The sequence below is a fragment of the Pleurodeles waltl genome, chromosome 5 (assembly GCF_031143425.1).
Source record: "Pleurodeles waltl isolate 20211129_DDA chromosome 5, aPleWal1.hap1.20221129, whole genome shotgun sequence".
Taxonomy (NCBI): Eukaryota; Metazoa; Chordata; class Amphibia; order Caudata; family Salamandridae; genus Pleurodeles; species Pleurodeles waltl.
The window spans coordinates 6,364,151-6,508,329 of NC_090444.1; positions in this window are offsets into that span (position 1 = coordinate 6,364,151).

A 144,179-nucleotide genomic window follows, 5' to 3' on the forward strand; every position below is an offset into this window, starting at 1 on the left:
CTTCACGGTCAGCACCAACCCATATTAAAGAGTCACCTTCTGTAAAGAGTTCAGCACCGGGCTGCATTAATAAAACAATTTGTGTAAAGAGTTCACAATGGACTGCATTAATAAAACACACCTTGGACCGAATCACAGTGGTAAACTTAGAGCAAAAGTCTAACTTTAGAACAAAAGTCTAAGTTTATTTGTAGTAAAGTTAGAAGTTTAGTATAAATTTAGACGTTTGGTCTAAATTTACACAAAAAGTCTAAACTTACACCAAAATTTTTACTTTACTCGTAGTAACGTTAGACTTTAGGTCAAAACGTAGACTTTTTGCCTAAATTTGACTTTTAGTCTAAGTTTACCTTGGTGAATTGGGCCCCTTGTGTAAAGAGTTCAGCAACGGACCACATTAATAGGACACCTCATATAAAGAGTTTAGCACCAAACTAAAATGAAATGTCACCTTGTGTAAAGAGTTCAGCACCGGGCTATTTATTAAAACACCTTGTGTAAATAGTTCAGCACTGGGTTATTTATTAAAACACCTTGTGTAAATAGTTTAGCACCTACCTACATTAATAAAATACTTCTAAGCAAAGACGTTGGCACATAATTATATAAGTAAAACACAGCTGAGTAAAGAGTTCAGCACCAGACTACATTAATAAAACTTCTTCGTGTAAAGAGTTCAGCACCTAACTACGTTAATAAAACACTCACAAATAAATAATTTGGCACATACCTACAATAATAAGACACACAGTGTAAGAAGTTAATCACAGGACTACATTAATAAAACCTCTCTGTGTAAAGAGTTCAGCAGCAAACTACATTAACGAGAGACCTTGTGTGAGAAGTTCAGCATCTAATGACATTAATGAGACACCTTGTGTAAAGAGTTCAGCACCTAATAGCATTAATGAGACAACTTGTGTAGAGTTCAGCACCTAACAGCATTAATGAGACACTTTGTGTTGAGGTCAGCACCTAACAGCATTAATGAGACACCTTGTGTAAAGAGTTCAGCACCTAACAGCATTAATGAGACACTTTGTGTAAAGAGTTCAGCACCTAACAGCATTAATGAGAACATTAATGAGACACTATGTGTAAAGACTTCAGCACCTGACAGCATTAATTAAACACCTTGTGTAAAGAGATCAGACCCTAACAACATTAATGAGACAACTTGTGTAAAGAGTTCAGCACCTAACAGCATTAATGAGACACCTTGTGTAAAGGGTTCAGCCTTTACTAACATTAATGAGCCACCTCGTGTAAAGAGTTCAGCACCTAACAGCATTAATGAGACAACCTGTGTAGAGTTCAGCACCTAACAGCATTAATGAGACAACTTGTGTAGAGTTCAGCACCTAATGGCATTAATGAGACAACTTGTGTAGAGTTCAGCACCTAAGAGCATTAATGAGACACTTTGTGTAGAGAGTTCAGCACCGAACAGCATTAATGAGACACTTTGTGTAGAGAGTTCAGCACCGAACAGCATTAACAAGACACCTTGTGTAAAGAGTTCAGCATCTAACAGCATTAATGAGACAACCTGTGTAGAGTTCAGCACCTAACAGCATTAATGAGACAACCTGTGTAGAGTTCAGCACCTAACAGCATTAATGAGACAACCTGTGTAGAGTTCAGCACCTAACAGCATTAATGAGACAACCTGTGTAGAGTTCAGCACCTAATGGCATTAATGAGACAACTTGTGTAGAGTTCAGCACCTACCAGCATTAATGAGACACTTTGTGTAAAGAGTTCAGCACCTAATGGCATTAATGAGACAACTTGTGTAGAGTTCAGCACCTAACAGCATTAATGAGACACTTTGTGTAAAGAGTTCAGCACCTAACAGCATTAATGAGACACTTTGTGTAAAGAGTTCAGCACCTAATGGCATTAATGAGACAACTTGTGTAGAGTTCAGCACCTAATGGCATTAATGAGACAACTTGTGTAGAGTTCAGCACCGAACAGCATTAATGAGACACTTTGTGTAAAGAGTTCAGCACCTAACAGCATTAATGAGACACTTTGTGTAAAGAGTTCAGCACCTAACAGCATTAATGAGACACTTTGTGTAAAGAGTTCAGCACCTAACAGCATTAATGAGACACTTTGTGTAGAGAGTTCAGCACCGAACAGCATTAATGAGACACTTTGTGTAAAGAGTTCAGCACCTAACAGCATTAATGAGACACTTTTTGTAAAGAGTTCAGCACCGAACAGCATTAATGAGACACTTTGTGTAAAGAGTTCAGCACCTAACAGCATTAATGAGACACTTTGTGTAAAGAGTTCAGCACCTAAGAGCATTAATGAGACACTTTGTGTAGAGAGTTCAGCACCTAACAGCATTAATGAGACACTTTGTGTAAAGAGTTCAGCACCTAAGAGCATTAATGAGACACTTTGTGTAGAGAGTTCAGCACCTAACAGCATTAATGAGACACTTTGTGTAAAGAGTTCAGCACCAGACTACACTAATAAAGCCTCTCAGTGTAAAGAGTCAGGCACAGGACTACATTAAAACACCTCAAATAAAGGGTTCAGCAATCGAGAGACACTTTTAACAAGCTTTTGGCTAGGTGAGATCTCACTGTCTTTCTTCAATGCGACTCTTTAGAGACTCTAATAGGGAAAGCCACCGTTTTCAGCAGGCTCACACAGACTATGTCTTAGGTTGTATGGATGACAGTTTTCAGCTTCTAGTGGTGCAGTATTAGAGCCTAAATCCAATGTATGGCTACCAGTCATTTCTTGAAGGCGGCCATTTTGTTGCCCTTTTCTGAGGCATGGATTACAGGGAAGGCAGGCTCCATCTTCTAGGTTTAGCATGTTATAATTTTTCACTCACCATACATGTTACTTTCCTAAATTATACAATTATTGGTTTCAACTTGCATAAAATTGAATCAGCTTCACAGACTTTCTAGATGATGATCCTGACCTATAATGTGCCAGTACCTGAAGCCGTGTTCTGTTACCACGGGTAAGCGAGCTACAAATGCAATGATGCTGAGTATCTTCAGTAGAGTCAATGATGCTTTTGTTACAAAACCACACTCACACCCTGCAATTCTCTATCCCCGTGAAAACAAGAATTTAAGCAGGGATCAGCATTCTGAGCTTTTCAACAATTGTCACTGTCATTTCAACATCAGAAACCTTGGAATGATGGTAATTTCTCACTCATTTTGTGAACCTGAACCTCAAAAGATGTATTACCGTACCCGCAACTTGGGCAGCAAAAAAACTGTTGTTGAGGACCACTAATATTGGTTAGACTAAAACTTTATTTACAAAGTTCTCTTCACTTAAATTTCTTGTGTGTCCGATTGCGAAGGAAAGGTTGTACATTTGCACTGGTGTGCAGACTCCTCAAGGGTGTACATTCATAACTTTTGGGAATTCACAAACATTCCTAGCCGTAAGACTGGAAATCTGCACCAGTCACAGCTTTCTAAATGTATGATTTAGAAAGTCATGTGACATCTGTCGGTTCCAAATATTGAGTTATATGCAGGCAACATCTCCACATTGAGAACATGGAGGTTCTTCTCCAACAGCAAATCATATTCCCCATGGATAACACCCTTCCCCTGCACCCCCACATAGACTAGAGCTGTCTCATTCCTCTTCCTACGCTGGGAGGGGTGTTAGTCAAACATTTACTGGAGTTACCCCCTGGCCATTTCCAGGTGGGTAATATTTGGAGATGAGTTTGTGAATCATAATAAATGCATACATGTTGACACACTTTTAAGTAGTAAAACTGCTAATGCCTGAGTGTTAGGTTGGCCATTCATCCTGTGTTTTGCAAGTTTGTGCTCTAATCATGACTCTTGCCCCCGCCTGCAGAGAGGCACTGAAGAATGCCCATTGCCTTGCATTGTGGTTCCTGACCCTTTAAATTCCCTCAATAGACAAGCAGCTCTGACTCTTTTAGCCCTATGTGAGCTGTGGAAGGGATGCCTACTGCAGCTAGGAAGGGGGACCTGCGGGACAGCAGGGGTCCTGCACAATGCAGCTTTGGGACCACATACAGCTGTTGATGTGCAAATCCAACTCATAGGCCAAAGACAGCCCTGGATGTTTGAATGAAAACCGTGCTGGGGACATGTCCTAGGAGTATGCGATTAATGTTTAGTTCTTACAGTAAACCTGTTTCATAGTGATTCCATGCTGTGACATAAGTGGACAGGGGCCCAGGGAAAGTGTGGTTTGTCCAGGATCAATCAGTTTGTTAAAGTAGTAAACCCAAGACTGCAGCAAGCTCCTAGTTGCTGCAGAGACTACACATTTACCTCCATATTGCATTTTGTGAATAAGTCTCACGGTTGGACACTTCTCCCCTCCTCCTGGTAATATCCAGGTTTTTTTCTGACTTTACGCTTACTCACAGTTCTATATTGTTTCTATGTACTCCCAATCTTGCCAGCAAGGGAGTAAAGGTATAAATTCAAAAAGTGATTGTCCAAGAGCACACAGTTTTGCCAAATGGGTAGTCAGAATTAAAAACCGTGTCTCTTGGTGTCCAATGGACTACAACTGGGGTGGCAGTGATCGGATGTAAGGCCAAGGAGCTACCCTTCTAAGGGAACGATCACAGCCTAGCTTTAGAGTACTGTGTTTATTTCCAGCACATTTAGGTGAAGTGGTAAGGCTGAGATTAGATGTTAAGTAGCCTAATTCATTGACTAAAACATACCCACTGGGAGTGGATATTTACTGGGCAGTATGTGCGGAGGATGCTGATATTTACATTGGTGTTTCAAAACTTAACTCTAGTTCATTTCATTTAGTTATTATCCAGTTATTCATTTTCTGGTCGAGTCTCTCAAACATTGCTATAGAAAGCAGTCAACGCAGTCCAAGAAGTGGTAGCTCAAATACAATATGAATAGTAATCAGACATGATTAGGGTCGGACTGGGACATAATATAGGCCTGGGAACAAAAACAAAAATGGCTCTGTTATGTAGGAAAGTACCCTCTTTCTTGGCATGTTTACCCCCTTTTCCTGCATGACGTAAGTGTGTTTGACTGTGATCACTGGGATCCTGCTAACCAGGACCCCAGGGAATTATGCTCTCTCTCCCAAAACTCTGTATTTTATCCCACAATTGGCATACTGGGGTCCCCATGTAAGCCCCTAGTATATGGTACTGGGGTACCCAGGGCATTGGGATTCCAGGGGATCCCTATGGGCTGCAGTAGTTATTCTGCCGCCCATAGGGAGCCCATGCAAAGGGTTCTGCAGGCCTGCCATTGCAGTCTGTGTTAACCGCGTGCATGCAGGTCACTACACAAGGTCACTATAAGTCACCCCTATAGTCGGCCCTCTCCGCCCAGAGGGCAGGGTGCATGTACCTGTGTGTGAAGGCACCCTGCACTAGCAGAGGTACCCCCACAAACTCCAGACCCATTTTCCTGGACTCTGTAAGTGCGGGTACGCCATTTTAAACATGTACTGGACATAGGTCACTACCTATGTCCAGCTACATAATGGTAACTCGAAACCTAGGCATGTTTGCTATCAAACATGTCAGAATCATACCCCAATACTTTTGCAAGTATTGACTGTATGATTCCATGCACTCTGGGGAATCCTTAGAGGATCCCCAGTATTGCTTCCACAGCCTTCTGAGGTTTTCCAGGCAGCCCCAGCTGCTACCGCCTCACAGACAGGTTTCTGCCCTCCTGTTACTTGAGCAGCTCAAGCCCAGGAAGGCAGAACAAAGGATTTCCTGTAGGAGAGGGGTGTTACACCCTCTCCCTTTGGAAACAGGTGTTACATGGCTTGGGAGGGGTAGCCTCCCCAAGCCACTGGTATGCTTTGGAGGACACATTTGGGCCCTCCGTGCATAAACCAGTCTACACCAGATCAGGGACCTCCAGTCCCTGCTCTGGCATGAAACTGGACAATGGAAAGGGGAGTGACCACTCCCCTGTCCATCACCACGACAGGGGTGGTGCCCAGAGCTCCTCCAGAGGGTCCCAGGGTTTTGCCATCTTGAATCCAAGGTTGGCAGGGAATTCTGGTAGCATCTGAGTGGCCAGGCTAGGCAGGTGACGTCAGAGCCCCCACCTGATAGGAGGTCACCCAGTTAGGTGACCAATCCCCCTCTCAGGGCTATTTAGGGTTTCTCTTTTGGGTGGTTTCTCAAATTTCGCTTGCAAGATTCCAGTAGGATTCCTCTGTATCCCTGACTTTGACTTCTGACCAAAGAAACTGCATCTGGACTCTCCAGGACCCGACAATCTGCAACAAAGACAAAGACGTTGCCTGCAACATTGTTTCCACGGCTTCTTTCAGCTTCTGCAACATTTCCCCAGCCGTGCATCCTCCGAGGACAGCCCGTCTTCAGTCTGCACAGGAAAGAAGAACGAATCTCCCTCGGAGTGATGGAGTCACTCCCCGGCATCTGCAGGCACCAAGAGCAACAGCGACCTGCTGCGTGGATCCCTTCTCCTGCTGAGCTGCATGGATCCTCCATCACAGGTGGTAGTCAGAAGAGGTCTCATCGGTCCTCTGTACCAGCTGTCCAACTTGGGTGGAGGTAAGCCCTTGTCTTCCCATGCATGACAGTACCCCTGTGCACCACGTCTTTTGTAGCTGCCAAGGCTTGTTGGCACTTCTTCCAAGGGGTCTTCAGTCCTTCCTGTGACACACAGCTCCCTGAGTGGTTCTCCTGCGGTGTGGGACTCCTTTTTGTAGTGCTGCAGGGGCTACATTTGCACAGTCTGTGTCCTCGTCCTGTGGGACTCCTGTGCATGCTGCCTGTGCTTCTGTGGGCTTTCTGCGATGCTGAGGGCCCCCTCTGACTCCTCCTCCTGGGTTGAGTCCTACTGGGCCTTGCTGGTCCTCGACAACACCACTTTCCGCCAACCGTGAGTTTTGCCTGTGCCAAGGATTGTTGGTGGAATCCGGACACGCAAACCCAACTGCAATCTTTCTTCCAGCGTGGGATATCACCTGCATCCTCCAAGAACTCGACTCCCACTCCAGGGCTGCAGTGCTGACTTTACTTCTTCACTGTCGACCAATTCCTGCAATCCTTAGCTTGGTGGGTAGGGGCTCCTGCCCCCACTGGACTCCACTGTGTCTTCTGGACTTGGTCCCCTCTTTCCACAGGTCTTCCTCTCCAGGAATCCACTGTTAGTTTCTTGCAGTCATCTCTGGGTTTTGCAGTTCTCTTCTTTTCTTCTAAGTGGGTGTTTTGGGAAATTCTAGTAATTTACTCCTGCTTTCCTGGTTGCTGGGGGTGTTGTGGTACTTACCTTTGTGCTTTCCTCGTACCCCTAGCACCCATCTACACACTCCATTTACCTGGGTGGGGGTGACACTCTGGCATTACATTTTATTAGTATATGGTTTGTGCTCCTCCTAGGGACACAATTCTCTAGTGTGTTGCATACTATTTGCGCTGTTTTCTAACTATTCTTATGCCTATTTCTGACAACTAGTGTATATAATGTGTGTATTACTTACCTCCTAAAGGACTATTGCCTCTATAGTTATTTTGGTGCTGTGTTACCATAATAAAGTACCTTTATTTTTGTAACACTGAGTGTATTCATTCATGTGTATAAGTGGTGTGTGACAACAGTGATATTGCATGAGCTTTGCATGTCTCCTAGATAAGCCTTAGCTGCTCGTCCACAGCTATCTCTAGAGAGCCGGGCCTCTAGACACTGCCTACACTTCACCAAGAGGGGATACCTGGACCTGGTATACCAGGGCAGCTTCCTACATGTTAGAAAACCTGATAGCTAATAAAGTGGGTCACATTTGCAAACCAGGGCAGTTTTGAACTTGTAAAGGCACACTGTATGTTGCAAGGTATGGGAGACTGAATGTCAGGCCTCCACAGCGTCTGCAGAGCAGGGGTGGGCCCAAGCTCCAGGGGTCCCCCTCTGGCACTCTGAATGGGTGGTGGGTGTCCGGCCTGAGAGCTTCTGACTGGATCTGGAGAGTGGGAGACCCCCTCCATGTATTTTGCAGGAGGGCTCCGTCCAGTTTTGTCATGCCACTGTTGAATGCATTTGAGTTTGCTGCATGCAAAGCTTAGCTGCCAAGTTTCCAATTCCAATGTGCTGCTTCATGCCAAGTTTTTTTATTTGCATTCTGGGAGTTGTAGTCTGTTTTATAATGAAAAAAGAAGACTATAACAATAGAAGTCAAAGACAAAACCTGGAAATGAACAGCACATCATACATGGATCTGGGAATCTTGACAGGGCTGCAATGTTTGTGGTAATATCAGGGGAATTGTAGAGAAATGCCTCCCTTGGCAAGGTTACCCCCTAACATTTTGCCTTTTGTTGATGCTAGTTATGATTGACAGTGTGCTGGGACCCTGCTAACCAGGCCCCAGCACCAGTGTTCTTTCCCTAAACTGTACTTTGTTCCCACAATTGGCACAGCCCTGGCACACAGATAAGTCCCTTGTAACTGGTACCCCTGGTACCAAGGGCCCTGTGAAGGCTTCTAAGGGCTGCAGCATGTATTATGCCACCCAGGGGACCCCTCACTCAGCACATGCACACTGCCTCACAGCTTGTGTGTCCTGGTGGGGAGGAAATGACTAAGTCGACATAGCACTCCCCTCAGAGTGCCATGCCCACATCCCACTGCCTGTGGCATAGGTAAGTCACCCCTCTAGCAGGCCTTACAGCTTTAAGGCAGGGTGCACTATACCACAGGTGAGGGCATAGTTGCATGAGCATTATGCCCCTACAGTGTCTAAGCAAAACCTTAGACATTGTAACTGCAGGGTAGCCATAAGAGTATATGGTCTGGGAATTTGTCAAACACAAACTCCACAGTTCCATAATGGCTACACTGAAATCTGGTAAGTTTGGTATCAAACTTTGCAGCACAATAAATCCACACTGATGCCAGTGTGGGATTTATTCAAAAATGCACACAGAGGGCATCTCTAACCAGTCCAAACACCAGTGTTAGGCTGACCAGTTCCTGCCAACCTGCCACAACCAGACGGGTTACTGGCCACATGGGGTGAGTGCCTTTGTCACTCTGTGGCCAGGAACAAAGCCTGCACTGGGTGGAGGTGCTTCTCGCCTCCCCCTGCAGGAAGTTTAACACCTGGCGGTGAGCCTCAAAGGCTCATGCCTGTTGTTACAGCGCCCCAGGACATTCCAGCTAGTGGAGATGCCCACCTCTCCGGACACAGCCCCCACTTTTGGCTGCAAGTCCGGAGGAGATAATGTGAAAAACAAGGAGAAGTCACCCACCAGTCAGGATAGCACCTAAGGTGTCCTGAGCTGAGGTAATCCCTGCCTTAAGAAATCCTCCATCTTGGTTTTAGAGGATTCCCCCAATTGAAATAGGGATGTGGCCCCCTCCCCTCAGTAGTTTTAAATGCCAAGTCGAAGTGGCAGTGAAACTGCACACACAGGCCTTGCAATGGCAGACCTGAGACATGGTTAAGGGGCTACTTACGTGGACGGCACAATCAGTGCTGCAGGCCCACTAGTAGCATTTAAGTTACAGGCCCTGGGCACATGTAGTGCACTTTACTAGGGAGGTACAGGTAAATAAAATATGCCAGTTGGGTAGGAGCCAATGTTACCATGTTTAGGAGAGAGAGCATATGCACCTTAGCACTGGTCAGCAGTAAACATTTGATCAGAAAAGTGGAGGGAGGCAGGCAAAATGTTGGGTGAATCCCACCCTAAGGCAGTCAGGTCTAAGACTCAACCATAGGCTGAGTTAAATGTTTTAAGATGTCCTGATTGAAAGGTGGGGAATTTAAAATGAAACCCTAAAAATGCACTACGTAACTCAAAGCCACCAACACCCCCTCCTTCCGCTACTCTCTAAAAAATGTCATCTAGTGCCTCCCCGTGTGCAATGTGCCTACTGGGTGTTATTACTGTCGACAGCAGTCAGGCATGAGTGGAGCCATTGCAGCAGAAAATGTAGGTGATCACATCACCCAGGAGTGACAGGCCAGGCAGCCTGAGGCGTGCCCGTCCCCTACACTGGTGTGACCGACACCACCAGCAGCCAATCAAGTGATGCAAGCGCCTGGAGGCAAACCAGTGATCCAGCCGCTGTTCTGGGAGATCGGCTCTGACGAGGAGCTGCGTCAGCACGGAGTTACCTGCTGGATTTGCATAAATGGTGTGACGGACTCACCTGTGGCATTAGGGCAGCTGCTGACGTTGACATCAGCGCGTGGTGCTGCCGCAGTCATTAAATGCCCGGCCTTGGCACGAGGACAGGCTCCTGAGCGCCCCGACCCGTCTGGGCAGTGTTTGGGGCCAGCTGGCACCTGCCCACAGACCCCGAGCCCGCACCCCACGGGAACTCCTCATCCTGCTGTTCATCTCTGCACGCACTGAGTGCAAAGTCTGAATTATCAACTTAACGGGGGCTCAGTTTGCTTTATTTCCCCAAGCCTTCCAACTTGTCCTTGTTTTTTAAATGTGTTTCTTTGTTCACAACTGGAATTGTTTATTTGCGGTGAATACGTTTCGCAGACCTACCCCAGTGTGAACCATCCTCTGGTTCCTAAGAGTCCCATCAGGCAGACAATGAGAAGCATTTTAGGACGAGAAAGCTAAATCCCTCAGTTTCAGGGGTCGAGTTTGAATGGGACAGAGGCCTGATGGTAGCCACCGATGAGGGGAAGGGATCCATACATCCCACCAGCAGGCGGCGCTAGCGCTGCGCTTCATGGACGTCTACCAGGGACCTCCGCCATGAAACTCTGATGGGGCCAGTGAATTACAGCCAATGCCTCCTTCTTCCATGTCCAGCTCCTGGGACTTACTGAATGGATGATGTGTGTGTTTGTGGTGGGTGTGTGGGGTGTGTGTGCCTGGGTGGGTGTGCAGCCAGTTTTATTTATATAGCGCTTCATGCCTGTGGCACTCGTCATAGCGCATGGGTGAAAGGGTGCAGTGTTGTTAGATTAGCCCCCGCAGTGCGGGGTCCCTGAGCTCCAGGGGCCCCCCCGCACAGTACCCTGACCTGAGAGCTGCTGAATGAGTCTGGAAAGGAGGGGAGGAGGGGCTTCACGTACATTGCAAAGGGGCCCCAGCAAATTTTGCTATGCCACAGAAAGTCGACATGAAACTGTAGGAGGCTGGCCTGGCTTATAGTGGGTACCTGATGGTACTTACACCTTGTGCCAGGTCCAGTTATCCCTTATTAGTAGATTAGTAGTGTTCTAGCAGCTTAGGCTGATAGAGGTAGCTATAGCAGAGCAGCTTAGGATGAGCTAGGAGACATGCAAAGCTCCTACTATACCACTTACATCATATAGCACTATCTCATAAGAATCACAATACTCAGAGTTACTAAAAATAAAGGTACTTTATTTTAGTGACAAAGGGGGTCATTACAACCCTGGCGGACGGTGTTAAAGCTGCAGCAATACCGCAAACAGGCCGGCGGACAAATAAAGGGAATTATGACCGTGGCAGAAACAGCCAACATAGACAGCCACTTTAACCCTCCGACCGCCACGGCGGTACAGACAAGCAGCGCGGCGGTCACCACCAACAGACAGGCGGGAGACAATGTACCGCCCACAGTATCACAACCCGCCAATCCGCCACCTTTTCCGGGGCGGATTCACCGTGGATAAAAACACGGCGGAAACAGCTTTTGCAATGGGAAAACGCTCACCTTAACACACTCCACGAGGAAGGAGCCCACCATGGAGCCCGAACTACAAATACTCCCTGCGCTTGTCTTCCTGCTCCTCTACGAACACCAGCAACGTAGGCGCCAAAGACAACAGTGAGTACTGCACCTACGACATAAGGGAGGGGAGAGGCAAAAGTCAGGGGGACACACATGCAACACCCCCACCCCCACCCCGACCCTCACCCACTACAACACACACACCAATGCATTTCCACACATCACAGTAACAACCCCCAACCCCCCCGGAAGAATGCTAAGACAAAAGGAAATTAGTTCAAACATTGTAATGTATCAAAAATCAGTAAGCACATATATACATCAATATATACACATTCCAAATATATACATCACGATTAGTAGTACAGGTATGCACATTTCAATGTCCGTGGACCACTGGGCCCAAAATGCATGGGCGAGGCCCACACACGATACCTGTCCTGGAACGGAGAGAACACTGCAGGGGCATCAGATAGAAATACAACAGGCAACTCAGGGGGAAGGGAAGGGGGGGCACCTCAGCCGGATGACAGCACCACGCCAGATCCACGACGGGGCTCCATGCAAATTGATGTATCATGGGGAGTGCAAAGCCACAGTCTCTCAAGTCTCTACAGTGGGTGGGTTGACCACTGTATCATCCTGGGGAGTGCAAAGCCACAGTCTCACAAGTCTCTACAGTGGGTGGGTTGCCCACTGTACCATCCTGGGGAGTGCAAAGCCACAATCTCTCAAGTCTCTACAGTGGGTGGCTTGCCCACTGTACCATCCTGGGGAGTGCAAAGCCACAGTCTCTCAAGTCTCTACAGTGGGTGGCTTGCCCACTGCGCCATCCTGGGGAGTGCAAAGCCACAGTCTCACAAGTCTCACAAGTGGGTGGGTTGCCCACTGTGCCATCCTGGGGAGTGCAAAGCCACAGTCTCACAAGTCTCACAAGTGGGTGGGTTGCCCACTGTTACATCCTGGGGAGTGCAAAGCCACAGTCTCTCAAGTGGATGCAGGTCTCCACTGGTTCTGGAGGGGGAATGGTGCCCAGAGTGCCTCACGCTCCCCGTGACGGTCCCTGTTCAGTGGTCTTCACCATGGCGGTGCTTTGCCCTGTTCAGCGGTCTTCACCATGGCGGTCTTTGCCCTGTTCAGTGGTGCTTGCCTTTGCTGTCTCTGACCTGTTCAGCGGTGCTTTGCCATGGCGGTCTTTGCCCTGTTCAGCGGTGCTTTGCCCTGTTCAGCGGTCTTCACCATGGCAGTCTTTGCCCTGTTCAGCGGTCTTCACCATGGCGGTCTTTGCCCTGTTCAGCGGTGCTTGCCTTTCTGTCTCTGACCTGTTCAGCTGTGCTTTGCCCTGTTTAGCGGTCTTCACCATGGCGGTCTTTGCCCTGTTCAGCGGTCTTCACCATGGCTGTCTTTGCCCTGTTCAGCAGTGCTTGCCTTTGCTGTCTCTGACCTGTTCAGCGGTGCTTTGCCCTGTTTAGCGGTCTTCACCATGGTGGTCTTTGCCCTGTTCAGCGGTCTTCACCATGGCGGTGCTTTGCCCTGTTCAGCGGTCTTCATCATGGCGGTGCTTTGCCCTGTTCAGCGGTGCTTGCCTTTGCTGTCTCTGACCTGTTCAGCTGTGCTTTGCCCTGTTCAGCGGTGTGTGGCATTACGGTCCCTCAGTGCCCAGCGGGGCTGTGGCTGCCGGGGCCCTCCAGGTCACTGACGCTGGCAGTGGTCTCCTGACCAGTGACGATACTGCTGCCCTCCAGGGCACTGACTCTGGCGGTGGTCTCCTGTGACGATACTGCTGCCCTACAGGGCACTGACTCAGGCGGTGGTCTCCGGACCAGTGGCGATACTGCTGCCCTCCAGGGCACTGAATCTGGCGGTGGTCTCCGGACCAGTGACGACAGTGCTGGCGGTGGCGTCCCGGCCGGCGGGGAGGATGGTGGCCTTCTCCACCGTGCTGCTCTTCCCAGACTTTGGAGACTTCTTCTGCCCCTTCACCACCTTGGGAGGAGTCACAGCTGACTCGGCACTCCCCCCGGGACCCTTGTGAGGTGTTTTGCCGGCAGGAGTCTTCACCCTCTCCCGTCGGCCACTTTCCAACTTAAGGTGCTTTACAGGGGGTGGACTGGCAGTGCTTTGGCTCCGTGTCACACTGGCTGCCCTGGTGGCCGGTGCACTCCACACACCTTTAACACGCACAACAGGTACCGGACTTTTTTTGGCTGAGGTGCTACTACGTGACCTATGAATTGGAGGGGTGGGGGTGGTGGGAAAGAGCTCAACGTTGCTGAGGAAGAGTTTCTGACGAACACTGGGGCGGGTAGCTGGAGGGGGTCTGGGAGTGGAGGAAGAGGAGGTGGTTGTAGGAGGTGTAACTTTAGGTGATTTAGGTGCAGGTACTGGAGGATGTCGTGAGGTGGATGGATGTTGGGTGTGTGTGTGCCCGCGTTTGTGTACTTTGGGAGGGGGCGTCACAGACACACTTGGAGTGGACACAGGGGACGTGTAAATGGTAGTGGGGGTGGTGAGTGCAGGTGAGAGGGGTGTGTTGCTGGGTGTTGTGGTGCGAGTCCTAGTGCCTGTAGATGTAGTGCATGCAGGTGAGAGTGTAGACAACACTGGGAGGGAGGAGGGAGACGACGAGGAGGGGGACACAGTAGAGGCAGTGGATGTTGCTGTGTCTGTATGTGGGTGATGCTTGTGTGAGTGCCTGTGGGTTGTATGGTGCTTATGTTTGCCTGAGCTACTTTTGTGTTTTGAGGTGTGTGCATGCTTGTCTGATGATGTGCTTGGGATATGCTGGGGTACAGGGGACTGGGTCAGGGTGGAGGAAGTTGGAGGGGGGAGGCTAGACACAGGGACAGTGGCTGCCATCAGTGCTGAGGCCAGAGATTGCAGGGTTCGATGAAGGACAGCCTGACCAGAATGAATGCCCTCCAGGAATGCATTACCGTGTTGCAACTCCCTTTCTACACCCTTGATGGCATTCACAATGGTAGACTGCCCAACAGTGAGTGACCTGAGGAGGTCAATGGCCTCCTCACTGAGGGCAGCAGGGGTGACTGGGGCAGGGGCTGAGGTGCCTGGGGCGAAGATGATGCCTGCCCTCCTGGGTGAGCGGGCACAGGGCGAAGGCTGAGGGGCTGCTGGGAGGGCGGTGCTGGTAAGGGGGGTGGCGGCTGTACCTATAGAAGTGGGGGGCACCGATGGTGCCACCACCACAAGGAAGCTCCCATCGGCGGACAAGTCTGTGTCGCTGTTTGGTGATCCGGTGACCGACGTGAAGCTCCCCTCGCCCTCCGTCCCACTGGTGTTTTCAGAGTCTGTGGTGTGGCCCTCCACGGCTATGTGGGATGCAGCTCCCTCGTGCTCCGGTGCCACTGTACCTCCGCCTGATGATGCTGATGCACAAAAGAACAGGGAGAGCACAAAAAGGGGGGGGACGACAGAAGAAAGACAGGTTGAGTGCATGGCTTACCGCTTCTGTTGGCGGACAATACAGACACACCAGCCCCCTGCACTACGCCGTGCTCTTGGCCTCTACAGATGAAATTCCTGGGATCTGGCCTACATGGCTATGGTGGACATCTGCACACATAGATGACACAGGGGCATGTATACCTGTACTTGGCACTCTACAGAGGTGGGGTGGAGTGCCACATGGCCTGCATTCCGGAGGGGCCTAGCCTACGTAACTCGCCCTGGCCTAGGGAAACCCACAGCCCTCCTCCCCCACCCAGACCCCTCCACTGCGCGCAAAGTCCGCTGAATGATGTTGTACTCACCCCCTTGTGTCTGCTGTGATGCCCTCAAGCTCCCATCCAACTCAGGGTAGGCCACCGCCAGGATCCGGAACATCAGGGGGGTCATGTTGCGACGGGCACCCCTCCCACGTTGGGAGGCCATCCCCAGCTGAGCATCCGCCGTCTTCTTGCTCCAGCGGCGAATGTCCTCCCATCTTTTCCAGCAGTGGGTGCCCCGTCTCTGGTGGACCCCCAGGGTCCGGACGTCCTTGGCGATGGCACGCCAAATGTCCTTCTTCTGGTGGGCGCTGACCTACATGACATGTACAGGGGAAGAAGAGAAGTCATTACCAACTGCACCGTCGAAGTGAGTGGCCCCCATCCCTACCCTTGCCATGTGGCACATGCATTCACACTCCTTCATGCTCGCTGAACTCTGCCCCCTTCCTTCTCACAACCAGCCCTCTCCACACAGGCATAGCCCATACAATGTGCTCCCTGTGTACTTACCTGTTAGTCTGGAGGACCGTAGAGTAGCGTGTACTGGGGGAGGACCCCGTCGACTAGCTTCTGCAACTCCTGAGCAGTGAATGCAGGGGCCCTTTCCCCAGACGCAGCAGCCATTGTCTCTTCCAGACCGAGGTCACAGCAGCACTTGATCAGGTATCGAGTGATTGAACAGATAGAAAATGGCGGTCACGTCCGGGGCGGTCACATCCGCGGCGGTGCGTATCATCCCCGCCGGCGCACTTCATCATTGGCTCCTGGGACCCATAGGGTCCAATGTTAACCAATGCAGCATTGCGCCGCGGTCTACGACCGCCTACCGCAACGGTGTACAACGCCAACGCAGTTACCTCACATCCCATTGTCCCACTTTAGAGGTCAGGCAGCCGGCATTTCAGGGGCCCACATGGCTTCATTTACTACTGCGTCACACATACCTAGGCCTACACTCAACACACATACAGGAAGAGTTTTGTATTTGGTGTTGTGTTCTGTGTAGCTGTGGGTACATACCTGGGAATTTGTTGACTCTGTGGTCGCTGTTGTCCTTCTTAGGCACCGTCAGCTGGGACATTTGAGGAGATGGCGGAATCCTCCGGTGTACCGACTGCTGGTGGACCTGTTAACAATGGAGGAGCGACATTTGATCGCCACCTACAGGTTTGACCGTGCCGCAATCCAGGAACTGTGTACCCAGTTGGAGCCAGACCTGATCTCACCAATCCGCCATCCCACAGGAATACCCCCTGAAGTACAGGTGCTATCAGTGCTCCATTTCCTTGCAAGTGGGTCATTTCAGACAACAGTGGCCATTACATCAGGGATGTCCCAGCCTATGTTTTCCAACGTGTTGTCCAGAGTGTTGTCTGCCCTGCTGATGCACGTAAGGAGCTACATCGCTTTCCCTCAGGTGGAGGATTTGGCTACAGTGAAAGGTGACGTCTATGCCCTGGGACATATCCCCAACATCATAGGTGCTATTGATGGCACCCATGTAACTCTGGTCCCCCCACGCAGGAGTGAACAGGTGTACAGGAACCGGAAGAGTTATCATTCCATGAATGTACAGATGGTATGTTTGGCAGACCAGTACATCTCGCAGGTAAATGCTATGTTCCCTGGCTCAGTGCATGACGCCTACATCTTGTGGAATAGCAGCATCCCGTATGTGATGGGTCAACTCCAGAGGCACCGGGTGTGGCTATTAGGGGACTCTGGTTACCCCAACCTGTCCTGGCTATTGACCCCAGTGAGGAATCCCAGGACCAGGGCAGAGGAACGCTACAATGAGGCCCATGGGCGGACTAGGAGGGTGATCGAATGCACCTTCGGCCTCCTGAAGGCCAGGTTCAGGTGCCTCCATATGACAGGTGGTTCCCTATTCTACTCACCAAGGAAGGTGTGCCAGATCATCATCGCCTGCTCGATGCTTCACACTTGCGACGCCAGGTGCCTTTTCTGCAGGAGGATGGTCCAGATGACGGAGTTGTGGCAGGTGTGGAGCCTGTGGACAGTGATGAGGAGGAAGCTGAGGAAGAAGACATAGACAACAGGGAGTCAGTCATACAGCAATATTTCCAGTGACACACAGGTGAGAACAATTGTTTTACTATTACATTCACTTTCACACTTCTACCTCTATCCTGTCTGTCAATTAGTAGCAGTATTTGGTAACTGAGTTGTACATTTCCCTTACGGTTTCACAGGTGTGGTTACCAACGTGTGTCATCTTCTTGCATCCTTCATGGACTTGTGATGTGGGACATAGGTATGTTGGCATTACATTTGAAAACGCATTTTCTTACTGTCATTGCTAATATACATTTTCCAAATCACAGACTGACTCCAGATTGTTTTGTGGTTCAAGGGTGTTTATTAAAGTGCTAATTATTGTAGGGGGTGGCAAAATGGTGATGGGTGATGGTGGAGGAATGTCCATGGCAGAGTCCAGTCTATAAGTCTCACTGGTGCACTGCCCATATGGGCATAGGAAGTGGAGCTGGGGCAGTTCCAATCTGGACAGGGTAACAAAGTGAGACAGTGGGAGGACAATCAGGGTGGTCTCATTTCCTGGCGGGGGTCTTGCCATCTTGCTCTGTCCTGTTCCTGGATCTCGGGGACCGCTTGCGGGGTGGTTGTCCGTCTGCAGGGGGTGGGGTGCTGGTGTGGTGGTCCTGTGGTGGGGCGTCTTGTCCACTAGCGCCGGCGGAGGTGGTGGGCAGTTCATCGTCCATGCTAGTGTCAGGGGCCCCTTGGAGTGCCACGGTGTCCCTCATGGTCTTTTGTATGTCCCTCAGCACCCCTAAGATGGTGCCCAGGGCGGAGCTGATGGTTCTGAGTTCCTCCTTGAACCCCAAATACTGTTCGTCCTGCAGGCGCTGGGTCTCCTGAAACTTGGCCAGGACCGTCGCCATCGTCTCCTGGGAGTGGTGGTATGCTCCAATGATGGAGGAGAGGGACTCGTGGAGAGTGGGTTCCCTTGGCCTGTCCGCCTCCTGCCGCACAGTAGCCCTCCCAGTTCCCCTGTGTTCCTGTACCTCCGTCCCCTGGACCGTGTGCCCACTACCACTGCCCCCAGGTCCCTGTTGTTGTTGGGGTGGTGGGTTATCCTGGGTTCCCTGTAGTGGTGGACACACAGCTGATTGACGTGTCCTGGGTACGGATGTATGGGCCCGCTGGGTGGGTGCTGTGCTGGTGTTACCAGAGGGTGGAAGGTCATTGTTGGGCTGTGCCTGTGCAAGGGGAACTGACTGTCCCGAGGCCCACGATGGTCCGGGCTGGTCATCTGGATCCAGTTGGCCAGAGCTGCTATCGTCACTGTGGGCCTCTTCTGTGGGTGGAGTGGAGATGTCTGGACCCTCCTGTGTGGTGACGTTACGTAGTGGTCCTGCAGGGGTATAAGAGCATGATTATTGCATGTGTGTGTGTCATGGTGTGCAATGGGTGGGTGTGCGTGTACCCCAGTGCAAGCATTCCTGTGTGGGGGCTTGTATGATGATGGTTGGGGGGTTGTTATGGGTATGTGCAGTGAGCATGCTTTAGTGCTGGGTGTCCATGCTTAGTTGTGTCATGCAGGGCTTGGTGTTGGGATGTGTGGTTTGTGTTATTAGTACATTAGTGAGGAGTTGGAGTGATAGGGGAGGGGGTGAGGGTGAGGGTGTGTGATAGCATGCAGGTAGGGTGGGGGATATTATAGTTAAGATTTGACTTACCAGTGTCCATTCCTCCACCGACTCCTCCGAGGCCCTCTGAATGCATGATGGTCAAGACCTGCTCCTCCCATGTTGTTAGTTGTGGGGGAGGAGGTGGGGGTCCGCCGCCAGTCCGCTGAATCGCGATGTTGTGCCTGGAGACCACTGAACGCACCTTCCCCCGTAGGTCGTTCCACCTCTTCCGGATGTCCTCCCGATTTCTTGGATGCTGTCCCACAGCGTTGACCCTGTCGACGATTCTTTGCCATAGCTCCATCTTCCTGGCTATGGAGGTGTGCTGCACCTGTGCTCCAAATAGCTGTGGCTCTACCCGTAGGATTTTCTCCACCATGACCCTGAGCTCCTCCTCGGAAAACCTGGAGTGTCTTTGGCGTGACATGGGGTGGTGTGGGTGATGTGTGGGGTGGTGTATGTGTTGATGAGTGTGGTGATGTGTGGTGGTGTGGGGTGTTTTGAGCGTGGATGTTGTATGGGTAATGGTGTTGTGTGCCTCTGTGTGGTGGGGTTGTCTATTGCTGTAGTCTCTCTCTGGCCTTCTTTCAGATTTTTTGGTCGTAGGTGTTTGTGGGTGATGTGGGTGTGTGTTTTATATTGTGTTGGGTGTGTGGGAGTGGTGTTTGTATGTGTGTCAGGTGTGTGTATTTTGAATTGTCCAATGTGGCGGTGTTTTGGAGATGTGTGTGTATTTTGAGCGCGGCGGTGTGTACCGCCAATGGAATACCGCGGTTGAAAGACCGCCGCGTGGATTCGTGGGTCGTGATAGCATGGGCGTGTTTCTGTTGGCGTGACGGTGGAGGTTTTGTTTTCGCCAGTTTATCACTGACCTTTGGTGTGGCGGACTTGTGTGGGTGTCTGAATTTCGGCGGATTCCGAGATGTGGGTCATAATAGCTGTGGCGCGGCAGTGTATTAGCGGTCTTCTGCACAGCGGTAAGTGCCTTTTACCGCCAATGTTGTAATGACCCCCAATATGCCAAAAGTATCTCAGAGGATATACTCCCTTAGGAGGTAAGTAAAATACATTAAATATACACACAAACCAAAATGAGGTAAGTAAACAATTATAAAAGTAGTGCAAACACTGTAGTACACAATAGAATGCAATAGGAGAAAATAGGCCTAGGGGCAACACAAACCATATACTCCAAAAGTGGAATGCGAACCACGAATGGACCCCAGGCCTAGTGTAGTGTGCAAAGGGTTGTTGGGAGTGTAAGAAAACACTAAGGGTGTCCAAGGTACCCCACCCCAAGACCCTGGAAAGTAGGAGTAAAGTTACCCCACTAACCCAGGAAGACAGTAAAGTCGAGATAGGGGATTCTGCAAAGACAACAGCTGACTGCAAAGTACTGAAGACAGATTCCTGGACCTGAGGACCTGCAAAGGAAGGGGACCAAGTCCAAGAATCACGCCAGTGTCCAGGGTGGGCAGGAGCCCACTAAACCCCGGATGAAGGTGCAAAAGGGCTGCCTCAGGGTGGAAGAAGCCAAAGATTCTGCAACAATGGAAGGTGCCAGGAACTTCTCCTTTGGTCAGAAGATGTCCCACGGCGTGCTGGAGGATGCAGAGCTGTTTCCACCAGAAAGACCGCAAACAAGCCTTGCTAGCTGCAAGAGTCGCTGTTGAAGGTTCTGGGTGCTGCCAAGGCCCAGGAAGGACCAGGAGGTCGCCCCTTGGAGGAGGAGACAGAGGGGGAACTCAGCAATAGAGAGAGCCCATGGAGAAGCAGGCAGCACCCGCAGATGCACCTGAACAGGCGTTTAGGAAATCTGAGCATGGGGGTCGTCTCAGCACAACAAAAGAGGGTTCCACGAAGTCGGAGGTCAGCTCAGTGAGTTGGGCAATGCAGGACGGAGTGCTGGGGACCTGGGCTGTGCTGTGCATGAAGAAAGTCTTGCAAAAGTGCACAGAAGCCCTAGCAGCTGCAGATCACGCAGTAAACAGGATTACTGTCTGGCGTGGGGAGGCAAGGACTTACCTCTACCAAATTTGGACAGAAGGACCACTGGACTGTCGGGGTCACTTAGATCCAACTCCTGTGTTCCAGAGAACACGCTCGTCAAGATGAGAGGGGACCCAGAGGACCGGCGATGCAGAAGTGTGGTGCCTGCGTTGTCAGGGAGAATATTCCGTCGACCCATGGGAGATTTCTTCTTGGCTTCCAGTGCAGGGTGAAGGCAGACAGCCCTCAGAGCATGCACCACCAGGAAACAGTCGAGAAAGCCAGCAGGATTAGGCCCTACAATGTTGCTGGTAGTCTTCTTGCTACTTTGTTGCGGTTTTGCAGCCGCCCTGGAGCAGTCAGCGGTCGATCCTTGACAGAAGTCAAAGAGGGAAGTGCAGAGGAACTCTGGAGAGCTCTTGCATTCGTTATCTGAAGAGAAACCCACAGGAGAGACCCTAAATAGCCCTCAGAGGAGGATTGGCTACCTAACCAGGTCAGAGCCTATCAGGAGGGGTCTCTGACGTCACCTGCTGGCACTGTCCACTCAGAGGTCTCCATTGTGCCCTCACACCTCTGCATTCAAGATGGCAGAGGTCTGGGAGACACTGGAGGAGCTCTGGGCACCACCCCTGGGGTGGTGATGGACAGGGGAGTGGTCACTCCCCTTTCCTTTGTCCAGTTTCGCTCCAGAGCAGGGGCTGGGGGATCCCTGAACCGGTGTAGACTGGTTTATGCAAGGACGGCACCATCTGTGCTTTTCAAAGCATTTCCAGAGGCCAGGAGAGGCTACTCCTCTCAGGCCCTTAACACCTATTTCCAAAGGGAGAGGGTGTAACACTCACTCTCAGAGGAAATCCTTTGTTCTGCCTTCCTGGGATTGGGCTGCCCAGGCCCCAGGGGGGCAGAAACCTGTCTGTGGGCTGGCAGCAGCGGTAGCTGCACAGAAAACCCCAGAGAGCTGGTTTGGCAGTACTCGGGGTACATGCTGGAGCCCGGGGATGCATGAAATTGGCACCCCAATACCAGATTTGGCATGGGGGGACAATTCCATGATCCTAGACATGTTACATGGCCATATTTGGAGTTACCATTGTGAAGCTACATATAGGTATTGACCTATATGTAGTGCACACGTGTAATGGTGTCCCGCACTCACAAAGTCTGGGGAAATTGCCCTGAACAATGTGGGGGCACCTTGGCTAGTGCCAGGGTGCCCTCAGGCATAGTAACTTTGCACCTAACCTTCACTAGGTGAGGGTTAGAGATATAGGTGACTTATAAGTTACTTAAGTGCATTGCAAAATGGCTGTGAAAAAACGTGGACATTATTTCACTCAGGCTGCAGTGGCAGGCCTGTGTAAGAATTGTCTGACCTCCCTATTGGTGGCAAAAGAAATGCTGCAGCCCATAGGGATCTCCTGGAACCCCAATACCCTGGGTACCTCAGTACCATATACTATGGAATTATAAGGGTGTTCCAGTATGCCAATCAGAATTGGTAAAATTAGACACTAGCCTGCAGTGACAATTTTAAAAGCAGAGAGAGAGATAAACACTGAGGTTCTGGTTAGCAGAGCCTCAGTGATACAGTTAGGCACCACACTGGGAACACATACAGGGCACAATTTATGAGCACTGGGGTCCTGGCTAGCAGGATCCCAGTGAAACAGGCAAAAACAAACATACATACATGTAAAAATGGGGGTAACATGTCAGACAAGATGGTACTTTCCTACAGTCACTGTGTGCGCTAGGACCCTTGCAATCCTATGTGGACTCAACAGAGGAATTTCGTAACCTGCTGGGAGGTGTTAAGGTGTGGGTATTAACAGTTATGACGTAATCAGGGTGCAGTGTGTGATCGCATGCTGAGGAATAAAGACGTCTGCTAGAGACCCTGTTTGTGGTGTGGTCTTTTGCATCCTTCCGGGCTGGGGAAGATGCTAACTGTGGAGCTGCATCACATTAAGGTCTAGGTTCCATCAGTTTTCACACAGTGCAGCACCGCAGCCTGCTTTTGTGCGCAGTGGTGCACAAGGAGGAAACGCACCGCAGAGCCACATCTATGGAGATTGTTCAGGTGCCACTATCATCCCTATGCTGTGGCTCTAACAGACTGCCATGCACGGCTCACAGCCAGCACAAGTCATTGTGCCCTGTCTAGCATAGGATATAAACCTGAAGCACACACTTCCATTACAGATTCCAATGTCTAGAAAAATTCAGAAGGATCCCTCATACTGGATGTGTGTTGTGAACATCAGCACACATGCAACGTGTGTTTTTTTGAGGAATGAAAACATTTCGGCTTGTTTGCATCTGCTTAAAAAACGTGTTGTATAGGGACTCAAATATGCTCTGGCTACTTTAGTAGATCGGGTTTTGCGTTAACACCTACTACAGTTTGTGCCAAATTGCCTAAGTAATACCCCCTTGATAAAAAGTGATGCAAAGTAGCATTAGGTTTGAAAAAGGGGCATCTTTGCAACACAAAATACCTTTTGTGCTGCAAATAAAGACCATGCACCAATTTAAGTCACTGTGGGCTGACACAGGGACTTAGTATTTCTGACACCGAGTGTTGCTGTGCGTCTGCAGGGGGTTGCAGTAAAGTGTGAGACCAGATGCATCTCTGCACAGAGGTACTTACCTTATTTTGGGGGACTAGGATCACACATAGAAACTGCTGAGGATGTGCATCAGTGGAATCACAAGGACTCTACTGAAGAGACAGATAAGCAACCTTCTGGTCACTGTTAAACCAACAAGAGTTGTTTTATGCTGTACACAGAGGAGCATCAGGTGAATGGACACGTTAGAGGCAGCGTTAATCCAACAACAGCCCTCTGGTGGCAATGTAAACCACCAAGCAATACTACACAGAATGTGCCCAGAAGCAAGTGATGGGTGAGACTGGGAGGCTGTGTTATGTGGAGTCCATCAAGGAGCAGCAGGTGCATGGGCTTATTGGAGGCAGTGTTAAACCAACAGGAGCCCTTCAAAGACGCTGTTAATCCATCAACAACTACTACATGAAGTCTACCTAGGAGCGGCAGATAGGTGGCACTGGGAGCAGTGTTAAACCAGAAAGGCGTATTAAACCACAAAGGAATACTACGTAGCACCTATCAGGGAGCAACAAATGAGCAACACACAGGAGGCAGTGTTAAACCACAACAGAATACTATGTGGAGGCTACCCTGGAGCAACAATTGAGCGACCCATTGGAAGCAGCGTTAAACCACAAAAGAGTACAAACTGGAGTCTACCCCAGACAAACAAATGAGCAACCACCAGAGGCAATGTTAAACCATAAAGGATTACTATGTGGCACCTACCACCAGCAACAAATGAGCGACCGACAGGAGGCAGTGTTAAACCACAAAGGAATACTACATGGAGTACACCACAGAGCAACAAATGAGCGACCAACAGGAGGCAGTGTTAAACCACAAAGGAATACTACATGGAGTACACCACAGAGCAACAAATGAGCGACCCACAGGAGGCAGTGATAAACCACGAAGGAATACTATGTGGAGTATACCACGGAGCAACAATTAAGCGACCAACAGCAGACAGTGTTAAACCACAAAGGAATACTACATGGAGTACACCACGGAGCAACAAATGAGCGACCCACAGGAGGCAGTGATAAACCACGAAGGAATACTATGTGGAGTATACCACGGAGCAACAAATGAGCGACCAACAGGAGGCAGAGTTAAACCACAAAGGAATACTACATGGAGTACACCACGGAGCAACAAATGAGCGACCCACAGGAGGCAGTGTTAAACCACAACAGAATATTATGTGGAGGCTGCCCTGGAGCAACAAATGAGCAACTCATTGGAAGCAGCGTTAAACCACAAAAGAGTACAAACTGGCGTCTACCCCAGACAAACAAATGAGCAACCACCAGAGGCAATGTTAAACCACAAAGGATTACTATGTGGCACCTACCACCAGCAACAAATGAGCGACCCACAGGAGGCAGTGTTAAACCACAAAGGAATACTACATGGAGTACACCACAGAGCAACAAATGAGCGACCCACAGGAGGCAGTGTTAAACCACAAAGGAATACTACATGGAGTACACCACAGAGCAACAAATGAGCGACCAACAGGAGGCAGTGTTAAACCACGGAGGAATACTACATGGAGTACACCACGGAGCAACAAATGAGCGACCCACAGGAGGCAGTGTTAAACAACAAAGGAATACTATGTGGTGTCTACACCGGAGCATCAAATGAGTGACCCAAAGGGAGCAGTGTTAAACCACAAAGGATTACTATGTGGAGTCTACCACAGAGCAACAAATGAGCGACCCACAGGAGGCAGTGTTAAACAACAAAGGAATACTACATCGAGTATACCACGGAGCAACAAATGAGCGACCCACAGGAGACAGTGTTAAACAACAAAGGAATACTATGTGGTGTCTACACCGGAGCATCAAATGAGTGACCCAAAGGGAGCAGTGTTAAACCACAAAGGATTACTATGTGGAGTCTACCACAGAGCAACAAATGAGCGACCCACAGGATGCAGTGTTAAACCACAAAGGAATACTATATGGTGTCTACATCAGAGCATCAAATGAGTGACCCACAGGAGGCAGCGTTAAACAACAAAGGAATACTATGTCGAGTCTACCAGAGAGCAACTAATGAGCGACCCACAGGAGGCAGTGTTAAATCACAAAGGAATACTACATGGAGTACACCACAGAGCAACAAATGAGTGACCCACAGGAGGCAGTGTTAAACCACAAAGGAATACTACATGGAGTACACCACGGAGCAACAAATGAGCAACCCACAGGAGGCAGTGTTAAACCACAAAGCAATAGTACGTGGATTCGACCTTGGAGCAACAAATGAACAACCACTGCAGGCAGTATTAAACCACAAAGGAATACTACATGTAGTCTACCACGGAGCAATAAATGGTACGTGGAGTCTACCCCACAGCAACAAATTAGTGACCATTAGAGGCAGTGTTAAACCACAAAGGAACACTACGTGGAGTCTACTACAGAGAAACAACTGACAACCACTAGTAGGAATACTACCAGGCAAACACATGAGAGACCCACTGGAGGCAGTTTTAAGCCACCACGGAATGCTATGTGGAGTCTACCCTAGAGAAACAAATCTGCGACCCACCTGAGTCTGGGTTGAGCCACAAAGGAATACTATGTGGAGTTTACCTGTCACAAAATCAAAGATTGGTGCAATGAGATTTCCAGGCAAATTCACATGATTATGTTAGTTGGGGTAATACCAGCATCATTTCTTTTTCTTCACAATAATTCTGTTGTGACATGAGCAATGGCCTAATAAGGGAGAATTTTAAAAAGATTCACATGCATACAGATACACAAAACAAGCATGCACATATATACCTTCACACTCATGTGTACACACCTAAGCAACTTATACACAACACGCAAACATGCACACAACACATGCCCATATATGTACGTGTGCACATGCACACACACCACACACACACACACATACAAATGCATACTTGCACACACACTTACACACACACACACAAACAAATGCATACTTGCGCACGCACACACACACACACACACATACAGTAGATGTTACCAGTACCTTGCTTCAGATCCACACATCTATGCCCACATTCCGGGCAGCACTTCTGGAGTCCTGGGCACTGCCTGTCCCTGCTGCACAGTTTCTCATCACTGGGAGAAGGGCACAAGTCCTTGGTTGTGGGGCAGACTCCCGGCTTCTCTTAAAATAAAGAAAGAGAATGAGTATTAGACATGTGGATGTGTGCAGGTGCATGTGAACTATCTCAGTGTGTCTTCAACTCTTGCATTCATTCGTTGTAACTCTTCTATGTCTACTCTTTCATCTCACTTTATTCAAGGGGGGAAGGAAAGACGGCAGGGATATAGGACAGTGCACCCCTAGGGTACATGACGAGAGTTTCAGGTGGGTCTGATGGTAGACAAGGGCAGGGGATGGTTTGAGTCCAATTCAACTGAAACACATAGACTCAATGGAGAGTGATATAATGTGTGGCTACGTTGTGCCAACAGGATGGGATGATGACGTGTTCAAGGACGGTGGCAGCTATCAATGCTGTCCCTTTGGTCACTTCCGGGGCGGAAGCCTGCCTGGAAAAGGTCCTGTGCATCATTGCCTACTTGGAAGCCCATTGACTTCTCCACTGAGCAGTGTGGCTGGTGGAGGAAGCGTGGGGTTTGGGGAGTAACTCTTCAGGTCTAAGCAGTCCACAGTGTGACACTTCAATAAAAGGATCAGTGGTCATCTTTACTTCTTCCTGAGCAGCTCCCTGGGCTGACAAAGCATTTGTGGATGACACATGACCTTAACAAAGCTGGTAATATGTACCTGTCCCTTATAAACTGCTGTTGGGGTCACATCTTTGTTGGAGTCTGATTTATAAAACCACCAGAAAGAACATTTCAGAGGGGCGTAAAGGAGCATAGTGTTGTGAAGGGATGAAGGTGTTGGGGGGCTCCAGAACTTTCCACAATTGCTGTGGCAGGCTCTGGACAAAATAACATGAGACCAGAAACTGTTAGAGTAGTAAAGACATATTTTACCCAGACAAGTGATACCTAATCCATTTTACAGCTCTGGACAGAAGACATTTTAGGGTTATGAGGTGATGAGTTAGAAAGCCATGTAATGACGAGTTATTTTGGTAGAGGGGAGCCTGCTGTTTTTCAAGAGCTGTTTTGGGTTCAGTTCTCTAAACATAACCTGTCTTTAGGTGTGCCCGCGGTCTGTGGGTTACCTCTTTGTTGTCTCTCATGGCACCGTGTTGACAGTTACCACTGACATTCTCTCTCTGTGCCCCTCACTGGCTGCATCTTTAATGGCTGATGCCCGTCACCCCCACAAAGATGCACTCTCTGCTCCCCACCGCACAAGTGTGACAACCGGTCCTGGCTCATCACATACTGACTGTCTGTCACTCGGCCTTCAGTGACCACTGCGAGGCTCACGACTGTGACAACCGGTCCTCGTTCCTCACACACTGACTGTCACTCGGCCTTCAGTGACCACTGAGAGGCCCACGACTGTGACAACCGGTCCTGGCTCCTCATACACTGACTGGCTGTCGCTCGTCCTTTAGTGACCTCTGCGAGGCTCCAAACTGTGACAACCAGTCCTGGCCCCTCACACACAGACTGTCACTCGGCCTTCAGTGACCACTGCAAGGCTCACGACTGTGACAACCAGTCCTGGCTCTGCATACAATGAGTGGCTGTCACTCGGCCTTCAGTGACCACTGCCAGGCGCACAACTGTGACAACCGGTCCTGGCTTCTCATATACTGATTGACTGTCACTCTGCCTTCAGTGACCACTGCGAGGCTCACGACTGTGACAACCGGTCCTCGCTCCTCACACACTGACTGTCACTCGGCCTTCAGTGACCACTGAGAGGCCCACGACTGTGACAACCGGTCCTGGCTCCTCATACACTGACTGGCTGTCGCTCGTCCTTTAGTGACCTCTGCGAGGCTCCAAACTGTGACAACCAGTCCTGGCCCCTCACACACAGACTGTCACTCGGCCTTCAGTGACCACTGCAAGGCTCACGACTGTGACAACCAGTCCTGGCTCTGCATACAATGAGTGGCTGTCACTCGGCCTTCAGTGACCACTGCCAGGCGCACAACTGTGACAACCGGTCCTGGCTTCTCATATACTGATTGACTGTCACTCTGCCTTCAGTGACCACTGCGAGGCTCACTACTGTGACAACCGGTCCTGGCTCCTCACACACTGACTGTCACTCGGCCTTCAGTGACCACTGCGAGGCTCACTACTGTGAAAACCGGTCATGGCTCTGCGTACACTGACTGTCTGTCACTCGGCCTTCAGTGACCACTACGAAGCCCACGACTGTGACAACCGGTCCTGGCTCCTCATACACTGACTGGCTGTCGCTCATCCTTTAGTGACCTCTGCGAGGCTCACGACTGTGACAACCAGTCCTGGCTCCTCACACACAGACTGTCACTCGGCCTTCAGTGACCACTGCAAGGCTTCCAACTGTGACAACCGGTCCTGGCTCTGCATACAATGAGTTGCTGTCACTCGGCCTTCAGTGACCACTGCCAGGCTCACAACTGTGACAACCAGTCCTGGCTCCTCACACACTGACTGTCACTCGGCCTTCAGTGACCACTGCGAGGCTCACGACTGTGACAACCGGTCCTGCCTCTGCATACACTGACTGGCTGTCACTCAACCTTTAGTGACTACTGCGAGGCTCACGACTGTGACAACTAGTCCTGGCTCCTCACACACTGACTGTCACTCGGCCTTCAGTGACCACTGCGAGGCTCACGACTGTGACAACCGGTCCTGGCTCCTCACACACTGACTGTCACTCGGCCTTCAGTGACCACTGCGAGGCCCACGACTGTGACAACCGGTCCTGCCTCTGCATACACTGACTGGCTGTCACTCAGCCTTTAGTGACTACTGCGATGCTCACGACTGTGACAACTAGTCCTGGCTCCTCACACACTGACTGTCACTCGGCCTTCAGTGACCACTGCGAGGCTCACGACTGTGACAGCTGGTCCTGCCTCTGCATACACTGACTGGCTGTCACTTGGCCTTCAGTGACCACTGCAAGGCTCACGACTGTCACAACCAGTCCTGGCTCTGCATACAATGAGTGGCTGTCACTCGGCCTTCAGTGACCACTGCCAGGCTCACAACTGTGACAACCGGTCCTGGCTTCTCATATACTGATTGACTGTCACTCTGCCTTCAGTGACCACTGCGAGGCTCACTACTGTGACAACCGGTCCTGGCTCCTCACACACTGACTGTCACTCGGCCTTCAGTGACCACTGCGAGGCTCACTACTGTGACAACCGGTCATGGCTCTGCATACACTGACTGTCTGTCACTCGGCCTTCAGTGACCACTACGAAGCTCACGACTGTGACAACCGGTCCTGGCTCCTCATATACTGACTGTCTGTCACTCAGCCTTCAGTGACCACTGCGTGGCTACCGACTGTCCTCACACTCCTCGCTTACCTGTTCTACAATGTTCTACTGGCCACTAGGCCTAGTAAGTGGCCGCAGTGATGTGTCCCTCAGAACCCTGTCTCAAGGCTTCCTCACTGCTCTCTATCACCAATGCAAATGTTCAGTCCCCCCAGCCCCTCCAGCTCTGCCCCCACATCTGTCCGTGGTCTCTTTATCCTAATCCCGTCACCCCACAGCCTGTGTGTGCTTCACCCTTAAGCTGCCACGTTTGTTTGTGTGGAACAACCGCTGTGTGCTCCCCCCTCCCCTGTAAGACACTCCCCACCCGGTCCTGTGCTCCATTCCACTGATGGGCACTAGAGGTCTGAGAAAATGCAATTCCAGTGCCACTGGGAGAAATTCATTGTTTGTAAATTTCATGAAAACGCGAAAGTTTAATTTCCAGCTTCATCCTATTGACACACCACTTTTGGGAGCACATTTCTCTAGAAAGAAACACATTTGCTGACGTTACACACTAAAATCTGCAAGAAGATCAATATGCAGCTTTGTCTTCAAAAAATGTATATTTGCTGACTTTTCTATAGCAAATATAAAAAAAGTATATAACTTTTATGAAATGGAATGCACAAAATCTGCCACCCAAGTTTATGAGATTCATGGAAGCATAGTAAATGTGTACACTTCTAGACCCATGTTTAACAGTTTTTCATGCAGCACAATGCAGAAAGCCACCTTGCTGCGTCGGGCAGTAATGTGCCTTACTTAGCATCATACGGCGCATTCTTGCCCGTTCCTGGTGCACTTTTAGCTGCCTCGCACCAATGCAGGCACCATTGGGTCATTCCGCAAGGGTGTCTGCATTGTAGGCAGGATTGTGTTTGCGTAGAAATGGACACCACAGTGCACAAAAACAACCCGGAGAGGCATTTTCCTCTCTTCGTTTCCCCCTGCGTCGGCGCTTAATTGTGCAGCCTAGCGCCAACACAGGCATCTTTGCACCATCATTCAACGATGTCTGCGTTAAGGGATTTGATTCTTTATGTGCGGGAAGGTGTCCCTTCCTGCACATAAACAATCACTAATGGCGATTTGGTACCTCTGTGACTGCTGCAATATGCAGCGCACACAGAAGTGCCAAAGCGTCTTTTTTAAGTGATTGTTTATGTGCAGGAAGGGAAACCTTCCCACTCATAAAGAATCATTCCTGGCATTTTGCTCTTTCTATGCATGCTGCAGAATGCAGCACACATAAAAAAAAAAAAACGAGGCGGAATAAAAGTATTCCTCCTCGTTGCACCTTGTTAACGCCCCCCCTGGGGTGGTGTTAGATTTTGGTGCTGCCTCAGGTTTACAATAACTCATAAATCTGGGGCTGTATCAAAATGCAATAGTGTAAGAAAGTACCATCTTGCCTGGCATGTTACCCCCATATGTCACTGTATATATGTTGTTTTAGTCCATGTGTCACTGGGACCCTGCCAGGCAGGGCCCCAGTGCTCATAAGTATGTGCCCTGTATGTGTTCCCTGTGAGAAGCCTAACTGTCTCACTGAGGCTCTGCTAACCAGAACCTCAGTGGTTATGCTCCCTCTGCTTTCCAAATTTGTCACTAACAGGCTAGTGACTAAAATTACCAATTCACATTGGCATACTGGTACACCCATATAATTCCCTTGTAAATGGTACTGAGGTACCCAGGGGATTGGGGTTCCAGGGGATCCCTATAGGCTGCAGCATTTATTTGGCCACCCATAGGGAGCTCTGACAACTCTTACACAGGCCTGCCACTGCAGCCTGAGTGAAATAATGCCCACATTATTTCACAGCCATTTTACACTGCACATAAGTAACTTATAAGTCACCTATATGTCTAACCTTCACCTGGTGAAGGTCTGGTGCAAAGTTACTTAGTGTGTGGGCACCCTGGCACAAGCCAAGGTGCCCCCACATTGTTCAGGGCAATTTCCCCGGACTTTGTGAGTGCGGGGACACCATTACATGCGTGCCCTACACATAGGGCACTACCCATGTGTAGCGTCACAATGGTAACTCCGAACATGGCCATGTAACATGTCTAAGATCATGGAATTGTCACCCCAATACCATTCTGGCATTGGGTAGACAATTCCATTATCCCCCGGGTCTCTAGCACAGAACCCGGGTACTGCCAAACTGCTGCTGCCAACCCCTCAGACAGGTTTCTGCCCCCCTGGGTCCAGGGAGCCCTGGCCCAGGAAGGCAGAACAAAGGACTTCCTCAGAGAGAGGGTGTTACACCCTCTCCCTTTGGAAAAGGTGAGAAAGGCTGGGAAGGAGTAGCCTCCCCCAGCCTCTGGCAATGCTTTGATGGGAACAGATGCTGCCCATTTCTGCATAAGCCAGTCTACACCGGTTCAGGGATCCCCCAGCCCTGCTCTGACGCGAAACTGGACAAAGGAAAGGGGAGTGACCACTCCCCTGACGTGCACCTCCCAGGGGAGGTGCCCAGAGCTCCTCCAGTGTGCCCCAGACATCTGCCATCTTGGATTCAGAGGTGTTGCTGGCACACTGGACTGCTCAGAGTGGCCAGTGCCAGCAGGTGATGTCAGAGGCTCCTTCTGATAGGCTCTTACCTCTCTTGGGAGCCAATCCTCCTAACTTGGAGGCCAAACCTCCTTTTCTGGATATTTAGGGTCTCTGCTTTGGGGAATTCTTCAGATAACGAATGCAAGAGCTCACCAGAGTTCCTCTGCATCTCCCTCTTCACCTTCTGCCAAAGGATCGACTGCTGACTGCTCAGGACGCCTGCAAAACCTCAACAAAGTAGCAAGATAGCTACTAGCAACCTTGTATCACCTCATCCTGCCGGCTTTCTCGTCTGTTTCCAGGTGGTGCATGCTTTGGGGGTAGCCTGCCTCCTCCCTGCACCAGGAGCTCTGAAGAAATCTCCTGTGGGTCGACGGAATCTTCCCACTGCAACCGCAGGCACCAAAAGACTGCATCACTGGTCCTCTGGGTCCCCTCTCAGCACAACGAGCGTGGTCCCTGGCACTCAGCAACTCTGTCCAAGTGACTCCCACAGTCCAGTGACTCTTCAGTCCAAGTTTGGTGGAGGTAAGTCCTTGCCTCCCCACACTAGACTGCATTGCTGGGTAGCGCGTGATTTGCAGCTGCTCCGGCTCCTGTGCACTCTTCCAGGATTTCCTTTGTGCACAGCCAAGCCTGGGTCCCCAACAGTCCTTCCTGCAGTGCACAACCTTCTGAGTTGTCCTCCGGCGTCGTGGGACTCCCTTTTGTGACTTCGGGTGGACTCTGGTTCACTTTTCTTCCAAGTGCCTGTTCAGGTACTTCTGCGGGTGCTGCCTGCTTCTGTGAGGGCTCCCTGAGTTGCTGGGCACCCCCTCTGTCTCCTACTCCAAGTGGTGACATCCTGGTCCCTCCTGGGCCACAGCAGCACCCAAAAACCTCTACCGCGACCCTTGCAGCTAGCAAGGCTTGTTTGCGGTCTTTCTGCGTGGGAACACGTCTGCAAGCTTCATCGCGAAGTGGGCCATCTTGGATTCAGAGGTGTTGATGGCACACTGGACTGCTCTGAGTGGCCAGTGCCAGCAGGTGACGTCAGAGGCTCCTTCTGATAGGCTCTTACCTCTCTTGGTAGCCAATCCTCCTAACTTGGTAGCCAAACCTCCTTTTCTGGCTTTTTAGGGTCTCTGCTTTGGGGAATTCTTCAGATATAGAATGCAAGAGCTCACCAGAGTTCCTCTGCATCTCCCTCTTCACCTTCTGCCAAAGGATCGACCGCTAACTGCTCAGGACGCCTGCAAAACCGCTACAAAGTAGCAAGATGGCTACTAGCAACCTTGTATCGCCTCATCCTGCCGGCTTTCTCGACTGTTTCCAGGTGGTGCATGCTCTGGGGGTAGCCTGCCTCCTCCCTGCACCAGGAGCTCTGAAGAAATCTCCCGTGGGTCGACGGGTCTTCCAAAGGAGAAGTCCCTAGCTCTCTTCTTTCTTGCAGAACTCCAAGCTTCTTCCAACAGGTGGCAGATCCCTTGCACCCTCAGCTGGCATTTCCTGGGCTCCTGCCCACTCTCGACACTGTTGCGACTATTGGACTTGGTCCCCTTGTCTTAGAAGTACTCAGGTCCAGAAATCCACTGTTATTGCATTGCTGGTGTTTGTTCTTCCTGCAGAAACCCTTATCACGACTTCTGTGCTCTCTGGCGGTAGTAGGTGTACTTTACTCCTACTTTTCAGGGTCTTGGAGTGGGCTATTTTTCTAACCCTCACTGTTTTCTTACAGTCCCAGCAACCCTCTACAAGCTCACATAGGTTTGGGGTCCATTCGTGGTTTGCATTCCACTTTTGGAGTATATGGTTTGTGTTGCCCCTATACCTATGTGCTTCTATTGCAACCTATTGTAATTCTACACTGTTTGCATTCCTTTTCTTGCTATTACTTACCTAATTTTGGTTTGTGTACATATATCTTGTGTATATAACTTATCCTCATACTGAGGGTACTCACTAAGATACTTTTGGCATATTGTCATAAAAATAAAGTACCTTTATTTTTAGTACTACTGTGTATTGTGTTTTCTTATGATATTGTGCATATGACACCAGTGGTATAGTAGGAGCTTTAATGTCTCCTAGTTCAGCCTAAGCTGCTTTGCCATAGCTACTTTCTATCAGCCTAAGCTGCTAGAAACACCTCTTCTACACTAATAAGGGATAACTGGACCTGGCACAGAGTGTAAGTACCCTTGGTACCCACTATAAGCCAGGCCAGCCTCCTACAAATAGGTGTTGCAGTGGCACGCCCACAGCAACACCCATTGCACTCCCCTTCCATGTAAAGGGCTGCATGTGAAGGGGATGTATTAACAAGGTGGCGTCAAGCCACAAAAAGTGGCTTAACGCCACCTTGTAAATACGGTGCAGTGCATAGCGCCACTGGAGCGTCACGTAAAGTGATGCTGTGGTGGCGCTCAGGGCTCATAAATATGCCCCTATGTTTCTGATCACATCACAGCAGAGATTCTTCTTCTATACTCTCTGACATCAGTGATGCAGATACCTAACCACTGGGCAGGTTCCACAGTGCAGCAATCTGTGGTCCGGTAGACACCACTACCGTGGAACGAGGCACATATGTCACTTCATGCAGGACACCAAAAGGGCTTTGGGCTGCCCTGTCTACTCCAAACCAGTGAATGTGGCTCTGACTCAAAACAGTGGTTGACACTATTACCTTCCAAGGCTTTCACACACTGAAATCCGCAGCCGAAGAAGCAGCACTTCTCGTTCCGGCGACAATCCCGGTCTCCGTGGCACTCAGGTGGAGGAGGCGCGGCACACGACGGTGGTCTTCTATGCTGAAGCGGGCAAAACCGTTTATTCTCTGAAATATTGTAACCAACAGAGTTAGGACCTAAATATGTGCCTTAAGGCTGACACCCCTGTCATGTTTCACAGTCAATGTTTTATTTTATTGCATTAATAGATGCTGTGTTTTGTGGCCATGTTATAGTTGTGCTTCATACATAATAGAAGATGAGCTTGGGAGTCTTTGAAGCCTAGTTGTGTACTCACTAATTATCTATTGTAATATCATCAAGCATTATCCGATTAGAAGCAGTGAATGTCTAGCAGGGATCTCGAGCAGTAAGACTGCTGGTTTGCAGTGACAGCTTGTAGAGGCAGCTTACACTGACCTGTGATATCTCACAGTGACAGCATTGTGTGATTACAGACAGTGAATAGCTAACAGTGATGACTAGTAGTGATGGCTTGCAGTGACAGTCTCTACTAATGACTGGTACTTAGGGCTTGCAGTTATAGTTATGCATTCCAGTAAACAGAGGTGACTATCAGTGATGGATTACTATAACAACTTGCAATAATACCCAACAGTGGACTGTAGAATTGGTAATTTGCAGGGATAGCTTGTAGTGATCTCCAGAAGTGATTGGCAGCAGGAAGTGCTTGTAGTAATCTCTAGCAGTGAACTCTCCTAGTGATCTGTAGCACTGATAGGTAACAGTGATGGCTTGCAATGATATCTAGCAGTGATTGGTTACCCGGCACTCTAGCAGTGATTGATAACAGTGATGGCTTGCAGTGATATCTAACAATGAACTCTAGCAGTGGTCACTAGCAATGATTGGTTACCAGTATGACCTACAGTGATCTCTAGCAGGGAACTCTAGCAGTGATTAGTAGCATTAATGGCTTGCAGTAATCTTTAGCAGGGAACTCTAGCAGAGATCTCTAGCAGTGATTGGCAGCAGTGATGGCTTTCAGCGATCTCTAGCAATGAACTCTAGTAGGGGTGATCTTTAGCAGTAATTGCTAGCAGTGATGGATTGCAGTGAGCTCTAGCAGTCAACTCTAGCAGTGAATTCTAGCAATGAACTCTAGGAGCGATCTTTCCCAGTGATTGGTAGCAGTAATTGCTTGCAGTGATCTCTAGCAGTGAACTATAGCAGTGATCTCTAGCAGTGATCTCTAGCAGCGAACTGTAGCAGTGATCTCTAGTAGTGATTGGTAGCACTGATGGCTTGCAGTGATCTCTAGCAGCAATTGGTAGCCTGTTACTCTAGTGGTGATTGGTAACAGTGATGGCTTGCAGTGATCTCTAACAGTGATTGGTAACAGTGATGGCTTGCAATGATCTCTAGCAGTGAATGGCAGCAGTGATGGCTTTTAAGTGATCTCTACAGCGACTGGTAGAGGTAACAGCTTGTAGTGATCTCTAACGGTGATTGTTAGCAGTGATAGCTTGCAGTGAGCTCTAACAGTGATTGGTAGCGATAGCTTGCTGTGACCTCTAGCAGTGATTGGTAGCATGATTGATAGCAGTGTTGACTTGCAGAAATATCCAGCAGTGAACTGTCATAGCTTGTAGCGATAGCTTGCCATGATCTCTAGCAGTGAACTCTAGCAGTGATTGGCAGCCATGATAGTTTGCATTGATTTCTAACACTGAACACTACCAATGATCAATAGAGGCGATTGGTAGCAATGATCGCTTGCAGTGATCTCTAGCAGTGATTGGCAGAAGTGATGGCTTGCAGCAATCTCTAGCAGTGAACTCTAGCAGTTACTGGTGACAGTGATGGCTTGCAATGATCTGTAGCAATGAACTATAGCACTGATCTCCAGCTGTGACTGGTAGCAAGGATGACTTGCAGTGATCTCTAGCAGTGGTCTCTAGCAGTGATCTCTAGCAGTGACTGGTAGCAGTGTTTGGTAGCAGTGATGGCTTGCAGGGATCCCTAGCAGTGAGCTCTGACAGTGATCTCTAGCAGTGAAATCTAACAGCGATCTCTTGCAGTGATATCTAGCAATGATTGGTAGTGATGTCTTGCAGTGATAGCTAGCAGTGATTGGTAGCCCGGCACTCTAGCAGTGATGGTGTGCAGTGATTAGCAGCAGTGATGATTTGCAGTGATCTCTAGCAGTAATTGGTTACAGTGATGGTTTGCAGTGATTTCTAGTGGTGATCTCTAGCAGTGATGGCTTGCAGTGATCCCTAGCAGTGATGGCTAGCAGTGATTGGTAGCAGGGATGGTGTGCAGTTATCTCTAGCAGTTAACTCTAGCAGTGTTCTCTAGCAGTGACCTATAGCAGTGATTGGTTGCTGTGATGACTTCCAGTGGTCTCTAGCAGTGTACTCTAGCAGGGATTTCTAGCAGTGATTGGTAGCCATGATGGCTTAAAGTGATCTCTTAAGTGATCTGCTATGGTAACCTCATGCTGGGGAGTGTCAAGAAAGTCAGTCACTTGCATGTTTTGTTTCTCCTCATCTTAAGCAGGTTTTCTTGGGCATAACAAGGTATTGTTATATTTTGATCTCTAACAGTGATCCCTAACAGTGATTGGTAGCAGTGATGGCTTGCAGTGATTGTTAGCAGTGAACTCTAGCAGTGTTCTCTAGCAGTGATCTCTAGCAGTGATTGGTTGCTGTTATGGCTTGCAGTGATCTCTAGCAGTGATTGGTAGCAGTAATGGCTTGTAGCGATTTCTAGCAGTGTTTGGTAGCAGTGATTGCTTGCAATGATCTCTAGCAGTGATTGGTAGAAGTGATGGCTTGCAGTGATCAATAGCAGTGAACTCTAGCAGTGATTGGTAGCAATGATGGTTTGCAGTGATCTCTAGCAGTGATTGGTTGCTGTGATGGCTTGCAGTGATCTCTAGCAGTGATTGGAAGCAGTGATGGCTTGCAGTGATCTCTAGCAGTGATTGGTAGAAGTGATGGCTTGCAGTGATCTCTAGCAGTGATTGGTGGCAGTGATGGCTTGCAGTGATCTCTAGCAGTGATTGGTAGCAGTGATGGATTGCAGTGATCTCTAGCAGTGAACTTTAGCAGTGATAGGTAGCAGTGATTGGTAGCAGTGATGGCTTGCAGTGATCACTAGCAGTGAACTTTAGCAGTGATTGGTAGCAGTGATGGCTTGCAGTGATCTCTAGCAGTGATTGGTAGCAGTGATGGCTTGCAATGATCTCTAGCAGTGATTGGTAGAAGTGATGGCTTGCAGTGATCAATAGCAGTGAACTCTAGCAGTGATTGGTAGCAATGATGGTTTGCACTGATCTCTAGCAGTGATCTCTAGCAGTGATTGGTTGCAGTTGTCTCTAGAAATGAACTCTAGCAGTGATGGCTTGCAGTGAACTCTAGCAGTGATTGATAACAATGATGGCTTGCAGTGGTTTCTAGCAGTGATTGGTAGTAGTAACAGTGTGCAGCGATGCTTAGCAGCAGCAGCTGCCAGTGATGACTAGAGTCCTCCAGGAGAGATATCCTTTTAGACGAGAAGATGGCTTTGTGACCTTTGATGCAAGAGTGATACTTTTCCATTTAGGCACAGTTCCCCGGGCTTCCGCACCATGGAAGTCAAATAGAATGAAAAGTTTCAAAATGTGAGATTGGAATCAATGTCATTTATTCCCACTTGTGCTTGGTAAATTATTTCCAGGTGTATTGTTAATAACGTTGTTTTTTACATTTCTACAGAATGAAGCAAGTCAAGCGATAATGGGATGCCTTCCCAACTAGTACATCAACTTTTCATTTGAGCAGGGAAAGACCTGGACCAAAAGCGACCTGAACAATATTCTAATACCAGTACCATATTGCTCTAAGCAAAGACAGGGAGCCAACCTCATCTTTTAGGGGGATTAAGGAGATTGCTTGGCATATGGAAATTATGAAAAAATAGAGGCAAAGTGTGCACTTGGAAAGACAAATATCACAAAGAGTTGCTTAAAAGTCCTAGGTTATGAAACAGTTGTCAGGCTAAATTAATGACATAATCCAGCAAATTATGTATGGACCAATAGGGCAATTATTTGCACCATGCACAGCACTGGATGCCACAGAAGAAGCCTTATTTACTTCATACCGTATACTCCACAATACCAGTCACCGAGCTACCCCTGGAGAAATATCGCCGTTTTATCATGCAATGGCAAAGCCAATTAACCTCACTTGGTCAATGTTTACCAACTTGCACAGGCATTGGCAAAGCCAGTATTGGTGGCAGGCCAGCTTGGAATGGAACTTTCTATAGTTCTAAGATGGCTGACGTGTTGCACATAAATGCAACATGCCAGTATACAAGTTAACGTTCCGCCGCCTTGGGACATTATTTTCTGTACTACCAAGATGGCTGCCACAGGCAATGTCAGCTTGGAAGTTTAGAACTAAAATCCCAAGATGGCCAGTTGTTGCTATTGGCTGTGCCATTTCCAGCCAATGAGGGCTCCATTTTACAAATGTTTTGGCACAGTCAAGAGTGGTGAAGGGCAGCAGGTGATGGAAGAGAGGCAGGGAAGAGGGGGAGAGAGAGTGAGCAAGACAGCACGCCACAGCAGTCTTCAGTGTTGGGGAAAGCGGGTGGGCCTGCGCAATGAATACCAAGCCAGTTGGGGGTTATTCCGAAGGAGAAGAAGATGTTGGGGTGGGAGAGTGATGGGGGATCAGAGGGAGAGAAGCGTGCAAGGAACACACTCATGTCTGAGAAAGGACTACTCAAGACAGAGAGAAAGCGAAAGGAGGGTGCTGAGGGAAGCACACATGCTTGAGAATAAAAAAGAGAGCCTGAGAAAGAGAATTTATGTTCACTTCCATGGAATGGAATGTCACTTATATTTAAAAGAGAGAAGGAAGAAACAGTTCCTGATATAACCCTTGGAAGTTTGCACTTAACCAAACAAAAATCGGGCAAAGTTTAAATACTCCAAGGAAAGGACAAACTCAAGAATAGGGTGAAAACCATCAATAAAGAGCAGTGATTTGAGATAGCCAAGAAACCATACAATCCAGGGACAGCCCTATGGAAAAACGGCATCAAGACATTGCCGCAGCTTTGCCAGTTAGGAGCCCATCCCAATCTTTCACAGTAGAAAAACACATTTATAACGATGGAATTTGGAATGCCACTAATGGACCCCCCCCTTACAGTCAGCCAGGAGTATAGCTCGTTAGGCTGGCAGTGAAGTCTGTGGGGGTGACTGAAGCAAGCTGCCTACAGCATTTGGTGAGAAGCATTCTGCTCATAGAACACATTTTTGAAGCTCTAACGAGAAGCTGTTGCAAGTTGTGACTTTCTGCTTTTGGCCCAAAAAGTGCCTGCGACAGCTGGTTCGCTCTGTGGACCGTTAATGCAAGTCTAATCTTTGCTGTATGGGGGGGTTGACTGAAAACTGGACAGCGGTGTTAGGGTGTTTGGGAAGAACATCAAGGTGTTTACCATAGTGGTGATGTCCAGGTAATGTCAATGGGTTGGTTTCAAAGGGTGTCTGTAAGAGCTGTGGTGCTGGAGATGTCTTCAAGAGATGGGAAAGGACCTTCTGGTAGCATGGGCGATCTTGCGTTTGTGCTTCAGTTCTAATGTCACCTCAAGCTTTGAAGCCAAGGCTTTAAAGACTTTGCGTACTGCCACTGGTGCATGGTGGTACAATGCTGGTGAAAGACAAAGACCTCCAGGTATATGCAGTCGTATAATCTGCTCATCATACACCGGCCCCCAAATGGCCTTGGCATGAGTTAGGAGTCTGTTGGTACTTTACCTGGCACGGGTTCCCAGCACTTCTGCCCACAGTTCTCACAGCACTTCTGTTTTCTTGGGCAGTCTGTGTCATTTCTACACTGGTGGGTTTCAGTAGACCCACACGCCTCCTTAGGCACTGGGCAAAAACCGGGTTTCTCTGCAACAAGGAATGGTTCCTGGTTAGAGAAAGTTTAGGTTTAGTCTGTACTTTTACCTCCACACTGAGGGGGCATCTCTCGTTCACTTGCTAAAAACATAACTTTCCACCTCAGCACCTTTCATCATCTGGGTCTGAGCATCTTCTCAGTGGACTAACTCCATCTGATCCGCACAGAAGTGGGACCGTTTATCTACAAGTTTTGTCTCTATGACTTGAGGACATGAGAACATTTTTACACCTAACAGTAGTTTCATATTTTTGAGCCTGGGTTTATATTTGTAATGTATATCAAAACACAATAAATACTGAAAGCATTGAAAACCTCACCCACAGATTAATGTTTACCCACATCCCTACATTTTATGCATTAGACAATTACAGACTCCCACAGTGTTCAAGGTGCACAGAAAAGAAGCTATGTTTAACTAAAGAAGGCCCCTTGTATCCAAATACAGAACATATTCACATCACATTGATATTACGAATTAACAAGGCTCAGGGGAGAAGAGCCATGTGCACAGCTTGCTCTAGGGAAACTGTGTGTGGTGGCAGACCCCCACATGGCTGTAGTGGGGCAACGTCATACAGTCATGGGTCTATTTCCTGAAGCAGGTTTCCACCCTGTACTTTGACCTTCCTGGAATGTTGATGTCTCTACTTTGGTATGTATATGATGTGGAAAGGTTGAAAAGGACCATTGGTCTGGGAGTTTGTGTGGAGTTGAGCATGTTGCTGTAGAACAGGTTTGAGCAGTGAGAGACTCATCTGTGAAATATGTGTGTCTGATGGGGTTAATCGGTGCATGAGGGCAGTGCTTAATTTGACCCGGTGGTTCTCGGTGCTCAATACCGCCACTAAAGTGCCAACACCGGCACCTATGACAGCTGCCACATGGTGGTGCTGTTTCTGTAATTTAGAGATGAGCAGAACAACAGTTGTTTATTAGTTGAAACAACTAATGCTTACCGCCCAAGCAGTTTTTAAAGTTTTGAGGGCCTCGAACATTCTGAAAAGTCACACTTGTAGCAGTGTGATGGTTAGTAGTTATGTAGGTGCTGTCATTAACAACACTGGCGAAGCCAATGAGAGGTGTAAGCTGTGGAGGCCTCCTGACAAGGGTCCTGACAATTATTAATATTTTTTCTTTTTACAAATTAAGCACTGCCTGAGGTGGTTAGATAAGCCTGTTTTGCATCATGGACCAGTGCTCCATTTAGGATCAAAAAATACTCTCTCCAGTGAGGGAGCACAATGGAGGCCATGCAGGAGGAGGGATAGGGTAGCGATGACTCTGCGTGGGATTCCACTTTGTGGTGACCTTGGTCAGTGGTGTCTAGGAGGATGTCACCTTCCCCAAACTCCCTCTGCGCTCAACTCACACCTGTTGGACCACCCCCATCTTGCTCTAGTTTGGGAACTCCCTCAAAGAGTGATATCAAAGGTGATGGCTGATCTTCTGAGGCAGTGGGTTTTAACCTTTTCACTTCTTTGGACCCCCACTTAATCATTACAGGACCCCCCCCCCTCACTGAATCAATATTGGGGTCCAGGCACTCCCACAGAGTCATTACTGGAAGCCAGGGTCCACGCATAAGCATTTTTGATGATTTGAACCACAAAACAAAACATACAAAATACAGAAACAAGCATTTGTCAAACAAATACGCAAATGATTAAATATTTTATTTCATTCCCAAACACATATAAAAATCTAAAGTTGAACCTTTTCTAAGCCACTTACTGCCATCCTGTGTTCTGTTTCATGTCCTTGCACTTCTCCCACTGATCAATCTGAGGATAATGACTCAAGTTTTAGCCTCTAATTTCAAATTCCTAAACACTCACATAACATTTAAAAAAATTTAATTCTCTATTTTTCTTCCTTATTTGGATACACTTTATGACTCTGATAACATTATTTAATTTTCTAAGCAGCCGTGGGCCCCCTAAGTAGGCTTCGCGGACCCCCAGGTTATCCTTGGACCACAGGCTAAGAACCACTGTTCTGAGGGGATGTAACTTATTGGTCAGTTGGATGTCAAAATATTGAGAACAAAATGCTGCCCTACAAATTTGCTGTAGCTAGAATATCGACTAACAAACATTGTGCAGATAAGTGCACACAGGTAGGTATAAATGTGCTATTTGTAACTCCACATTTTGTGACCAAACAATAATCACATTACACAGGAGAGTGATGCCATCTTAGGCACCTTTGAGCCAGCATTGTAGCCCATCATTTGATAAGTTTCCAGACCATTATTCTTTCATGACCAGACAACTGCAACAAACTGTACTCTAACTCCCCTAAATATCCTCATCACAAGTTACAACTGATACATAATTTTGCATCTAGCACAAAGCTCGGTGTACACAAACATACTTGTGTTTCTCCTGTTTTACGGAGGTTCAATGGACGGTGCTTGTAGGCAAGTGTATTCTATCCAAGGACCTCTGCATCACTCACTGTGCATTTCACCAACAAGAATCAGCCTTTATGGATACAAAAGAGAGCCCATGCGCTGTACCATACCAAGCTGTGCTCGTAGAGTGGCAACACTTTCTTTAGATTCTCAGGCCCATATTTATGAAAAATGGCTCACCAACTTTGCTAATGCAGTTGTGTGTAATTTATTTTAACGCTCAGTAATACCATTCCTCAAAGCCGTCTATGCACCATATTTATGAAATGACGCATAATGGTGCTAAGGAAGGGCTAGCGTCACCAAAAAAGACGCCTGCCGGTGGGGGGTGGCATTAGGGGAATCGGCACTAGTGAGTCAGAAATGACATTAGGCTGGTTAGCAGCAACATTTCTGCGTAATTTTTTGATGCACAAGCAGCCAAAAAATGTCTCCTGTCTAAGTATAGACGTGAGTCATTACCACTTTACCAGTGCCCACCACAGGGGACCAGTGTCCCTTGGGCAAGCCCTACATAACTAGTGCCAGACAGGGGACCCCATGGAAGGGGCCCCTAATGGCACACCACACACACACACTGACTTGCAACTTACCTGAGATGGGCTCCCTCCTCCAGTAGTGTCCCTGTGGTGTGGGTGGTAGTATTGCTGGGGGTTGGAGTGGGCATCTTTGTGCCCATTCCATGGTGTTTTCCCTTGGAAATGGGCTTACCTGCATTTTAACACCTGTTCTGGCCAGGCGTTAAATAATGGCTCTAAGAGAGCGTAGCGCCATTATTTTGGTCTGCCTCCCACCCGTACGTTGTTTCTGCACCGGGAGTTAAATATGCCACTGGGGAGCTAGCGTCATTTTTAGGATGGGAACGTGTAACTAGCGTCAAAATATAAATATGGAGTTAGGTTTGCACCGCTTTAGCGTACGATAAAAATGATGCTAAGGCATAACAAACATTTCATAAATATGGGGCTCAGTGTCTCTGTTTTGAGACAAATACTAAAAAAAACATTAAAGATGTTTAAAGGAACTCTCTCCCAGTGAGAACTGCTAGTGTCATGCTTCATCACTGAGCCCACGTCCAATTCCCTCCGTATCTGGGCGCCCTCTATGTTGACCGTCAAGGGAGCATTTCTAGAGTGAGAGGATCTAATGTTAAAAAATGCCCAAGAGACACCCCTCTTAATGTTTTATTCAGAGGTTCTCTGGCAAGATTAACAAGCATTTGCAATGCAGTGGGTCTCACATTTTCTCGAGTTAGCGCTATTAGCGTTGTAAATGCCTAAATGGACTTTTCTTGCCATGTCGGGGGGGGGAGAAGGGGCAAAAAAGAATAGGTAACAGGGTGAGAAGCTGTAAAGAAAAGGAGAACAAAGTTTGTACAGCGGGCAGCCCCACTATATAAAACTTGAAAGCGCCATGAGCGCGACTGAAAAACAAAACAAACAATGACATGTAAACACCAGTTTTATATAGTTGTTACATGATCAGCAGTCCCGCTGTATAAAACTTGAAAGAGCCACAGAGGCAGGAAACAAAAAAATAGTCTGTCGAAACACCAGACAAACAATCCAGTCGTAATTAAACTATACCTGGAAGGTGCTTCTCAGCCAAGAACAGGAATTGATGCATCGGCTGCCACACCAGTTAGGAGGCAGCAAACAAGAGGGACACTGTCTTCAGTCTATGGTAAGCAGCAGGCAGCGGCAGGTGGGAGCAAAGTCCTTTACTCATTCCAACAAGTTTTGCAGACAGCGCATGTGCACTGACCTAAAAACACATGTGATGCTATGTGGGGAGTTCATTACTCCAGCTTCTGCTGGTCTATATGTTACAGCCACATTGTATGCCCATGGATGTCGTGTGGATTTCATCAGGACAAACCTTAGATCCCGATTTTATCACAGACTTGAGGTTGTATAACCTCCCGTTCATTGGATAACTGTGAAGTTGAAGCATTCATGCTCATGCCATACATATAGACCAGTAGGAGATATTTTCTGCTTTCATTACTGGAATAAATCCTGTGCCCCATAGGGTGCTAGAGTCAAGTGGACTTTATAGGCACACATTCCTCAAAGGTTATTGTCCTCGTAACACCTACTCGTGGACTTCAGATTCTCAATCTAGCTTCAGAAGCTGGACTCCAGTTTCAAGTGCTGAAGAGCTGGCAGCAGGAATGGGTCTTAAAAACTCCACCACCTTCCAAAACATGGTTTGTCGTAAATAGGCTGCTAACAAAGCAGCCCACTAATCCCCAGAAAGTACCTGAGAACTGGAGAAAGAGTGCCTTTAGCTGTGTCACTCGTAAAAAAAAATGCAAGTTGTGTCACACAATCCATACATGCAATCATAGATGAGCTTTCATGACCATGGATCCCTCCACCTCCTAAAATGAGTACAGAACTGAGGCATACATGACAACATTTTAGCAGAGAGAAGTGAGAGGTATTTAAAGTATTATCGGGAGAATGTATTCCCCCATTCACTTTTTTTGAAGGAGAGACAATTTCATGTGGGACACAGCCAAAATAAAACAATTTTGTTTTTGCTTCGAAAATCAGGATTCTATGTCAGGACAGGAGGCTCTGATTGTGCTTCTGTTTCTATGCTTTATTAATCTCAGCAGCCAATAACCTTACAGTAAATAAAACAGTCACATAGCAAACCATAGAGATGGCCCATATAAATACCCCTGTCACATTTAACTCCACCTCTTTCTTTGCTGCTCCGCAGCAAGTTATGTGCATTTTAATTTTCTTTGTTATACGATGAGGTGCTTCTAATCACAGCATTGTGCTTTTGGTGCTCGCACAGCGTATCTGTAGCGAGCGACACAGGAATGTTGTGAGGCGGTGTGACCCCCTCAAAGCGAGGTGATATTCGCCTACGCTTGTTTATATGTGGAGAGGGAATTTGGGAGCCGGGACGACGCGATCGTTGATCGCGCCGTCATCTTTTCCTTACTTTGCTGGGGAGCGTGCGCGTCCCTACTCTTGATTCTTTCGATCGCTGCAACTTGTCTAATAAAATGTGTGGAAATGTGAGCTTGCCTCTAGACAGTTTGCAGTGAGAATTCTGGCTCCCGCTAACGCCCTGACTCAACTGAGTTCAGCAGGGTCGTAAAATTTGCAGAGGCACTGCCCAGAGCTTCTACTCTCCACTCCCCAATTGACTTTGCACTTTGCGCTGGCCTATGTTTCTTGGGGTTTTTAGGGAAAGATTATCTTTCTGCGGCCGTGCTCCTCCTGACTACTCCTCAGAGGCCTGAAATATTACTGTATCAAGGAACTATTTGGCGATTCTATATATTCCTTACACAACAGTGTAAAAAACCTCCAACAATGACTGATGAATATCAGGAGGCAGATGACAGTTATTTCTATGAGGAGGACGCCTCGGTTGTTTTGAATAAAATCTGGTCTATGCCCTGGACACAGGAGTGCAACAGATGGAGGATGACGCCCTTGTGCAAGCAATTGCCCCCTTCAAACACCTTCTATATGGCTTTGCGCAGCAGCAATGTTGGCGCCCTCACCTCCTGGTTGAGGTACCAAAGAACCAGGCAAAAAGGCAATGCAGTGGCCTTTGAAAAGTTGGCAGCATCTCTGGCATCTGATCATGCTTACAGTGTACCTTCTGCCTCCTGTGCTGATGGGGTCAGATCATTCCGACTCCGCAGCCTCACAGAGTTCTGATCAGGAGGTAATCCCAGAGTCCGGTAAACGGAAAAAGAAATCACGACAACTGGAACCACATAAGCAGCCGAGGGTTCTTACGTCCGAGTCTGGGGATATCATTCATCCCGGATCCACTTCCGGGGTCCCTCCACAAGAGGTGGCAGATTATGTTTCTTCCCAAATCTGCCAGGATTTTGACAAAGACTTGCGGACACAACTGAAGTCAGAATGCCCCAAGCCTGACCTAACCGACAAGGTGACTGACACCCCAGAGGTGGACCTCACCATTGGTACCTACCTTAAGAAGGTCACCAAAGACCCCAAGAGGGGGTTATACCGGGCATGGAAATCATGTCAGGACAAGCTATTGAACATGTTGGGTCCATTGACAAAGATTTTGGATATGGCTTTCCAATCAAAAGAATCTCAGGTACCTATTGATCCAGAAGTTTTGGTGAGGTGGGCCCAATGTGCCAAATGGCAGTTGAGTAATGTGAACTGCTCTATTTCTAGTGAACGCCGCAGATCCACATTAATGAAGTTGGACCCTAACCTATCCGATTTAGCCTCCTAGGAGGCTGGCACAAGCTCTCCTTTTTGGAGCTCCCTTTTTGAAGGAGCTATCTAAGTTTGTTGCAATGTATTCCAACCTGGACAAGGACCAGGGTTCTATTAAAAATGTCCTCTGCCCACTTTTTAACATCAATGCTTTAGGGGGCTGACCATTCGGCCGTGGACACCAGCAAGGCCCGCAGAGAGACTATTATCAAAGATACTATTATCAAACAGGTAGAAAGTGCTACCAGGATCAGTCCACCACCTTCTACCCTTCCAGGAACAACAACACCAGAGACTGCTTTAGAAAAGGGTGATTTAGGGGCAACCAAAGCTCCTTCCAGGATTCTAGTACAACAGGTAAGAATTATTCCTTTATCAGAAGTTTCTCTGGGGAGAGAACACAAATGTTTATTCACAACTGGCACAAGGTATCACAGGACCCATCGGTTCTAGAGACAGTACAAGGTTTCAAACTAGAATTTTACGAGATGCCACTGCAAACCCAACCCCCTCACACAATGTATTTTCTTGGCCAAGCAATAAATATCTTTCTTGGAAACAGTTGTCAGCCAAGTTGATCATGTTGCTCTGTCTTATCTCTTGCAAAAGAGTTTCGGATGCAAGGGCCTTAGACTTAGCAGGTAGGCAATTTGCTCCAGAAAGAGTTACTTTTCTAGTATATAGAAGGACAAAATGCAAATCCAGGGTGGTATCATATCCAGCTTTTCCAGGTAATTCTAAACTATGTGTAGTTCAATGTCTGAAGACATATGAGATCAGTACAGCAGAGTTTTGAACTGACATGGAGGGTCAATTATTGGTTGTGTTACAAAAACCTTTTCATCCAGTAACAGCAGCTACGGTAGCTAGATGGGTGAAATGGCTGCTTAATGAGGCAGGTATTGATACTTCAAAATTTGACGAGCATTTTGCAAGGGGAGTTATGGCTTCCAAATCATTCTCCTTAGGGTCCCGTTTAGAGGACATTTCAAAAGCTGCACATTGGTCCTCTGAGTCTACTTTTAATCGTTTTTACTATAAACCAATAATAGATGTAGCTTCAATTGTGATGGATTAGCTTTCAACTAGCATAATCGGAGCCTCCGGTCCTGACATAGAATAAAAAAAATTCTAGCATTTGCGGCAAAGAATTTTCAATTCTATGAAGGACTCAGAGGTGAAGATTATCCCACCCAGACAGTTACAAAAAAGAGTTTAGCTGTTTTGTTTTCGTTTACCCCCAACTATAAGAGCCACATATAACTATCTTGTCTTCAGAAAACTACTCAAAAGTTGGCTCTTTCCTTCATAACCACCATATTCAAACGTCTATGGAGTGCATATGCCTGTGCTGATAAATATTTATCTGATTATGGGTATATTCTAGTTATATATAGTTCTTTAGAAAATATGTATCGCTACTATGTCACAACAATAAACTACACACATACTCTTTAAACCTGTTTAACTAATGTATATTTACTCATGGTTTAAATATGTATGTACATATATGTGTGTATATATGTGTGTATTCATGTGTGTATATGTATATATATATATATATATATATATATTTGTGTATGTTATTCTATGCTTAAAATGTTCATAGGGCATTGCATAGCTCCTAGATAAGTTGTTATATTAGCTACTCATGAATCCCTGCTCTCATTTTATATCACACTTTGTCTGCCCATCACCATATGTCATGTCTCTATCAATCTATCCTCCATTCCCACTCTGACTCAGCCCAAATCCATTCTCCTACTTTCATCTCCTAAATCATCCCAAGCCTAAATCCTATTACCATAAACTCCCAATTAACACTTCTGGAATCTTCCCTCCTCCACCCCTCCATTACTCCAGTCAATTCAACTATCAAACTCACATGTCCACTGCTCAAATGATCTCATAATAATACTAAAACTGTATGCATATTTCCCTATACTAATCCACCACTAATTCCTTTTGGGTTCCAGAGTAGCGTGCTACTCGTCGAAAAGCACTTCGACGCCTCATCAGGGGTAGTAAGCGCTATATAAATACTACTACAATCCAATTCAATAATGTACGATGGGTATGCTTTCCTATGCTACATACTGAATGTGAAGATTACAACCTTTTTGTTTCTTGTTTTTCCTTTTAGGACCGGATGCACCTGATGTCTGGGAGCAGTTGGAGTGCTTGGCGCGCTAGACAGTTGTGAAGGCAGGATCAGTCGGAGGCCAGTTTCCCCGGGTTTTTCTGCTGACCTCAAGTCCTTGGGAAGTGTTTTTTTTCCCGGGTCGAGTTTGAGTCTTTGTTGAAAAGTTTCTTTGAATATTATTGACTTGGATTTCAAAGAAAAAGGAGAAGTTATATGTGGCAAGAGTATTTATATGGGCCATCTCTATGGTTTACCATGTGACTGTTTTGTTTACTGAAATGTTGCTGGCTGCTGAGATTAATAAAGCATGGAAATAGAAGCATAATCCTCGCCTCTGTGTCCTTAATAGAATTTAAAATTCTTTGTCACGAATGCTAGAAAATGTTTTATTCTATGACAGGACCGGAGGCGAGGATTATGTTCATCTTTCTTCACTCTTCATTATAACAGCAAGTACAAAATTGTAGTTTGTCTGTGCTTATTCTGGGCTGTCTGCTCTGCGCTTGTGTGTTTTTTTTTCCTCGAGCCGTTGCTAGGACGCGTACCATGCGCAGCAGGCTGCTTCACCACCTCACTGTGACGTGTCTACTCCTCCAGAGGGCACTCTTTCGCCCCGCTCTGTATTTCAGCTCGTTTCCAACGTTTTTGAGCGCACTCGATCGCTGGAAACTTGCACAATAGGGTTTTTTATTTAAGCTTAGGCTTATTTTAACCTCCAACCCCCACTATACGCCGTTGAGGCACGAGCTACACCGCTTTGTGGTAGGGGCTTTTTGCCCGTAACGAATCACGCGCGACCTGGTGGCGTGTCAGGAGACTTGCTGTGGGGAGAGGTCACTTGCTTACACCTGATTGGCTATTTTCCTTCCATCCAAGATGGAAAATGAAATGGAGAGGTCACCTCGCATGCAGCACTGTGGGGGTGGTGCAAGCCAGGACTGACCCCTCCTCCTGTATTTTGTCTGGTTTCCCGCTGTTGCTCCCACCAAAAGTAGGGTTTTGCAACAGGGGCAGCCATCTGCTGCTAGCAGTAGGCCTTGGGATCAAGTTTCAAGGGTGGTAAGCCCTCTGAAGCTCACAAGCAAGGCAGTGCACATTCCTGAGAGACAGGTTGTTAGCACCTCCACCCAGGAAGGGCTTTGAGCCCCAGAGAACAGGACCTCTCACCCCAGGGGCTCAGATTATTGTCTGGTAGTGGCAGGCTAGTTGCCAGAAACCATGCCAGGATAGTTAACTTTTGCAGGGGGCACCTCTAAGGTGACCTCTGGGTACATTTTGTGATAAATCCAATACTGGTACCAGTTTGGATTTATCATTCCGAATTGTTTGAAAATCAAACAACCTAGAGTTCAGAATGGCCATAATGTAGCGGTGAAACTCGTACTGACCAGTGTCCAGCACATGAATTTAAAATGTCTGCTCTGTTCACTTACTATGTCCCAGGTTTGGAAAGGACATAGTAGGAGCATATTGCTCATGCAGCTATGTCTGCACATACAGTATAGTGCACCCTGCCTTGGGGCTGGATGGCCTACCAGAGGGGTGATTTACCTATACTGCATGCAGTGTTTAGTAGACAGGGCCCACAGGCTGTGTGCCATGTTGAGTGTGCTTTTTAGGTCTGCACCAGGACACTCTGCCTGCAATGGTAGTGCAAGCTGCATCTAGATGCATGGCCCTAAAGGATGGCACAATCTGTGCTGCTGCCCTCATTGCCTTTGCCTTAGCACCCATGCCTGGGTACCTAAGTACCATTTACTATGGACTCATAGTGGCAGCTAAAGGTGTTGCCAATTATGATAATGCATTGTAACAGTTTTGGGAAAGAGATCTGACCCAGGGAACCTGGTTAGGAGGAGCCCTGGGCACTAACATCTTTGAGACTACATCATATACCAGGCAAAAAGTGTTGGGCTAACCATGACAAGAGGCCTTTCTTCACACAGGAGCATGACCCTTCCCAGTAGAAAAATCAAGAACTTTGTATCAGAATGCTACTTGCTGTGTTTCCTGCTCAGTCACCTGGAAAAGTGTGGCACAATGGTTAGAGTGGCAGACCCTGAAGCAGAGATCTGGCTCAAGACCAAGGTTCAAGTCCCGCTTCGGTAGGTCTTGGGCTCAATTCCCTTGGACCAGATAATTCTCACCTTGGTGCCTAATCTAATTAATGAGTCCCACTCTGGGCAATAGCTTGCTTAATCTCCACAATGGCCCCAACAGTGCTTGGATGCCTGGCTTCATGCTGGGGGTGCCCAGGAATGGGCACCTCACAGGGAAAAGCCTGGAGGGGTTCCATAGTGGTATGAGTACAGTGCCTTGAGACCCTAATGGGTGAGTAGTGTGCTATACAAGTGCAAAGTTTACAGTGTTTTTTTTTACCTGTGGGAGACTGAGTTTCAGTGGCCTCCGTCTCCAGCCTGGTATGGCCAATTTGCTTTTTTTTGGTATTTTTGTGTTTCTAGGGACCAGCTCTAGGTCCCAGACTAGAGCCCCTGGCCTCTAAATTGACTTTTCCCTCAGAAGCCTGGTTTTGTAGCACTCTTGCCAGACCATCCTCTGCCTGGGCTCTTAATGCTCTCTCGTGCTGGGTGGCGGGGGTGGTCCTATGCAGCCACTCCATAACCAGCAAGCCAAATGCAGGTCATGCAGCCTCCTGGCTACTTGAAGAACACCTGTCTGTCAGCAGTGTCAACAGTTAGCCCACAGAAATTCCAATGGAACCATCCGGGTTCCCTCAGCAGGTCCATTATCCCAAATGGTACTCAGGGGGCATATGGGTGTCAAAGGCACATGCCCTGGAGGGACCCATCCTAGTTCTGGATGGCAGCTGAAGTTCAGGCCCTAAAGTCCATTCTCGCAGATGTTTAGAGTTCTTCTTCTTTCCAGGTGGACATTACTCTGCCAGCACAGCCTGAGATCCAGTGTCTTCTCAAGTGTCTCTCCCTTGTGCAGGGGACTTCAGTGGGAGTGGAAAGGTTTGGAAGGTGGGCACCACTGCTAAATCCTAGTGTGCCACATCATCTCTCTTTATCTGTCCCAACCCTCCTGCATGGCATTCTGGGACATACAAATATAGTGCCTTTAAGTGGTCTATTAAAAGAGTAGACCCTACTTGGGAGCTTCAGTCCTGCCACCAACGAACTCCGCTACCGGATCCCTTCCAGGCAAAAACTTCAAAACAGAGCTAATAGAAATTGGGTTGTTGGTTGACTGGGGTGCAAGCCCTGATCAAGCAGCAACCACAATCCTAGTCAGGGTAAGGTTCATGCAAACCTAAAATTAACCTGTGCTCACCCTCTGGTATTGAGGCACAGAGCAATCAGCCTTAACTTAAAGGAAGTGTGCAAAGTATTTGCGCAACATTTCAAACACTCACATAGTGACACAACCACAAAAAGAGATTCCTCACAAAGTTAGAAGCGCAGATCTGACTTTAATAAATAAAACAGGACCTAAACGACACAAATCTAGTTAGTAGAACTGGAGATATTGAAATTCAAAGTTTTTAAGTAAAATAGCATTAAGAAGCATAAAGCGCCAACAATGCACCAGACTGGTACAAAGTCAAAAGATTAGGCCAACCACGATGGAGGGCAGGTCGGCTACATGGACCTAGTTAGGCCAGCTGGACCAAAGTACCTTAAATCCTAGGTTGCAGAGTATTGTGTGGTTCTGCGTCAAAGATGCATCGAGCAGCAAAGGCGATGCATCGATTCAGAGATGTGGCGAGGCTGCAATGTGAGGTCCTGTTGCATCAACATAGGGGATCCTATCAACAAGGCTTGTGATACGAAGGCTGGTGTCAAGGCATGAAAGCGCAGCAGGCGCGATGCGTCGATTCAGATGAGCAGTGAAGCTGCAATGCGGAGTTTCGTCGTCGAAGCTACCAACAATTAGAGATACGAGGTGCTTGCGCCAGGAAAAGCACTGCACATTGGCGATTCTGAAGCAAATGTGCTGATCCCAAGATGCAGGATGCTGCGGTGATGCGAGTCTTTGTGGCTGGTCTAGTCCATGCAGTGATGTTGATCCATTGGTTCTACTTGGGATTGCGCCGCACAGCTGAGGATGCATTGGTTCCAATGAGTCCACAGAGGCAGGGCACCTTAGGCCCACTTCCAAGGGTCCAGGACAGGGTTGGCACCATTGGGCAGGGTAGCCTCACACATGTAAACTAAATAAGTACACTGTTCCAAAATTGCTAAGAAAGTGAAAAAGATGCAGGGACAAAATCAGCTAGGGATACCCATAGTATCAGGAGAGCCCTCAAGCACTCAAAAGGGTGACCAGTTTCATCACTGGGCTGTCTCCTCGTCAGACCAGCGCTGCAATGTCTGGTGGACCATCCAGAGAACAGGGATGGTGCTAAACCGAAGGCAATTTGCCAGGTTAGGGTCTGAAACGAATACTGACTGAGAAAAGGAAAATTATTATTTAGTTTATAGTGCAGTTCGGGAGACTGTACACTGGACCAGCAATCTCCCTGTCCCTCTTTTGTATTGAATAGACTCACACATGGCAGAGTCCAGGTGCAGAAGCAGGGAGATTGAAGGTCCATTATGTTCTTGAAACTTCAGATCAAGAGGTCACTCAACTAGTCCTTGGAGTCACTCTGGGTGCTGGGTTCAAGAGGGATGCAGGTCCAGTTCTTCTCACCCAGGCAAGAGGGCAGCAGGCAGCAGGTCAGCACAGTGGCAGTTTTTCAGCAGCACAATACTCCTTCTTTCTGTCACAATATCCAAGGTTCAGAATAAAATAATGAAGTGGTTGTGACTGAGGTCCAGTACTTATATCCAGTGGTGCCTTTCGAAGTGTGGGAGACTTCAAAGACAGGCCTTTGAAGTGCACAGAGGTACAGCCCTTCCTGCCCTGGCTCCAGACTCACTACAGGAGGGTATGCAGAACTTTGTATGTGGACCTTACACAGCCCATTCAGGGCTAAGTGAGACTGTGCCTAGCTCCTCCCTCGTATGCTGCCAGAGATGGCCCACTCAGACACATATAATCTCCCATTGTGTGTGGCTATCTAGGAGGAATACAGAAAGCCCAACTGCCAACTACTCCAGACGTGATCAGAGACAGACTGCAGGCACCAAATGACTAAAGCAAGAAAATGCTAACTTTCTAAAAGTGGCATATTCAGAATTGCAATTTGAAATCCAACTCCACCATAAATTTGGATTTTAAACTGTGTTCCTAGAGACACCAGACTTGAAGGGGTTATCTGTTCTCAATTGGGAATTACACTTACAAAATGTAATAATGTAATCCCATTGTTATCCTCTGGGAGATGTAGGCCTTGCAGTAGTGAAAAACAAACTTGATGGGTTTTTCACTACCAGGACATGTAAAACATAAATATACATGTCCTGATTTTTCAATGCATTGCACCCTACTCTCTGGGTTGTCCAGGGCCTCCTTAGGGGTGATATCTAAGTATAAAAAGGGAAGGTTTGGGCCTGACACAGGGATATTTTGCCAGGTGGACATGGCAGTGTGAAACTGCACACACAGACTGTGTGATGGCAGGCCTGAGACATGGTTAAAGGACTACTTATGTAGGTGGCACAATCAGTGCTGCAGGCCCACTACTAGCACTGCATACATGTATTACCACTTTAACAGGGACATATAAGTAAATTAAATATGCCAGTTGGGGATGGGCCAATATGACCATGTTTATGGGAGAGAACACATGCACTTTAGCACTGGTTAGCAGTGATAAAGTGCACATAGTCCTAAGCCAGCAAAAACAAGTCAGAAAAATGGAAGCGGTAGGCAAAACATTGGGAGGGAGACCTGTCGGGTCTAACAAGAGCTGCTCCTGTTTTTGGCTCCAGTGGTATGGCCTTCCTCCTTTGTCTCTGTTGACTTGGGTTTTCCCAGCTTTCCCTTGAAGGGTCCCTTCGTTGACAGGTTACCTAGGTGCAGATACAGGACTGGGCAAGATGGCAGTATAACGCATGCAACATGAACACCTGAACACATGCAAACATTAATTTGCTCATATGTACATGTGTAATCAGACCAGGGCCTCTTTCCGTAGTGTTGCATCAAAGGATTTTATTTTAAAAGGCAGACATTGGCAGGTAGCCCTCTCAATCCATTTCAGAAAAATTAGTGAGACTCAGTTGGTGAAACTCGTTTAGAGTAAAAGTCCTACAACTGGGCCACCAAAAGCAAAGTCCCAAACCCATTTCTTACAGGCCCTATATATTCCTAGTATGCCCCTTCCAGCATCCACAGCAACTTTGCTCGCTGTCTCCCAGTCAAGAAGGTGAGATGAGGATAGCATTCTCTTTTGTATGTGCAGGCAAGGTATTAAACACAATGCCTCCAAAATTAAGATCATAATCAAATAACAGTATTTTCAGGAAGTCACTGAAGTCTTGCCTCTTTAATTTATGATTTAGCCCCATAGATTAAGATGTAACTCTTGATGCATCAGTATAGAAGTAACTTAGGATAAAGAGCTCTGGGACACCCTTTGGGTTGTGAGAGGGATATATGTGTGAGAGAGAGATATGTGAGAGAGATATATGTAAGAGATATATGTGAGAGACATGTATGTGAGATATATGTGAGAGATATATGTGTGAAATATATGTGCAAGATATTTCTGAGAGATATATGTGAGAGATGTATTTGACGAGATATATATGTTGAGATATATGATGAGATATTTGTTGAGATATAAGATGAGATGAGATGTGGGATGAGATATGATGACATATGAGATGAGATGATATATGATGAGATGAGATTTGATGAGATGAGATATGATGAGATATTATGAGATGAGATGAGATAAAATGAGATGAGATGACATACTTCCCATAGAGGCTGAAGAATTTGTAATCAACCATGAATAAATCATACGCATGGTTGAGATTATGTTACTACCAACATGTGGATTTTTATCCTGGTGTTAATTTCACTCACCTCAAAAGTGCTTCTCTTTAAAACACCAGACTCAGGGCCTGATTCAGAACTCGGCAGACAGGTTACTCTGTCACAAAAGTGATGTATATCACGTCCGCTGAAATCTAAATCCCATTCTATCCTAAAGGATTTAGATTTCAGTGGATGGGATATCCGTCACTGCTGTGACGTAGTAACTCATCTACAGAGTTCTAAATCAGACCCGGAGTCTATCAAGTTAGGATGTGAATATGTAACCTGCTGGCAAGACCTTAGCTAAGTCCTCATTGGATGCTTTTAAATCTAGAAATAACAACAAATCTAGGAAGTCACAGTTTTTCATATGTTACATTATGTTTAATATGTAATTTCAGCTTTAGAGCCTCAGAAGTATTCTGAATTTGTTGCTGTCAAGTTTCCTTTTCCTCTCTCAGGTCTCTGTGCATTGTCTCTTCTTTTTCCTCTGCTTATGTCCCTCGACTGCTCTGCCTCATGTTAGCTCAAAGAAAAGCCCCAAAGCAGGGAGGTAAGTAACCCGACCATTAACTACTATGTTTCGTTATAGAGCGTTCTGAAGTTCCTCAGACATTAAGGGGGTCATTACAACATTGGCAGTAAAAGTCGCTTACCGCCGTGCAGAAGACCGCCGCAGCCGTGGAATTCCGCCACAGCTATTATGACCCACATCTCGGAATCCGCCGAAATTCAGACACCCACACAAGTCCGCCACACCAAAGGTCAGTGTTAAACTGGCGAAAACAAAACCTCCACCGTCACGCCAACAGAAACACGCCCATGCTATTACGACCCACGAATCCACGCAGCGGTCTTTCAACCGCGGTATTCCATTGGCGGTACACACCGCTGCACTCAAAATACACACACATCTCCAAAACACTGCCACATTGGACAATTCCAAATACACACACCTGATACACATACAAAAACCACTCCCACACACCCAACACAATATAAAACACATATCCACATCACCCACAAACCCCTACGACCAGATATTTTGAGGAAGCCGGGAGACAGAGAGCACAGCAATTGAGAACCGCACCACACAACACCATCACCCATACAACATTCCACGCACAAAACACCACACACCACTACACATCACCACACACATCAACACTTACACCACCCCACACATCACCCACACCACCCCATGTCACGCCAAAGACACCCCAGGTTTTCCGAGGAGGAGCTCAGGGTCATGGTGGAGGAAATCCTACGGGTAGAGCCACAGCTATTTGGCTCACAGGTGCAGCACACCTCCATAGCCAGGAAGATGGAGCTATGGCGCAGAATCGTGGACAGGGTCAACGCTGTGGGACAGCATCCAAGAAATCGGGAGGACATCAGGAAGAGGTGGAACGACCTACGGGGGAAGGTGCGTTCCATGATATCCAGGCACAACATCGTGGTACAGCGGACTGGCGGCGGACCCCCACCTCCTCCCCCACAACTAACAACATGGGAGGAGCAGGTCTTGACCATCATGCATCCTGAGGGCCTCGGAGGAGTCGGTGGAGGAATGGACACTGGTAAGTCAAATCTTAACTATCATATCCCCCACCCTACCTGCATGCTATCACACACCCCCACCCTCACCCCCTCCCCTATCACTACAACTCCTCACTAATGTACTAATAACACAAACCACCCATCCCAAAACCAAGCCCTGCATGACACAACTAAGCATGGTCACCCCTCACTAAAGCATGCCCACTGCACATACCCATAACAACCCCCTAACCATCATCACACAAACCCACACACAGGAATGCTTGCACTGGGGTACACGCACACCCACCCATTGCACACCATTACACGCACACATGCAATAATCATGCTCTTATACCCCTGCAGGACCACTACCCAACGTCACCACACAGGAGGGTCCAGACATCTCCACTCCACCCACAGAAGAGGCCCACAGTGACGACAGCAGCTCTGCCCTACTGGATCCTGATGACCAGCCCGGACCATCGTGGGCCTCAGGACAGTCGGTTCCCCTTGCACAGGCACAGCCGAACACTGACCTTCCACCCTCTGGTAACACCAGCACAGCACCCACCCAGCGGGCCCATACCTCCGTACCCAGGACACGTCAATCAGCGGTGTGTCCACCACTACAGGGAACCCAGGATAACCCACCACCCCAACAACAACAGGGACCTGGGGGCAGTGGTAGTGGGCACACGGTCCAGGGGACGGAGGCACAGGAACACAGGGGAACTGGGAGGGCTGCTGTGCGACAGGGGGCGGACAGGCCAAGGGAACCCACCCTCCACAAGTCCCTCTCCTCCATCATGGGAGCATACCACCACTCCCAGGAGACGATGGCTACGGTCCTGGCCAAATTTCAGGAGACCCAGCGCCTGCAGGACGAACAGTATTTGGGGTTCAGGGAGGAGCTCAGAACCATCAGCTCCGCCCTTGGCACCATCGTAGGGGTGCTGAAGGACATACAAAACTCCATGAGGGACACCGTGGCACTCCAAGGGGCCCCTGACACTAGCATGGACGATGAACTGCCCACCACCTCCGCCGGCGCTAGTGGACAGGACGCCCTGCCACAGGACCACCACACCAGCACCCCACCCCCTGCAGATGGAGAACCAACCCGCAAGCGGTCCCTGAGATCCAGGAACAGGACAGAGCAAGATGGCAAGACCCCCGCCAGGAAATGAGACCACCCTGATTGTCCTTCCACTGTCACACTTTGTTACCCTGTCCATACTGAAACTGCCCCAGCTCCACTTCCTATGCCCATATGGGCAGTGCACCTGTGTGACCAATAGACTGGACTCTGCCATGGACATTCCTCCACTGTCCCCCATCACCATTTTACAACCCTCCTCCGTTTTTGAGCACTTAAATAAACACACTTGAAGCACAAAACAATCTGGAGTCAGTCTGTGATTTGGTAAATTTGTATTATCAATGACAGTGTCAAAATGCGTTCTCAATTGCAAAGCCAACATACCTATGTCACACATCACAAGTCCATAAAGGATGCAAGCAGATGACACACGTTGGTAACCACACCTGTGAAACCGTAATGGAAAGGTACAACTCGGTTACCAAATACTGCTACTAAATGACAGACAGGATAGAGGTAGAAGTGTGAAAGTGAATGTGATAGTAAAATAAAATGTTCTCACCTGTGTGTCACTGGAAATATTGCTGTATGACTGACTACCTGTTGTCTATGTCTTCTTCCTCAGCTTCCTCCTCATCACTGTCCACAGGCTCCACAGGCTCCACAGCTGCCACAACACCGCCATCTGGAACATCCTCCTGCAGAAAAGGCACCTGGCGTCGCAAAGCAAGATTGTGAAGCATCGAGCAGGCGATGATGATCTGGCACACCTTCCTCGGTGAGTAGAATAGGGAACCACCTGTCATTTGGAGGCACCCGAACCTGGCCTTCAGGAGGCCGAAGGTGCGTTCGATCACCCTCCTAGTCCTCCCATGGGCCTCATTGTAGCGTTCCTCTGCCCTGGTCCTGGGATTCCTCACTGGGGTCAGTAGCCATGACAGGTTAGGGTAACCAGAATCCCCTAATAGCCACACACGGTGCCTCTGCAGTTGACCCATCACATACGGGATACTGCTATTCCCCAGGATGTAGGTGTCATGCACTGAGCCAGGGAACATAGCATTTACCTGGGAGATGTACTGGTCTGCCAAACATACCATCTGTACATTCATCGAATGATAACTCTTCCGGTTCCTGTACACCTGTTTACTCCTGGGGGAGGACCAGAGCTACATGGGTCCCATCAATAGCACCTATGACGTTGGAGATATGTCCAAGGGCATAGACGTCACCTTTAACAGTAGCCAAATCCTCCACCTGAGGGAAAATGATGTAGCTCCTTACGTGTTTCAGAAGGGCAGACAACACTCTGGACAACACGTTGGAAAACATAGGCTGGGACATCCCTGATGCCATGGCCACTGTTGTCTGAAATGACCCACTTGCAAGGAAATGGATCACTGACAGCACCTGCATGTCAGGGGGGATTCCAGTGGGATGGCGGATTGGTGACATCAGGTCTGGCTCCAACTGGGTACATAGTTCCTGGATAGTGGCAAGGTCAAACCTGTAGGTGATGATCAAATGTCGCTCCTCCATTGTCAACAGGTCCACCATCAGTCGGTACACCAGAGGATTCCGCCATCTTCTCAAATGTCCCAGCTGACGGTGCCTAGGAAGGACAACAGCGACCACAGAGTCAACAAATTCCCAGGTATGTACCCACAGATACACAGAACACTACACCAAATACAAAACTCTTCCTGTATGTGTGTTGAGTGTAGGCCTAGGTATGTGTGACGCAGTAGTAAATGAAGCCATGTGGGCCCCTGAAATGGCGGCTGCCTGACCTCTAAACTGGGACAATGGGATGTGAGGTATCTGCGCTGACGTAGTACACCATCGCGGGAGGCGGTCGTAGACCCCGGCGCAATGCTGCATTGGTTAACTTTGAACCCTATGGGTCCCAGGAGCCAAGGATGAAGTGCGCCGGCGGTGATGACACGCACCGACACGACCTCACCGCCGCGGACGTGACCGCCATTTTCTATCTGTTCAATCACTTGATACCTGATCTTCGACAGGAGAGGCACCTCAGCCCCTGCCCCTGTCACCCCTGCTGCCCTCAGTGAGGAGGCCATTGACCTCCTCAGGTCACTCACTGTTGGGCAGTCTACCATTGTGAATGCCATCCAGGGTGTAGAAAGGGAGTTGCAACACGGTAATGCATTCCTGGAGGGCATTCATTCTGGTCAGGCTGCCCTTCATCGAACCCTGCAATCTCTGGCCTCAGCACAGATGGCAGCCATTGTCCCTGTGTCCGGCCTCCCCCCTCCAACTTCCTCCACCCAGACCCAATCCCCTGTACCCCAGCCTATCCCAAGCACACCATCAGACAAGCATGCATACACCTCAACACACACAAGTAGCTCAGGCAAACATAAGCACCACACAACCCACAGGCACTCACACAAGCATCACCCACATACAGACACAGCAACATCCACTGCCTCCACTGTGTCCCCTTCCTCGTCGTCTCCCTCCTCCCTCACAGTCTCGTCTACACTCTCACCTGCATGCACTACATCTACAGGCACTAGGACTCGCACCAGAACACCCAGAACCACACCCCGCTCACCTGCACTCACCACCCCCACTACCATTTACACGTCCCCTGTGTCCACTCCCAGTGTGTCTGTGACGCCCCCTCCCAAAGTACACAAACGCGGCCACTCACACACCCAACATCCATCCACCTCACGACAGCCTCCATTACCTGCACCTGCACCCAAAATCACCTAAAGTTACACCTCCTGCAACCACCTCCTCTTCCTCCACTCCCAGACCCCCTCCAGCTACCCATCCCAGTCTTCGTCAGCAACTCTTCCTCAGCAACGTTGACCTCTTTGCCCCCACCCCCACACCTCCAATTGATAGGTCCCGTAGTAGCACCTCAGCCAAAAAAAGTCCAGTACCAGTGGTGCGTGTCAAAGGTGTGTGGAGTGCACCGGCCACCAGGGCAGCCAGTGTGACATGGAGCCAAAGCACTGCCAGTCCACCCCCTGTAAAGCACCTCAAGTTGGAAAGTGGCCGGCGGGACAGGGTGAAGACTCCTGGCGGCAAAACTGCTCACAAGGGTCCCAGGGGGAGTGCCGAGTCAGCTGTGACTCCTCCAAAGGTGGTGAAGGGCCAGAGGAAGTCTGCACAGTCTGGGAAGAGCAGCATGGCGGAGAAGGGCGCCATCCTCCCCGGCGGCCGGGACGCCACCGCCAGCACTGTCGTCACTGGTCCTGAGACCACCGCCAGAGTCATTGCCCAGCAGGGCAGCAGTATTGTCACTGGTCAGGAGACCGTCGCCGGTGTCATTGCCCAGGAGGGCAGCAGTATCGTCACTGGTCAGGAGACCACCACCGGAGTCAGTGCCCAGGAGGGCAGCATTATCATCACTGGTCAGGAGACCACCGCCGGAGTCAGTGCCCAGGAGGGCCCCAGCAGCCACAGCCCCGCTGGGCAATGAGGGACCGTCATGCCACACACCAATGCACAGGTCAGAGACCGCCATGGCAAAGCACCGCTGAACAGGTCAGAGACCGCCATGGTGAAGACCGCTGAACAGGGCAAAGCACCGCTGAACAGGTCAGAGACCGCCATGGCAAAGCACCGCTGAACAGGGAAAAGACCGCCATGGTGAAGACCGCTGAACAGGGCAAAGCACCGCTGAACAGGGCAAAGCACCGCTGAACAGGTCAGAGACCGCCATGGCAAAGCACTGCTGAACAGAGAAAAGTCCGCCGTGGTGAAGACCGCTGAACAGGGCAAAGCACCACTGAACAGGGCAAAGCACAGCTGAACAGGGAAAAGACCGACAAATCAAGCATCGTTAGCCCATGTGCAGCTGGGACAGTGAGGGAACTGGGACCGTCACGGGGAGCGTGATGCACTCTGGGCACCATTCCCCCTCCAGAACCAGTGGAGACCTGCATCCACTCTGTCTGTCCTTCACAGGATGAAGCACTCTGGGCACCAGTCCCCCTCCAGAACCAGTGGAGACCTGCATCCACTCTGTCTGTCCTTCACAGGATGAAGCACTCTGGGCACCAGTCCCCCTCCAGAACCAGTGGAGACCTGGATCCACTTGAGAGACTGTGGCTTTGCATTCCCCAGGATAAAGCAATGGGCAAACCACCCACTGTAGAGACTTGAGAGACTGTGGCTTTGCACTCCCCAGGATGTAACAGTGGGCAAACCACCCACTGTAGAGACTTGAGAGACTGTGGCTTTGCACTCCCCAGGATGGTACAGTGGGCAAACCACCCACTGGAGAGACTTGAGAGACTGTGGCTTTGCACTCCCCAGGATAAAGCAGTGGGCAAACCACCCACTGGAGAGACTTGAGAGACTATGGATTTGCACTCCCCAGGATACATCAATGGGCATGGAGCCCCGTCATGGATCTGGCGTGGTGCTGTAATCCGGCTGAGGTGCCCCTCCTTCCCTTCCCCCTGAGGTGCCTGTTGTATTTCTATCTGATGCCCCTGCAGTGTTCTCTCCGTTTGTGGCCAGGTATCTAGTGTGGGCCTCGCCCATGCATTTTGGGCCCAGTGGTGCACGGACATTGATATGTGCATACCTGCACTACTTCTCGTGATGTATAAAATTTTGATTGTGTATATATATCTGTATATATTTGGTAACTATATTTTGATACATTACAATGTTTGAACTGATTTCCTTTTGTCTTTGCATTCTTCCGGGGGGGTTGTGGGTTGTTACTGTGATGTTTGGAAATGCATTGGTGTGTGTTGTAATGTGCGAGGGTGGGGGTGGGGGTTTTGCGTGTGTGTCACCCTGATTTTTGCCTCCCCCCTCCCCTATGTCATAGGTGCAGTACTCACTGATGTCTTCGGCGCCGCCGTTGCTGGTGTTCGTAGACGAGCAGGAAGACAAGGGCAGGGAGTATTTGTAGTTGGGGCTCCATGGTGTCCTCCTTTCTCGTGGAGTGTGTTAAGGTGAGCGTTTTCCCATTTCAAAAGCTATTTCCGCCGTTTTTTTATCCACGGTGAATCCGCCCCAGAAAAGGTGGCGGATTGGCGGGTTGTAATACTGTGGGCGGTACTTTGTCTTCCGCCTGTCTGTTGGCGGTGACCGCCGCGCTGCTTGTCTGTACCGCCGTGGCGGTTTCCGCCACGGTCATAATTCCCTTTTTTTTGTCCGCCGGCCTGTTTGCCGCAGCTTTAACACCGTCCACCAGGGTTGTAATGACCCCCTAAATGACTTCCCTAGGTAGAGGCCTGGGACATTGTAGCTTCCTTTCTAAAAGGATCTCAGCAGGCCACACTGAGGTCTCAGCATGTCTCAGCAGATCGCAGACAGATCTCAACAAGCTACTCACAGATATCCACACGTCACACACAAGTCTCAGCAAAGGTCAGCAGGGTGCTTACATATCTCTGCAGACCTCAGCAGTTCATGCACAGGTCTCAGAAGTTCTCTGCAGGAATTGCAGAAATCATGGATTACAAATATTTAACCAAGGTCTTGAGATAAGTCTAATGGAAGATACACTGTTGTCTAATTTATTAGTTGTAAATGTGGACTCCTCTAGATTTAGTCCTTTCACCATAAATCTGACAACAACCTCTAATTTTGGTCTTTAATGTCTCATTGAAACAAGCTTTCAGGAGTTTGTTCCACAACATGATAACCAAAGGGTCCGACACACAGGGAGTTTTCTGCATGTGTTTCAGGGCCATTGTTTGTTTTCCCTGTCATGAAAATTAGTGATGGGCGTTGTGCCCTAAATAGAATGAGTGACCATCCTCGAGACCTGGCAAACCAGTAGCTGACAGGCTGCCAGGCCAAGGGATTCTACAGGATGAGCTAGCCAAGCTTTTGCCCATGGACACCCAACACTTCCCTGACCTCTAAATGGAACTGGGGAAACTTGACGTTAATGGAACTGGTATCTGCCATTTACAGGCTGCCAATCTGCATCCATCAACCTCTAAATGAGTTGTTACTCTTTGAAACCAGGTGGTAATTTTGGTGGCATTTTCTCAGGATCAAAGCTTCACCCTCTGATGCACTTCCCTTGATATCAGTGTTGCAGTACAATGCACTATGGAGATCATGACTAGAGTTCATACCACCTGGCACCAAAGACCTTGGCTTCCATGTCTGGACATATAAATGGAAACAATCTGCACATTCACCCACAGTGTGAGAAAGCCCAGTAGGGTGATGCACTTTATGCTATCATCCTTACCTCTCACTGTCTCTGTGCATTGCAGTGTACAGTTGCCATGACAGCAGCATCTTTGAGTTCCTGGGCACTGATTATCATCATGGCACTCAGATGTTTCAGGGGGCGCCAATGGACACATCGACGTGTTGAAGGTTGGGCAGGGCTGCCATTTCTCTGCAACAAATGAACATCAGGAGAAAGCAAAGTTAGCCAGGTGTCTGTCCACTGGTCACTGACATCAGCGCATGAGGAAGACATTTGCACATTTGATTTGTAACCCACTCACACTGGTTGTGATTCCAGTTGAGAAGTTACATGTTGTTATGGTATGTAAAGTGTATTTGTAGAGGGCTCTATCACACGGAAGTGTAACCTGGTGCTAAAGCTGGTGTATCCTGGCATGGCCTAGAGTTAGGATAGTGGAAGTATAGTCTAATAACCATGTCTTCAGCTTCTTGCAGAATTGGCAATTGAAGAGGTGGCTCTGAGCTGTAGAGGCACATTGCCCCAGGCTTTAGGAGCAATGTAGGAGAAAGCCCTACCTTCGGATCTGGTGGTAGGTACACATGGCTTGTGTGCAAGTAGTGGTCCAGCAAAACGAAGATTTCTGGTGAGTTTGTTGAATGTGATGCAGTGTTGAAGTAAACTGGGCACATGTTGTGTAGGGCTTTCAGGGTGTGAGGGAGGAGTTTGAACAGAGCTTATGTATGTATATAACACCACTGGAGCTCCAAATGGTGCAGGTGATGTATATGAAGCATGGTAGGTAAAGTGTGATCCTGGCTGATGAGTTCTGTATGGTTTGGAGGTGCTTGGTCCATTCAGTACTCCAGTACTATCTGTAATGAAGAATTGTGTGACAGTTCTGTGGGCTCTTTGAAGATTTTCTTCATCATCTTTCGAGTGCAGAAGCAGAAAGCAGTGACAGCATTGACTTAGGCAGTTAGGCTGAACTGATTGTCAATGAAAATGCTGAGATTCTTGATTTGGGTGGTGCAGGTGGGTGTGAGCCTGAATTCTGCTGTCCATTAGATAGAATCCCACCGTAAGCAGTTTCTGCCAAAAATCACAACTGCTGTTTTGTTGGAGTTCAGTTTGAGACAGTTGGTTTCCAACATTTTGGTGACTTTGGTCATGCAGGCAGTGAATGTGGTCCAAGTGTTAGGTGTTTTGTCTGAGAGGGAGAGTATCAGTGGTATGTTTTCGGTGTAGGCGAGGATGTCGACTTCATGGGTGTGCATAATATTGGTGAGTGTGATCATGACAGTGTGGAAGAGTGTTGGGCTGAGTGATGAGACTTGTGGTACTCCACAGATGTTGCCTGAATCCAAGCAATAGAGGGCCAGGCTGACTGACTGGGTTTGACTAGTCAGCAAGGTGCATATCCAGGTGATTGTGGGTCCTTGGATTCCAATTTCATGCAGACGTTGGATGAGGATGAGGTGGGATAATGTGTTGAAAACTGCAGAGAGGTCCAGGGGGACAAGGGCTACCATGTGTTCTCTGTCTATGAACATACAGATGTCATCTGTTGCAGCAATGAGGACTTTTTCTGTACTGTGGTTAGCTCTAAAATCAGAATGGGTGGCATGAAGAGGATGGGGTTCTTTGTGGTGGTTGGCTAGTACTTGTTGAGCAGCTTCTCCAGACGTTTAGCAGGCTACTGTAACAGGGAGTTGTCTTCAGTTGGCTTGTGTCATCAGGTCATTGGAGAGCTTAATGCAGAGGAGGAGGAGTACTGTGGCATGTTTCCAGTCTTCAAGGTAGGTGGTTGTTGTGATGTAGAGTTTCAGGATTGGGATGAGCTGTGAGCTGATGGGTTGCAGTCCTTTAACAAAGATCCGGTGGGGGCAAGGGTCCAATGCCGATGATTTCCAGGAGCGGATGGGCTACATGGCGGAAGTGATTTCTTGGTGATGGTGGGCCACGTGGTCATTGTGGTTTCTTTGGTTGACATGTTTGGTTGCGATGGAGAGGCAAATTGTCAGGTCGGGAGTATGGTTGCCGGTCAAAATTGTGTATGCTGATTATCTTGTTGCAGAAGAACTGGGACAGTTTGCTGCACAGCTTCTGCAAGGGGGTTGATGTTAGTGTTCATTTGATACACTTGATTTTTGACAGTGGGGCAAAGTGGTAGGTGGGGTCCCCCTCCATGTACTTTGCAGGGAGGATCATTCAAGTTTTGTTACGCCAGTGATGGGTGGTAGTGTCTGAGAGTAGAGTTAAAGTTGTGCCTGTTCATATTGTCCTGGGTCATTCTGAATCTGTGCTCCAGTTTGCAGTAGTGCTTGGTCATCCTGAGGTCCTCCGAGTACAATGTGGGTTATGATCTTACATTTGTTGTTATGTTGGATTAGAGGATGTTAGCACTGGTGGTGATCTAGTTACTGAGGTTGGAGAAGGGTAAGGGAGGCTTCTGCGGTGAACGAGCCGTGCTCCATGAGTTCAGTAGTCCAAGCTGTTTCTGAGACCTTGTTCCAGTCTCGGCAGGTGGGTCTGGTGGTGGTGGTGGTTCTGTGGCTATGGAGGATGGGAATGGTGAATTTGATGTGGGAATGGTAGATCCAGGTCTTCAGGATGGGCTTGTTTACCATTATGTCCCTAAAGGTGATAAATATGGAGTCCAGAAGGTGTCCAGCACCATGACTGGACCCTCCCAAATGTAGGGTGAGGCTGAGGTTTTCCAGGTCTTTGAGTGGCGCGGTAGTGTTTGGGTTGGTGTGGTCTTCCAGGTGGAAGTTATGGTCTCTGAATAAGAGGAAGGTCCTTGAGTTGAGGATGAGCATGACAATGAAGTCTGCGATGGTGCTGGTGAAGTTGATGTGTGGTCCCACTGGTCAGTAGATGAGAGTGCCGCTCAGGGTGAGTTGGGTGTTGACGTGGAGGTTGAAGGTTAGGTGCTCCATGTTGCTGGGGGTCACATCTGGGGTGGTGGTGCAGCTGATTGAAGACAATAGCTTAAAGCCAACAGTAATTACGCTTCCTGGCTTGTGTCATCTGTTTTGTCTGGTGATCTTGTAGCCAGAAGGGATAGCTGTGGTGATGTTGGGGTCAGATGTGGGTGTCAACCAGGTTTCTTTGCGGAAGAGCAGGTCAGGTGAGAGGTGGTGAAGTAGTTTCCAGATTTCGGTAGAGTATGGGTGTTAACAAGTAGGCACGATAGTGTAGAGCACAGTACGGTGGGTGCCTGGTGCATGTTACTAAGAATGAGTGGGGTGTTGGGTGATACCGCTGTGGGTGTGGTGAGGGGTGGTTGCAGGAGAATACAGGTGGGAGAACTTGCAGGAGGCATAGGAGAATGCCATGTTGGTGTTGTGTGATGCGGCAGCAGCGCAGCAAACAGCATCTGGGAGTGAGTACATGGAGGTCTGCTGTTCAGTGGGGTGGGGAAGGACTTGGGCTGCTAGTGCCTGGCAAGGGCAGGGCGGGGCAGGCAGGCACAGGTGGGCTTGCTTTGGCGCGTCTGTGCTTCAGGCACTATTTAACAGGTCCATGAGGAGAGCGAGGGACAGGAGGTGGAAGTGTGCAGCAAGGCAGAGTTAGGAAGGTAAGAAGCCCAAGGGGAGACTAAAAGAGGGGAGAAAAGAGGGAAAAGGGTGAAGGAAAAGTGAGTAAATGAGAGAAATAGGCACAAAATGAGAGCAGCAATAAATGAGCAAGGTAAAAAAGAAAGGAATAACAAGCGGGAAGGGAAAAAGAGAAAAAGAAGCATGAAGAGCAGAGAAGAGTTAGGAAAAGAACTGAGGATAAGAGAGAAAGCAAATAATTCAAAGTGAGAAGGAATAGTGAGAAGTGTGAGTGGGCAGAGAGAAAAAGTGACGAGGAGCTGAAGGTCACAGTGATAGAGTGAAGAAGCTGGAAGGCAGTAGAGATAAAATTTTACTAATACATTACTGGTAAAGAAGTCAGCATATGGTGACATAATTTTCATTTAAAAGCCTAAAGGAGAACTTTAACAGAAATGTAAAAACATGCACATTTGAAATATGGCAGACATTGTGCCCTCCACTTGTTTGGGGCATTGCTTATTGCCATGGCAGATGTTGTGCATTTGTATTTAACATCACTAATGATGACAATCTTTTATAGAAATAATGTTTTCTGACATGAGAAGTATACTGTATTAAATGAACATGAATTAATCGTACATATATAGATTTAAATGGAATTTATTAACAAGAGTTACATGTGTACAGAAAAATAAATGCACATTAACTGTTCCTGATGTTTTGCCTAATAATAATAATTGCAATTAAATAATTTGCTGTGCATATTTGATTTTAACTGTAAGGTGCACAATAGGATTTACATGTATTAATTTATTTAATATGCATTTAGGCTTTCTTAGCTAGACTAGGCCTGAAGTTTCATATTTGCTGTAGTAATGGAAAAGCTTCATCATTTCTTTGTTTTAACTTTTTTCCATTAGGATTGTTTCACATGCTTAGCAAAGAGTCCTGTTGTATTATGTGTACGTTTTGACCTTAGAACTGGTACATCAAGAACACTGGAGAATTGGACATTAAAACAGACCCCATTGTTTAAAAGCTTGGTCTCATGTGAGACGAGAAAACTGTAATATGCCTTGGGAAGATTTTGGACTGTATCAACTAAAATACAGAGTTACACTTTACTGCCGGTGTTACACGGGAGGAGAGATGACCCCATCTTCCCTGAGAAAATCTGGAATAGTTGCAAACTTGTTGGGTGTTAATAACTCTCAATGGATAAAGGAAAAACCACGGCACATTGTAGATTCGTCAATAAGTCTGTTTATTCTTTTGTGCAATAACAGAAAAGACATTCCATAGCCCAGTAAGACAAATGGGCATGATGTCACTAGGCCAGCATATTTCTCAAAATCAGGAAAGAACAACAGCCGACCCGTGTTTCGTCACAAGTGACTTTTTCAAGGCTGACCCTCTTTTCCCGCCTTTCTGCGTGAGTCTGGGAGCTGTCTGCCGCCTTGGCTCCACGGCAAGCAGAAGCAGCCGTTGTGGGAGCGGGGAGGGATGACGTCTGGTATCCCTGGGCACTCTCCCATCTGCTTCTAATTGTTTCTGCTCCAAGGGGAAGGAGGGGCTGGGGCTATCTGGCCTCTCTCTGTTAAAGGAGCCCTGTTGTGTGGCCAAACGCTGTTTAAAAAAACTCTCAATGGATATTGATCAATTTGCGCAAGATGAGCCCACATGGAGACCCAATCAGAAATCTGTGGATATTTCTAGTCAGGGAGAGGCTTTTGAAATTTTTAGTTAGGCTTCTCTTCTCTGGGTCTCAAGCTGCTAAGCTCCTCTCTCATCTCTGGAATCCCTATGATTCTTGGATGCCCCCTGAAGAATCCAAGCTATTCTTCCTGTTTGTCTCATGTTCCTATGCTGTTCAGTACTAATATGCCTGAATAAACTCTGAATGTTTTTCTTAACTTTGGTGCAGCTTGTGTACTGCACTACCCCTGACACCGCTGTATACTGAGGCTGTGAAGTTGCTGTCGCTCAGGACTGACAAATCCTTCCTGTCTGCTGTCCCATGCGGGGGTATAAAATCTGCAATGCCATGTTTCCTGTTTCCTTTCCAGCTTAGAAGATGTTTTTTTATAAAAAAGTATTTGGAAAATCATCTAATTTTCCTAGTTAGATGATTTTCCAAATTATTTTTGTCTTCTACTTTTGTTTTGTCCGCATATGATTAGTTTGTCCCCACACATGCAAGTCCAAATTTATAACAGGAGTAGGGATGGCCCAGAATGTTATTGATTACATTTTAGGCTATGCTGATGTCACCATCAAACAATCTGAAATCCATCTCAGTTCTCAAATTATTGTGTTATTAATCTTTGTCATATTATTAGAGTGTTTGATAGTTTTAGTGCTTAACAGGTTGAGTTTCTTTGGACGTTTGGTCAGCCTATGGTTTTTATGTATTTTTATAATTTAGTTCTGCCCACCATTTATGTTACATTGGCCTTGTGTTTGTAATAAAACCTTGAACTTTGATTTGGTTCGAAGTCTTGATTCAGTGGCCAAATTGGTCATGGTGTTTACATTGTTAAAGTATTTTGTGTTATTTATTTGATTTGAATGTATCTGATTACCACACTTCTTACTGAGTCCAAAGATCGCATCGACCTCTAAATCCAATGGAGAGGAAGGAAACCTGCTCCCACAAAAAGCAGCGAGATGGCAAAAAACATGCAATCAGAAACAGAGCAAATCGGACAGAAAAGAACAGAAACAGGGCAAAGACAGGGGTAGAGGTAGAATACAAGCAGAAATAAAAGACACCAGAAGAGAGAGTGAGGTTCCTAAAGGGCCTTGCCTGGTAGGAGGACCAGGCACAGGTAAGCCCCAAGTGTGGGCCTGGAGGCTCCTAGTTTAGAGTGCCCAGATATAAAACAAGCATTGGCATAGCCAATAGGTCTTGCCTTTTGGATGTGAATGCAGGTTTATGTTTATGGGTTTTTTGTTACTACTGTTTAGTATTAGTCTGGAAAATTAATACATTTTTACATTATATGCTCTTTGTGATTTGCCTAGCACATGTTCTTTGCAGCAGGCACATTAACCCAGCGTGCTACCTTACGATGAGTCCAAGCTTCCACTATACAAAAGTAAGTTTCTCTCCAGAAAGAACCTTAATCACCTGAGTTATTTTGACATTTTTCTTGTTGGAATCCAACAAACATAAAGATGAAGTCAGAATGCAAACAACTTAAAAACGTAGTGAGAATTGAAGAAATATGAAGATGGAGTAAGAATCCAAAGAACATCAAGACAGAGTCATACTTCCATGATGACTCCAAGTTTCCATTAACTAAAAATAGTTTCTCTCTCCAGAAAGAACATTAATCACCAGAGTTATTTTGACATTTTGATATTATATGCACTTTGTAATCTGTCTAGTACATGTTCTTTGCAGCAGGCACATTAACCGTCTGCACTACCTTATGATGAGTCCAAGCTTCCACTAGATAAAAGTATTTTCTCTCTCCAAAAAGAACATTAATCACCAGAGTTATATTGACATTTTTATTGTTGGAATCCAACAAACATAAAAATGGAGTCAGAATACAAACAACTTAAAAACTCAGTGAGAAGCAGAGAATGAGGGGGTTTAAGAAGCAGAGGAGAGGGAAAGGACTGCAGATCTTTAGGGGTATTTAAAACACAATATTTTGGAACAAAAGCAATATTTTTGAGTCCTTCAAACAGAGATGAGGAAGTGCATGTGTGTGTTTGTTTATGTATGTATGTAAAAATCCCAGTTAAAATCTGAGAGATACCTCACAATACTGACTAATAGCACTGTACCCAACTACTTACTAGGTAACACATTTATTAGAGGGGGTGTAACACCCCAAACACTACCCCTGAATCTATGCCCCTGCTCTATGCCCTTGCTACCAAGCACTCTAACAGAATTAGAGCTTCTTGTGTGTCGGTCACTGGCCCTTTTTTACTGTCCTTACCCTCTGTCCTTCGTGAGCATAGTTCACTACTGTAGTTAGGCACACCTTAGCCCCCCCCCACATCCTCGAGCACAGAAGCCAACAGAAGGGGAGGGAGCACTCTCACTCTTTGAGGCCATTTTGTGAGGCCCCCTTCTCGAATGAGGCTTAAAGGGGGTGCTCCATTAAATATAACAGTTCTCTTCACCCAATCCTGCATCACAAATAACCACCAACAATAGGGATTGTAGATGATGCCAGCTTGAGTTGGAACCTAAAATGACGTCATTTGCCATGTGCCCCCCTCCAACAAGCCCCTGCGCTGTCCATAGTCATCTTAGCATCACAGAGCCGTCACCCACAGTGAACTGAAGGTCCAAATAACCCAACATGGTAGAGCACGCGTGGGAGCGGCTCAAGATGGCTGCCTGATCCCCATCCTCTTGGCTCCCTCCGACCTTCTTGGCTGTGAATCAGCGGACCCAACCCATGCCATCGGCTTCTGGCACCTAGAGCAGCAGGCTGCAGAAGCGACTGAGAGCAGGGGGGTGAGTTTTTGTTTTCTTAAAATAGTCATTTTCACCCTTAACTGAATGCCACTTGCTTCTCCTTGCGTCCTGCGGCTACCACTTTTCATTACCGCCTGCATGGTCTACAGGAGCTTTTTGCCACCGACTTCAATTTTCCCTGGACTGCAGCTTTTCATTTTGAGTAATAAGAGGGCACACATCAAAACTCTCCTTACAGCCCCTGGTGCCCCATGTTGTGATTGAAGGAAGAAAAAAAAAAAGAAAAAATACGTTTTATGCCAACTGCACAACATAATAGCTCTGTTCAAACTACAGCAATATACCGCGCCTTCACAGGTGGTTTTTTCAACAATTTCGAGAATGAATTTCCAGGGACGATTTCCAGAGACGATAAAGTTCCCTTACACCACAACTATTATGGATACCTCTGCTTCCTTCTCATTCAGGTATTTTGCTTGTCCTTCTCGCAAGGAATCGCCCGGCAATGTAAATAAGGGGTCTAAAAAGGAACCAACATCTCCCACAAAGTCACCATTACCTCTGACAGTAGAAGATATTATGGATGAACTAAAAAAACATTAACCCATTTGTGGTGGAAACCAAAGCAGCTTTTCGGAGAATTGAAGAAAAATGGTCACATTTAAACTCCGGGCTCACCGAAGTAGTACAGCGAATCAGAGACGTACAATATACTACAGTGGCATCCCTGGAAGGTTAAGGATTTACGTTATCCCATCAAAAAACAAAGGGTTCTCACTCACTTATCAAAATTAAAGTGTCAAATTGCACTCTTACAAGAAACTCACCTTCAGAAACAGAACTTTTTATCTCTATGCAGAAACTGGGTCGGGCACATATTTGGCTCTCCTGCGGTTATTAATAAAAATGGTGTTCTAATCCTCATTCATAGACATTTGCAGTTTCAACTTGAGATAGGGATTAGAGACAATGAGGGTAGATGGGGTTTCCTAAATCTTAAGATCAATGGCATCCCACTTTCCATTTACAACATATATGGTCCTACCGGGGTCGATCCACAATTTTGGGAATAATCGCCTACCCACTTACTTTCCAGCTCATTCGGTAATCTTATAGTAGGTGGAGACTGCGATCAGTTAATGGACTCTTTTGTAGACAGATGTTCACAATCTAGATAAACTCAACAAAATGCAAAAGACATTTAAAAGGCTACCACATCCAGAGGCCTAATAGATGCCTGGAGAGGGTTTCACCCTGATGTCTTAGGCCATACATTTTACTCATCTGTACATCAATCCAAATCTAGATTAGATTAGATTTGTATTACCCATAATATATTTCAACATGTAACCCACGTGGATATTGGCCCATTATCATTTCAGATCTCACCCCTGTTTCAATTGATCTTGATATACTAAACGACATTCCTTAATCAAACAAATGGTGATTCAATAATACTTTAGCATGGATAACAATTTTATTTAGTTTCAAACTAATTTTTTTAATGTAATCTAGCCAGAGACTCTCAATTGCATTATGTTTGGGATTCTCTCAAAGCAACTGCCAGAGGTTTCGTTATAGACTACATCTCTAAAAAAAAGAAGCCCTTAATGATAATAAAATCATCTTAAAAGAAATCAAAAATCTATAACACAAATTATTTGTCAAATAAATACAATACTCGTATAAGATTAATTCAAGCCAAATTACAATATAACACATTATGTATTCAGAACACCTGTTCTTCTTTGCTAAAGGTAAATGCCAAATACTATGGCAGTTGTAGTAAAGCTGAAAAGCAACTTACCAATTATCTTAAAATATATAAACAAAAATCCAAGATACCAGTCATTAGGGATTCACAAGGTAATAGGCACACTGCAGACTCAAACATTTTAGAATGTTTCACAGACTAATATACTAAATTATGTACACCAGAATCACCTCCCCTGAAGAGGTTCTAGACGCCTTTTTTAATTCAATACCCAAACACTTGATAGTGGATTATTCCTCTCTATACACTGAAGTCTCCATAGCAGAACTTCTCTCAGCTATCACCAAACTTCCAAAAGACAAGGCCTCCAACCAGATGGTTTTTCTATGGAATTGTACTCTCAATTTTCTTGCATTTTAGCACCAGAATTACTGTCTCACATACATCATTTTCTTTTCTAAAATCAGGCTCAAGATACATTCCTCGACCCCAAACTCTGTCTGCTCCCAAAGAAGAACAAAGACCTGTCACTGAGGAAACTACAGAACCATCTCCCTAATTAACACAGACTGTAATACTTTTGCAAATGTACTGGCCTTATGTATTAACCAAGTCACCCCAGAACGCATCACAAAAGAACAATTGGGCTTTGTGAAGGGGAGGTCTATCTCCGATAACTCAAGAACTTATCATCCACTATGCCTCAAAATCCATCTCCCCCATGGCTGCAATAACATTATATGCAGAAAAAGCATTTCACCGAGTTAACTGGAATTTTATATTTGGGGAATTACATTGACATGGTTTTAGTCCTCATATACTTAATTATATTTGATTATTATATTCTGTTCTCTCTACCTCTGTCTATGTGAACACCCAGCAATCTCAATGCTTTCACTTACATGGGTGCACTAGACAAAACTGCCCCTCAACTCCTCTTCTTTTTATTTTATCATTGGAACCCTTTTTTAGAAAAGATCCATAAATCCTATTCCTTTTTGGGTTTTAAGCACAAGGATGTAGAAGTCAGATTTACTGCTTATGCTGATGCCATTTTGCTCTATGTTTCTAATCCTCAACGTACCATTCCTGAATTCTTCTGCCTTCTGCACAAGTATTCTGATGCATCAGGATATAAATATTTCTAAATCAGAAGTAATGCCTCTAAACAAATAATGACTTCCAGGAATGTTCTCAGGTTCAGGTTTCTCGTTGTCGTAGTTGGACTATTGCTCTAGGCAAGACTGCTGGTTTAAGGATGACAGTACTTATGTTCGTAGGTGACTACGCCAATCCTCCAACAAATCCCAACAGTCGTCCCAACCCTCCCGTCTCACAAGCAGCACCTCACCAAAAACCCAAACAGTAAAAAGTGATTTGTGGCAGCCTGCACGCATGGACCCAAGAGTGTGACATCTCAGGGAGTGTCATGGTTAAACGGAGATTACCCATTTCTCACATGAACAACATGTCTCAATCAAACACAGGTAATGAAGAAGATGCAGTAAAGTTTCAATAAGTTTTAACTTAGCAAAACTGCAATCTGCGATAAGTTGCATGGGCTGCAATGACTGGGATAATGAACAGTGCAAGAAAAAGAATGGTAAAGACAAGAGTCATTAGTACAAAGACCCCCGCCATCTTGCAATGACATAAAATGACATGAGATATTAAATATGTCCTAATACCCTAATATAATGTACCTAATCTCTAACCTAAAAGAGAGGTAGGTGTGATAAACCTAGTCTGCCATTGCCATGTCCATGAGAAGAGCCCCTGACTCTCCTTACCATGGAATGAGGTCTCTAACTCAGACTCTGTAGGGACACAAAGACTGGGTCAGAGTCAAGACGATGTGCAGCGGTAATTTATATGAACAATTCCCCTGAAAGCGTGAAGGGGGAAAGTACCTAATGTGAACACCTACAGTTTGTTTATCTTTTGTCTCTTGATATTGACGCCTGATAACGCAAACTAAAACATGGTCCTAACTAAAAACAAAGCAGACATCCTAAAAGATTTAATTAAATAAATGCGCTAAAACAGAGCAAGCTAAGTAGGGTAAAAGTTACTAAGTGACTGGGCAGTCTGCAAGCCACAGGCTAAGCTAACGCCTGAATCCCATTAAAACAAACTAGGATTCACTACATCGTTGAATTTCAAACACATTAAGGTGGTCATTATGACATTGGTGGTGACTGTTAAAGTGGCTGTAATACCGCCAACAGGCTGGTGGCAATTACCACCAAATTATGACCATGGCGGTGATAACTCCCATAGACAGCCAATGTACCACACCATCCGCTAGGGCGTTAACACCATGCACCGTGGCGGTAGCCTTCAACAGCCAGGCGGAAAACAAGCCCCGATTTCTGGGACGGTCCCAACATCATCAAAAGCCTGGTGGAAACACATCAAAGAAGCCCAAAGACTCATCCACAGAGAAGATCAACGCCGCTATGGAAATGGAACTTCAAGTCTTCCCAATGCTCTTCTACGCCATGCTCCACCTGGCACACCAACGCCAGTGAAGATGACGACGGTGAATACAGCGGCCTAGCACACAAGTGAGAGAGGGAGGAAAAGGAGAGTGACACACACACACACCATACACACAACCGGCTGCAGACGTAAATCAATGGCACAGGACACGCATCATAATAATACAAGGACTACAGATCGGCAGTACTGAAATTGTAATTGCTAGCCAAAAACCACCATATGAATCCATTTAAGAACAGAGATACATAAACAATTGTCCAGAAAGGTTCAATGCCCAGTCCAAAGTCCATAAGGCCCACATGGCCACAGGGCACAGTCCGAGCCCCAACTTGATCCTGACTAACTATGCACAAAACTGTGCAGGGGCAACATCACGGAAGTGGACAAGCACCTCAGGAGGAAGGGGGTGGGGGGGCCCTTAGCTGAAGTCAGAAACATGGCCACTAGTTCTGGAGGGGGCTCCATGCCCATTTCCCAATGCTGGGGAGTGTAAGGTCACAGTCTCTGAGGTGGGGGAACTTGCCCACTGATCCTGGATGGGCTCCTTGCCCATTTCCCAATGCTGGGGAGTGCAAGGTCACAGTCTCTGAGGTGGGGAACTTGCCCACCGATCCTGGAGGGGGCTCCTTGTACAACAGTCCCTGGGGGTGGCCTACATGCCCTCTTTTGGAGATGAAGGCTGCTGTGTCTCAGCTGGAGGTGAGGGTTGCATTGTCTCTACTGGCGGAGGTGTTTCCTGGGCAGCCTCTGCTAGAGGTGAGGGCTGCATTTTCTCTGCTGGGGGAGGTGTCTCCTGGGCAGGCTCTGTTGGAGGTGAGGGCTGCTGTGTTCCAGCTAGAGGTGAGGGATTCCTGCCTGTCATTGGTGGTTGAGTGGGAACCTTTTCTTGGATTGGTGGTTGAGTGGGAACTTTTTCCTGCATTAGTGATTGAGTGGGAACCTTTTCTTGCATATGTGGTTGAGTGGGAACCTTACCCCTCCTGGCTGGTGGAGTGGGATCCTTCCCTTTCCTGGCTGGTGGAGTGGGATCCTTCCCTTTCCTGGATGGTGGAGTGGGATCCTTCACTCTCTTGCCTCCATGACTAGGAGGTGCCTCCACTGTCCCTGTGGACTGTTTGGCTGAGGTGCTGGGCTGGGTCGTTGGGACCCTGATCTTACTGGCAGGATGGGGGGGTAAGGGAAGGGAAGAGGACAAGACATGGAAGGAATAGCTTCTTAGGGGCACTGGGGCGGGATCTGGGAGGAGGGATGGGAGTGGAGGTTGAGGGAGTGGTTGTTGGAGGAGTACGTCTGCTGGACTTGGGTGCAGGTGCATGGGCAGTGTGCTGATGTGAGGTGTATGGCTGTTGGGTGTCTGAGTGCCTGCGTTTGTGTCCTTTAGGAGGGGGGAGCAGACAGGGTAGGCGAGGACACAGGGGACGCATGGATGGATGTTGTGGAGGTGTCTGCTAGTGAGGTGTGTGTGCTACTTGGTGTGGTGATGCTGGTGGTGGTTGTTAAAGCAGTGCATGGAGGTGTGAGTGTGGACGTGACTCTGAGGGAGGTGAAGGAGGAGGGGGAGACAGTGGAGGCAGTGGAAGTGGATGTGTGTGCAACTGCCTGGTGTTTGTGTGAGTGCCTGTGGACTGAAGTGTGGTGCCTGTGTTTGACTGGGCCACTCTTGGGTGATGTCTTGTGTACATGCTCATCTGTATGTGTGCATTGGATGGGTTGGGGTTGAGGAGACTGGGACTGGGAAGTGGTAGTTGGAGGGGGACGGTTGAAACAGAGACAATGGCTGCCATCAGAAAGGAGGCCAGAGCCTGAATCGATCTCTGTTGGGCCACCAATCCACCGGGGATGCCCTCCAGGAATGCATTGCATTGCTGCATCTGGTTGACTGCCCTACAGAGATGGATCTCAGGAGGTCAATAGCCTCATCACTCAGGGCAGCAGGGATGACTGGGGCAGGGCATGAGGTGCCTGGGGCGAAGGAGATGCCCACCCTCCTGAGTGAGCGGGCACGGGCAACTCCGTGAGGGGCTACTGGGAGGACCGTGCTGGTACGCGGGTGGCTGTACCAGCCGTACCAGGCTGTACTTGCAGCTCGGGTGGTCACAGAGGTGTCCGCGAACGCCAGGGAGGAGGTGTCTGAGTCAGTGTTGTAACCTCCTGTCTCCGTCGTGGTGCTCCCCTCGCCCTCCGCCCCACTTGTTCCCTCAGCATCGGTGGACTCTGCCTCATGGGTCCTGTGGAATGCAGCTACCACTGGCGCCGGTGCCCCTGCTCCTCCACCAGATGATGCTAATGCACACATAAACAGGATGACAGAGAGAAGGGGGAGGTAGAGAAAAGGAGCAGTGGGTCAATTCCACACCAACACCACAGTTGGTATACACAGTACTGTCACAAACAGGGATCAGGAATGAGTACTATCTATTGCACTGGCATTCAATTGGCTAGATGCCACACCAAGGTGAGGGCCAACCACTGCCAACAGCACACCTCCTGCGACCGACAAAGCCCTGACTGACATGGAATGTAACCGAGCTAGGTTACCTGCATTTGCTATACACCCATTACCCTTGAACTGGATCACGCTGCAAAATCTGACCTGGCATTAAGGGGCACCCACTAACTCACACCCACCACCCGGATCCCATGACACCTACCAATTATTGTAGTAACGTCCACTGTACTCACCCTCTTGTCGCTGCTGTGATGCCCTCAAGCGCACATCCAGTTCTGGATAGGCCACCACCAGTATGCAGGCCATCAGGGGGGTGAGGCTCAGATGGACACCCCTTCCTCATTGGGAGGCCATCCACAGCTGGGCCAGCACGGTCTTCCGTGCCCAGCATCTCAGGTCCTCCCACTGTTTCCTGCAGTGGGTGCCCCACCTACTGTGGACCCCCAGGGTCAGCACGTCCTTGGCAACAGCACACAATCCCTTCTTTTGATGGGTGCTGACTTGCAGAGTTAATACAGACAGGAGGACACCATCACACATACAATCCAGCCTGTCACACATGTGGCCCACAAATCCCATTTCCAACTCCAGTGCCACACACATCGCCCGGCACCCACCATGTACAGTACCAACAGACATCTCCCCCAAATGGCACAATGCCTGCACAGACATCTCTATGGAACCTTCCCACATGCATTGTGCCCAAGGTGTACTCACCTGTTGGTCTGGAGGCCCATACAGCTGTCCATATCAGAGAAGGACCCCATCCGCTAAGCACTTCAACTCCTCCGAAATTAGGGCAGGGGCCCTTTCCTTCCGTTCCCACGGGCATTGGTAGGTGACAGACACAGGTCACAGCAGCACACGCAGTGCAGGTGTTCTCCTGTGGAAAGTCTGGAATCAAGTGAGGTTCTGGACAGAAAATGGCGGTCACGTCTGCGGCGGTGTACACGTCACTGCCGCCACTGATCCCCATTGGCCATTGTACTCCACAGAGCCCATTATTAGCCAATAAGGAATTGCACGGTGGTGCAAGACCGCCTTCCGCTACGACGCCCAACGTCGGCAGAGTTACCTTGCTTCCACCTGTTCCTAGATACAGAACAGGCGGTTGCTATTTCATGGTGGTGGACTATGCAGATATTCCATAACTGCGTCATTGCCGAAAATTGCACATACATTGCCATTTCCATCTGTCCCATCACATTAATTCTGCATGCACACTGAGGTGGTAATTCCATTGTTCAAATTGTGATGGCCTACTGGGATCACTGGGAGTGGGCTGGGGTGACCGACTGACCAGTGGTCCCTGACTGGCCAGGTAGTGCATCCAGACCCTGAAGTCCAGAGTTACTGTCATCACTGAGGGCATCTGCTGTTGGAGGACTGGTTAGTCGTGGCACCTCCTCTCTGGTGAGATTGGCTGGGGCACCTGTGGGGATGTAAGTGATGTATTTTGCTTCATGTCTGTGACATATTGTACATCCCTAGCTTCCCCTCTAGTGTTGCTGTTGCCCTGCCACCTTTGTTTGTGAATTGTGATGTATTGTGGGATTGTAAGTTCTCTATGCTGTGCATGCTTTTGTGATCGGTGTCCATGCAGGGCTGGGAGGGCAGTCCATGCACTGGCATTGCATGCAGGGCTTGGCATTGTGGTTAGTGATATATGTAGGTACAGTGTGTGGGGTGGAGTGGAGTGATGGGAGTGAGGGTGAGGGTGAAGGTGTGAGATGGCATGCAGGTAATGGGGGTGATAAGTGGTAAATATTGACTCACCAGTGTCCAGTCCTCCGGCAACTCCAGTGAGTCCCTAAGGATGCAGTAATGCCAAGACTTGCTCCTCCCATACTTTGAGCTGTGGGGGAGGAAGTGGGGGTCCACCGCCAGTCCTTGGGATGGCGAGCTGGTGCCTTGCTGCCATGGAACGTACCTTCCCCCATAGCGCGTTCCAACTCTTCCTGATGTCATCCCTTGTTCTTGGATGCTGTACCACGGCGTTCACCCTGCCCATGATTCTCCGCCATAGCTCCATCTTCCTGGAAATGGATATTTGCTGTTCCTGTGCTCCAAACAGCTATTGCTCTACCCTGACTATTTCCTCCACCATGACCTGCAGCTCTTCATCTGTGAAACGGGGGTGCCTTTGTGGGGACATGGGTGTTGTGTGGTGTGTGTAAGTGTGTGGGTGTTGGGTACTGTGGTTGGGTGTGTAAAGTGGGGTGCGTGAGGGATGTATGGGTGTATGTGGTGTGTGTATCTAGTTGTCGCAGTGGTCTTGGTGTCAGTCTGGTGGCAATAATTTGCATTTGTAAAGGGTTGTGGGTAATGTTGGTTATAGTGCTGTGATTGGGTGGGTGTGGTGTGTGTATCAGTGTCAGGAGTGTGTATTTGGTATTGGACAATGTTGTGTAGTTTAGTATTTGGGAGGCCATTCTTCATGTGCCAGTGTGTACCGCCAATGGTTTACCGCCATTGAATGTCCGCTGTGGTGATTCGTGGATCATGATGTCATGATGTGGTGGGCGTTGTTCTGTTGGCGTAACAGTATGGGTGTTGGTTCTGCCAGTTTAGCACTGACCCTTGGGCTAGAAGATTTGTGTATGTGGCAACATTCTGTTGGATTGATGTGTGTGTGTGTCATAATATGGAGAACAGATATCCGCAACCGAGGAGGTATGTTGGCAGCCGTCACGGTGGCAGTAAGCAGGATTTACCCACAATGTCGTAATGAGGGCCTTAGTGTTTAAATATTTTAGACTCTACTTCTATTAAAGAAACAATCCACGGCAATCTCAATGCACTCAAAACAAAGATAGCAAATACGTCTGAACGCTGGTTTCCTCTATTTCGAATGATCATGTCACCCACTGTTCGTTTTTATTCATCCATGCTACCCGTTAATCTCCCACAGTTATTCTTCAAAGCTCTTAATACCTCATTAACATGTTTTCTATGGAACAAAAAGAAAGGCCACTTATCACTAGCCAAGTTACAACAGCCTAAATAGTGGAGGAGTCTGATTTCCACATTTCAAAAAACATCACTCCGCCTTCACACCTAGATAAATTTGGCTGTCCCTTGCTCCAACTTCACATCGCAAACGTTCCATTTGGCAACAACTGGAACATTCTTGTACTACTCCATTTCCCTTTTGAGATATGGTCCTTATCTCAAAACTCTTAAAATATGTTGGTACGCCAATACTGGCCCAACCCATACTCACCAACTCACTCTCCAAGTTACACAATTTCTATTCTTCTTCAATTTGTTATAGCAAACACATAAATTACATAACAAAGTGCTGGTCTGGAAAGATTGGATCCACAAAAGGATATTAAATATTAAATGTTGCTCACATCTTCCTTGATGGTATCCTTCTCTTCTTCCAATATTTAAAATCCAAATACGGCCTTCTATCTGAGCATACTGCTCGCCATGAATAACGCATGCAGCTTATTTCACGCATTCATTTATCACCTCTTTTTACATCTTCTGCAAATTCAACTAATCCTCCTGTTCTTGACTTCTCTTTGGAAGTGTCTGTGTCTTATATTTACAAAACACTGGTCACCTATCACATCAACAGGATAAAGACTCAAATAGAACTAAGTTGGGAACAAGTTCGTAAACAAACCTTTTCCCTTCAAACATGGCACCACATTTGGTCTAAAATCCATTCCACCTCACGTTCAGCCAGCATTACACAAACATTATTTTCTTTTTTACAATACTCTTACCTCTTTCAACAAATTCAACCTTTCCTCTATCACTAAATGCTGGTCCTGTCAAAAAGATAACAGTGATGTTCTTCATCCAAATGTGCATGCTTTCTGGTTAAAGGTTTGGGGTACAGTATCAAATATTTGCTTTATTAATGTACTATTTGATAAGGTACATATATTACTGGGAAGTTCATCACATATCTGGTATTCTCAACAAATGGTTGGAAGACTTGTCAATCTACTTCCAGCTACTGCGTTACAGAATATTATGTCTAATTGGAAGGATACTACAAATATTTTGTATACTGCATGGTGGAATATGACCGGCTACAACCACAAACTTGACAGAACAAATGCCACCTCCATTCCTCTCAAGATCAAACAAGATCTACTGTGGCAGTCATGAACATCCTTCTTATCTAGACATTCTATTACTCCTTCAAATCCAACCATCAATTATGATCCTCCTTGAAATAATGATGCATTTATTTCAGATACCATAACAGGGACGGTTCCTCTGCTAAGGGTGGCGCATCGCCCCACTGGATTGTGGGGAAAGGAAAAATAAAATGATAATCACACAATGTTATTATCATTTTATTTTTCCTGTGTGTGAGGGGGCTGGACTGGGCTGGAGGGACGGGGCTGGAGGACGGCTGTAGGAGGGGTTTTGCAGCAGAAAGTGCGCATGTCTCTTTGGCCAGAAATGTTGGGCCGACCAAACAGACATGTGCACTTTGCATGTTCTCTCCCCAGCTGTACTGCACAGCCGAGTGGAGAACATGCACAGGCTCCCACTGCCAGTCTAAGCAGCGAAGCAGGCCACTCAGACCAATCACAATGCTGCTGTCATGCTGGTGACAGCAGTGTCGTGATTGGCTGGAGCCTGTGTGCAGGAGGGAAGAGGACGAGGGCAGAGGTGAGACGAATACATCTCCCCGAAGGTAAGCCTTTTTTAAAACTTTTTTTACACCTCTCTACCCCGTTCCGTTCCACACCGCCACCCCATTGAGTAGCAGCCACCACTGTATAACCTAGAAAAATAGAAAGTATGTTGCTATTTTAATTATTTGCATATATATAATATAATGAGACCCCCATTCCCTCTTACTTCCATCTTCCCTTACACAAAATTCTCTTATGAATTGCTATATTGTTCTTTAGAGTTACGTTTTTACGGTATATTGGATTTATTCTTTTTTCTTTATATCCCATCCGAACCTTTGTATGCCCATATCAATTGACATTACTCATGTTGTTTAGGAGTTCACTTTAATGAAGCATTTTCAAACTCAAATAACCCAACATAACCTGTAGCGTATGGCCCTGGTAGGCCCTGGCACTGTACCTTTGACTGGTGTTAGGCACTGCCACCTGCAGCCGTAAAAACAGCACTTCTCCTGCCCTTGGCACTCGGCTATGCAGCGAGGTGTGCCCAGAGCAGTGACATTGCAGACTGGAGTGTCGGGAGGCTTGGGGAAGGATCCCAGGGTTCCTGAAATAGAGACACATTAGAAAATTTTAGTGCAATGACAACAGAGCGGATGTCTGATGCCGCATGCACAATCCACCTCGCTGTATATCTTCTTCATGAGGTGGAACACTCTGCGTTTGTCACTGTAGTGCAAGCCCTTCCTCCACACTCCCATTACAAAGCTGTTGCATGCCCATTCTCACAATGGTCGTTTAGGGGAGTAAATCTGCATAGGTTTCCATGGATCAAAATTACATAGGGAGGTACATGAATGGAGTTTGTGAGTGTGAACATAGCCTCGCCCTTAGACACAGACAATTCCACGAAACAGTCTTCCACCTCCGAACACCATTGGAATGACCACAAGTGTGTCCAATTTACCTTCACAAAGAACACTGCACCCCACTATGCCTCCCACCCCCTCGGCAGACGCTTGGGCAAAGTTATAGAAGCACAACTCACCAAAGCTCTCAACCACTCCCCCCACCGGTCGATAATGAAGCTGCACACAATCTACACCGCTGGTTATCGGAAAGTGCCAACAACATAGACCCTCTAAGGAAACCAGCAGGAAAGCGACATAGCAAAACACCTAAATGGTTAACCGCAGACCTACAAGAATCCAATCGCTCCTGAAGACAACTGGAATGGAAATGGAGGAACAGCAAATCAACCGAAGACCGCACAGCCTACAAGAACGCAGTCACCACTCACCACCTGAACATCAAAGCCACCAAAAAAGCCACCATTCAAGAGCGCCTCAGCACCAGTGCTCACAAAAGCAAAGAGCTCTTCACCATTGACAAAGAGTTCAGGAATCCCCAGACGGACACCTCATCCATCCCTCCCTACCAAGACCTCTGCAATGACCTCGCCACATTTTTCCACTGAAAAATCCAGGACTTTTACAAAGGCTTCAGGAATCAAAACCCACCTGCATTGCCCACAAACATCACCACAGACCCAGCACCACACCAGATCCTGAACTCCTCAACTCTCATCACTAAAGAGAACACCCAAAGACTCATGAACTCCATCCACTCGGGTGTATGCTTGGATCTGTGCCCTCATCATATCATCAAACTGGCCAGCGTCACCATAGCACCTGAGCTATCCTTCGAGACCGCCACCAACCCATGAGACTGGAAGCATGCCGAGATCAACCCGCTGCTAAAGAAACCCACCACCAACCCAAGGGAGCTGAAAAACTACAGACCCATCTCTCTGCTCCCTTTCCCAGCCAAAGTAACGAAAAAGGCCATCAACCAGCAACTCACAGAATTCCTCAAGACACACCAAACCCTAGACCCATCCCAATCTGGATTCAGAAGCAACCACAGCTCTGAAACAGCACTTCTAGCACCACTGACGACATATGCATCATACTAGACCACGGATACAGGGCCGCACTCATCCTCCTCGACCTCTTTGCTGCGTTTGACACCTCCTTCCACTCCACCCTCTGCGCCAGACTACACAACGCCAGCAGCTGAGATAAAGCACTGGATTGGATAAGGTCCTTCCCCACCGGAAAAACACAGAGTGTCAGACTACGGCCATTCACGTCAGAACCCAAAGACACTTGCTGTGGAGTGCCCCAAGGATCATCACTCAGCCTGACACTTTTCAACATCTACATGGCCCCATAGCAAAGATCATCAAACAGCACAGGCTAAACATAGTCTCCTACACCAATGATACCCAGCTGATCCTCTCCCTGTGCGATGACTCTGCAAAGGCCAGGAGAAATGTTCACAACGGGATGAGAGCAGTCACCACCTGGATGGAAGCCAGCTTCCTGAACTCGGACAAGACAGGGATCCTCATAATCGGCTCCACCGCTTCCACCTGGAATGATTCCTGATGGCCCACCACACTTGGAAACGCCCCCGCTCCCATGGACAACGCACGCAATCTGGGCATCATCCTGCACTCCTCTATATCCTTGACCTGCCATGTCAACGCCATCTCATCGTCATGCTGCCACACCCTCTGACTCTTGCGAAAGACTTTCAAGTAGATCCTCTCCAACACGAGGAAGACAGTCACCCACGCACTCATCACTAGCAAACTGGACTACGGCAACGCTCTCTATGCCAGCATTACCAAGAAACTTTAATCAAGACTACAAAGAGTCCAGAATGCAGCAGCCAAACTAATCCTGGACATCCCCTGATACAGCCGAATCTCCTACCACCTCAGAGACTTCCACTGGCTCTCAGTCAACAAGCGCATCACATAAAAACTCCTGATCCACACCTACAAGGCACTTCACACCAGAGGACCTGCATACCTCAACCACCGCCTTGCCTTCTACATACCCAACAGACATCTCTGTTCTTCCTAGCGCGCCCTTGCAGCCGTTCCAAAGATCCGGAAAAGCACAGCAGGAGGAAGATCCTTCTCCTACCTCCCAGCATGGACATGGAACATGCCACCTCTCAAGCTCAGGCAGACTGCATCACTGAAGCAATTCAGGAAGGAATTCAAGACCTGGCTCATCGATTGAACAGCATGCCCACAAACAGCGCCTTGAGGCCCTGCGGGTGATTAGCGCACTTTAAAAATCACTGATTGAATGATTGATTGATTGATTGATTGTGGCTGTGGTAATTCCAGCACACTGGCAGAGTTCTCACCTTATAAGTGTGTTAATTCCAGTACACTGGCAGAGTTCTCACCTTGTTAGTGTTTGTAATTCCAGCACACTAGAAGAGTTCTCGCCTTGTGGTTGTGGTAATTCCAGCACAATGGCAGAGTTCCCACTTTGTAAGTGTGGTAGTTTCAGCACACTAAAAGAGTTCTCGCCTTGTGGGTGTGCTAATTCCAGCACAATGGCAGAGCTCTCAGCTTGTTAGTGTGGAAATTCCAGCACAATGACAGAGCTCTCAGCTTGTTAGTGTGGCAATTCCAGCACACTGGCAGACCCCTCGCCTTGTTAGTGTGGTAATTCCAGCACACTAGCAGAGTTCTCACCTAGTGAGTGTTGTAATTCCAGCACACTAGCAGTTTTCTCACCTAGTGAGTGTTGTAATTCCAGCACAAAGGCAGAGCTCTTGCCTTGTTAGTGTGGTAATTCCAGCACACTAGCAAAGTTCTCACCTTGTGATTGTGGGAATTCCACCACACTGGCAGAGCTCCTGCCTTGTTAGTGTGGCAATTCCAGAACACTGGCAGACCCCTCGCCTTGTTAGTGTGGTAATTCCAACACAAAGTCAGAGCTCTTGCCTTGTTAGTGTGGTAATTCCAGCACACTGGCAGAGTTTTCGTCTTGTAGTTCTGGTAATTCCAGCACACTGGCAGAGTTCTCACCTTGTTAGTGTGGTAATTCAAGCACACTAGCAGAGTTCTCACCCAGTTAGTGTGGTAATTCCAGCACACTGGCAGAGTTCTCACCTTGTGGTTGCGGTAATTCCATTACACTTCACCATATAACTGGAGAGGAAGACGAAGCAAGACTCTGAGGGCGCAGCCTCCTGGTACCACCACACAGGAGCATCCAGGAGAAGTCTGAGTGTGACACTCAGGGGTTCAAGCTAACAACTGGGCTCAGAGGGTCCGGTGTAACAAACCTACTGCACGCCTACGAGTAACAGGCGTGCTTTACCGCTGCAAAAGAACAGCTGAGGCTCACAGAAGGCGAATTTATACTTGTAAATAACTTTAAGTACAAGTAATATTATACACTGTGGAAAAATATCCCATGGGAGAAAATCTTACAAAGTAGGTGAACACCCACAAACCTGTGTGGTGTCTGATATATATCCACAGACGGATGTAAGCATTTACACCAGTGCGGGAGTATGTCACGTGCATCATGCATGTTCAGTGAAAACACACATGTGTACACTGCTAAAGAGACAACTGACTCAGGCTCTTAACAGAGTCCTTGAATGTTTTGGTAAACTTTAAACATAACTGTAAATGCGCTCCACGGTGCTATGGAGGCCCAGCGGTCAATGTTGTGTTTTTCTGGCTCAAGGCCAAGTGAGGGAGACCCTTCTCACACATGTTTCCACCATTGCATAAAACACTGTAAAAACTCACTGGTTTTCAATGATTATGCTGCCACGGAGAAGAGATTTACACATATGTCCCCCTGTGGCCACTGCAACTGTGCCGCGTTATAGGATGTGGATCAGGGTAAATATATGGAGATAAGTGTGTGGCATGGGGACCAATCTCAGAGCTGTCAGTCCATAAGATACCTCAGCGAGTTAATCGCTCAGTGGTGAGCTCTCTGGTTTCTACAAGTCAGAGGGTCAGATCGAGACAAGCTGAGTACTACTGATATGGGTGATGCTAACACCTGTACAAAGAGCTGTGAAGCATGTTTGCGCCTGTTGCTTTCACCCTGGGTGCAATTTGTGTGACAAAGTAACCTCTTTCTAGCATGGTTACCCCATTTTTTGTCCTGTTTCTCAATGTGTTTGACTGTGTCATTGGCATCCTGCTTATGCTCTCTCACCTTTACATTTGGTTGTTGGATACTGTTAACACAGTATTCCACTCATAATTGGCATACTGGTGGCCCCTTTATAAGTCCCTAGTATATGGTACTTATTACCCAGGGCATTGGGGTTCCAGGGGATTCCTAAGGGCTGCAGCATGACTTTTGCCTCCCTTAGGGAGCCCATGCAAAGGCTTGTGCAGGACTGCCATTGCAGCCTGTGTGAAAAGGTGCATGCACCCTTTCACAGCCATTTACACTGCACCAGGTCACTTATAAGTAATCCATATACCAGGCCTTCCAACCCTGAAGGCTGGGTGAAGAGCACCTGTGTGTGAGGGCACCCCTGCACTAGCAGAGGTGCCCCCACGTCATCCAGGACCATTTTCCCAGACTTTCTGAGTGCGGGGACGCCATTTTAGGTGTGCACTGGACATAGGTCAATACCTATGACCTATCACAATGGTAACTCCGAACATGGCCATGTAAGGTGTCTAACATCTCAAACTTATACCCCAATGCTGATTCTAGCATTGGTTGTATGATTTCATGCACTCTGGGGGCTCAGTGGACCCCCAGTACTGCCATACAAGCCTTCTGAGGTATTCCAGGCAGCCCCAGCTGCTGCCACCTCACAGACAGGCTTCTGCCCTCCTGTTGCTCAAGCAGCTCGAGCCCAGGAAAGCAGAACAAAGCATTTCCTTTGGGAGAGGGATGTTACACCCTCTCCCTTTGGAAATAGGTGTTACAGTCATGGGAGGTGTAGCCTCCCAAAGCCTCTGGAAGTGCTTTGAAGGGCACAGATGGTGCCCTCCTTGTATAATCCAGTCTACACTGGTTGAGGGACCCCCAGTCCCTGCTCTGGCGTGAAACTGGACAAAGGAAAGGGGAATGACCACTCCCCTGTCTATCACCACCCCAGGGGTGGTGTTCAGAACTCCTCCAGAGTGTCCTTCGGATTTGCCATCTTGGATTCCAAGTTGGCAGGGCACTCTTGAATCATCTGAGTGGCCAGTGCCAGCAGGTGACTTCCGAGCCCTCCCCTGATAGGTGCTTACCTGTGTAGCTGACCACTCCCCCTTTCAGAGCTATTTAGGGTCTCTCCTCTGGGTGTTTCCTCAGATTTGGATTGCAAAACTTCAGCAGGAATCCTCTGCATCCTTTACTTCACATTCTACAGGCAAAACTGCATCTGGTTCCTCCAGGAACTCCACAAACTGCAACAAAGAAGCAAATAAAACTTCTGCAACATTGTATCTTCAGCTCCTGCCAACAACTGCAACTGTTTCCAGGTCGTGCATCCTCTGAGGACTGCCTGTCTTCAGCCTGCACCAGAAGCATGAAGGAATCTCCCTTGAAGTGTAGTCACTTCCCTGCTTCAGCAGGCACCCCTCTGCAGTGACGGCCAGTGGCTTGGGTCCCCTCTCCAGAAGAGGTGCCTGGATCCAGCAATACTGGTGTTGGATTGAAGTGGTCCTGACAGTCCTGAAGTCCAGCTATCCAACCTTGGTGGAGGTAAGAGCTTGCCTCCCCACGCAAGACAGTACCCCCGTGCACAACATGTTTTGCAGTTGCCAAGGCTTGTTGGCATCCTTCCACAAAGTTCTTCGTGCACCGTGCAGCTCTGGCCCCCAGCACTCATTCCTGCCATGCACAGCCTCCTGTGTGGTTCTCTGGCAGTGTGGGATCCCTTTGTGTGGTTGTAGGAAAGTACCATCTTGCCTGGCATGTTACCCCCATTTTTCACTGTATATATGTTGTTTTAGTTGTATGTGTCACTGGGACCCTGGTAACCCAGGGCCCCAGTGCTCATAAGTGTGCCTGAATGTGTTACCTGTGTAGTGACTAACTGTCTCACTGAGGCTCTGCTAATCAGAACCTCAGTGGTTATGCTCTCTCATTTCTTTCCAAATTGTCACTGACAGGCTAGTGACCATTTTTACCAATTTACATTGGCTTACTGGAACACCCTTATAATTCCCTAGTATATGGTACTGAGGTACCCAGGGTATTGGGGTTCCAGGAGATCCCTATGGGCTGCAGCATTTCTTTTGCCACCCATAGGGGGCTCTGACAATTCTTACACAGGCCTGCCACTGCAGCCTGAGTGAAATAACGTCCACGTTATTCCACAGCCATTTTACACTGCACTTAAGTAACTTATAAGTCACCTATATGTCTAACCTTTACCTGGTAAAGGTTAGGTGCAAAGTTACTTAGTGTGAGGGCACCCTGGCACTAGCCCAGGTGCCCCCACATTGTTCAGAGCCAATTCACTGAACTTTGTGAGTGCGGGGACACCATTACACGCGTGCACTACATATAGGTCACTACCTATATGTAGCTTCACCATGGTAACTCCGAATATGGCCATGTAACATGTCTATGATCATGGAATTGCCCCCTCTATGCCATCCTGGCATTGTTGGTACAATTCCATGATCCCAGTGGTCTGTAGCACAGACCCTGGTACTGCCAGACTGCCCTTCCTGGGGTTTCACTGCAGCTGCTGCTGCTGCCAACCCCTCAGACAGGCAGCTGCCCTCCTGGGGTCCAGCCAGGCCTGGCCCAGGATGGCAGAACAAAGAACTTCCTCTGAGAGAGGGTGTGACACCCTCTCCCTTTGGAAAATGGTGTGAAGGCAGGGGAGGAGTAGCCTCCCCCAGCCTCTGGAAATGCTTTGTTGGGCACAGATGTGCCCAATTCTGCATAAGCCAGTCTACACCGGTTCAGGGACCCCTTAGCCCCTGCTCTGGCGCGAAACTGGACAAAGGAAAGGGGAGTGACCACTCCCCTGACCTGCACCTCCCCTGGGAGGTGTCCAGAGCTCCTCCAGTGTGCTCCAGACCTCTGCCATCTTGGAAACAGAGGTGCTGCTGGCACACTGGACTGCTCTGAGTGGTCAGTGCCACCAGGTGACGTCAGAGACTCCTTGTGATAGGCTCCTTCAGGTGTTAGTAGCCTTTCCTCTCTCCTAGGTAGCCAAACCCTCTTTTCTGGCTATTTAGGGTCTCTGTCTCTGGGGAAACTTTAGATAACGAATGCATGAGCTCAGCCGAGTTCCTCTGCATCTCTCTCTTCACCTTCTGATAAGGAAACGACCGCTGACCGCGCTGGAAGCCTGCAAACCTGCAACATAGTAGCAAAGACGACTACTGCAACTCTGTAACGCTGAGCCTGCCGCCTTCTCGACTGTTTTCCTGCTTGTGCATGCTGTGGGGGTAGCCTGCCTCCTCTCTGCACCAGAAGCACCGAAGAAATCTCCCGTGGGTCGACGGAATCTTCCCCCTGCAACCGCAGGCACCAAAAAGCTGCATCACCGGTCCCTTGGGTCTCCTCTCAGCACGACGAGCGAGGTCCCTTGAATCCAGCGACTCTGTCCAAGTGACCCCCACAGTCCAGTGACTCTTTAGCCCAAGTTTGGTGGAGGTAAGTCCTTGCCTCACCTCGCTGGGCTGCATTGCTGGGAACCGCGACTTTGCAGCTACTCCGGCCCCTGTGCACTTCCGGCAGAAATCCTTCATGCACAGCCAAGCCTGGGTCCACGGCACTCTAACCTGCATTGCACGACTTTCTAAGTTGGTCTCCGGCGACGTGGGACTCCTTTGTGCAACTTCGGCGAGCACCGTTTCACGCATCATCGTAGTGCCTGTTTCTGGCACTTTGCCGGGTGCTACCTACTTCAGTGAGGGCTCTTTGTCTTGCTCGACGTCCCCTCTCCCTGCAGGTCCAATTTGCGACCTCCTGGTCCCTCCTGGGCCCCAGCAGCGTCCAAAAACGCCAAACACACGATTTGCGTGTAGCAAGGCTTGTTGGCGTCCTTCTGGCGGGAAAACACTTCTGCACGACTCTCCAAGGCGAGAGGGATCCGTCCACCAAAGGGGAAGTCTCTAGCCCTTTTCGTTCCTGCAGAAACCTCAGCTTCTTCTGTCCAGTCGAAGCTTCTTTGCACCCGCAGCTGGCATTTCCTGGGCATCTGCCCATCTCCGACTTGCTTGTGACTTTTGGACTTGGTCCCCTTGTTCCACAGGTACCCTAGATTGGAAATCCACAGTTGTTGCATTGCTGGTTTGTGTCTTTCCTGCATTATTCCTCTAACACGACTCTTTTGTCCTTAGGGGAACTTTAGTGCACTTTGCACTCACTTTTCAGGGTCTTGGGGAGGGTTATTTTGCTAACTCTCACTATTGTCTAATAGTCCCAGCGACCCTCTACAAGGTCACATAGGTTTGGGGTCCATTCGTGGTTCGCATTCCACTTTTGGAGTATATGGTTTGTGTTGCCCCTATCCCTATGTTTCCCCATTGCATCCTATTGTAACTATACATTGTTTGCACTGTTTTCTAAGACTATACTGCATATTTTTGCTATTGTGTATATATATCTTGTGTATATTTCCTATCCTCTCACTGAGGGTACACTCTAAGATACTTTGGCATATTGTCATAAAAATAAAGTACCTTTATTTTTAGTATAACTGTGTATTGTGTTTTCTTATGATATTGTGCATATGACACTAAGTGGTACTGTAGTAGCTTCACACGTCTCCTAGTTCAGCCTAAGCTGCTCTGCTAAGCTACCATTATCTATCAGCCTAAGCTGCTAGACACCCTATACACTAATAAGGGATAACTGGGCCTGGTGCAAGGTGCAAGTACCCCTTGGTACTCACTACAAGCCAGTCCAGCCTCCTACATTGGTTGTGCAGTGGTGGGATAAGTGCTTGAGACTACTTACCACTCTTGTCATTGTACTTTTCATAAGAGAAAAATATACAAAACAAGGTCAGTGTATATACACATAGCCAAGAAGTTTTGCATTTCCTCTTTTCACTCTTTTCTAAGTGCTGAAAAGTACTCCTAAACTTTCAAAAAGTTCTTAAAAGTTTAAAAAGTTTTTTTCTGTCTTTCCAAAAAGTTCTGAAAACTTTTTTCTCTTTTTCTATCACTTTAACTCTCTCTAAAAAAATGTCTGGCACAGGCAAAAATGATGAACTGTCCAAACTTGCATATGATCACCTTAGCTGGAAAGGAGCAAGGAGTCTCTGCATAGAGAGAGGTTTGAGTGTAGGGAAGAATCCTTCCTTAGAACTGTTAATTAATATGCTTAGAGTACAGGATAAGGCCGTGAGTGCCAAATCTGGTGAAAAAGTAGCTAATGGTTCTCAATCTGATCCAGGGACTCCCCCAGGAAAAGGTTCAGGAAAGAAACTTCTCAGCCTGCCCATTACTAGACAGTCTAGCATAGTTGGTACAGAGGTTGAATCACACCATACTGATGGTGTGCTCTCACATTATACTGGTAGCCAAGCTGTTAGGGTGCCCTCTGTAAGGGACAGGTCTCCTTCTGTTCATTCCCATCATACCTCTGTATCTAGAAATGTCCCTCCCACCCACCCTGATGACAGATTGTTAGAAAGGGAGCTCAATAGATTGAGAGTGGAACAAACCAGACTGAAGCTCAAGAAGCAACAGCTGGATTTGGATAGACAGTCTTTAGAATTAGAGAAGGAAAGACAGAAGTTGGGTTTAGATACCCATGGTGGCAGCAGCAGTATTCCCCATAGTCATCCTGCAAAAGAGCATGATTCCAGGAATCTGCACAAGATAGTTCCCCCTTATAAGGAGGGGGATGACATTAACAAGTGGTTTGCTGCACTTGAGAGGGCCTGTACTGTACAGGATGTCCCTCAAAAGCAGTGGGCTGCTATCCTATGGCTGTCATTTAGTGGAAAAGGTAGGGATAGGCTCCTTACTGTAAAAGAAAATGATGCCAATAATTTCCAAGTTCTTAAGAATGCACTCCTGGATGGTTATGGCTTAACCACTGAACAGTACAGGATAAAGTTCAGAGAGACCAAAAAGGAGTCTTCACAAGACTGGGTTGATTTCATTGACCAGGCAGTGAAGGCCTTGGAGGGGTGGTTACATGGCAGTAAAGTTACTGATTATGACAGCCTGTATAACTTAATCCTGAGAGAGCATATTCTAAATAATTGTGTGTCTGATTTGTTGCACCAGTACTTGGTGGACTCTGATCTGACCTCTCCCCAAGAATTGGGAAAGAAGGCAGACAAATGGGTCAGAACAAGAGTGAACAGAAAAGTTCATAGAGGGGGTGACAAAGATGGCAACAAAAAGAAGGATGGTAAGTCTTCTGACAAGGGTGGGGACAAATCTAAAAATGAGTCTTCATCAGGCCCACAAAAACACTCTGGTGGGGGTGGTGGGTCCAAATCCTCCTTTAATCAGAACAAGGAAAAGAAACCATGGTGCTATTTATGTAAAATAAAAGGCCATTGGACAACAGATCCCAGTTGTCCAAAGAAAGGCACCACAGCTCCTACCACTACAACCCCTACTGCTACACCTAGTGTCCCTACTAATAGCAGTGGTGGTGGGAGCAAACCTACTAATAGCCAATCCAAGGGAGTAGCTGGGCTCACTTTTGGTAATTTAGTTGGGGTTGGTCTGATTAGGGAGACCACAGAGGCTACTTTAGTCTCTGAAGGGGCTATTGATTTAGCCACTTTGGTTGCTTGCCCCCATAACTTGGAGAAGTACAAGCAACTAACCCTAATAAATGGTGTTGAGGTCCAGGCCTACAGGGACACAGGTGCCAGTGTCACAATGGTGATTGAGAAACTGGTGCACCCTGAACAACACATACTTGGACACCAGTACCAAGTAACCGATGCTCACAACATAACACAAAGCCACCCCATGGCTGTTGTAAATCTCAACTGGGGGGGGGTAACTGGTCCAAAGAAAGTTGTGGTAGCTTCAGATTTACCTGTAGACTGTCTATTAGGGAATGATTTGGAGACATCAGCTTGGTCAGATGTGGAGTTGAGGCCCATGCAGCAATGCTGGGCATCCCAGGGCATATTTTTGCTTTGACAAGGGCTCAGGCCAAAAAGCAAAAAGGACAGGGAAGCTTGGATCCTGGAACAATGGACCAAGTGCTCCCTAAAGCTAGGGCTAGTAGAAGCAAACCACTTCCTACTATCCCTCCCTCTACAGAGGATTCTACTTCTGAGGAAGAAGAATTCCCTCCCTGTGCAGAACCTACACCAGAGGGGCTGGAAGCAGACACTGCTGAGCTTTTGGGTGAAGGGGGGCCTGCCAGAGAGGAGCTGAGTGTGGCACAGCAAACCTGTCCCACATTAGAGGGTCTCAGACAGCAAGCTGTCAAACAGGCTAATGGGGATGTCAGTGACTCTCACAGAGTTTACTGGGAGGACAACCTCTTGTACACTGAGCATAGGGATCCTAAACCTGGAGCTGCCAGGAGATTAGTGATTCCTCAGGAGTACAGAAAGTTCCTCCTAACACTGGCACATGACATTCCCTTAGCTGGGCATCTAGGACAAATGAAAACTTGGGACAGGCTTGTTCCCCTGTTTCATTGGCCTAGGATGTCTGAGGACACAAAGTAATTTTGTAAGTCCTGTGAAACCTGTCAAGCCAGTGGCAAGACAGGTGGCACTCCAAAGGCACCCCTTATCCCACTGCCTGTGGTTGGGGTTCCCTTTGAAAGGGTAGGGGTTGACATAGTTGGCCCCCTTGACCCTCCTACTGCTTCAGGCAATAGGTTTATCTTAGTGGTAGTGGACCATGCCACAAGATATCCTGAAGCTATTCCTTTAAGGACCACTACAGCCCCTGCAGTGGCAAAGGCCCTCCTGGGAATATTTTCCAGGGTGGGCTTCCCAAAGGAAGTAGTATCAGACAGAGGAAGCAATTTCATGTCTGCATACTTAAAGGCCATGTGGAAGGAGTGTGGTGTAACGTACAAGTTCACAACACCCTATCATCCACAAACAAATGGACTGGTGGAGAGATTTAATAAAACTCTCAAAGGCATGATTATGGGACTCCCTGAAAAACTCCGCAGGAGATGGGATATCCTTCTACCATGCCTCCTTTTTGCCTACAGGGAGGTACCCCAGAAAGGTGTGGGCTTCAGCCCCTTTGAACTTCTTTTTGGACACCCTGTTAGGGGTCCACTCACACTTGTAAAGGAGGGTTGGAAACAACCTTTAAAAGCTCCTAAGCAGGATATTGTGGATTATGTACTTGGCCTCAGATCAAGGATGGCTGAGTACATGAAAAAGGCCAGTAAAAACCTTCAGGCCAGCCAAGAGCTCCAGAAGCAATGGCATGATCAGAAGGCTGTTTTGGTTCAGTACCAACCAGGGCAGAAAGTGTGGGTCTTGGAGCCTGTGGCCCCAAGAGCACTCCAAGATAAATGGAGTGGACCCCACACAATTGTTGAAAAGAAGGGGGAAGTCACCTACTTGGTTGACTTAGGCACTGCCAGGAGTCCCCTTAGGGTGCTCCATGTCAACCGCCTGAAACGCTACTATGACAGGGCTGATCTCACCCTGCTCATGGCAACAGATGAGGGACAGGAAGAAGACAGTGATCCTCTACCTGATCTCTTCTCTTCCACAGAACAAGATGCTCTTGTGGAAGGTGTAGTTTTGGCTGATTGTCTTACTGCTGAGCAGAAAGATAATTGCATAAATCTCCTAGGACAATTTTCAGAACTCTTCTCTACTGTGCCAGGCACCACTTCTTGGTGTGAGCACACTATAGATACTGGAGACAGTTTACCTGTCAAAAGTAAGATCTATAGGCAGCCTGACCATGTCAGGGACTGCATAAAGCAAGAAGTTCAGAAAATGTTGGAACTAGGAGTGGTTGAGCACTCTGACAGTCCATGGGCTTCCCCTGTGGTACTGGTACCAAAACCCAATTCTAAAGATGGAAAGAAGGAAATGAGGTTTTGTGTAGACTATAGAGGGCTCAACTTGGTAACCAAAACTGATGCTCACCCTATACCCAGGGCAGATGAGCTTATAGATACACTGGCATCTGCCAAGTATCTAAGCACTTTTGATTTGACTGCAGGGTATTGGCAGATCAAATTGTCAGAAGATGCTAAACCTAAGACTGCATTTTCTACCATTGGAGGACATTACCAGTTTACTGTAATGCCTTTTAGTTTGAAAAATGCACCTGCCACTTTTCAGAGGTTGGTGAACACAGTCCTGCAAGGGCTGGAAGCTTTCAGTGCAGCATATTTGGACGATATAGCTGTCTTTAGCTCCAGCTGGGATGATCACCTGGTCCACCTTTGGAAAGTTTTGGAGGCCCTGCAAAAGGCAGGCCTCACTATCAAGGCTTCAAAGTGCCAGATAGGGCAGGGTAAGGTGGTTTATCTGGGACACCTTGTTGGTGGGGAACAGATTGCACCACTTCAGGGGAAAATCCAAACTATTATTGATTGGGTTCCCCCTACCACTCAGACTCAAGTGAGAGCCTTCCTAGGCCTCATTGGGTATTACAGGAGGTTCATTAAGAACTATGGCTCCATTGCAGCCCCTCTTAATGACCTCACATCCAAGAAAATGCCTAAAAAGGTATTGTGGACAGCAAGCTGTCAGAAAGCTTTTGAGGAGCTGAAGCAGGCCATGTGCTCTGCACCTGTCCTGAAAAGCCCTTGTTACTCTAAAAAATTCTATGTCCAAACTGATGCATCTGAATTAGGAGAAGGGGCAGTCCTATCACAACTTAATTCTGAGGGCCAGGATCAACCTGTTGCTTTTATTAGTAGAAGGTTGACCCCTAGAGAAAAGCGTTGGTCTGCCATTGAAAGGGAGGCCTTTGCTGTGGTCTGGGCTCTGAAGAAGTTGAGGCCATACCTGTTTGGCACTCACTTCATTGTTCAGACAGACCACAAACCTCTACTTTGGCTAAAACAAATGAAAGGTGAAAATCCTAAATTGTTGAGGTGGTCCATATCCCTACAGGGAATGGACTATACAGTGGAACATAGACCTGGGAGTAGCCACTCCAATGCAGATGGACTCTCCAGATATTTCCACTTAGACAATGAAGACTCATCAGGTAATGGCTAGTCTTATTGTCCTTCGTTTGGGGGGGGGTTGTGTAGGAAAGTACCATCTTGCCTGGCATGTTACCCCCATTTTTCACTGTATATATGTTGTTTTAGTTGTATGTGTCACTGGGACCCTGGTAACCCAGGGCCCCAGTGCTCATAAGTGTGCCTGAATGTGTTACCTGTGTAGTGACTAACTGTCTCACTGAGGCTCTGCTAATCAGAACCTCAGTGGTTATGCTCTCTCATTTCTTTCCAAATTGTCACTGACAGGCTAGTGACCATTTTTACCAATTTACATTGGCTTACTGGAACACCCTTATAATTCCCTAGTATATGGTACTGAGGTACCCAGGGTATTGGGGTTCCAGGAGATCCCTATGGGCTGCAGCATTTCTTTTGCCACCCATAGGGAGCTCTGACAATTCTTACACAGGCCTGCCACTGCAGCCTGAGTGAAATAACGTCCACGTTATTCCACAGCCATTTTACACTGCACTTAAGTAACTTATAAGTCACCTATATGTCTAACCTTTACCTGGTAAAGGTTAGGTGCAAAGTTACTTAGTGTGAGGGCACCCTGGCACTAGCCCAGGTGCCCCCACATTGTTCAGAGCCAATTCACTGAACTTTGTGAGTGCGGGGACACCATTACACGCGTGCACTACATATAGGTCACTACCTATATGTAGCTTCACCATGGTAACTCCGAATATGGCCATGTAACATGTCTATGATCATGGAATTGCCCCCTCTATGCCATCCTGGCATTGTTGGTACAATTCCATGATCCCAGTGGTCTGTAGCACAGACCCTGGTACTGCCAGACTGCCCTTCCTGGGGTTTCACTGCAGCTGCTGCTGCTGCCAACCCCTCAGACAGGCAGCTGCCCTCCTGGGGTCCAGCCAGGCCTGGCCCAGGATGGCAGAACAAAGAACTTCCTCTGAGAGAGGGTGTGACACCCTCTCCCTTTGGAAAATGGTGTGAAGGCAGGGGAGGAGTAGCCTCCCCCAGCCTCTGGAAATGCTTTGTTGGGCACAGATGTGCCCAATTCTGCATAAGCCAGTCTACACCGGTTCAGGGACCCCTTAGCCCCTGCTCTGGCGCGAAACTGGACAAAGGAAAGGGGAGTGACCACTCCCCTGACCTGCACCTCCCCTGGGAGGTGTCCAGAGCTCCTCCAGTGTGCTCCAGACCTCTGCCATCTTGGAAACAGAGGTGCTGCTGGCACACTGGACTGCTCTGAGTGGTCAGTGCCACCAGGTGACGTCAGAGACTCCTTGTGATAGGCTCCTTCAGGTGTTAGTAGCCTTTCCTCTCTCCTAGGTAGCCAAACCCTCTTTTCTGGCTATTTAGGGTCTCTGTCTCTGGGGAAACTTTAGATAACGAATGCATGAGCTCAGCCGAGTTCCTCTGCATCTCTCTCTTCACCTTCTGATAAGGAAACGACCGCTGACCGCGCTGGAAGCCTGCAAACCTGCAACATAGTAGCAAAGACGACTACTGCAACTCTGTAACGCTGATCCTGCCGCCTTCTCGACTGTTTTCCTGCTTGTGCATGCTGTGGGGGTAGCCTGCCTCCTGCACCAGAAGCACCGAAGAAATCTCCTGTGGGTCGACGGAATCTTCCCCCTGCAACCGCAGGCACCAAAAAGCTGCATCACCGGTCCCTTGGGTCTCCTCTCAGCACGACGAGCGAGGTCCCTCGAATCCAGCGACTCTGTCCAAGTGACCCCCACAGTCCAGTGACTCTTCAGCCCAAGTTTGGTGGAGGTAAGTCCTTGCCTCACCTCGCTGGGCTGCATTGCTGGGAACCGCGACTTTGCAGCTACTCCGGCCCCTGTGCACTTCCGGCGGAAATCCTTCGTGCACAGCCAAGCCTGGGTCCACGGCACTCTAACCTGCATTGCACGACTTTCTAAGTTGGTCTCCGGCGACGTGGGACTCCTTTGTGCAACTTCGGCGAGCACTGTTTCACGCATCCTTGTAGTGCCTGTTTCTGGCACTTCTCCGGGTGCTACCTGCTTCAGTGGGTGCTCTTTGCCTTGCTCGACGTCCCCTCTCTCTGCAGGTCCAATTTGCGACCTCCTGGTCCCTCCTGGGCCCCAGCAGCGTCCAAAAACGCCAAACGCACGATTTGCGTGTAGCAAGGCTTGTTGGCGTCCTTCCGGCGGGAAAACACTTCTGCACGACTCTCCAAGGCGAGAGGGATCCGTCCACCAAAGGGGAAGTCTCTAGCCCTTTTCGTTCCTGCAGAAACCTCAGCTTCTTCTGTCCAGTCGAAGCTTCTTTGCACCCGCAGCTGGCATTTCCTGGGCATCTGCCCATCTCCGACTTGCTTGTGACTTTTGGACTTGGTCCCCTTGTTCCACAGGTACCCTAGATTGGAAATCCACAGTTGTTGCATTGCTGGTTTGTGTCTTTCCTGCATTATTCCTCTAACACGACTCTTTTGTCCTTAGGGGAACTTTAGTGCACTTTGCACTCACTTTTCAGGGTCTTGGGGAGGGTTATTTTGCTAACTCTCACTATTGTCTAATAGTCCCAGCGACCCTCTACAAGGTCACATAGGTTTGGGGTCCATTCGTGGTTCGCATTCCACTTTTGGAGTATATGGTTTGTGTTGCCCCTATCCCTATGTTTCCCCATTGCATCCTATTGTAACTATACATTGTTTGCACTGTTTTCTAAGACTATACTGCATATTTTTGCTATTGTGTATATATATCTTGTGTATATTTCCTATCCTCTCACTGAGGGTACACTCTAAGATACTTTGGCATATTGTCATAAAAATAAAGTACCTTTATTTTTAGTATAACTGTGTATTGTGTTTTCTTATGATATTGTGCATATGACACTAAGTGGTACTGTAGTAGCTTCACACGTCTCCTAGTTCAGCCTAAGCTGCTCTGCTAAGCTACCATTATCTATCAGCCTAAGCTGCTAGACACCCTATACACTAATAAGGGATAACTGGGCCTGGTGCAAGGTGCAAGTACCCCTTGGTACTCACTACAAGCCAGTCCAGCCTCCTACAGTGGTGTGCTGTGCTGTGTGGGCCTCCTTTTGCACCTTCTTTGTCCCTGTGCTGTTGGACTCTTGTGTATGCTGCCTGGTCTTCTGAGTGCTCTTTGAGTTCGTGAGAGCCCCCTCTGTCTCTCCCTCCTCGGTAGAGGCCACCGGGCAGCGCCATTCCCTGCTAACTCCGTACTTTGCGTGTGCCAAGGCTTGTTGGCGGAATCCAACGACGCAAACCAGACTGCAATCATCCACCCGTCGTGGGACATCATCTACACGAACCAGGAACCCGCATCCATCTTCTGGGGTGCAGTACTGACTGTTCTTCTTCACCAGTGGTTCTTCTTTTGCACCTTCATTCAGGTTAGTAGGGGCTCCTGTTCTCCCTGAACGCTTCAGTGCTTCTTGGACTTGGTCCCCATCTTCCACAGGTCTTCAGGTCCAGGAATCCATTGTTGGTGTCTTGCAGTCTCTTCTGATTCTTGCAAAATCTTCTATCACGTGTTCTTGGGGGGTTCTAGGAAACTTACTATGATTTACTCCTGCTTTCCTGGGCTCTGGGTTGGGTTCTATTACTTACCTTTGGTGTTTTCTAAGTACTCCCAGCTCCCCTCTACACACTACACTTGCCTAGGTGGGAAACCGACATTCGCATTCACTTTCTTAGTATATGGTTTGTGTTCCCCCAGGCCCATTTCTAACTATTGTGATGTTCACTATTTGCACTGTTTTCTAACTGTTTTTACAGCTAATTCTGCATTCTAGTGTATATTACTTACCTCCTAAGGGAGTATAGTCTCTAAGGTATTTTTGGCATATGTGTCACCAAAATAAGGTACCTTTATTTTTGTAACACTGAGTATTTTCTTTTGTGTGTGAGTACTGTGTGACTAGAGTGGTATTGCAGGAGCTTTGCATGTCTCCTGGTAAGGCCTTGGCTGCTCATCCACACTACCCCTAGAGAGCCTGGCTTCTAGACACTGACTACATTTCACTAATAAGGGATAACTGGACCTGGTATAAGGTGTAAGTACCTTGGGTACCCACTACACACCAGGCCAGCCTCCTACGCGTTGGTATTATAGAAGGGGCTGCAGGTGTTGGTCTTGCTATCGAGGATGCAGTCGGTGCAATAGCACTGGGTACCAGAGAGTGGAGGGGTCCTTTATGCACTGCATCGGTGGTTGATAGGTTTCGGCCCTGGAGCTCAGCTGTGTGCTGTATCTCCAGCAGGTTTCAGCACTTGCCTTGTTAATTCACTTTCACCCCCAGATGATCCTAAGAGAAGCAGTGGTGAACACCTCCTCCCTCTGTGACATCATGCCAAGAGTGTCTGCATGTACTGACACTGGTAGGGATCCATTACTTTCAAGGCGCTATGAGTAGCATCTCGACCAGCTGCTTCAGTGGTGGCTTGTTACATGTGCACATAAACTGTTCTTGCATGTTGACATTTTATAAACGAGTCTGTACAACACAGGGCCATGGTTGGGGAATCCCTCTTCTATCCCACGAGTTTCTATCAGACTGTGATGAAAGTTCAAACAGAATGCAGTGCCCTCAGGACCTAGGGAAAGGATTTTCAAAGGTTCTGAAACAGCAACATTTGTGCAGTGTGATTTGGCCACATAGATTAACAATGGTCGTTACAAAATGTTTGTGTGTGTTGCAAGCAGGGCCATTTTACACTGGTGGGATACAAGTGGTTGTTGTGAAGTGATGGTGAAATGCCCTTGTTGTATGCCTGTGATCACACTCACCTGCTGTACACATGTTCAGACAAGGGAGAGACTTTACTAAGATTTCTTTTTTAATTCGACCTGGAAGTGTGTGGTTTGTCTGTGGGGCTAAGGGTACTTGTTAAAACTAATTTCTAAAAAGTAGATATCATGAAAACATTCCTTTAAGAAATCTGAAACAGTGTGTTTTTGCAAGACAAAAGGTACCCGTGCATGCTTTACCCAAGACATCTCCAAGTATGTAGCAAAGGCCCATCAGACACCATAGTACCTCACCAATGCCCTACACAAACTAATGACTTACATTCAGAACTGGGTGTTACACAGCTCCACCTAGAGACATATTAGTGAAAGCTCACTTCTGACATTCCGCAACCTCGGCGTGGCTTCTGAATATCAAGTCCAGGATACCGTGGAACACTTACATAATAGACACAATATCGAGAGACACAATATCGAAAGGTGAGTATGCATAGATCCCCTATAACTGACTGCACGTACATGTATCTTGACAATATGTAGCGTCAGGTAACATATGTGCCTCCCTTTGTGCACTCACCTGTTGACATGTTGTCCCTCTGCCTTCTGCCCACAGCATTGGTGTGTCACAATATTCTGGTACTCGATATTCAGGGGTACAGTCACTTGTGGCAGTGTATGAACCAAAGCAAACCCTGTGTCCTGTGGCAGTCATTTACTCTCGGAATGACCTCTTTGACTATTTCAATGAAAACATATTGTCCATAATCAATGTTTGGTGCAGGATGGAACTTGAGATTCAACGCGTTCTTAATAGGACAGTATGTGACTCCTTCATCAGTTCTCACTTCTTCATCAGTTCTTGGCATTTTCTTTATGACTTCTTTCACGCCTTCAACAGCAAGAATTTTAAGATATTTGATCATATTTCTGTTATCAGCCTCTTCAAATGCATCAATGAAATCTGCAAATGTTTGTATCCAGGCAGTCCATCTCTCACCAATAATTTGCTTTTTGGAGGCATTGATCGGTGGTGGTGGTTTCAGGAAGGCAGCAGCATTACAGACCAATGTTGCTCCCTGGCACTGTGACCAGAGCTCTCTCTGGCTCCCCTTGTCTGAAACAAGAATCAGTTCCATTCATGCCCCTGCCCTAGGACGGGCCTGCCTCGGGATCATCTTTGATGGGCTCCATCGGCAGACCATCCTTCTGCCAACTGTCTCACTGCTGCAGGCATAGACAGCTCCTTAGGCACAAACCCAGGCACTTCTCCTGGACCCACCCTCAGCCGCTGGAGGATGACTCTGTTTACCAGGCCCAGTAAGTCATTTACTTCATCCATTGTACACTTCAGTTTGTGTTTTATAAGACCTGGTTGATCTCTGCCTTCTAGCACTTCTTTTCATAGCGTTATCTGGTAAATGATAATTATCTTTAAGTGTGCTTTGTAAACCTAGCTGAATCCACATTCAGCGTTGACGCTGCATACAATGTATACATTTACTTTATGTGGCAGTGCAGTACCTTTGTGTATGATCTTGGTCATAGCTTCTTGACCAATGATGCGTAGACTTCTTAATGAAACATTCTTTTCATTCACATGCTTCACACCAGCTGGAGATGCGCTTTGACTCCACATACCCCAGCCGTCAACTCAACACTTCAAGGAAGGAACTCGTGGCACACATGGGCACTTTCTTTTTTCGGGTTACGTATCCCTTATGTCCTGGACAGTTGTAGCGTTTGTCCCAGCCTGGGTACCCGCCAATGACTACACCGCTCATGGAACTGTAAAATAAACATGTCGTCTTTGTTCATCTGCATGTACCTGTGAACTCCATCATTCAAAACCAATCTTTCATTACATTCTATTCTAGGGATTACGCCACACTGATTCGAAGTCCACTGGAAGACAGAAAGGCTCCATTCTAAATTATTCAAGACATTACAGGGTGGATCCTACACATCAGCCTCCCCTCTTTCGCCATCCTCTCAAAGATGATTGGTGCGAGTGAGAAATCCCACATGCATGATTTGCTGGGCCCAAATCAAACGGACCATTGGAGTATGATGGTGGGCAGGGCCTTCCTCTTTTCAAAAGATGGTCCCCAGCCTCTGTTGTTGCGGAGTTTGCCATCATTGTCCCACCCACACCACCACGTCAGGTGGGCATTGCAGCTGCTAGGTGGGGTCAGCAGCAGTTAACCTATGCTAATAAACTCTGAAGGGTTTCCAGTAGGCTGGTGGAGGGCAAGAAGTTGCCAGGAAAGTAGTCCTTGGCATGCCTTAAGTCAGGGACACAGAGGGGCACAAAAGGAGGACCAAAGGAGAGTGGCAAAGCAGGCATGGCACTTGCAGCCTGGGCACGGCTAGAGAAGACTTCAGATGCTGTACATCAGTAGCAGAGAAGCCTAGATCTGCCCCACAAGAGACCCAATGAACCATCACGATGTTGCAAGGTAAAGGATGGTTTATGGCATGAGTTGAATGCTGAGGTCTAAGCGATGATGTCAAAGTGATGATTTATGGTTTGACGCTACAGGTGCTTGCCAAGGAGAAACATGTTGCGTTTATTGATGTGTATGATTGACAGTTATGCATGAACTATGACAGATTAATGACCGATTAATGCCAGGATGCTTTATGTCCATTGTTTACAATGATAGAGAATTTCAATAAATTGCAGCCTTTTACCCACACCTGACGTCAGGTGAGTCTTTCAGTCACCGGCATGAGAAGGGATGGGCAGTTGTGGTTGTTCAAGGACGCCGTAGCCGGGGGATCAGAGGGTCGCCCACCTGGGGCACCTTTAGAAGCCATTTAAGTACCCATAATGGACATAGGCTGTACAGAGCCTACCCTTAGAAAGCCACTCTCTGAAAGGTTTCAGCTCACTCTTCACCAGGTGACCGTGCCAAGAGAGCTGATATTGTGTGTCTGGGACACATGGTGGCATGGGCCAAATTGGCAGGTCTGGGGCAGGGAACGTGAGGAAAAGAAGAAGTACATAGGAAGGCAAGTGAACAGGACCCTAAATGAACATTGTGGCGACTGAAAGGGTCAGTGAGTGGGTGAGTGAGTTAAAGGCAGATTTATTCAATGGATGAGTGATTGTATGGGCGAGTCAATGAAGACAAGGGAAAGACTGGATGAGTGATTGAATGAGAAAGCAAATGAGGGATAATAGTGATCCAGAGAGGTGGGTCACACTTTCTCTGTTTCACTTGCTTCCACTGCAGCGGTTTGAGGCATATTTATTTGGCATGTGGATGACAATAAGCACCTGTAGAGATAGTATGTGACACATTTACACAGAGAAGGATCCAGCAGGAGTGGTGCTCAGGGGAACATGGAAGGACTTGTCCCATGATGCACCGGGATTCACAATGCCAGCACCTCTGGTCACTCTGGAACATGAGCAACCACTGGTCTTCAGCGGTTCATTTAAGATGATATGTGCTTAACCAGAGCTGAGGGTTCCTGACATAAGGGAAGCTGGAAGCGTGTGGGGCAAGGTCACACTTCATGTGCGTCATCTTAGCCAGGCCCGGACTTTTACCCACCCACAGTCAGCCTGCTGAGATATGAAGGCCTGAACATCCAACATGAACAGAGCTGACGCCATCTTAAGCTGACGTTAGGATTGTTGTTGGTGTACCTAAGCTCCCCAGCAGTGGGTGGCACCACAAAACATTGGTGGACGGGGAGGCTGAACACCCTTGGAGTGCTCGTGAATGAGACATCAAAACTACAAGTCCCAGAAGGCACAGCGTTGTTTGCTAGAATGGTAGGAAGGTGGGTGGGAAAGCAGGGCAAGAGAGGACGAGCGCGGCGCCATTGGGTTAACAGTACTGTCTGAGAGGGGGCTCGAGGCACTATAGCTACGTCATGGTTTACACCAGGTGAAATAAAGAAATGAGACCACTGGTGTAAAACACTTACTGTGCATAAGTAATGTGGGTTTTTAACAAAAGACCCTAGCCTTTGTGCTGTCATGTGTGTTAGAAATGGGGTCTTTGGTTGGCAGTCATGTTACCCTCTGTCCAAACAAGGACCCTCTCTCTAGTCAGGGCAAGTCACACACAATCCAAATTAACCTGTGCCCACCCTCTGGTAGCTTGGCACTGAGCAGTCAGGCTTAACTTAGAAGGCAATGTGTAAAGTATTTGTGCAATAAATCATGCAATAACACAGTATAGCACCACAAGAATACACCACACAGTGTTTAGAAAAATATATAATATTTATCTGATTAAATGCAGGTCAAAACGTTCAAGAATCAATAAGTATACGTTGAAATATCACTGCAAAAATGATATAAAGTGTCTTTTGTCTTTAAAAAGTAACAAGTGTCTCTTGCAAGCACATAGTACCTGGTTTGCGTTCGCATTCTCCACAAGGGACAGCAGAGAAGGAGATGCGTGGAAAACGGGGAGGTGTGCGTTGATTTCTCCAGCCTCACACAGACGATGCGTCATTTATTTTTCATGGTAGGAAGGCTTTGTGTTGATTTCCGGAGCGCAGACTTGGATGCTCTTCGGGTTGCTGGGTTTCCAGATGCCCCGGGGACGATGCGTGGAAACCCTGGGCGTGCAGGATGAAGTCACAGGAGCTGTGTTGATCCGGTAGACGATGCATGGAAAGTTCTGTCGCATGGCAGGCGCTGTGTTGATTCCTATCAGGAAGTTGGGCTGCGTTGTTCCGGGTTGGTTTTTCATCGATCCAGTGGGCTGTGTGTCAAAGTTTCGGTTGCAACGCTAGCGCTGTGTCGATCTCCTCATCAGGAAGTCAGGCTGCGTCATTCCGGTTCAGCGTGCGGTAATTGTTTCACCGCGATGCAGGCTGTGCGTCGTTTCTTGCAGGCTGTGTGTCGATTTTCACCGCACAATGAGTTCTTTGCAGAGATGAAGTCTTTTTGGTCCAGAGACTTCAAGGAACAGGAGGCAAGCTCTATCCAAGCCCCTGGAGAGCACTTCTCAGCAGACCCCGAGGACAGCAAGGCAGCAGGGTAACAGCAGGGCAGCAGTCCTTTTCAGAAAAGCAGTCAGGTGAGTGCTTTGGGCAGCCAGGCAGTTCCTCTTGGCAGGTTGCGGGTTCTGGTTCAGGGTTTCTTCTCCAGTGGTATCATGTCCAGAAGTGTCTGGTGAAGTAGAAGTGTCTAAGTTGGTAGGGTCAGAGACACTGCTTAAATACCCAAATCTGCCTTTGAAGTGGGGGAGACTTCAAAGAGTGGCTTAGACATGGTTAGGGGGCTACTTATGTGGGTGGCAGAACCGGTGCTGCAGCCCGCTAGTAGCATTTAATCTACGGGCCCTGGGCACATGCAGTGCACTTGACTAGGGACTTACAAGTACATTAAATAAGCCAATTGGGTATGAGCCAATGTCACCTTGTTTTAGGGAGAGAGCACATGCACTTTAGCACTGATTAGCAGTGGTAAAGTGTGCAGAGTCCTAAAACCAGCAAAAATGATGTCAGAAAAATAGGAGGAGGAAGGCAAAAGGTTTGGGGGTGACCCTGCAGAAAGGCCATTTCCAACAATGTGTATGAATCATAACACAAAGTGGGGTGCAGTTTCTTCTTTCTATGAAATACATCCGAGGAAACTGGTGTTACCTCACACATAGTATCATATATTATATGTAAAAAGTGGAGAGAGGTGTTTTATTCTCTCTGTATTTCGTATACACAGGAAATGCTTGCTGCGCCGGCAGTGTTTGCTCTTGTAGAAATACTGATTTACTCAAGCAGCAAAACCGATCCTTCGGAGCAAACCTCCTGTAATACGACTGCTGTTGTTTCCACAGGGTTGCCACAGGACCCTTGTAATAAGGGCTTTCATGTCACAAACCTTCCTCTGCAGGTGTTGTGGTTGTAAGTTGCACCTGAACCAGGAGCACACGGATGTGGCCCGTGTAGAACAAGGTGGCGCCGTGACTCGGAGTCATACTCTCATGTAACTCCCGGAGTGTGAGCTCGGCAGCCCCGAGGTATGTGGAAAATCAAGCTGTAATGACTGTTTACATGCAGCGCCTCTTGGCACACACTGTCTGTCCCGGTGCTACGGCTCACCTGTGTCAACCTCAGTAGAAGGAAAGTCTTGGAGAGGGCGGGCCTCAGAGCTGTGACCCCAGTGGGGTACCGCAGGGCCCCACCCCACTTATGAGAGTGGCTCTCCAGCTCAGCGTCAGCCCTGGACGTGTGTGTGTTGTTTATAAGAGGACACGCAGCTCTTCGGGAGGGGGGGTTGGAGGCCGATTTAAAGCCAATGAACCCCTTCCAGGCGTTAAACAGGGAAGCGATGTACAGCATTGCTTAATTTGTGTTTATTGTTTCCGGTACTGAGCACCGGGACTTATTTTTGAGGGCCGGGGCTCATTCTTCTGCCTCAAGCATTTACTGCGAGCAAAAGACACAAATGGGAAAGACGGAGGAAGGGAAAAACTAAACAGCGTCACAATGGGAGAAAGAAGAAAGCTGCAAGAGGGAGCTGAAGGGGCAGGGAGTAGTGGCTCTTAATGGATTAAAGAGGCCCTAGATGGCGCCAGGATTACGCTCTCTCAGTATTCCGTGCTCGCACATATAAATGCAGCAGCCGCGTGTTTAAGATGAAGGCTTTGGGCACCGGCACCTTTTAATCTACAAATTAAGGACTGCTTTACAGCATTGAGTGAATCTCATGTATAGCGCCGCCCTGTGTCTGCAGGGGGGCATGGCACTTCTCTGCAGACGTCTGATCGGATTGTTCGTTTGTACTGCTATCATTCCTATTCACTCAGTGGGGTGGGGATGGGGGAGGGTGAGTTTCAGATTTCCCACAATCAGACTGACATACAATGATAAACTACATTACAGCACAAACGGGGCGGGTGAGAGGGGCCAGGAAACAGCGGAAAGGCGAGGACTGCGGATTGGTGGGGCCACTAAGTGAGAGAAATCACAGACATTTGTAAAACCAGCAACATTTTTGACTTTTAAAACAGAGATGCAGAGAGGGTTCGTTTTTGTCTGTGTTTTGGTGAAATCCGGCAGGCACCTCACCATACCGACTGAAAGCTCTGCACCCAGCACTATCTATCAGAAAATACATTTATTGGGGGGCTAACGTCCATAGCCCCACCCCAGGCTACCACCCTGTACCCGATGCTGTTTAAATGGTTTAGTGACGTGGGAGGCCCTGAGAGCCACAGCTGGTGGCTACACCTGTGGCACATACCTTCATGGCACCAAAGAACCTCTGCCAGCTTAGAGAAGACCCTGGCACCCACAGAAGTCACATACAGGGGAGACCCTGTCCGCCTCACACCTGCACTAGAGGCCCAGAGAGCCAACCCGGGGCTGCGACAGTGGGGTCCAGGGGCCCCTCCAGTGAACACTCGAGCACCAGGATGGATCAGACAAAGCGCCTCTGAGCACTCACTCACCTGGCACGAGCTCAGCCGACGCACGCGCCAGTGCCACACCAAGGACAGAAAGCGCCAAGCGAAAGGAGAGGCCGCAGGACGCCTTCATGGCGCTGTTAGGAGCTGGATCAGATCCCTGTGGCTCACTCCAAGATGCGGATCCGACTGAGGCTTGAAAGCAGTGTGAACGGACCTTGAGTGGTCCTGACAGCACCGCCCCAGCACCACCCACACCGAGCAGGGGCTGTGAAGGAGTCTGGGGTTCGGAGGAGGCACCGGGGTGACACCATTCATTCCTCATCCACTAAATACAGGGTGGAGGCCCTCAGTGACACCCTCCTCTTCATCCTCTCCTCCCTGTGCACCTGAGGTCATGACCCGGAGGACATGCTCCTACCATGTGTCACTCAAGTCTTGCACATGCTTCGCATTGGTTCCTGTGTTTCCTGGGGGTTCACACCCCAAGTGCACATCACACTGCAATGCACATAATTACATCTCCCTACTGAAAAAACAACGCCTGTGAGTGGGATGCAGCAGCAGGGATGTGTTCTGCATATTCTTAGCAGATATGCCCCAAGAATCAGTGTCTAAGTAAATGGGAGCGAGGCCGAACAAGAGACTGCATTACTGAGTGAAGGAATGAATAAGTAGGTGACTGTATCAATAAAATGAGAGACTGAATGAGTGTGAGCATAAGTGTACATGAGTGAGTAATGTGTGAGTTAAAGAGTAACTGAATACTTAAATGGTTGAATGACATGAGTGAATGAGTTAGTGGATGTTAGACCTGGCAGCCTTAGGGTGGTCACTCCCAACTTTTTCCCTGCCTCCCTCCACTTTTTGACACTGTTTTTGGTTTTAATACTCTGCGCACTTTACCACTACTAACCAGTGCTAAAGTGCATATGCTCTCTCCCTTAAAACATGGTGACATTGGCTCATACCCAATTGGCATATTTAATTTACTTGTGAGTCCATAGGAAAGTGCACTGCACGTGCCCAGGGCCTGTAAATTAAATGCTACTAATGGGCCTGCCACCCACATAAGTAGCCTCTTAACCATGTCTCAGGCTTGCCATGTCTGCAACGCGATTTCACTGCCACTTCGACTTGGAATTTAAAAGTACTTGCCAAGCCTGAAACTCCCCTTTTTCTACATATAAGTCACCCCTAAGGTAGGCCCTGGATAACCCACAGGGCAGGGTGATATATAGGTAAAAGGCTGGACATATACCTTTGTGTTTTTTATATCCTGGCAGTGGAAAACTCCTAAATTTGTTTTCCACTACTGTGAGGCCTGCTCCTTTCATAGGCTAACATTAGGGCTACCCTCATATACTGTTTGAGTGGGAAGTTCTGATCAGAAAGGGGTAGGCAGGTCATATTTAGTATGGCCCGAATGGTAACACAAAATCCTGTTGACTGGTGAAGTTGGATTTTATATTACTATTTTAGAAATGCAACTTTTAGAAAGTGAGCATTTCTCTGCACTTAAAATCCTTCTGTGCCTCACAGCCTGTCTCCAATCCACGTCTGGGCTGGGCTGGTTGACAGCTCCCTTGTGCATTTCACCTAGACAACCACAAACACAGGATGCTCAGTCAAACCTGCACACATCTGCATACTGAATGGTGTAGTATCGGACTTTTCCAGTACTCACGTTAGATGTAAATAATGACTCAGACAACGTCCATTGGGTGTTAATCTCCGACCCGGGGGCAGGGTCCGATATCGGCCCCATGGTCCCTTTGACCTCCTCTGGTGTGCACGCACAGACATCAAAGACCCCACCCACCAGGGTTCACTTTAATGTATCACCTTGGTCACATGACCTGAGGCGCAATGAACAACTGCATAAAGAGAGGGGGAATCAGGAATGGCGAGCCCACCATCACCCCTCCACATTTGACCATAATGCTAGTGCCCAGCAACCAGTGTATTCACTGGCGCGACACTACAAATGGGTCTTCCTGGGCTGGAAGGGTGGAGTGGCCTGCTCTCACACAATGGACTGCTAAACCCCCTACCAGGACCCTGGCAGACAGGATTGTACTGAAAGGGAACCTTGTGCACTTCAAAACCACTCTTTGAAATATCCCCCACTTCAAAGGCACTTTTGAGTGTATGAACGGGGTCCATGAACCTACCAACGTAGACTCTTCCTGGGGCAGTTACTCTGAACCAGACACTGCTACCTGCTAAGAGGAGCTGCCTGGCTGCCCACAGTTCTCACCTGGGCTGTTTTGCTGTGAAGGACTGCTGCCTTGCTGTTGCCCAGCTGCCTTGCTGGCCTCTGCTGAGAAGTGCTCTCCAAGGGCTTGGATTGAACTTGCCTCCTGTTTCCTGAAGTCTCAGGGCCAAAAAGACTTAGGGGGTCATTCTGACCCTGGCGGTCAAAGACCGCCAGGGCCGCGAATGACGGAAGCACCGCCAACAGGCTGGCGGTGCTTCCTTGCCCATTCTGACCGCGGCGGTAAAGCCGCGGTCAGAAAACCGGGGCCGGCGGTTTCCCGCCGGTTTACCCCCGCAAGCAGCGCCGCCATGGGGATTCTGACCCCCTTACCACCAGCCTGTTTCTGGCGGTTGTCACCGCCAGGAAGAGGCTGGCGGTAACGGGTGTCTAGGGGCCCCCTAACAGGGCCCCATGAAGCTTTTCACTGTCTGCTTAGCAGACATTGAAAAGCGCGACGGGTGCAACTGCACCCGTCGCATGCCCGCAACACCGCCGGCTCCATTTGGAGCCGGCTTCTGTGTTGCAGGCCTCCTTCCCGCTGGACCGGCGGGCGCTACCCTGGGTACCCTGCTCGGAAATCCAACACACACCCTTCATTTTCCACGCATCTCCTCCTATGCGGTCTCCGTGTGTGTAATTTTGATGCATACCAGGTACTTTGTTCTTGCAAGAGACATTTGTTGCTTTTTAAAGACTTAAGACTCTTCTTATAATTGCAAAAGTGATATTTCAACTTGTACTTATCAAATCTTGATTGTTTTTACCTTAATTCATTCAGATAAATGTATTTTTCTAAACCTGTGTGGTGTATGTTTGTGGTGATTTCACTGTGTTATTGCATGATTTATTGAAGAAATACTTTACACATTACCTTCTAAATTAAGCCTGACTGTTCAGTGCCAAGCTACCAGAAGGTGGGCACAGGATAATTTGGATTGTGTGTAACTTACCCTGACTAAGGTTGTGGTCCCTACTTGGACAAGGGTGTATACCTCTGCCAACTAGAGACCCCATTTCTAACATTGGTGATCAGCGGTGAGTATAGGACTTGTATTTGTGCAGTAACATACAATAGCTATGTGCACACTACCTACCCACAGTTAAAGGTCAACTTGATTTTTTTCTCTTTTTCTGCAATAAAAGTTTTCTGCCTGACATTTTAACCTAGTCCTCAAACAACATGTCTCTGGCTTGGTCTCAAGTAGAAGCTAGAGAGTTTGACCTAGCCAAGCTGGAGACAGACACTGTCAGCCAGCTGAAAGGGTTCTACAAGAGGATGGGAGTGCCTACCCCAGGTGCCTCCGGGAAGGTGGAGTACCAAAAGGCACTGAGGGTCTGCGCAGAAGACCGTTCACAAGAGGATGTTGAGGTGGAGGAGCCAGAGAATGGCCCTCTCAGAGGATTTGCCACTAGCAGTGGGGGACGTTACCCCTGGAACTGTGCCCCCTGCTAAACCAGTGAGCAGTGTCTCTTGCCATGGCCTGACAGCAGAAGGAGGGAGGAGAGAGAATATCAATTGCAAATGGCAAGGTAAAACATGGAGGCAGAGGAGAGGAAGGCTGAGAGAGAAGCCAAGCAAGCTGAGAGAAAAACCTCAAGTCTCGGCAGTCTGAGTCCAGCAGTGATGGTGGCAGCATACATGCAGGACCTGCTGGAGAAGGGAAGGTTTGTATGCCCAAATAAGTAGTGCCTGGTTATGTGGTGGGAGATGACAATGATAAATGGTTTCCTGCATATGAAATTGCACTAAGGCCCATGGGGTTTCTGAATACCAATAGGAGTGCAGTTCTGTGGAAACATGTTACAGCTATTGTGAGGGACACACTCCTCACATTAGACCCAAAGGATCAGAACACATATTCACCCCTGTAGGTAATTTTGATTGCCAAGTTTGGGCTGACCTATGAGAAGTACCCTCAGAGGTCCAGGGATAGCACCAAACTCTCCACACAAACTTGAGTAGACTTTTTTGATTTTTCCAGTAAGGCACTGAATGGATGGGTGCGGGGCAGTAAAGTAGATGACTATGTGGGGTTGTATAATTTGATTCTGAGAGAACATATGCTCAGTGTTTGCTTTACAGAGTTGCCCCAGCACCGGATTGACAGTAAGCTGACAGATCCTAGGAAGCTTGCTGAGGTGGCGGACCTCTAAATGGCGCCAGAGTGTACAAAAAGGTATCTGGGGGGCACACCCACAAAGGTGGTCAGGGTTCCCATCAGAAGAAAGAGGAGGAGAAAAACTTAAAAATAAGGACTTCTCAAAAGGCCCCCAAAACGATTCCCAGGGGGGTGGTGGTAACCAGTCTCAACCTGACTCTGAAAAGAGGCCAGGCTTCTTTGACTAAAAGAAAGGGAAGTTTGTACCTAAATGCTTAGAATGCACCAAGTATGGTCACTCTAAGGGTGACTCCAAGTGTCCAAAGAGGGTACAGCCCCCACTGGAGGGCAGACACCGGGGTTGGCTAGAGTAGCGCTGGGGGAGGAGGTAGTCCCAGATAGCTTTGGGAACAGATAGAGGTAACCCTAATGTCACTGGGAGATGAGGAAATGGTGCCAAAAGCTCATATGCCTGCAAATACTTCCAAGTAGAGGCAGTGGGACACCATTAATGAGCAAAGGGTGGAGGCTCTGCGTAACACAGGAGCCAGCATGACTACTGACAGGGGTCAGCTGGTGTCAGCAAAGAAGGTCATCCCCAATACATTCCACCAGGTCATAGTCACTGACAATCGTGAGAGTCACCTACCGGTGGCTCCCGTTCCCCTGCAGAGGTAGGGGGTCTTTGGTACTCTAAAAATAGCTGTGAGTTCTGCCATGGCTGTAGATTGTCTGTTAGGCAACGACCTTGAGCATACTACCTGGAAGGATGTGGAGCTCAGGTCTCACCTGGAGATGTTTGGTTTGCCTGAGTGGGTCTGCATGGCCACAAGGCAAATGGCTGCCAGGGAAGGGAGTGAAGGGCGTCTGGAGCCTGGCATAATGGCCCGGACAACTACAAAAGGGAGGGGCAAGGGGCACGAGAAACCGGTCCTAGAAGTTCCCGCAGTGGTTGACAGGGTCCCAGAGGAGAAGGCCCCTGAGCCAACTGGGGAGGACATTGCCGCCCTGGGTAACCTGCCTGAGCCTGCTGGCTGGCAAGTTGAGGGTGGTCTAACCACAGAGGAGTTCTGCAAAGTGCAGAAAGAGTGCCCCACTCTTGAGGGTTTGAGGTGACAGGCCGCGACCCAAGCAGCGGGTGAAGCCTCTGGCGATCACCATATTTATTAGAAGAATGATCTCCTTTACAGTGAGCCGAAGGTGCCTGGAGCTGGGACAGCATGTGTGCTGGTGGTTCCCTAGTGCTACCCAGCCTTCCTACTGGGTTTGGCTCATGAGATCCCCCAGACGGGACATTTGGGGCAAGATAAGACCTTTGCCAGGCTTGTCATCCACTTTTATTGGCCCGAATGCGGGTGGCCTCAGATGCTTTCTGTAGGTCCTGCCCAACCTGCCAGGCTTGTGGGAAGACAGGGAAAAGGCTCAAGGACCCCCTGATCCCACTCCCCTTCCTTGGCACCCCCTTCGGAAGGGTGGGCATCCATGTCATTGGTCCCTTGGACCCCAAAACTGCCCTAGGCAACAGGTTTATCCTGGTTTTGGTGGACCATGCCACCCATTATCCAAAGGCGAACCCTCCAAGGACAGTGACTGCACTAGTGATGACCAGAGCTCTGATGGGGATATTTACCCATGTGGGAGTCCCAAAGGAGGATGTGTCTAACAGAGGCACAAACTTCATGTCTGCATACACAAAATCCATATGGGATGCTTGTGGGGTGACCTACCGGTTCACCACCCCTTACCATCCTCAATCCAATGGGCTTGTGGAAAGGTTCAACAAGACCCTAAAAGGCATGATCACAGGCCTACCTTAGGCCATGAGGCATAAGTGGGACATCCTCCTGCCATGCTTTCTCTTTGCTCATAGACAGGTGCCTAAGAAAGGGGTGGGGTTCAGCCCCTTTGAACTTCTCTAAGGGTACTGTGTCAGGGGACTCCTAAGCATAGTGGAAGAGGGGTGGCAGAAAGCTCCCAGGAAACTCCACCAGGATGTGCTCAGTTACATGCTGGCCCTCTGCAACCAGATGCAACGCTTCTGGAAACAGGCCAAGAGCAACCTCGAGGCCAGTCAAGAGGTGATGAAGCAATGGTATGACCAGAAGGCCACCCTGGTTGACTTCTCTCCTGGAGACAAAGTATGTGTAGAGCCTAGAGCTCTCCAGGACCGCTGGACTGGCCCATTCGAGATCAAGGAGCAGAAGGAGGAGGCCACTTACTTAGTGGACCTCAAGTCTTCTAGAACCCCCTTAAGGGTGCTCCATCAGAGCAGACTGAAGACTCATTTTGAGAGGTCTGAAGTCAGCATGCTTGTGGTGACAGATGAGGCTATGGAAGAGGATAGTGAGCCTCTCCACGACCTCCTCTCTGCCAGGGAAGATGATGGGTCAGTGGAGGGTGTCAATCTATCTCTCTCTCTAACCCTAGATTAGAGAAGAGACTGCTACGAGTTATTGGAGCAGTTCTCTTCCCTGTTTTCTCTCAACCTTGGACTCACACATTTGTGTGTCCATGATATTGACACAGGAGACAGCCCCCCTGTAAATAATACAATTTATAGAGTGTCAGATAAGGTGAAGTCCAGCATCAAGGAGGAAGTTGCCAAGATGCTGGCTCTTGGGGTGATTAAGAAGTCCAGCACTCCCTGGTCAAGCCCAGTGGTGCTGGTTCCCAAGGCTGCCATTCTCGGGCCAAGCCAGAGCTTAGGTTCTGCGTGGACTACCCGGATCTCAACTCTGTTACAAAGATAGATGCTCACCCCATCCCTGTGCTGATGAGCTTGTAGACCGGCTGGTCACTTCCAAGTTCCTCAGTACCTTTGAGCTCACATCAGGGTACTTGCAGATCGCCTTGACTGAGGGGGCAAAAGAGAGATCAGCTTTTTCTACTCCTGAGGGTCATTACCAGTACTGGGTCATGACCTTTGGACTGAAGAATGCCCCCCCTACCTTCCAACGGTTGGTTAACAGGGTCCTAGCTAGCAAGGATGCCTTCTGTGCAGCTTATCTAGACGACATCCCCATCTACAGTTCCGGCTGGGAAGAACACCTGCTCCACCTCATGGAGGTGCTTCATGTACTGCAACCGGCAGGACTGACCATCAAGGCCAGTAAGTGTCAGACTGGGCAGGGTTCTGTGGTATACTTGGGACACCTAGTAGGTGGTTGCAAGGTGTAGCCCCACCAGGCCAAGCTTGAAACGATCAAGGCCTGGCATCCACCTAGAACCCAGACAGAGGTGAGAGCTTTCTTAGGTCTCACAGTATATTACCCCATATTTGTTAAGGGTTATTGCACTATAGTGCCCCCTTAACAGAACTCACATGCAAAAAGCAACCTAGGTTGGTGAATTGGACAGAGGCTTGTCAGAAAGCTTTTGACTCCCCAAAGGAAGCCATGTGCACGGCACCCATGCTCAAGGCACCTGACTACTCCAAAGAATTCATCATGCACACAGACTCTTCAGAGCATGGCATAGGGGCGGTCTGAGCACAGCTGAATGAGTAGGGTCTAGACCAACCAATAATCTTCATTAGCAGTAGACTATTACCTCGGGAACAGAGGTGGAGTGCTATTGAAAGAGAAGCATTTGCTGTGGTCTGGGTACTAAAGCTGAGACCATACCTGTTTGGGACTCACATCCGGGTTCAGCCAGACCACTGGCCCCTTAGATGGCTCATGCAGATGAGGGGTGAAAATCCTAAACTCTTGAGGTGGTCCATGTCCCTACAGGGGATGGACTTTACAGTGGAGCATCGCCCCCGGACTGACCATGCCAGTGCTGATGGTCTCTCCAGATACTTCCACCATAGCGATGAGAGCTCTCAAGGGGTTGGATAGCTCTCCCCACTTTCAGTTGGGGGGAACAAATATTAGACCTGACAGCCTTAGGGTGGTCAACCCCAACGTTTTGTCTGCCTCCCTCCACTTTTTGACACTGTTTTTACTGGTTTTAGGACTCTGCGTACTTTACCACTGCTAACCAGTGCATGTTCTCTCTCCCTTAAAACATGGTGACATTGGCTCGTACCCAATTGGCATATTTAAATTACTTGTAAGTCCCTAGTAAAGTGCATTGCATGTGCCCAGGGCCTGTAAATTAAATGCTACATGTGGGCCTGCAGCACTGATTGTGCCACCCACATAATTAGCCCCTTAACCATGTCTCAGGCCTGGCCTTGCAAGGCTTATGTGTGCAGTTTCACTGCAACTTCGACTTGGCATTTAAAAGTAATTGCTCAGCCTGAAACTCCCCATTTTCTACATATAAGTCACCACTAAGGTAGGCCCTGCATAACCCACAGGGCAGGGTGCTATGTAGGTAAAAGGCAGGACATATACCTGTGAGTTTTATATGTCCTGGTAGTGGAAAACTCCTACGTTCGTTTTCCATTACTGTGAGGCCTGCTCCTTTCATAGGTTAACATTAGGGCTACCTTCATATACTGTTTGAGTGGTAGGTTCTGATTAGAAAGGGGAAAACAGGTAATATTTAGTATGGCCGAAATGGTAATACAAAATCCTGCTGACCTCTGAAGTTGGATTTTATATTACTATTTTAGAAATGCTACTATTAGAAAGTGAGCATTTCTCTGCACTTAAAACCTTCTGTGCCTTACAGCCTGTCTCCAATCCACGTCTGGGCTGGGCTGGTTGACAGCTCCCTTGTGTATTTCACCCAGACAACCACAAACACAGGATTCTCAGTCACACCTGCACACATCTGCATACTGAATGGGTCTTCCTGGGTTGGAAGGGTGGAGGGCCTGACACATTTCAAAGGACAGTGGCCTGCCCTCACACAATGGACTGCCAAACTCCCTACTGGGACCCTGGCAGATAGGGTTGTACTGAAAGAGGACCTTGTGCACTTGAAAACCACTCTTGGAAGCCTCCCCACTTCAAAGGCACTTTTAGGTATATATACTGGGTCCCTGACCCTACCAACTTAGACACTTACTGGGATATATTCCCTAAACAAGACCCTGCAACCTGCCTAAAGGACTCACCTGGACTGCTTTGCTGTGAAGGCCTGCTGCCTTGCTGTTGTCCTGCTCCCTTGATGGCCTCTGGCTCTGCTGAAAAGTTCTCCTCAAGGGCTTGGATTGAGCTTCCCTCCTGTTTCCTGAAGTCCCAGAGCAAAAAGACTTCACCTCTGCAAAGGAACTCCTTGTGCAATGAAAATCGACGTCCAGCCTGCCAGAATCGACGCACAGCTTGCCTAGCGGTGAAAGAATCACTGCATCACCGAAGCGGAACGACGCAGGCCGCCTTCCCGATTGGAAATCGACGCAGCACTAGCGTTGGGACCAGAACGTTAACACACAGGATGCATGCATCGCTGAGCCATAATGACGCAGCCTGACTTCCTGTGAGAGAGATTGGCACAGCGCCTGCTGTGGGACATAAACTCCGCTGCATCGCTCACCGGATCGACGCAGCACCTGTGATTATGTCCAGCATGCCCAGGATTTCCACACATCGTTCCTGGGCGTCATATGACCCTGCATCGCAAAGAGGATTCAAGCCTGCACGCCTGAATTCAATGCAAAGTTCTTGCCGCATGGAAAAGAATCGAAGCATCATCTGTGTGAGCCCCGAAATCCGACGCACACCCTGCTTTTTCCACTCATCTTCTCCTCTGCAGTCTCCATGCGTGTAATTTTGACACATACCAGGTGCTTTGTTCTTGCAAGAGACATTTGTTGCTTTTTAAAGACTTAAGACTTTTCTTATCATTGTAAAAGTGATACTTCGACTTGTACTTATCAAATTTTGATTGTTTTGACCTTAATTAATTCAGATAAGTATCTTATATTTTTCTAAATCTGTGTGGTGTATTTGTGGTGTTGTCACCATGTTATTGCATGATTTATTGCACAAATACTTTACACATTGCCTTCTAAGTTAAACTTGACGGCTCAGTGCGAGGCTACCAGAGGGTGGGCACAGGTTACTTTGGATTGTGTGTGACTTACCCTGACTAGGCTTGGGGTCCCTGCTTGGACAAGGGTGTATACCTCTGCTAACTAGAGACCACATTTCTAACACTGAATAAATAAATGATTGAGGGAGTGAGTGGTAAAGCAAATGTGGGCCTGTGTGTGTGAGAGAGTTAGTGTATCAAAAGGCAAAGAGTGAGTGGGTTAATATATCAGTGTGTGTGTGAGTGAACATTTGAGTGTATCAATAAGTGGATGAGTGTGTGGATTAATAAATCAACGTGTGTGTGTGTGCGCGCATGAGCGAGTGAATCTGTGAATGAATGAGTGAATTAATAATCAATGGAGTGAGTGAGTGAATGAGTGGGTTTGTGAATGAGTGAATGAATAATCAATGGAGTGAGTGAGTGTGTGAATGAATGAGTGAGTGAGCACATTTATGGAACATCCTCTGCAGCATAAAGTGGCTGGATGCTAGTCTTACTTCCATAGAAGACAGCTGAATACAGACATCTCTTTCACTTAAGCTCCAAGTATGGTGGGGAGAGGGGTTTACAACACCAGGGAAGGGGATTACAGGCTGGAGTGGCTTAGTTGGTGGTCTCCAGCTGCCTCTGAATGTTGGGTTCATTTTATCGATAATCAAGCAGTTTAGTAATTAGGGTCAATGTCCCCTTAAGAGGCTTGTAGTTTGGGAGAATTGGCAGCTGCAGGCAAGAAGCTAGGATGCTGTTTATCACATGGAACCAGACAATGGAGGATTATGTTTTTCTAAATTTGTTAGATGTGTTAACAATTTTTGTCAACTGGTGTAGGATGTGTATATTCCCTCAAATAAAGGAGACATTGCAAGGGCTACTTTAACATTGTGCTACTGTGATATCAGGCACAAGACATACAATGAGTGATATCACACACAAGGCATGCACTGGGTGACATCAGGCACAAAACATGCGCTGAGTGATATCATGTAAAAGACATGCCCTGAGTCATATCACGCACAAAGCATGCACTGAGTGATATCAGGCACAAGATATGCTGAGTGATAACAGGCACAACACATAGACTGACTAATATTAGGCACAACAATGCACTAAATGGTAATTGGCAAAAGACATGCGCTAAGTGATATCGTTCACAAGACATGCACTCAGTGAAATGGGGCCCAAGATGTGCACTGAGTGATATCAGGTATAAGACCTACACTGAGTGATATTAGGCACAAGACATGAACTGAGTAATATCAGACGCAAGGCATGCCAAGTGATATCAGGCAGAAGACGTGCATTGAGTGATATCAGAAAAAGACATACAGTGAGTGATATCAGGCACAAGACATGTGCTGATTGATATCAGACACAAGGCATGCACTCAGTGATATCAAGCACAAGACATGCACTGAGTGACATGAGGTACAACACATGCAGTGAGTGATAATAGGCACAAGATATGAGCTGAGTGATATTGGGTAAAAGACATGCACCAAGTAATATCAAGCACAAGGCATGCACTGTGTGATATCAGGCACAACACAGGCACTGAGGGTTAATAGGCATAAGACAGGCACTAAGTCATATCAGGCACAAGACATGCACTCTGTGATACCAGGCACAAGACATGCACTGAGTGATATCAAGCACAAGACATGCACTGAGTGATATCAAGCACAAGACATGCACTGTGTGATATCAGGCACAACACAGGCACTGAGTGTTAATAGGCATAAGACAGGCACTAAGTCATATCAGGCACAAGTTATGCACTCTGTGATACCAAGCACAAGACATGCACTGAGTGATATCAAGCACAAGACATGCACTGAGTGATATCAGGCACAACACATGCACTGATTGGTAATAGGCACAAAACACTTGATGAGTGATATCAGGCACAAGACATACACCAGATCATATCAAGCACAAGACATGCACTGAGTGATACCATGCACAGCACATGCACTCAGTGATAACAGGCACAAGACATGTGCTGAGTGATAAACTGAAGAAGACATGTGCTGAGTGAAATCGGGCACAAGACATGCTGGGAGATATCCGGTACAAGATATGCGCTGAGTGATATTAGGCACAAGACATGCACTTAGTGATATCAGGCACAAGAGCTACTGAGTGATATCAGGCACAAGAGATGCATCACTCTGCATGTCTTGTGCCTGATGTGCTTCTCAGTGCATTTCTTGTGCCGGATATCCCTTTCCATGGTGTGCCTCATATTACTCGGCGTGTCTAGTGCCTCAAATGATTTTGCATGTGTTGTGCCTCATTTCACCCAGCATGTCTTGTGTCTGATATCACTCAGCATGTCTTGTGCTTGATATCACTCAACATGTCTTGTGCCTTATATCACTCAGCATGTTTTGTGCCTGATATCATTCAGCACAGCTCCCTTGTGCATTTCACCCAGACAACCACAAACACAGGACATTCAGTCACACCTGCACTCATCTGCACATTGAATCGGTCTTCCTCGGCTGAAAGGCTGGATAGCCTTACACTTACATTTCAAAGGCTAGTGGCCTGCCCTCACACAATGGACTACCAAACTCCCTACTAGGACCCTAACAGACAGGACTGCACTAAAAGGGGAACTTGTGAACTTCAAAACCACTTTTTGAAGTCTCCCCTATTTCAAAGGCATTTTTAGATATATAAACTGGGTTCCTGACCCCACCAACTCAGACACTTCTGGACCTGCACCTGAACTCTGTCAGAAGACCTGCCTGGCTGCCCAAAGGACTCACCTGGACTGCTTTGCTGCAAAGGACTGCTGCCCCGCTGTTGCCCTGCTGGCCTCTGACTGTGCTGGAAGGCCTTCGGCCGAGAGTGCTCTCCAAGGGCTTGAATTGAGCTTGCCTCCTGTTCTGGGGTCTCTAGGACTACAAAGACCTCCACTGCTTGCTTTTTGCTAGTACACCGACTTCAGCGATTTCGGAACGACTTCAGCGATGCCAGCGATGCCGCTATCTGCTCCCTCTCCGCGGACCTCACTGCATGCAACGTCTTTGGCCTGCAACGCAAGTCAGTCGTCTCCGTGACTCCACTGACATCACCCAGGGTCATCGCAACCCTGCAAAGTGAGAAGATTCATGCTGAGCCCACCTGGCCCCACCCGGGAAATAGAGAAGTGACTGCCGCACCATGAGGACTCCCCTCAGGGGGCCCCTGTCAGCCAGAGCAACATGTCGACTGATGGAAAGTGATCGCCGCACTCAGAGACTCCCTCAGTGCGGCCCCATCTCCTGAGAGCTACATGAGAGACGACATTTAGAAGGATATGAGGAACTGCTCGGTAATTGCGCAAATTGAACTCTATTCATAACCTACAAGGTTCTGTGAGCTATATTTACCATGTATGACATACACTTTTACATGATCCTGTGTGAAGTCTCTTTTGTGGTGTATTTATTGTGCCGCTGGAGCGAGCGTGTTCCGTGAATGCTTTAAACATGACCTCTGGGGATAAGTCTGACTGCTCCATGCCAAGCTACCCGGGGTGAGCACAGGTTATCTTTGGTGTGTAACTCCCTTGCCCTGACTAGAGTGGGTGGGTTCTGCCTGGCTGAGGTGCATACCCTAGCCAACCAGAATCCCCATTTCTAACAAGGCACAAGACATGCACTGAGTGATATCAAGTACAAGACATGCACTCAGTGATATCAAGTACAAGACATGCACTGAATGATATCAGGCACAGGACCTGTGCTGAATCATATCAGGCACAAAACATGCTGAGTGATATCAGGCACAAGACATTCTGAGTGATATCAGGCACAAGAGATACACTGAGTGATATCAGACACAAGGCATGCAGAGTGATATCAGGCACAAGACACACAATGAGTGATATCAGACACAAGGCATGCTGAGTGATATCAGCCACAAGACATTTTGATTCATATGAGTCAGAAGACATGCACTGAGTGATATCAGGAACAAGACATGCTCTGATGGATATCAAGCACAAGACACGCACTGAGTGATATCAGGAATAAAACACGCTTGAGTGATATCATGAACAAGATATGCACTGAGCGATGTCAGGCACAAGACATACTGAGGGATGTCAAGCACAAGACATGCACTGAGAGAGCTCAGGTGCAAGGCATGCACTGAGAGATCTCATGCACAAGGCATTCACTGAATGATATCAGGCACAATACATGCACCAAGTGAAACCATACACAAGACATGCTGAGTGACATCAGGCACAAGATAGCCACTGAGAGATGTCAGGCATAAGACATGCTGAGTGATATCAGGCACAAGACATGCACTAAGTGATATCAGACACAAGACATGCTGAGTGATATCAGGCACATGGCATGCACTGAGTCACATCAGGCACAGGGCAAGTGCTGAGTGATATCAGGCACAAGACATGCTGTGTGATATCAGGCACAAAACATGCACTGATCAAAATCAGGCACAAGACATGCACTGAGCAAAATCAGGCACAAGACATGCACTGAGTAATGTCAGGCTCAAGACATGCACTCAGTGAAATCAGGCACAAGTCATTCACTGAGTAATGTCAGACAAAAGACATGGTGAGTGATATCAGGCACATGGCATGCACTGAGTCACATCAGGCACAGGGCCAGTGCTGTGTGATATCAGGCACAAGACATGCTGTGTGATATCAGGCACAAAACATGCACTGATCAAAATCAGGCACAAGACATGCACTGAGCAAAATCAGGCACAAAACATACACTGAGTGATATCAGGCACAGGACATGCACTGAGTGAAATCAGACACAAGTAATGCTGAGTGAAGTGATGCACAAGACTTGCACTGAGTGATATCAGGCACAAGACATGCTGAGTGATATCAGGCACAAGACATGCTCTGAGTGAAATCAGGCACAAGACCTCCTGTGGGATCCTCTCCTCTCTGGACTCTTTATATATGGGTTATTGGGTGGAAGCTCTTCGGTTTGTGCTGCTGGAGTAACCATAATGGCAGGTCTGTGACCTTTAGAGCTGTGTTCATTGCACGAGGAAACAGTGTGTGTGCTATGGGAGCATTCTCTTGTGATAGTGGTGGATTCAAGGACATCTGATAACGTCATCAGTTCATCATCAGCTGCTTTTTGTAGAGTGCTTCAAATCCACACCTGAGCGCATGACAGGTCCTCGCCCTCCCAACATGGCTGAGGTTAGGAAACAAAGGCCCATATTTATACTCTGTTTGCACCGGATTTGTGTCATTTCTTTACCGTAAATTCGGTGCAAACTTAACTCCATATTTATACTTTGGCGCTCGACCCATCTAGTGCCAAAGATATGGAGTTTGGGTCATTTTTTGTACGTGAAAACCTACCTTGCGCTAATGACATGCAAGGTAGGCGTTCCCGTGCAAAAAATTATTCTAAGGCATGTGCTCCTTATTTATCCTCTGGGATAAAAATGACGCACAGGAGGAGACGGGCCTTAAAACATGGCACCCAGCCGGATTTGCGCCATTTTTTAACGCCTGGGTCAGGGCAGGCGTTAAAGAACCTGTTGGCTCATTTCCATGGTGGGAGACCATGGAAGCAGTCCACAGGTGCCCTTCCCTGCTCCCAGGGACACCCCCTGCCACCCTTGCCCACCCCTGGAGGACACCCATGGATGGGGGGATCCATCCATGGTGAGTGCAGGTAAGTGCAGGTAAGTATATATATATAATATTTAAGTGGCATGGGGGACCTAACTTGGGCCCCCCTACATGCCACCGTGCCCAATGGCCATGCCCAGGGGACAGAAGTCCCTTGGGCATGGCCATTGGGCAAGGGGGCATGACTCCTGCCTTTGCTAAGACAGGAGTCATTTCCATGTGGGTTGTGCATCATAAAATGGCGCAAGTCAGGTTAGAGCCAATATTTTTTACTCTAACCTGACTTGCACCATTCTTTGGCGCACAACCCCCAGTCTTCCCTTCGCCTCCGCTGCCCGGTTACCGCCATTTATTTTGATGCTAACCAGGCTGCAGCGCCAGCTAATGTCATTCAATATACAGTATAAGGCGACCGGCTGGCGCGTAGGAATGGCGTTAGCCGGCGGTAAACTTTTTGACGCAAATCTGCCCTAGAGCTGATTTGCGTCAAAAAGTATAAATATGGGCCAAAGTTCCATATTTATGGATTTTGGCACAGGACAGTGCAGAAAGTCGCCTTGCTGAATTGTCCTGCACCTAAGGGAAAGGGCAGGAATGTACCATATCTATGGCATGTGACGCATTACTGTCCTTTTCCCCTGCTCTGGTGCCATTTTGGTAACAGAACACCAATGCAGGCACTCTTGCACCATGGTGCAAAGGTACCTATGTTGCATTCAGGATTGTTTTTGTGCAGAAAGGGACACCTTCCTGCACAAAGACAATCCTGGGAGGCTTTTTCCTCTTTTTATGTGTGCGGCAGAATGCAACACTGGCGAGGCGTAAGGTTTTGGCGCAACCGCACATTTACAAGGTGTTGTAAATCTGGGATGCGTCAAAACCCATGGGTGTTGCATGGTAAAACCCATGCAGTGCCCATGGAATGCTTCTCCAGTGCACAGGAAGGCAATGCAGCTATTTGCTCTGTTTTGCTCGGTTACTCCATATCCAAGAGGCTATTTAAAGCCACATAAAGTGGCTGTGCGTGGCCTCATAGGTATAATTTCAGGGTTTGCGCCGTTGCATCACAAAAAGTGATGCAACGCGGCACACAGGACTCATAAATACACCCACATTTATTTATTTGCTTCTTGGCTGCTAGTGACTTTTCTATCCGGAGACTGGGACGGGGTAGGACGCCTCCTGCCTGGCCCAGCTACGCACAGTATCTCAAGTGGCTGTCCTGCCAAGTGCAATGCATGTCACGCCGGGGTAACACAATTTAAATTAAGTTTCTGCATTATAGGTAATTTGTCATGCAAGCAAGGTGAAGAGAAAGCTAAGCGGGCTATCTCTTTTTTCCCTGCCTGTTGTGGATGGCGCTTGCTTTGTCATTACTTGTCAGACAGTGACACCTAGTGGCAGCCAGCTCTGTTGGGTAAAGCAGCCATATAAACGCTGCTGACACATGGGCAAAAGAGGCGCTCTTACCCGACCAGGCCTGAGAGTGTTCCAGGACCATGCTGCAGCTGCTGGTAAGAGTGCTGGGGCACGTAGATGGGGTGGCTTGGCACATACTGACTGTAGCGCTGTAGCACCTGGGTGGCATAGTAAATCTGATGCATTCATGTCTGTAAGTCCAATGTAAGTAAATTAAAAAAAGTGTGCATAGGTCAAATTCCTCCCCCTGCAGGTAGGAAATGCCACTGCGTGAGAAACATCATATTTTGCAGGGCTTGTGTCTGTAGGTGAGGCGGTGAGTGCCAAGTGACCTTTTCTTTTGTGATTGACGCTTTCTGCCACTTTCTGACTTTGCTATCCGATTCATTACCTATTGACTGCAGGCTAGAGCCCTTTCAGTGGGCGTCAATAAATGCTACTTTAGATTGTCATCACTGCATGAGATCACATGCCTTATTTGTGACAATGACTATAAATATGTTTTAAAACAGTCTGGTGAATTGCACTTATGTGTAGGAGCTGTTGCATCCCACACAACAGCCACTACATATTGGCCCATCATAGGTTTATCTCCACAAAGCTGAGCTTCTCTGATGATCGGTGTGTACAGGGTGGTGCAACAGACATGCGCTCATTATATGGCTCTGGAGATATCTGCTCCAGATATACAAAGCTCTCGAGGCTCCTACCTCATGAAACAAATCACCTCTTAGTTCTAAATGGCCTAAACGTTTAGGAGGTTCTGACTTAACAGATTTCTAAGGAGAACTGGATTAATATAGGGAAATATGTTCTTCGAAATAAAGTTGCCACCTCGCTGATCCAATCAAAAATCTTTGCCTTACACTTCCTTCTTTGGACTCCCGCTAGGCTGTACAAATTGAGTGACAAATGTTGGAGCTGTGGAACTGCACCTGGATCCCACGAACATATGTTCTTCCAATGCCCCCAACTATCTCTCTTTTGATCAGATATCTCAAACCAAATCAAAGCCATGTTTGAGACATCAATAACCCTAAATTGCCCATTAATTATATTTGGCACTTGGAGTATCTCAGTTGGACCTAATCTTGATGAGAGCAACATGGACTTATTAGATCTTCTTCTATCCATTGCAATGAAGGTTATATTAGTAGAATGAAATCCCTCAAACATATTTCCCCTCAAACATGGTGGGCATGGATAACATACCTAAGAGGAGCAAATAAGCTAATCGAGTAGTGCCCTCTCTCAAGGGACATCAAACAATATATGGAGAACATTAGACCACTTTATGGAACAAGAAGGGAACCCCACTTAGAGGCTCTGTTACTGCTTCTGTACACTCACACCCCAATAGGGAACCACCCTAGTCAGCTATTTACACATAGTTACCATCACCCCCCAACCCCTCCCCTCTCTTTCATTCCCAAGTTAATTTAATTCCCCTGTTGTCTGGCGGATACACATCCCCTCAGGTATTAATCATTCTAGAACGTGTACGATTACAAATACCATCAAAGGTTGGCCTACCCTGAGCTATATGTATGTAAGAACCAACCTTATGTCAGCCGTGTTTTGTCTCAGGATAATCTGGATACTGTCTGCACATGGATAATGTGAGTTACACTGTGTATCCTCTAGTCCCAGTGTTATTTAATTGTTGGTTTTGCTCAAATACACCAATAAAAATGATTTGAACAAAAAACAACTGCTTAACTACACTTGCCATAAAATATCACTCGAAGTGTCACACATGAGGTAACCAAATGTAACACATAAACACAATGGAAACACAGGAATGTCACACTTAAGGAATCAGAAAACTTGGCAGCTGTGCAAGTGGTCACCTCCCTCCCCAGCGGAAGTTACGTATGGGCTTCTGGCTCTGTGGAGTCCCCTGTATGTATCAGGCCCTGGAGCAGAATCTGCTCTGTGCACAGTGGAAGGTCTTTAAATGTCATTGTTTCTGGAACAGGAAGCCAGGACATCAGTCTAAAGTTCCTTCCCACAATTCCACTTACTAGAGCCTCAGAAAATCCAGGGTCTTGGGGCACAGTCTCTGCCATTAGTGTACGTTGGCCTTCCTTTTAGGTCTCTCCTAAGACAGCCGCTTGCACAAATCTTTTATTTCTAATACAGTGGGCTTAGAGCCTGCTCATTACTTATAATTGGTTGACTTTCTTGTCATTCTCATTTCTTTGCTTCTTATTGGCCAGCTGCTGTGGGCTTCCTTCCTTTTCATGTGTTTGTACCACCCCTAGAGCATGGATGCAGGGGGATAGCTTGGTCAGTAAGACTGGGAAGGTTTGAGCTTCAGATGTTCTGAAAATCAGACTGGTATATAATGTTAAAATACATTATACAACTAGCAGGGTGCATGAGAGGGGCTTAAGGGTCAGTGGAAAGGGAGAGGAATGTGGATTGGTAGAAGGACTAAGACAGGAAACAAAGGCCCATATTTATACATTTTTAGCACCACATTTGCCCTGCTTTTTGACACTAAGGCAGCGCAAACTTACAAAATACAATTTTGCGTTTGGTGAGGTGGCTGTCGATTTCACTTAATCAATCAATCAATCAGAGATTTGTAAAGCGTGGCTACTCACCCGTGAGGGTCTCAAGGCACTGGGGGGAGGGGAGAAGAGCCAGGTCTTGAGTTCCTTCCTGAACTGTGACAGGGCGGGGGATTGCCTGAGGTGGATGGGGAGGGTGTTCCAGGTCTTGGGGGCACTGTGGGAGAAGGATCTTCCTCCGGCTGTGGTTTTCCAGATGCGGGGGACGTTAGCGAGGGCCTGGTCGGTGGAGCATATTTGTCTGGCATGAGTGTAGAAGGAGAGTCTGTGGTTGAGGTAGGCTGGTCCGAGGTTGTGTAGGGCCTTGTAGGATCCACTTGTAGATTTTACGAAGCATGAGCAGGGTGTGGAAGCAACCCGAAGAGATGGCGCTCAACTGTCGGTCCATTGTGAGCAATGAGTCTAAGATGATGCTGAGGTTGCGGGCGTGGTCGGTGGGGTTGGGGGTGTTTCTGAGGGCGGTGGGCCACCAGGGATCGTTCCAGGTGGAGGGTGTGGAGCTGAAGATGAGGACTTCGGTTTTGTCTGAGTTCAGTTTGAGGCAACTGTCTTTCATCCAGACGGCAACTGCTTTCATTCCTTTGTGGAGATTTTTCTTGGCAGTGGTCGGGTTTTTGGTGAGAGAGACTATCAGTTGGGTGTCCTCGGCATAGGAGACAATGTTGAGTGCGTGGGTTCTGACGATGGCGGCCAGTGGAGTCATGTAGAGGTTGAAGAGGGTGGGACTCAGCGAGGATCCTTGGGGGACGCCGCAGCTGATCTTGGTGGCTTCCGACGGGAAAAGGGGGGAGTCGGACCATCTGTGTTCTGCTGGTAAGGAAAGAGATGAGTCATTGTAGAGCTGAGTCTCGGATGCCGGCCTTGTGGAGACGGGTGCATAGCGTGTCGTGTGAGACTGTGTCAAAGGCGGCAGAAAGGTCCAACAGGATGAGGGTCTTAGGAGTTTAACTTGCACACAGAAAAAACTCTCTCTCTCTCGTTATTTCACAACATGCTGGCCCAGATTTAAGAGGGCCTAGCACCTCCTTGTGCCACATTAGCGTCATTTATTTTACGAAAAATGCATCCAAAAGGATGAGAGGGTCCAAGCGGGATAGCTTCCTGTGTGAGATGCCTTTATTCTGAGCTGTGGGAGCTTAGACCGGAGGACATGGACCCAGATCCTCCCTTGGTAAACAACACTACTGTGACTGGTAAGTTCCCAAACTTGAAGTATAATGTTAATAGTAGGATTTCAAATAGGGAAAGAACACGCTAAGTCTCTTCAGTCCCAATCAGTGCACTTTAATCAGTAAAATGGTGATATGTTCCCATATTTAGGTTTGGGAATTCAGCATAGATTCAGCTTGCAGATTGGCGCACTTAAGATTTGAGGGAGAAATGATATGTTCCAAAGAATAAGTTAAAAGTTCAAATGGAATTGTGGAGAAGTGTGGCTCAATGGTTAGAGCGGCAGACCCTGAAGCAGAGATCTAGCTCAAGACCAGGGTTCAAGTCCCACTTCGGCAGGTCTTGGGCTCAATTCCCCTTGACCAGATAATTCTCGCCTCAGTGCCTAATCTAATTCATGGGTCCCACTCTGCAACTCTGGGCAATAGCTTGCTTAATCTCCACAACAGCGCTTGGATGCCTGGCTTCACCCTGGGGGTGCTCAGGAGTGGGCGCCTCACAGGGAAAAAGCCAGGAGGGGTTCCATAGCGGTATGAGTACAGCGCCTTGAGACCCTAACGGGTGAGTAGTGCGCTATACAAGTGCTAATTTACATTTTTTTTTTTTACATTTACAAATGAGGTTGCTGCCAAAGTTCAGTAGAGTATCAGCCAACACGTGTTTCGCCCCGCATTGTGAATACGCCAGGGCTTTCTCAAGGCTGTAAAAGAATATGATGGTATGAGACTCAAAAAGGAACTCTAAGGCAAGTGAGAGTGACACCCAGAAAGTGAATACCCTAAGTGCATAAAGAGTAAGCATGCACCATATTTGTTGTGCTCCTATTTAAGAAAAAGAAGAGGAAAAAGAGTGAACAACAGATGTATGTGTCCCACTCCATGAGAATCACCAAGAGAATATAAACACCCTCATATGGTATGTTCAGAGAGCATGCAAAGTCTTAACTATGTCCTCTTAAGAGAACGAAAAAATATAAGCGAAAACACACAAAGGAAAAATTAACATCATCAAAGCCCACTAATATAAATCCGTATTGTTAAGAAATACAGGCAACCATCCCAGGGGTGGTTGAAGAAAGCATAAGTAAGAAAAGGACTATGGGGGTGATTCTGACCCCGGCGGTCTTAGACCGCCGGGGCCAGGGTCGGCGGGAGCACCGCCGGCAGGCCGGCGGTGCCCCGCAGGGCATTCTGACCGCGGCGCTTTGGCCGCGGTCAGTGCAGGAAAACCGGCGGTCTCCCGCCGGTTTTCCGCTGCCCCTAAGAATCCTCCAAGGCGGCGCAGCTCGCTGCGCCGCCGAGGGGATTCTGACCCCCCCTACCGCCATCCTGTTCATGGCGGGAAAGCCGCCATGAACAGGATGGCAGTAGGGGGGGTCGCGGGGCCCCTGGGGGCCCCTGCCGTGCCCATGCCAATGGCATGGGCACGGCAGGGGCCCCCGTAAGAGGGCCCCGCAAAGTATTTCAGTGTCTGCCTTGCAGACACTGAAATACGTGACGGGTGCCACTGCACCCGTCGCACCTTCCCACTCCGCCGGCTCGATTACGAGCCGGCATCCTCGTGGGAAGGGAGTTTTTCCCTGGGCTGGCGGGCGGTCTTTTGGAGACCGCCCGCCAGCCCAGGGAAAAACTCATAATACCCTCCGCGGTCTTCTGACCGCGGAGCGGTATAATGGAGGGCGGAATTCTGGCGGGCGGCGGAGGCACCCCCTATATCAGATGTTATGCTGGCACTCAAAAGTGAGATGTAAATAATCCATTGTCATCACAAAAGGTGTGATAGATTAAAGAAGAAAAGATAAAAACAATGCAACACATGTGACTTGACCAAAAGTCAGTTAGATACCAAGGTGAAATAAGAGCAGAATTTCTTCAGGCACAAATGCCACAGTGGGTATAACAGTGCTGTACATAGAAATACATATCATATGCTAAGTGAAAAATCCAAAAGGCATCGTACTATCCAAATGGCAACAAATGAATGCTTAATGCAGAAATACATCGAAATGTTCAATATATTCCCCATACAATTATATACATCGTTGTCATTTATTTTACGTTAATGTGGCCTAATGAGGCCAGAATCGCAGCACCAGATTTACAAAGTGGCAGAATGCATGCATTGCGCCACTTTGTAACCACGTGCGCCATATTATGCCTGAGCCAGGCATAATTTATTAAAGGGGAACGTTCCCCTGGTTGGGGGGCTGAAAAAATGGCACAAAGAAATCTAAAAGATTTCTTTGAGCCATTATTTTTCGGCATTTTTAACCGCTGCTCAGACTAGGCATTAAAAGGGGGCACACCATTGGTTACAATGGGCCTGTATGTAATGTTCAGGGTTACCGCCAAAATGTTGATGCTAACCCTGAACAGTACATCAATAGCGTAAAAAATTCTGATGCTTTTCCCCCCTTACCTGCGCCATGGCGTGATGTATTTTAAATACGGTGCACACATGGTGGGGGTAGAAGGACGCTAAGGGGCGCAAGGAAAGGGGTGCCGCACTGGGTGCAGCTCCACTTTTCCTAAAACGGCCCGCTGTCTTTTAAGTAACCTGAGCAATCCGCACTGCTATCCCTTCCCACTGCCCCTTAAGTGGCTCGTGTTCTGCTTCTCAAATAATGTATGTTACCATGTTGGAAATTTGGAGATCCCCCCCAATTTTACTGACCAAACTACACACCTGTCTGTGTTTATGTACAAATTGCTGCAGAAATCCGATTGGCTTCTCAATCACCTCTACCCAACTTATTTCAGAAAATCCACTTATTGGGGGGTGAAACACCCCAAACACCCCCCTGAAGCTACGCCCCTGCATGGATGCATTACTTCGGTCCTTAACTGCGTGCTTTTGTAGGCGCTACTTATCTGTGTTCATGTACCCTACCTGAGTGCGTCTTTCCCACTGGCTCCCTCGTGTGCTCCCCCCTCCAGGTTCACCCTCTCTCTATTTTGGCTCTGCCTCCCAGTCCCGGGTCCCTCTTATTTTTGCAAACAGACCAAGTTGGCTTTGCCCCCTCCCTCCTCCATGTTGCTTGCCCCAGCTCCTCCCTCTGTTGTCCATGAGCTTGTTCCCAGCCCCTCTCTCATACCCTCCATTGCCCATGTTGCCCCAGCCCCTCCCTCACACCTCACATGTTTGTTTTGCCCCTCTCTCATGGATGTCAATTCACCGAAATGCCATGGGAAGCAGAAGTGGCATCACATGCCGTTTGACCTTCACTTTCACTCACACACACACACACATACTTATACATATACACTGTCTCTCACAGACGCACACTCTCACCCGCAAGCACGTGCACAACATACATTTAAAAGCATTTTCACGCACCTCAGCTGCCAGGAAAGGACATATTCCAGTTAATTGTACCCCATTTTTATTACACTAATAGTTAATAATATATCATTGTTCACTATTATTGTGATAGAACATTTCCAGAAAACAAAGAGAGTGAAGCCCCAGGTAACGCCCATAAGGACGAGCCTCCACTGTGTTCCTGCCACAGAATTTGCCATCTCTGAGGCCAGGAGTCGCAAAGGCAGTGGCAGGGGTCGCAAAGGGCAAGCCAGGGGTCACACCTGTGACTCCAGGCAACTCCTAAATGACGTCCATGCTCCCTTCCCAGTGTTCTCTGGCGACCTACCCTCTCTGTGTAATATTCAAAATAGTGCTACGAGACGGACAGCTGATGCATCCAGAGCTAGCCACGTCATAGCACCTTCACCCCACTCCGCATGTTGCCCAGGTTGTCCCCCCACCATGCCCTCCCTTTGTGCTGACTTCTGCCCTTTCCTGCCCCTCCAGACATAAAAATAAGCTCTACGGCCAGATTCATAGTGCTTTAAAAAAAAAACATTTAAGCCATTGAGCATATCCTTCGATCACAAAGACTTTTCCACGGTTTTCGAGGAAGGGGGGCTGCAGATCTGGGTGATCTAAAATATTGGTGCTGGTTGCAGTGCCGGAGAGTCTTCAAGGCGCTTTATAAGTCGGGGGCTCCTAGCTCGTGCTGCACACAGTCGAGAAGTACCAGCTCTGCCTCGTACGACCTGCACCACTCGCTGGGTGAGTAGTGCATTGAGCAATCCCATGCAGTAAAGTAACCAGGCAGGCTTTGGCAGCCTCAGCTGTGAGTCACTAAGGCCCAGATTTCTGCTAAAGTGGTGCCACGCTGTGTGACTTTAGAAACAAGAGGTGCGCCATATTTAGAGGAACACTGCACACCTGTGCTGCCGGTAAATTAAGCTGCTGAGTGCCAACCATAGTGCAAGGGTGTCTGTCGGTGTTGAGGGGATAGATTGTTTTTGTGCAGGAAGGTGTCCCTTCTGGCACATAAACAATCACTAATGGCGATTAGACTTCTTTAGGATGCAGCACACACAGAAGTGCCAAAGCCTCATTTTGAAATTATTGTTTATGTGCAGGAAGGGACACCTTCCCACACATAAACAATCATTTCTGGCATTTTTCTCCAGAATGCAGAATGCAGCACAGCTAGAAGAAGCAAAAAACGAGGAGGAATAAAAGCATTCCTCCTCGTTGCGCCTTGCTAACGCCACCCCTGGGGTGGCGTTAGATTTTGGTGCTGCTTCAGGTTTATGAAATCTCTTAGATCTGAGGCAGCATCAAATGCAATGGGTGTTGCTTTGGCACGCCCACAGCAACACCCAATGCACGCCCCTCTGACGCAGAAAACTGCGTTAGAGTGGCCCTATTTACAAGGAGGCGTAATGCCACAAAAAGTGGCGTTCATTACATCTCCTTGTAAATTTGATGCAGAGGTTAGCGCCATTGGAGCGTCGAGTAAACTGGCGCTCCAGTGGCATTAGGGGCTCTTAAATATGCCCCAAAGTAGGCACCGGGTAGGGCTGGGTGTGGAGGTGTGAGCTCGCCCTAGGCTTGCTGATGGTTGGAGCATGAGGAGAAAACTTCTACCAGCCAGATAAGCTGGGACCCAGGTGCACTTTCAGACCCAGAGTGGCTGTCTCACTTAGGGTAACAAGGCAGATCCCTTTTGCAGCTCTGCTGTGCAGCGACATCTTATGGACTTTGGGGGCCCTGAACCAAAGCTCCCTGACAGTGCACAGACACAGTGGTCCAAATTCTAAATGTGTTTACATGTAATATTCAGGGATAGTGTTGTGTGTTTTCAATATTGTAACACAGCAGCATCTCACTAATATTACTACAAATAATCTCTGTAACCCCTTCAAATTTCCCATATATTTTTTATGGCTCTTGCATGAAACACAAACACAACATATCTCTGCAAACTGTCTGTAAGATGCTCACACACATCACCCACATTGAAACAAACGAAAGGAAAACGGTATTAAAAGAATCTGTTCAAGAATTATTCAAGGTCATCACGGCAAGACTCTCTGCAGGACAGAGCTGGCGCTGTCAGGGGCCCCGGGAGGCTGGGGACCGGGGCCAGAGCCCACCTTGCCTGTGCTGAGCTGCTTCTTATGAAACCCTCTGGCTTCAATGAATCGTGAGGACCAAACTAGACTGCTCCCTAGAAGTTTGGTTTTGTACTGGGCTGGTCTGGGTGTGCAGTGGCAGCTTCAGTCACTACTTATGGGTAGTGAGAGAACTGAAGCCAGGTCTCTGCCCATCATTTCCTCAAAGGGTTCCTGCTTTAGGGCCATGAGTTCAGGGCACCAATGGTTGTGGGGGGTTTGGTGCGTCACGTGGATCCCATGACATATCATTAGATTCATTTTCCAAACACTTCACTGCACCCGCCCTGCATGTCTTGGTTGGGACACCCACTAGCTGTCTGAAATTAAAATAAACATTTCTTAAAGGTAAGAAACTGAGTAAAAAATTAATCAGAAACATAACACTTGATACAGTAGTGTTGAATATATTTGAATGAATAAAGTAAATGAAATATAAAATAAGCAATTATAATAGTTGAAATAAAAGGGTGGAAAAACAAAAAGACATGGAGGGAGGGACACTGATGTTTAGGATTTACTTTGCATTATAACAAATTCTGGTGTGATTACCAGTCTATTAAAGATAAAAATATGGATCTAAACCTAATATTATTCCATGTGAAAATGGACCAGGAAGTACTGAAGTCCTTTTCCCAAGCCAATTCAGTTTATGACCTTAATCTCTCTTCAGGAGAAGGATCTTTAATAACTTATAAATACAACAGGCTTTGTGAGACTCAATGAATATTTATGAGTGGAATGTTCTGAAGATTTAAAATATCAATGTCACAGTTTTAAAAGCTTATGTTGTGGTTTGGCACGAAAGAACACATATTGTAGTAGGCATAAGAAAGCTTAAATGCCTTTTTCATTAGAAAAAAGGTGACACACACACAATAAAATAAACCTTTTTGTGCCCATGAAATCCAGAAAATAGTCCCTTGTTTAATCATATTTATTATACCAAATGGAAGAGGTAAGAACACTGGTTTGGTCCTTATGTTTCAAAAGTATTACGGGTCGAAATATTGTAGACATATTTGTGAGAATGACATTTTTTGTAAAAATTAAAAATTCTTTGAAAGTGAAAGGGGATTGTAGGAAAGTACCCTCTTTTTGCCATGGTTACACCATTTTCTGCCGGTCAGTGTGCTTGACTGTGTTCACTGGGATCCTGCTAACCAGGACTCCAGTGATTATGCTCTCTCTCCTCTAAATTTGGTTTTTGGATACTGGTAACCCAGTATATCGCCCAAAATGGGCATACTGGTGCCCCCTGATAAGTCCCTAGTATATGGTACCTAGGTACCCAGAGCATTGGGGCATTGGGATTCCAGGGGATCCCTATGGTCTACAGCACATCTTTTGCCACCCATAGGAAGCCCATGCAAAGGCTTCTGCAGGACTGCCATTGCAGCCTGCGTGAAAAGGTGCATGCACCCTTTCACTGACATTTGCACTGCACCAGGTCACTTGTAAGTCACCCCTGTTGCAGGCCCTTCAGCCCTGAAGGCAGGGTGCAACGTACCTGTGTGTTAGAGCACTCCGGCACTAGCAGAGGTGCCCCCACGACCTCCAGGACCATTTTCCCAGACTTTGTGAGTGCCGTGATGCCATTTATGCATGTACTGGACATAGGTCCAGCTACATAATGGTAACTCTGAACATTGGCATGTTTGGTATCAAACATGTTGGAATCATACCCCAAGGCTTTTGCAAGCATTGGTTGTATGATTCCATGCACTCTGGGGGCTCCTTAGAGGACCCCCAGCATTGCCATTACAGCCCTCTGAGGTTTTCCAGGTAGCCCTAGCTGCTGCCACCTCTCAGACAGGTTTCTGCCCTCCTGTTGCTTCAGAAGCTCAAGCCCAGGAAGGCAGAACAAAGGATTTCCTTTGGGAGAGGGGTGTTACACCTGCTTCCTTTGAAAATAGGTGTTACAGGCTTGGGAGCGGTAGCCTCCACAAGCCACTGTAAATGCTTTGAAGGGCACATTTGGTGCCCTCCTTGCATAGTCCAGTATACACTGATTCAGGGACCCCCAGTCCCTGCTCTGGCGTGAAACTGGACAAAGGAAAGGGGAGTGACGACTCCCCTGTCCATCACCACCCCAGGGATGGTGCTCTGAGCTCATCCAGAGTGTCCCAGGGTTTTGCCATCTTGGATTCCAAGGTGGTGGGGCACTCTGGGAGCATCTGAGTGACCAGTGCCAGCAGGTGATGTCAGAGCCCTCCCCTGATAGGTGCTTACCTGTTTAGCTGACCAATCCCCCTTTCAGGGCTATTTAGGGTCTCTCTCTTGGGTGGTTCTTCAAATTCAGATTGCAAAACTCCAGCAGGAATCCTCTGCATCCTCTATTTCACCTTCTCACTGAAGAAACTGTATCTGGACCCTCCATGAACTCTACAAACTGCAACAAAGAAGCAAAGACGACTTCTGCAACATTGTATCTTCAGCTCCTGCCAGCAAGTGCAACTGTTTCCCGGTCGTGCATCCTCAGAGAACTGCCTGTCATCAGCCTGCACCAGAAAAGTGAAAGAATCTCCCTTGGAGTGAAGGAGTCACTCCCCTGCTTCAGGAGGCACCTCACTGCATCGATGAACAGCTGCGTAGATCCCTTCTCCTGACAAGCTGCATGGATCCTGCCTTACAGTTGGTTGACTGAAGTGGTCCATATGGTCCTACTGTTGAACTTTGGTGGAGGTAAGAGCTTGCCTTCCCACGCAAGACAGTACCCCCATGCACCACATATTTTGCAGTTGCCAAGGCTTGTTGGCATCCTTCCACAAAGTTCTTCACGCACTGTGCAGCTCCAGTCCCCAGCACTCTATCCTGTGATGCACATCTTCCTGAGTGGTTCTCTGGCGGCGTAGGATCCCTTGTCATAGTGCTGCGTGGGCCTCCTTTTGCACCTCCTTTGTCCCCGTGCTGTGGTACTCCTGTGCATGCTGCCTGGTCTACTGTGGGATTTCTGAGTTGCTGTGAGCCCCCTCTGACTCACCCTACTAGGTAGAGTCCACCTGGTCCTTCCTGGTACCGGGCTGCGCCATTTTCCGCTAACCGCAAGATTTGCGTGTGCCAAGGATTGTTAGCGGTCTCCAGCGACGCAAACCAGACTGCAATCCTCCATCCAGCGTGGGACATCATCTGCACCACCCAGGAATCCGATTCTGTCTACTTGGGTGCAGTACTGACTGTTCTTCTTCACCAGTGGTTCTTCTTTTGCACCTTCATCCGGGTTAGCAGGGGCTCCAGTTCTCCCTGGACTTTTCTGTGCTTCTTGTTTTTATGCACATTTCTGCATACTAGTGTATATAATTTGTGTATTACTTACCTCCTAATGGAGTATGGTCTCTATGGCATTTTTGGCATTTGTGTCACCAAAATAAAGTACCTTTATTTTTGTAACACTGAGTATTTTCTTTCATGTGTGTGAGTACTGTGTGACTACAGTGGTAGTGCATGAGCTTTGCATGTCTCCTAGTTACGCCTTGGCTGCTCATCTACAGCTACCTCTAGAGAGCCTGGCTTGTAGACACTGCCTGTATTTCACTAATAAGGGATAACTGGACCTGGCACAAGGTGTAAGTACCTTAGGTACCCTCTACAAACCAGGCCAGCCTCCTACATGGATGAGGGAGATGTTACTACAACAGCCCATACAGAAAAAGGGTTTTTCAAAAAAAGATAACCAGCAGGATCATTGTTTCAAAATACATGAGTTATGACTTAATCTAAAGTCTGGAATCCCAATTTAATTTTATATAATTTCAATCTGTAATGTAATTAGCTAGATTTGTTATTGTTCCATTAAAAGTGTAGAAGTCGGTACTCTATTTTCTTGACATGTAAAAGCTGAATATTTAAAGGCTTCACAGCTAATTATTTTAAATGATTGGAACTGACATTTTTGATCAAATCTAAATATTCCCACCGGAAGAAAACATTAAGATCCCATCTATTTAGTAGGTTTCATCCATATTTATTTTAAATGTGTTCTTAACAAAGTTTGGAGTGGGATTTCAGATACAACCATAATTAACAAATATCTACTTGAAACACATTGGTCCTGATTTAGGATGGCCTAATGCCTCCTTGCTCCACATTAGCGTAATTTTGTTTTACGCTAATGTGGCCCAACGAGGCCAAATTCACTGCGCCATATTTACAAAGTGGCACAAGGCATGCATTGCGCCACTTTGTAACCCCTTGCGCCACATTATGACTGCACCAGGCATAATGTATGCAAGGGGGGGCATTCCCCCATTAGGGGTGCCAAACAATTGGTGCAAAGAAATCTAAAAGATTTCTTTGAGCCATTTTTTTGGACATTTTCAGCACTTGCTCAGAGCACACGTTAAAAGGGGGCACACCATTGATTACAATGGGCCCCTATGTACTGTTCAGTGTTAGCGCCAACATTTTGGTGCTAACCCTGAACAGTACATCAATTGCATCAAAACTTCTGACAATATTGTCCCCTGCCCTGCGCCATGGTGCAGCGTATTTTAAATACGCGCACACGTGGTGGCGGTAGTGGGACGCTAAGGGGTGCAAGGAAAGTGCAGCTGCAGTGGGTGCAGTGCCATGTTTCTTAAATCTGCCCCAATGTTTTTTAAGTTAAAACTTCAGGCTTTTCAGAGTTTAATTTATAGGTGAAGACTTTTGCCAAAGGGGTAATTTCATTAAGGAAAGAAGGAAGTGAAGGGTCTGGATTTGCTATAACTAAAAGAATATTGTCTGCATACAAAGAAATATTCAACTGTTTGTCACAATTAAAAAGTATATCCATGTAGGAAAGTACCATCTTGCCTGGAGTGTTACCCCCATTTTTTTACTAGTATGTATGTTTGTGTCACTGGGATCCTACTAGCCAGGACCCCAGTGCTCATAAAGTGTGCCCTGTATGTGTTCCCTGTGTGGTGCCTAACTGTCTCACTGAGGCTCTGCTATCCAGAACCTCAGTGTTTATGCTCTCTCTGCTTTCCAAATTGTCACTGCAGGCTAGTGACTATTTTCTCCAATTCTTATTGGCATACTGGTACACCCATATAATTCCCTAGTATATGGTACTGAGGTACCCAGGGTATTGGGGTTCCAGGAGATCCCTATGGGCTGCAGCATTTCTTTTGCCACCCATAGGGAGCTCAGACAATTCTTACACAGGACTGCCACTGCAGCCTGAGCGAAATAACGTCGCCGTTATTTCACAGCCATTTTACACTGCACTTAAGTAACTTATAAGTCACCTATACGTCTAACCCTCACTTAGTGAAGGTTAGGTGCAAAGTTACTTAGTGTGAGGGCACCCCGGCACTAGCCAATGTGCCCTCACATTGTTCAGGGCAAATTACCCAGACTCTGTGAGTGCGGGGACACCATTACACACATGAACTACATATAGGTCAATACCTATATGTGGCGTCACAATGGTAACTCCAAACATGGCCATGTAACATGCCTAGGATCATGGAATTGTCACCCCAATACCATTCTGGTATTGGGGGGGACAATTCCATGCATCCCCGGGGCTCA